Source organism: Alnus glutinosa, chromosome 7 (genome assembly GCF_958979055.1).
Source record: "Alnus glutinosa chromosome 7, dhAlnGlut1.1, whole genome shotgun sequence".
Classification (NCBI taxonomy): domain Eukaryota; kingdom Viridiplantae; phylum Streptophyta; class Magnoliopsida; order Fagales; family Betulaceae; genus Alnus; species Alnus glutinosa.
Window position 1 is genome coordinate 4,901,605 of NC_084892.1, and position 118,864 is coordinate 5,020,468.

The 118,864-nt window shown below is 35.7% G+C and overlaps 10 protein-coding genes, 1 long non-coding RNA gene and 3 pseudogenes across 19 annotated transcripts; all 14 read right to left on the minus strand.

Annotated features, from left to right (window-relative positions):
* Positions 1-449: 449 nt before the first annotated feature.
* LOC133873649 (glucan endo-1,3-beta-glucosidase, basic isoform-like) lies at positions 450-3,246 on the minus strand. Its single transcript, XM_062311384.1, has 2 exons — positions 3,096-3,246; positions 450-1,650 (listed from the first exon to the last, which is right to left on the minus strand). The coding sequence occupies exons 1-2, from the start codon at positions 3,187-3,189 to the stop codon at positions 707-709; spliced, it is 1,038 nt and encodes a 345-aa protein (XP_062167368.1). The 5' UTR covers positions 3,190-3,246; the 3' UTR covers positions 450-706.
* A 7,646-nt stretch (positions 3,247-10,892) lies between these two features.
* LOC133873609 (glucan endo-1,3-beta-glucosidase, basic isoform-like) lies at positions 10,893-12,657 on the minus strand. Its single transcript, XM_062311338.1, has 2 exons — positions 12,552-12,657; positions 10,893-11,957 (listed from the first exon to the last, which is right to left on the minus strand). Exons 1-2 carry the CDS (start codon positions 12,652-12,654, stop codon positions 11,011-11,013), a joined length of 1,050 nt encoding a protein of 349 aa, XP_062167322.1. The 5' UTR covers positions 12,655-12,657; the 3' UTR covers positions 10,893-11,010.
* A 5,850-nt stretch (positions 12,658-18,507) lies between these two features.
* LOC133872993 (glucan endo-1,3-beta-glucosidase, basic isoform-like) lies at positions 18,508-20,206 on the minus strand. Its single transcript, XM_062310689.1, has 2 exons — positions 20,049-20,206; positions 18,508-19,586 (listed from the first exon to the last, which is right to left on the minus strand). The coding sequence occupies exons 1-2, from the start codon at positions 20,140-20,142 to the stop codon at positions 18,643-18,645; spliced, it is 1,038 nt and encodes a 345-aa protein (XP_062166673.1). The 5' UTR covers positions 20,143-20,206; the 3' UTR covers positions 18,508-18,642.
* An 8,405-nt stretch (positions 20,207-28,611) lies between these two features.
* Positions 28,612-30,374, minus strand: LOC133873984 (glucan endo-1,3-beta-glucosidase, basic isoform-like). The gene is made up of 2 exons (XM_062311801.1): positions 30,160-30,374; positions 28,612-29,690 (listed from the first exon to the last, which is right to left on the minus strand). The coding sequence occupies exons 1-2, from the start codon at positions 30,251-30,253 to the stop codon at positions 28,747-28,749; spliced, it is 1,038 nt and encodes a 345-aa protein (XP_062167785.1). The 5' UTR covers positions 30,254-30,374; the 3' UTR covers positions 28,612-28,746.
* Positions 30,375-40,361: 9,987 nt separating this feature from the next.
* On the minus strand, positions 40,362-41,987 carry LOC133873798 (glucan endo-1,3-beta-glucosidase, basic isoform-like). The gene is made up of 2 exons (XM_062311568.1): positions 41,867-41,987; positions 40,362-41,440 (listed from the first exon to the last, which is right to left on the minus strand). Exons 1-2 carry the CDS (start codon positions 41,958-41,960, stop codon positions 40,497-40,499), a joined length of 1,038 nt encoding a protein of 345 aa, XP_062167552.1. The 5' UTR covers positions 41,961-41,987; the 3' UTR covers positions 40,362-40,496.
* Positions 41,988-59,245: 17,258 nt separating this feature from the next.
* LOC133872346 (uncharacterized) lies at positions 59,246-61,131 on the minus strand. The gene is made up of 3 exons (XM_062309835.1): positions 60,903-61,131; positions 60,689-60,780; positions 59,246-59,830 (listed from the first exon to the last, which is right to left on the minus strand). The coding sequence occupies exons 1-3, from the start codon at positions 61,015-61,017 to the stop codon at positions 59,720-59,722; spliced, it is 318 nt and encodes a 105-aa protein (XP_062165819.1). The 5' UTR covers positions 61,018-61,131; the 3' UTR covers positions 59,246-59,719.
* A 5,822-nt stretch (positions 61,132-66,953) lies between these two features.
* On the minus strand, positions 66,954-67,957 carry LOC133872690 (glucan endo-1,3-beta-glucosidase, basic isoform-like; annotated as a pseudogene).
* A 369-nt stretch (positions 67,958-68,326) lies between these two features.
* LOC133874318 (uncharacterized) lies at positions 68,327-75,290 on the minus strand. 3 transcript variants are annotated; one of them, XR_009901238.1, is made up of 4 exons: positions 74,925-75,290; positions 74,699-74,809; positions 74,503-74,619; positions 72,621-73,082 (listed from the first exon to the last, which is right to left on the minus strand). It is a non-coding gene; the product is annotated as an uncharacterized LOC133874318 (long non-coding RNA). The 3 variants fall into 3 exon arrangements; XR_009901239.1 differs by lacking the exons at positions 72,621-73,082; positions 74,503-74,619 and adding an exon at positions 68,327-68,515; XR_009901237.1 differs by lacking the exon at positions 74,503-74,619.
* Positions 75,291-81,152: 5,862 nt separating this feature from the next.
* On the minus strand, positions 81,153-85,006 carry LOC133872326 (uncharacterized). Of its 5 annotated transcripts, XR_009901005.1 has the most exons (4): positions 83,835-85,006; positions 83,587-83,661; positions 82,977-83,038; positions 81,153-82,178 (listed from the first exon to the last, which is right to left on the minus strand). XR_009901005.1 is itself a non-coding variant. In XM_062309814.1 (2 exons), exons 1-2 carry the CDS (start codon positions 84,956-84,958, stop codon positions 83,029-83,031), a joined length of 1,134 nt encoding a protein of 377 aa, XP_062165798.1. In that variant the 5' UTR covers positions 84,959-85,005; the 3' UTR covers positions 82,844-83,028. The 5 variants fall into 5 exon arrangements, 2 of the variants coding, with proteins under 2 accessions (XP_062165798.1, XP_062165797.1); XR_009901006.1 differs by lacking the exon at positions 83,587-83,661 and having other exon boundaries at positions 83,835-85,005; XR_009901007.1 differs by lacking the exon at positions 83,587-83,661 and having other exon boundaries at positions 82,937-83,038; positions 83,835-85,005.
* A 939-nt stretch (positions 85,007-85,945) lies between these two features.
* LOC133872720 (F-box protein CPR1-like) lies at positions 85,946-87,030 on the minus strand (annotated as a pseudogene).
* A 143-nt stretch (positions 87,031-87,173) lies between these two features.
* LOC133872721 (adenylate kinase isoenzyme 6 homolog) lies at positions 87,174-90,754 on the minus strand. 3 transcript variants are annotated; one of them, XM_062310297.1, is made up of 5 exons: positions 90,013-90,754; positions 89,788-89,898; positions 88,947-89,189; positions 87,630-87,775; positions 87,174-87,504 (listed from the first exon to the last, which is right to left on the minus strand). In XM_062310297.1, the coding sequence occupies exons 3-5, from the start codon at positions 89,151-89,153 to the stop codon at positions 87,318-87,320; spliced, it is 540 nt and encodes a 179-aa protein (XP_062166281.1). In that variant the 5' UTR covers positions 89,154-89,189; positions 89,788-89,898; positions 90,013-90,754; the 3' UTR covers positions 87,174-87,317. The 3 variants fall into 3 exon arrangements, with proteins under 3 accessions (XP_062166281.1, XP_062166283.1, XP_062166284.1); XM_062310299.1 differs by having other exon boundaries at positions 88,947-89,255; XM_062310300.1 differs by having other exon boundaries at positions 88,947-89,258.
* Positions 90,755-92,150: 1,396 nt separating this feature from the next.
* Positions 92,151-93,320, minus strand: LOC133872691 (F-box protein CPR1-like; annotated as a pseudogene).
* Positions 93,321-93,375: 55 nt separating this feature from the next.
* LOC133874263 (adenylate kinase isoenzyme 6 homolog) lies at positions 93,376-95,467 on the minus strand. Its single transcript, XM_062312143.1, has 3 exons — positions 95,146-95,467; positions 93,837-93,982; positions 93,376-93,706 (listed from the first exon to the last, which is right to left on the minus strand). Exons 1-3 carry the CDS (start codon positions 95,350-95,352, stop codon positions 93,520-93,522), a joined length of 540 nt encoding a protein of 179 aa, XP_062168127.1. The 5' UTR covers positions 95,353-95,467; the 3' UTR covers positions 93,376-93,519.
* A 5,228-nt stretch (positions 95,468-100,695) lies between these two features.
* LOC133872315 (DNA repair protein recA homolog 2, mitochondrial) lies at positions 100,696-118,415 on the minus strand. Its single transcript, XM_062309801.1, has 8 exons — positions 118,230-118,415; positions 112,904-112,964; positions 111,240-111,463; positions 108,991-109,078; positions 103,935-104,107; positions 103,556-103,702; positions 103,306-103,440; positions 100,696-101,429 (listed from the first exon to the last, which is right to left on the minus strand). The coding sequence occupies exons 1-8, from the start codon at positions 118,320-118,322 to the stop codon at positions 101,139-101,141; spliced, it is 1,212 nt and encodes a 403-aa protein (XP_062165785.1). The 5' UTR covers positions 118,323-118,415; the 3' UTR covers positions 100,696-101,138.
* Between the last annotated feature and the right edge of the window lie 449 nt (positions 118,416-118,864).

The window sequence follows — 118,864 nt, forward strand, 5'->3', positions numbered from 1 at the left end:
AATAGTCAAGATGTAACTGTAACAGTCTTTATTAGTTTTCTTCGCTCTATCTCTCTTCATATTATATATTTCTACAAGCAAAAAGGATGCATATATGTATATATACTAATACCCTAGTCCCACACATATTAAGTGGAGAGATTATAAAAGCACTCATGATGTTAAGTCTCTTGTCGGTTCATTACAAGATGTGATTTGTGCTTTTATTAGGACAATATTATAATAAGTAATGTTACGAACCATTTTTTTATCCTCCAAAAATTGATGTGGCTTTTAAAATCACTATTAGATCAAAATCCAATAGTGATGCATTCCATGATAATTTTAAAGGCCACATCAACTTTGGAGGATAAAAAGATGATACAAAGATGGTCCTTATCATTAATTTATATATTAATACAATATATCATATAGGCCATCTTGGGCTTAAAAAGTTTATTCTACACAAATTGAAGATCATAGTAAAATAGAATTTCATAATTTCAGCTGCGCGTACATGCTTAATTTACATGTACAAACATAAAAGAAAACTATTTTTTAAAGACCACTCTCTCCATGCTTATCTATGCATGGGTGCATTTCTGCATGGATACATTAACACAGGCAGATGAACTACAAAGGTGGCTTAGCTTGCTTATTAATTTCACACCAAATTAAGGTGGCCTTAATTATTCCAAAGTGCATGCACTAGCCAGACGTGCTATTCTCAATTGAAATGAATTGAGTATTTAGGTGTCTTATTTGGAAAAAAGAGGCCCCAATGTTTCTCTAACTTCGGATTCTTTTGATTCTCATCAAACATCGCAAACACGTAAGTTTCTATTGGCCTGCTGGGCTTCTTTGGAGTCCCTCCCTTCACATGCTTCGCCAAATTAGTGTTGTAAGTTTTTGCATTATTTGTACTCGCCCCTATCTCTCCCGCCGACGGCCAACCAGTCTCTGAGACAACGATTTTCAAAGACCCGCCGCCGGCCTTTTCTAATGCCGAGTAGTAGGCATCCAAAATGGCGTCAAAAAGATTCCTGTACCCCAGCTGGCCGTCCTGCACAACAACCCCCGGAGAAGTGAAAAGAGCATACTCAAGAAGGATGTTACTAGTGTCATCGATGTAACTAAAATACGGGTACATGTTAACGAGCAACGGGGAGTTGTTGTTCACTAAGAAGCTGATGACAGGATTGAGTAGTTGTTGGTACTTGTTACTGAAAGAGCCTTTTGACGGAGGGTAGGATTCTCCGAGAGCAGCGCCGAATATGGGAGTGGAAACTTTGATTTGGCTCCCAAGGCCGGCCTTAGAAATTGCAGTTTGGATGTTTTGCATGGCAGGGAAAAGGAATTTTGCGTATGGACCTTCTGGCTTTATTTCATTGCCAACGGCAATGTATTTGAAATTGACGTCGCCGTAGTTTTGTACATTGTTTCGGATCCAGTCGTCGGCATTGGCCTGCGCTGAAGCTATGTGTTGAAGCTCTTCGTCAGGGACTCCCAGCATGAGCTCGATGTTGGTGCCTCTGAGGGCATCTTGAGCAGCTTGGTTTTGGCCGTAGAGTCGCATTCTTCGGATGTTATGTTGTTGATAGAGAGCTATAACTTCAGCCGGCGGTGGTAAGTTGTCGCCAAGCAATCCATAACAAACACCAAGCTCGGCAGCTGCATGCATGCAATTCCGTGTGTTAAATATATATATATATAGAAATAAGATGTTAAATATGGATAGAATTTGGCATATAAAAAGACAAATGTAGATAAATAGAACATGTTACCAAACAAAAGATTTGATAAAAAAAGTATATATAGTTATGATATATATATATATATATATATATATATATATATATATATATATATATATATATATATATATATATATATATATATATATATATATATATTCATCTTGTGATTTTCCGAAATGAACTCATGATATATATAATTAATAGATCTTTTTCAAGCATGTTCAGGGTGGATAAGATTTATAACAACTATAAAGTGATTTTATAGAAGTTTAACTTTCACAACTTTTGAGAGATCGATAGAGTGTCAAATTTCCAATTATCTCAAAAGTTGAAGTTGATAAAATCAAATAGAGCCGAAATCTATCTCTATTTCTCCTACCTGTCGTCCCTTATTTATTTTATTGAATTGAATCGAATGAGAGAAAAAGTTACAGGGGAGGATCTTCCCTAGCCACTTTTAATCCGAATGGAAGACAAAATAGGAGATCTTATGGGAATGCCTTCAAAATCAAGATTGGAAGTGGCCCACTTAACTAAGCAATGCGCACGACAATTCACACTACGAGACACTTTCAAAGTTTTTCAACCATAAAAGGAGGATAAAACTAAACTAATAGCAGAAATACAATTTGTAAAAGACCAAGAAGAAAAAAGAGGGGTTGTTGATGGCAAGAACTACTAGGAGATAGAGCATCACCCGCTCCAAAAACAGTTTTCCACAACCAGAAGCAGCTAACCGTGAAGCCAAAAAGGCAACATAAGCTTCATCAATAAGCATATCAGTGGAGACCAAATATTTATGAGTAACATGCAGCTTGAATGATATTGCCTTGCTCGATCATCACTGAGCACAGCCACAACAACAACAAAAGCTTCATGCACTGCAACATTAAAATTTGCGCGCCTTGAAGCAACCGGCTATCGGAGGAAGCCAAAGTTGCCACGGAAATTTAAAGTTGTGTTGTCCTTTAACTCAGCAGAACTAATATCCTAAACTCAATGAATCTATTAGGAGATTATTTGTGGTTGTGAGAGGCTCAGGGCATGTGATAAGTTCACAACCTCCTGAACTTGGAATAGAAAATGGAGAGGATTCATTTTACGGTAAAAATTCTGTTTAGTTGCATCTAATTAACAGTGTACATGTTGTCATGTCATTTAATAATGTTAAATGATGTAGCAACATATATACCATTAAATCTATGAAATCTAATATAAACCTCAAAATTAATATTCCATTTCACTTGAAAGTGAAAGATGATCTTAATCCCGTAATCGATTTGTTTAGGACTATAACAAGGTTTGAGAGAGAGAGAGAGAGAGAGAGAGAGAGAGAGAGAGAGAGAGAGAGAGAGAGACCTGTTTGGCCTACGGTGGCCATTAGCAGCCCAAGCAATAGCATTATGGAGATCATCAAAGGAGGGCTTTTGCCAGCATAATTGGATTTAGCCATTTGGACAAATATAGAAGAAAATAAGCTAAGAAGTATGCTTTAATTTTAACAATATCAAGCAAGCTGCCCTTTTATAGAGGGAGATAGAGGCTTTTTCGTCAGATTTTTGGGTGACCATTACAGTCCACATTTTTCACTGGTCAAGCATTCCAATATGGAAATTACTAAGTTGTTCCCAAAGTATACATACCACTTGCATCATTAATTTATCAAGGCAGATCTAACTGCTTGTTATCTATCTCTTGGAATTGTCTCCCTACCTTTGAATGGTCTTCAATTTGTCCATGTCCCTTGTGAGCTAGGCTGCATTCATGTAGCTAGTCATATATACAAACACACTATGACATCACTAGGCAGGGAAGGACTAGGAGAATCGGAAAAAAGTATTGTTCTATATCCTAAAACGTGGAAAATTAAGCTAGTAGTTTTCTTTGAACAAAATATTTTTCGAGCAGGAACAGAACTAGGATTTTTTTTTTTTTTTAGATGAATAACTAGGATTTATTATTAGGATGCGTCAAAACATTAATAAGGGGTTGAAGTTAATTTTAATAGGGACCAAGCTAATTTTTACGTAAAAAATATATATACTTAACTATATATATATATATATATATATATATATATATATATATTTTTAAAAAAACTAGTTGTACATAGATATTTAACAATAAATACATAAATATTTTGACTATATATTTATACATTAACATTTTAGTTAAGACAAAAATCTCTTACAAGCTGAGTTATACGAAAATTCCTCCAAACATTTCCAAATACATGCATACAAACCCTATCAAATAAAATAGAATGGATCGAAGGCGGCCAATATAGGATTGTAGACTAATAATGCACATCTATATATATATATATACACGTGTGGATCCACATATATTGGTTGCAACTTGCTAGCTGGTGTCCAACGTACCCGGTTCAAAAACTGTGGATTAATTTGATCATATTAGGAGACCTGGACCTCTGGACTTGGGCTGCTTGACTCCGTCGGTGAGTTGGGGGAAATAGAAAGCGATGTGATAATTAATTAATTTGTGGTTAATGTTAACCTGTATAATATATTCGCATGACAGCACATCGGCAGCAACTAGGAAGGCAACTACAAATCTCCACCATGTCAGCCCTATGATATAGCACACCAACATGGAAAGATCTCAGCTATATCAGGAAAGGAAAATATCAAAGTATCTCCAGCTAAGCTAAATAAACTATATCGTGATGCTCAAGACAGCACTATATAAGAAGGTAGGGAAAATATTGCTCAATCGGACCAATACCGTACGTGATGCTCAAGACAATATTAAGAAGGAAAGGAAAACATTGTTCAAGCCTGAATTGCCCAACCTTGATGCTCACGAAAGCACTAAGAGGGAAAGAAATATACTGCAGCAAAGACCCTTGGAACCAACTAGGAATGAAATCATTATTATAATTTGATATTCACTGTTTTATTTCTCTTGCTGTAAAACCGTAGGCGTTATTAACTGTTACACCAGCCGTGTATATAAGGCCATGTGCCTCTTCAATCTCCATTGTATGTTAAGTAATTATAAGCAAGCAATACAAATATTTTCAGATAAGACTTAACTTCACTGCACAAGTCTTTGTTTATTTCTGTTAAATCAAACTAACACTAAAATTAAATTTTTATCACGTAATTATCTCATAGATGTAGCGAGTAATTAATGCTACGGAACAAAGTAGTGTATCCGGAAGGCATGAGTTGGAGTGGCATTATTGTAATTTTGCATTTAACTTTATATTACCGCAATGCCACTCCACCTTAATATATGCTTTCCTGAAACACTACATAACATGTGATAATTTCAACCAACTCTTAAATCTGTCTTTGTTCTAATAGTCTGAAATTGAGAGAATCGTACTCCTATCAAAATCCTATTCGTTGCTCAGAGACCTTTGAGTGGCCATTGACTCTATTTTTTAACCGGTCAAGCATTCATGCCATGGAAATTGCAGCATTAGTGGTACATGTAGAATGCATTTGACATTGTGATTTCGTAAACAAAAAATGCGATTTAAAACTATATATATAAGCATATATACTTGCCTTCCTTCCTAGCTTGCTTAATCTTTCTTTCTCTTCTATATGGGGAACAATTTTGACAAAGATCTTCAGTCAGTTTGCATGGTAAAGACCCAATTCCTGTGAACTTCTTCACTTTTGAGGTTTCTCCTCATGAATACATCATTAATCAATGTGGCTGAAAAACCAAAATTTGTGTAGGTGTTTATTGATATGTTTGCTTATTTGGTTTACTCAAGATTTCTTTATTGGCAGCTTGAATGCAACAGTCACAGAAGTTGGAACCGCATCACACTTTTGAAGGAAAACATGGAAGCCATATGGTTAAGAAAGCAAGAGGCCATGCATTATCAAAAGAGAGCGTATGAAGAAATATTCATTTTTAGAGAGTAATTATAACAAAATTCACCATTTCCTAAGTTTAATTTTCGGGACAATTGATGATTTAACTTGATATTAGAACTGGGGTCTTGAGTTGAAACTTTGATTCTGTTCGAAGTTTATTGTTGTTTTAAAATAGAAAACAACGTCAAGATTCCTCTTCTCATATCTGTTTTTTGTGTCATGTCATAGCCATTTTAAAAGGGGTTAGGATCCTCATATTCTCAATTAAATTACGTAATTTTGACCCTTTTTAGGCATTTAAACAATTGAAAAATGCTACTTATTAAAAAGGTGTAAAGTGCAATCATACTGTTAAATAGGAAAGGCTAAGTACGCGTGATCAAGTCTCGATGTAATTACTTCTCCAATATTTAAGAAACAGTATTTGCTATATAAGAGCATGTGATATTATTGAAATAGAGAACCATAGTTTTGAGTCTACATACGGGATTGCAAGTAACTCTTTATTTGTTGTTTTAGGGTGCCTTTGAGTTTTGACATTACGATTTTGTAGGCAAAAAATGCGATTTTAAACCAAATTATAGAAAATAAATCGTTTTGGATTGTGTTTTAAAAAATTGCAATCAAATCGCAGACAATATTGTAACAATGAGATTTTATTTTATTTTATTTTTTTAAAAAAACACAATTATAAAAATTAAATTGTGATTTTACCAACCACTTAATTATATTTTCAAATCGCACATAAAATCTCGATTTTTAAGATTCGGCCACCAAGACAGTATACATGGGAGCCTAGCAATGCAAAGCTAGACTTCCACTGTGGTTTATTTCGTCTCCAAACTTGAGAGACCGTCGGCCGCGTTAGCAGGAATCTTTATGGTATACCACCTATCAAGGTTGTGATTCACCTCCTGATTAAAGATAGGCATACCGATAATGAACCATCGGATTTTCTTTTCTTATTTTTTGGGTGAGATGAACTACAAGTTGATTGAACGGCGAGATGGCTGTTAGCTCCCTCCATCGAGTATTTGTTATTGGGCGGTTGGTTGGAAGCAAGGTGTAGGGCCTAGGGAGGAGGATCTGGGGATTTAAGACTTTTCTTCATAGAAGAATGCCAAAGTCGGTGGAGTGAGGTGTCGATTGATAAGATCGAGATGCGTAGGTGAGGTGGCTTGATCGTGTGGTTTGTATTCGTTTGGACGTATTCTTGTCCGTTATTTTAGACGGAAAAGAGGTCACGTGCGTTTAAGACATATTTTGTCCCCGGAATGCCCACGATTAAACTGCGTCGTTTCAAAGCCACTCTTCTCCTCTCCAACACGTCCAGCTCGAATCTTCACCGGACGCCCACCAGTTCACAGAACCGAACAAGAACCAGTGCATGCCGACAGCCCAAGACCACTGAACCAGAAGGAGAAGCACTTCGATGACGAAGACTGCACCATACTCCACCGCACAAAAATCACGTTGATACCGCACCGCGCGCACCCAGAACACGCGTCGTACAGACCAACGAATGCACCACGGTGATACCCAGAACACCTAACGATCTCTTCACCAGAAATTGTTGATACTAATGGGGACAGACCTGCCGAACAGCAACCACGCTCAAGAAAACACCAAAGAAATCTACTTTTGGATCTTCACACCACGCACAGAATCTCTGAACAGAACCTAGCAAGATCTCTGATAGCACCAGGATCTCTCAATGAGAGCACCAGACTCTGAATCGCCGAACAGGTCTGTGAACAACACTAGAATTGCCGAACAGGTCAGTGAAAAACCTGCTCTTCTCAGCGAGGGCGTGCAAGTACTCGCTTGCCACGCCACGCCACGCATGGAACGACGTTGCATAAAAATCACTGCACCCACGACAATGCATGGCTGCGGAAAGTGCATGGCTTCGTACTTGCAGGAGATGACAATGTAACAGTTGATGCGTGGCACGTGAAAAAACCGAGCTACTGGACTTAGCGGCTGCTCGTCGGTGGATGCTTTAACCATGTCAAGACCCAAACACAGACTTATCAAAGAAAATGAGAAAATAGAAAAGAAACAGAGCAACAATTGGAAAATGGGAACAGACCATTGTGAAGGCACTGAAGGGAAGTAAGGCATTCTTCTTGTAGAGCCCACTTATTCTACTATTCCAGCTACTACTGCCACATGTCAGACAACCTTCCACGTATCTCTTATCTTTTCACTTCTCTTTGTTTACAGATAATTCCTCCTGAACCTTCTTCTTTCGTCTTCTTCTATTTTCTTCTTCCATCTTCTTCAAGCTCCTACCTTTCCTGGTTCACCCATAACATTGTGATAGCTAATTTCGGTGTAACTTGGAGCTTGTTTATCGCTGGAACTTACACTAGTTGTTGTTCTAATTCTGCTAGGCCTCTTGCAGCAGCTTGGGTGCTCTGTTTTCTGCAGAGTCTCGGGTGTTGCTTAGTTGCTGTTTTGGTTGTTGTTTAAGGCCTGCATGGCTTTGTTGACAATCTTGTTTTCTGCTTCCTTTTGTGGTCCCAGGTTTTGTTTTTGTTTGTTGGTGTTTAAGGCCTGCAGTTGTTATGTATGGAAAATGGAAGATTACGTAGCTCGTAATTTATGGTCGGTGTATCGGTGTACAGGAAAAGCAGCACGCGTGTGGAAGAAAAGGGGAGTGCTTCCGGGTTCGAGTTTTGTATGAGTTCTTCGACGCGGGCTAGTTTCTCATCCACCAGCTGATAAAACTGAATGTGCTAGAGTTTGGAAGATCCGAATTCAGTGTTCGAAGGTGGTTCTGGAACGTGGTGACGTTAGCGGATAGGTTGACCGAGTCGTATAGAGGGCTCTTCATTCCGCCTAGGCCAGACAAGTTGTTTTGAAACGATGCAGTTTAATTGGGGGTATTCTGGAGACAAAATGTGTCTTAACTCTTTTCCGTCTAAAATGACGGTCAAGTGGATGGAAGGTTCAATGTAACACAAGTGGTAAATATAGGGGGGGTCATTTATCAGAAATTGAACATCGGACGTCAGCTTGCCGATAAGTAGATACATCATAGGGGTAAAGTATAATTTCCTTCTTTTTTCTTTTTTTTTTCTTTTTTTTTTTCTTACCACTCATTTATCCCTCTATAAAAATCACTCATTGGAAAATAGTTTAATTTATATATATAGGCATACTTCAATAGTCAGGATGTAACCATAACAGTCTTTATTAGTTTCCTTCTTTCTCTCTCTGTCTCTCTTTCATATTATATATTTTTACGTGCAGAAAGCATATACGTACACTAATACCCTAGTCCCACACACATTAAGTGCATGGATAAATTATAAAAGCATTCATGTGCTAAGTCTCTCATTGATTCTTTACTAGATATGATTTGGGATTTTATTAGGATAATATTACAATGAGTAATGTTACAGATTATCTTTTTATCCTCCAAAAGTTGATATGGCTTTCAAAATCACAATTGGATCAAAATCCAATAGTGATACATCCCATAATAATTTTAAAGGCCACGTCAACTTCGGAGGATAAAAAGATGATGCAAAGATGCACTACAAAAAATGCTGCAATTCGCCGCGTGTCTAAAGTAGCGGTTATTGTAGCTACGCGGTCAACTAGTCACGTGTCTTGATGACAACGTGACAGGTTGCATATGAAAAACAAGTGGCCACATGTATTTTTTACACGTGGCCATATAGCCGCGTGTAATAAATTCACGCTGCCACTTGGACACGTGTATTTTTTACACGCGTCCAATTGGCCGCGTGTATCATGTGGCCACGTGTATAAAATACATGCGGCCATGTGGCCACGTGCATAAATATACGTTGCCAACTGTTTCTAATTTCCCCCCCCCCCCACCCCCCCACCTTTTTTTTTTTTTTTCCCATTTCCCGCCCCTTTATCTTTTCATTTCCGCCTCTCTTTTTCATTTCCCCATGCCCCTTTGACTTTTATTTTCATTTTCCTCTTCTTTTTTCTTCCTTATTTCCCTTTTTTCACTATCCTTCTCCTTTTTTTCTTCATTTTCTTCACACACTCACGTAGAGGGAGATGGAAGAGGGAGACCGAGAGAGCTGGAGAGAGAGATTCTGAGATAGATTTGGCGAATGACGACGGAGCTGGAGTCCGGAGGGTCACGGCCCGAGAGGTTGAGCTTGTAGTCGAGATCCGGCAGACTCACGCTCGCCGACCGGATTTTGGTTTTTTGGTGTGGGTTTTTCTTTTCTTGCTTTCCCTTTTTCCCAAGCTCGTCATTCCTTCTTCTCCTTTTTTTTCTTTTTCTTTTCTTCACACATAGGGAGATGGGAGAGGGAGACCGATCGGAGAGCTGGAGCGATTCTGAGATAGATCCGTGTCGACGACGGCGCTGGAGTCCTTTTGGATCACGGCTGGAGAGGTAGATATCAAGATCGACCGATTCTCAGAGATGGAGGAGATCTGGCCGACTCACGCTCGCCGGCCGGATTTTGAATCTGATTTTGGGTTTTTCTTATTTTGGTTTGATGATTTCCGGCAAGTGGTTGAGTGGGCGACTGGGTTTTTGTTGTTTAGGTTTAATGGCCGGTGATTGGTTTTTTTTTTTTTTCTTCTTTTTCTGGTTTGATTTCTGGCGACTGGATTGTTGTAGTTTTGGTTTATTGATTTCCGGCGAATTGGTCCTGGTCTGGATGTACGCCGGATTGGGAGAAGAAAAAAGCCTGGCTTGGATGTACGCCGGATTGGGAGAAGAAGAAAGGAAAACAAAACAGATTTTCTGTTCTGTTTTTCTTTTTTCTTAAAAAAAAAAATTCAAAATTTTAGCCACGTGGCTTTAATTACATGAGGCTAGAATTGTCTTTTTTTTTAGAAAATTAAATTGCATTTAGCCACTTTGGGTGGCACGTGGCTAAACATCTAATGGCTAAATAGCCGCATATATAAAGAGACACGTGGCTAAAGTTGCATTTAGTAACAACTGGATTTACTGCGTGTAACCCACGTAGCTAAATGCACGTGGCTAACAGTTAGCCATGTGTATAACCCTCACATACGTTGCTAACTGCAAGTGGCGAACATCAATATTTTTTGTAGTGATGGTCCTTATCATTAATCTATTAATACAATATATCATATAGGCCATCTTGGGCTAAAAAAGCTTATTCTACACAAATTAAAGATTATAGTAAAATAAAATTTCATAATTTCAGCTGGGCGTACATGCTTAATTTACATCTACAAACATAAAAGAAAATTACTTTTTAAAGACGTACCCCTCTCTGCCCATCTATGCATGCATATGGGTGCATTTCTGCATGGATACATTAACACATGATCAAAATGAACTACAAACTACAAAGGTAGCTTGCTTATTTCACACCAAATTAAGGTGGCCTTAATTATTCCAAATTAGGGCATGCAATAACTAGCTAGACGTGCTATTCTCAATTGAAATCAATTGAGTATTTAGGCGTCTTTTCTGGAAAAAAGAGGCCCCAATGTTTCTCCAACTCCGGATCCTTTTGATTCTCATCAAACATTGCAAACACGTAAGTTTCTATAGGCTTGCCGGGCTTCTTTGGAGTCCCTCCCTTCACATGCTCCGCCAAATTAGTGTTGTAAGTTCTTGCATTATCCGTACTTGCCCCCGTTTCTCCTGCCGACGGCCAACCAGTCTCCGAGACAACGATCTCCAAAGACCCTCCGCCAGCCTTTTCTAATGCCGAGTAATAGGCATCCAAAATGGCGTCGAAAAGATTACTGTACCCCAGCTGGTCATCTTGCACGACAACTGCCGGAGAAGTGAAAAGAGCATAATCAAGATGGATGTTATTAGTGTCGTAGAGGTAACTAAAATACGGGTACATGTTAACGAGCAACGGGGAGTTGTTATTCACTAAGAAGCTGATGATAGGATCGAGAAGTTGCCGATACCCATCGTTATTGAAAGAGCCTTTTGACGGAGGGTAAGATTCTCCGAGAGCCTTGCCGAATATGGGAGTGGAAACTTTGATTTGGCTCCCAAGGCCGGCATTAGAAATTGCAGTTTGGATGTTTTGCATGGCAGGGAAAAGGAATTGTGCGTATGGACCTTCTGGCTTTATTTCATTGCCAACGGCAATGTATTTGAAATTGACGTCGCCGTAGTTTTGTACATTGTTTCGGATCCAGTCGTCGGCATTGGCCTGCGCTGAAGCTATGTGTTGAAGCTCTTCGTCAGGGACTCCCAGCATGAGCTCGATGTTGGTGCCTCTGAGGGCATCTTGAGCAGCTTGGTTTTGGCCGTAGAGTCGCATTCTTCGGATGTTATACTGTTGATAGAGAGCTATAACTTCAGCTGGAGGTGGTAAGTTGTCGCCAAGCATTCCATAACAAACACCAAGCTCGGCACCTGCATGCATGCAATTCCATGCGTTAAATATATAGAAATAAGATGTTGAATATGGATAGAATTTGGCATATATAAAAGACAGATGTAGATATATAGAACATGTTACGAAAAAAAAGATTTGATAGAAAGTATATATAGTTATGATATATATATTCATCTTGTGATTTTCCGAAATGAACTCATGATAAAACAGATATTTTTCAAGCATGCATGTTCCATCAGGGTGGAATAAGATTTATAAGAACTGTAAAGTGATTTTATAGAAGTTTAACTTTCAAAAACTTTTGAGAGAGAGAGAAAGAGCGTGTTAAATCACCACTTATCTCAAAAGTTTAAACTGATAAAAAATAGTAGACTTAATAATTAATTTGATTAAATTATATTCTATTACTCTTCTTCACGCATGGCCTCAAACTCCTCCTTAACAAGTGAAGTTCAATTTCTAAATTTTTTTAATTGAAATGATCAGGGGTATATACTAAACGGTAGAGACAATTTTAAAACTGATCAGGACCTTAACTTGGTATATATGATACTATATTAAATTATAATTTATCCTAACAAATCTAAAGAGAGAAAGAGAGAGAAAGAGACCTGTTATGTCTAGGCTAGCTGTAAGCATCCCAAACAGTAGCAGTATGGATATTATGGAAGGGTTATTCCAAGTTGAATGAGAGTTAGCCATGGAGAGAAACATATATAGAAGAGAAAGAAAAATTAAGCAAGCTAGGAAGGAAGGAAGGCAAGTATATATGCTTATTCCACCACTTCTTGGCTGCCCTGCCTCTTATAGATTGGGAAATGCTTGTAGAGTTGTACAGTAGTCGTAATTGTAACTCGTCAAGCACTCTGTGCATGCATCAATGGGATGTTTGAATGACTGCAAACATGTCAAGCACTCTCTATTAAAATTGACTTTAGCACTAATTCATGCATAAATAAGTATATAGTGTATATACGGCAGGAAGTCAAGTCACCACACCAATGAAGAACCCTATTGGAATTGAGTGCTTGGCAACGATCAATGCCTCAATTGAACTGGCCATGGTCACGCAGTACTCTACGGAGGGGAAGTCAAGTCACCACAGGAATAATCAACCGGCCTGCACCTAAAACACATCTGATTGCTTGTTATTTGGGGCACTTTCTCCGCACTATATACATTTTTCTTTGTGAGAATTGTTTTTTTTATTATTATTATTATTATTTCTCTTTTTTTCAAGGTAATTGAGTCAGCTTTCTTCTCATAATTGCTTGCCCTTTGACGAGGTCATGTGCGCATGTTGGCGTTAATTCTTGTCTTCTACTATCCCGGTGGTGGGGGTGGGGTGGGGGAAGATTTGAATTTGAATAGTCGTAAGTTATGATCGTTTTATTTCTGACTTTGTCTTTGATGGACAACATTCATAAATTAGAATTTTTCATGTCGTGAATCAGCTTTTACACCAACTTAATTCTTAACTCATCAAACCTAAACATTACAACCCAAAAACCATGTTTTGACCGAAGAAATACTTGCAATAGAACACACACACACATACATACATACATACATACATACATACATACATACATACATACATACATACATATATATATATATATATATATATATATATATATATTTATCAATTTTTAGTTTAAATGAAAATACTTGCAATAGAATATATATATATAATTTCGTATTTTCAAAAAAACACATCATTGCCTGCGATTTGAAAATACATATTTTCTATGTTTTCAAATTACAATTTTTTAAAAACGCAATCCCAAAAAATTCATATTCTGCGATTTAGTTTAAAATCCCACTTTTTATATACAAAATTGCAGTGCCAAAGACACTGTTAATGACTCTTAATGAACAAATTAACTGACACTAAAACTTCAAAATGGAATCTGAGTTAAAATAATGCTCCGTTTGTTTCGACGTAAAATATTTTTCATCGTAAAATATTTTCAATGAAATTATTTTTTAGAAAAAGTGATTTCCCTGAAAATATTTCTTGATGTTTGGCTCATACGAAAAAATCACCAACGACGAAAAGCCATTGGTTATGAGATTCTGTTAATGGCCGCAAGATTTCGGCCACTTTCACTAGATTCCAGCTACTGTTGCCAGATTCCGGCAATGGAGGCCGGAATCCGGCGGCAATGGCTAGATTCCGACTAATTTAGGCGAAATCTGGTCCACCGGAATCTTGTGACGATGGGCGGATGTCGTCGAATTTCGGCACAAATTGCCAGATTCCGGCACCGGCTGGATTCCGACCTGTATTGCCAAAATTTGGGTTGCTGGATTCCGGCGGTGAATGCTAGATTCCAACGATGGCCCCCGGAATCCAGCTAGTGCCGCCGAATCCGGCAATCAAATATCAAAATTCGGGGACCTTCAGTGGTAGATTCCTACAAACTCCAACAAACTCGGCTACCAACAAACTCCAATGCTCAGCGATGACAGATTCCTACAAACATGCGCGCAAGAATGAAGAGTTTAAATCCAAAAAACTATTTACAGTTTTTAAAATCGTAAATCGTTTTCCAAAAATTAAAGAGGCTTTTACGATCAAACTGAAAATGATTTCCGTTGACTATCATTTTTGTTACACTAAACACCGAAAAATACATAAAATATTTTTTAAAATATGTTTTACGCCCAAACAAACGGAACAGAATATAGGTTATAACATAAGTGATCACATAAGGCAAACAGTGTAGGGGAAAAAGTTTAAATTAACCATATTAAAATACATTTTTCTTGTTACATAAAAAATTGACTGTAACATGATGACCAAGCTAGGATAGATCTGGCCCAAATTAATCACGGAGTTCTATATTATGCTAAAGCCCCATTGTTAACCCGTTTCGCCCATTGTAACAAATCAATATTTGTCCTTAACTAGATGAAGATGGCCATTTATTAGAATTCATGTAATTCTATGAGTAGCTAGATTTCTCGAAATCTTAACCATTATTTTAAAATTAAACGGCCGTGAAGATTTTGTCATATCATTATTTATTGTATTTATAATCAATTCTCATGATAAATATGGTAAATAATGAAGTGATAAATGTTGATATAGTGAAATCTCTACTATTTAATTTGGAGAAATGATCCACATGTATAAGATGAACGCTAGACTAACGTTATTGCAGTCTTAATCAAACTTTAGATTAATCTTTGTTAAAAAAAAATCAAAAATTAATTAGAATTGCTATGCACACGTCAACATTATAGGATAATTATATAAAAAAAAAAAAACATAGTATATAATATTAGGGATAAATATATTTTAGCCCCCCAAACTACCACCCTTTTTCCGGATGGCCCCCCAAACTACCAATCCTTAGATTCTGGCCCCCCAAACTACCACTATCTGATTTTTTGGCCCCATTTGTTCATTTATGCCGTCAATTCTAAACAGAAATCCGAAAATACCCCTCATACATTGTGAAATTCTCAAGGTTAAGGGAGGGGTATTTTCGGGTTTTTGACCAATTCCTTTTAGAATTGACGGTATAAATAGACAGATGGAGCCAAAAAAATCAGAAAGTGGTAGTTTGGGGAGCTAAAATATATTTAACCCATAATATTACTTGTCACGTAGATATTTTATTCAATGTGAGATATTTTAATCTATGTGTGCGCGATTGATTGATTTCTTCTTTATTTGTTTGTCATCCAAATAATCATAATTTTAATTTGTCAAATATAATCTTATTACTGGCATTTCTATGAGATAGTTAATAGGTTTGGTAATTCGGGTTCACGGGTCGGATTCATGGCAACTCGACCGAGCCAATTATGTAAACGGGTTTAACATGAACCCTCCCCGATTATTAATCGGGTTGAAACTCATGACCCGAACACGACCCAATTAATAATCGGGTAACTCGAACACAATCCGATAAACACGATTACTGAATTGTGAAGGACTAACCGGCTGAACAGAATCGTTGAAGCCATCAGACTGTGAACAATCAGAACACTCACAGTCTCGCAGATTGGTGAGAGTTTGAGAGAATCAAAAGGAGAAAATTAGAGATGAGAGTGGACTACTACAACATACCGAGGTGAACCAGAACGCGAGCGAGGAGGACCTGAAGAAGGCATGCAAGAGGCTGGTGATGAAGTGGCATCCAAACAAGAACCCGATGAGCAAGAGGGAGGCGGAGACCAAGTTTAAGCAAATTTCCTAGGCCTATGACGTGCTTAACGACCCTCAGAAGCATCAAATCTACGACGTCTATGGCGATAAGGGGCCAAGTTTAACTGAAGACTGAAGAGTGAAGGCAGAGCCGCAGAGATGAGAGAGGCAGAGACTGAAAGTGATGAAGGGCGTGCGAGTCAGTGGGTCTGCGGCTAGGGTTCGTCTTTTCTCTTTTGCTTCTCACTTCTCCGTTCACAAATTACTAAATCACTTTCCATTTTTTTTATTTTTTAAAGTAACTATGTCATAATTGTGTTCGCGGGTCAACCGGCGGGTTGACCCGCGAAACACAATTATGATCCGAACCCGATAATGTTAAACTTAAACTCAAATTTTTCGTATCGTATTCATATCAAATTTGTAAGTTGTGTCAAAAATTGTCATGCCTAAGAATTAATGTTCTATGTGCTCACGTGCAAGTCTATAGAAAAATGGACGCCTTTTTTTCAATTTTAACTGTATTAAGGTAGCTAGCCATACGTCCGACCAGTACTGACGTTGCTAGCTAGGTTTGGAAGCACTTGTTCCTTCCCTCTCTACGAGGTAAGTTAGCATATAATTTTTTTTTCTTTAAACAAAAGATATATCGAGTATGCTACTATTATGTGGTTGGCGATCATCAATAATGGAATTAGGATTTTCGGTTAAGATTAGGGTCGATAATTTTTAATAGAAGCTTAACATAAAATTAAAAGATCAGGGTTAATAAGCTTGACTTGTTTAATTAAATTAGTCAGGTTAAGATTAACATATATAATCTTATACTCATACTTAGACATGACCTAAACCTGACATACGATATAATGTCATATAATTTTTCACATGACCCGCATGCAAACCCAACACAAATTCAATACAAAATTAAAGAATTAGGATTGAATGGTTTAACTCGTTTAATTAAATATGTCGGTTTAGGGTTAACTTATATAATATTATACACATGTCTCGACTTGACTCGGACCCGACACACAAACATAAATTAGCCGGCACTTTCAATCAAAACATGAATGAAGAACCGATCTATAAAATAAGTATAAAAAATAACATTACTCTTCAATTAAACGTGTTACCTTCTCTCAATTTTTATTTTTATTTTTATTTTTTTTTTTGGAGTTAGCTGACTTATCCTTTGAGCCGCCCTGATCCCTGGCTGTTACGATAAACATGTGCAAATTCTATGCTTCCAAAGATGGTTCTGTACAGCATTTGGAGGTTACTAGCCAATACTTGACATGATGTACGTACTATGTATATATGTCCAAAGTTGACATTTATTAATTGGTTGGTCGGCCCCCACCTCGATCCAATTACGCTGTCACTCGGGGAATAAAAAGCGATGTGAAAATTTGATGGTTCAGTTATGTACTTATATATTGACATATTACATAAGAACAGCCTGCTAGAAAATTCAGTTACCTTTTTTTTTTTTTTTTCCTTTTTTTTCTTTTTTATGTGAATTCTTTTGCACATCCTTTGATGTCCAACTATAAAAGAAGATTACTGTAAAAATAAATAAATAAAACAACCATTAAAGAAGATTATATAGAATTTCGGACCGAAATCTTCTACAAACTCAAGATCTTTGTTATTATCATTGTCCTTTTTATTGGGTAGGGCCGTGAGAAGGGCCTTCTGCCCGAGCAAGAGGTAAGCCGTCGAAGAAAGTTGCTCGGACAGAGAGACTCCTTCTCTCACAGTTCCTCTACAAATTTTCTTCAATTTTTTTAATATATAAATTTGTACCGACATGGTTTACAAATTATAACTAGCACCTGTCATGTAGAATCCCGCGCCTATGAATGCGGAGAAATTGCAGTGAAAATGATAGTATCTCTAGCATTTTCCTTTTCCAATTGTGCTGTTGCAATATTGGAGGAACAAATAGTGCATTTTAGTATGGTTTATGAAATACTAAATGGAATTAATGATATTTGCTTGAGACAATTTAACGTACACAAAACCTTTCAGGAAAAAGGAAATTAAAATTCAATTATAGTATGGAACAGTGATAGAGTAATGATGGAGACTCGAGCGAGATCAGTAAAATAGTGATGATTTATTTTATGGTTCACATTAAATTTTATACATTTAACAGTGTATTTATTGTCATGTTATTTAAAACTTTAAATGACGTGATAGCATGTATATTGTTAGACGAAGGAAACAGAATTTGCAGTAATTCTTGTGATAGTGATTTTAGATCATGACATTGACTTTGGCTGCTTAACCAATCAGGTGCAAATTAAAGGGACAATCAAATTGTTACAGAGGAAAGGCAAAGTGACGTGATCAAGTCTCGATCAGTAGTGTAATTAATTACTTCCCCAGAAAAGTACAAAGTATTTACCATAGAACATTTGATCTTATTGAAATAACCGTAGTTTTGAGTCTACGGGATTACAAGTAACTCTTTATTTGTTATCTTAATTATGTGCACCAAACTGCACTTATTCCAGGATGCAGTAAAAGTGATATTCTTAGCCGAAATTCACTTGGAACTTGGGCTGTTTATTTGGAAGAAAGAGTCCAAAATTTTTCTCATATTCTGGATTTTTCTGGTTTTCATCAAACAAGGCAAACACGTAAGTTTCTATAGGCTTTCCAGGCTTCTTTGGAGTCCCTCCCTTCACGTGTTGAACCAAATTCGTAATGTAAGTTCTTTCATTGTCAAGAGATGTCGCTGTCCCACCACCTGAAGGCCAACCGGACTCCGATATAACGATTTCCAAAGACCCCCCTCCGGCCTTGTCTAGCGCTGCATAAACGGCATCCAAAATGGCGTCGAAAAGATTACGGTAACTGAGCGAGCCATCAGTCACTACAGGTGAAGGAGCTGTGAAAAGAGCATAGTCAAGACGGATGTCTTTGGTGTTGCCAATGTAACCAAAGTAGGGGTACAAGTTAACGAGTAACGGAGATCGGTTGTTCACTAAGAAGCGGATGATCGGATCAAGAAGCGGCCGGTGATCGGACTTGAACGAGCCTTTTGATGGAGGGAAGGATTCTCCAAGGACTCCGGTGTCAATGGCGGTGGAAACTTTGATTTGGTTCGCAAGGCCAGCCGCAGAAATTGCGTTTTGAATGTTTTGCATTGCGGGGACAAGGAATTGTGCAAATCCATCTGAAGGCTTCACTTCGTTTCCAACAGCAATGTATTTGAATCTGACATTACCAAAGTTTTTCACATTGGTTTGGACCCAAGAATTTGCATTGGCTTGGCTCGAAGCAATGTTTTGAAGGTTATCATTTGGAAGGCCAAGAATGAGCTCAATATTGGAGCCTTGAAGGGCTTGGAGAGTTTCTTGGTCGGCAAAATAGATTCTCATTCTTCGGATGTTGTTTTGTTTATAGAGTGCGACAACCTCAGATGGCTTTGGTAGGTTGTTCCCAACTCTTCCATAACAAACACCAATTTGGGCACCTGCAATATTAGATTAAACAATAAGTCAATATTTAATTTTCTCTATAAAATGTAATTATCATGAATAGTTGCATTGTCCTTTAACTCAGTTGAATTAATATCCTAAACTCAATGAATCTATTAGGAGATTATTTGTGGCTGTGAGAGGCTGATCAGGGCATGTGATAAGTTCACGATCTCGTGAACTTGGAATAAGAAATGGATGGAGTTGATTCATTTTAGGTTAAAATTTTGTTTTGTTACATCTAATTAATGGTGTACATTTAAAAATGTTAAATGACGTGACAACATATCAATCATTAGATCTATAAAATCAAATATAAACTTCGGAAATTGAAAGAGGATCTTACTCCCGTAAAAGATTTGTTTAGGACTATAACAAGGAGAGAGAGAGAGAGAGAGAGAGAGAGAGAGAGAGAGAGAGAGAGAGAGAGAGAGAGAGAGAGAGAGAGAGAGATAGACCTGTTTGGCCTAGGATGGCCATTAGCAGCCCAAGCAATAGCATTATGGAAATCATCAATGGAGGGCTTTTGCGAGCATAATTGGATTTAGCCATTTGAACAATTATAGAAGAAAATAAGCTTAGAAGTATGCTTTTAACGATATCAAGCAAGCTGCTCTTTTATAGAGGGAGATAGAGGCTTTTTCGTCAGATTTTTGGGTGACCATTACAGTCCAGATTTTTCACTGGTCAAGCATTCCAATATGGAAATTACTAAGTTGTTCCCAAAGTATACCACTTGCATCATTAATTTATCAAGGCAGATCTAACTCATGCTTGTTATCCAGCGATCTCTTGGATCTTTCTCCCTACCTTTGAATGGTCTTCAATTTGTCCATGTCCCTTGTGATCAGCAAGGCTGCATTCATGTAGCTAGTCATATAAACGAACACACTATGACATCACTAGGCATGGAAGGACTTGAAGAATCGGAGAAACGCATTATTCTATATCCTAAAACGTGGAAAAGCTACAAGTTGTCTTTGAACAAAATACTTATATATTGGTTGCTAGCTGGAGCCCTAACGTACACGATTAAAAAACTGACGATTTGATCATATTATATTAGGAGACCTAGACCTCTGGACTTGGGCTGCTTGACTCCGTGGGTGAGTTGGGGGAATCGAAAGCGATGTGATAAATTTGTGGATAAGACTTCACTTCACTGCAATAGTCGATCTTTGTTTATTTACAAAATTTCCCTCTTAATCATTAGTATTTTAAGAGGGATGTGAAGTAAAGTCTTTGTGATGGAGCGGCAGCCTGTGTACCGCCCACTGGATTTCATGGGTTTTGACCCTTGATAGCATTGTAGAAGCTAAGCTGCCATCATCTAGAAGATATGATAATTGAAATAATATTTACTGTTTCTGTTATATTATTTCGATGATTATTAAATACCACGGATTAAGGATGTGATTATTTATGGTGGTTTTCCTGAATATGTAGCAATTAATTAATTCTATGGTCGTTTTCAAGGCTGTTATCATTCCTTTAAATCGGGTGATTTTTCTCCGATTTAGTATACAAAATTTTTATGTAATTTTATTTTATTTTATATTTTTTTTAAGCAAATAGAAGGAGTCTCAGGAGAGAATTACAAAGGGATCTTTCCTTCATTTGATTCTAATAGAAAGACCAGGGAGAAGTTGGGAATGCTTTCAGAAATATCTATAAGAAGCGGCTCACTTATAGTTATTCATTTGATGTGCTTCCGTAATTAGCACTTCGGAAATTTTTTATGACAGTCTAATTTTGTAGATATTGAAGATACTGGTGTACGTCTTCTATGGTAGAAACCCTATAACAATCAGTGAAAAGTCCAGCTTTGTTGAAGGCAATAGAAATGATGAGAAAGTCTCATTCATGTAATGAGTGAATGGCAGCCACAAGAAATAGCATATTTCACAGCTAAGAGAGCAGCTTGTGCGTCACCAACATTAACTTCAAAATGATGTTTTAACCTGGGAGAAATACATGCTTTTCTAATAGTATTAAAAGAGTAGGAGGAAATGTTGTACATACTAATGATTAAGAATGAAGTAATAAATTAAGTCTTAACATGTGAATTTTACGTAAACAAGAGTAAAGTCTTAGCTTGTTTGAGAGAATCGTATTCCGTGCTCAGAGACCTTTGAGTGGCCATTGACTCCATTTTTTGAACCAGTCAAGCACGCCATGAAAATTGCAGCATTATTGCTTTTTACCTTGAGGGATTTCTCGGCACCATTGAATATTTTGTGGAATTACTTTTCTCAAACAGGAAGCAAGGATGCTTTTCTCAATGTAATAGTTTTATTATGGACAACAATTTTTTCTCCTATTAATTTTTCATGTCTGGAACCAGCTTTTACACCAACTTAATTCTTAACTCAAATCTAAACATTACAACCCAAAAACCATGTTTTGATCGAAGAAATTGTCAACACACTAAAACCTAACAATAAAATTTAGGCCTTGTTTGGTTTGCGAAATAAACTTCTGGAATGGAATGACTATTCCTATTATTTTGTTTTGTAAGAGTCTGGAATAATTAGAATAAATATTTTTTTACGAAGAGAAATACCGATTCTCTTAAAAAAAATGAAAGGAATATTAGCTATTCCAATGGGAATGGACTACAATTTCCAGTAAAAAAAAAAAAACATTCTTATTTTATATTTTCTTTCAATTTCTTTTTTCAAAAATAAATAAATAAAAAGAAGAAGAAAAAAAAAAGAAACCAAATCCAACCCCCTACACAATGGCTGACCGACCACCCCCGGACCAATTGGGGGTGGTTGCAGCCACCCCCGGCTCTTTGGTGGGTGGTCGGCCACCCACCATTTTTCTTTTTTCTTTTTTCTTTTTCTTTTTTTTTTTTTTTTTTTTTTTTTATATATAATTTAAGTTTTTTTAAAAAAATATATATATATAATGTGAGGTTACTTTAGTAATTTTGAATGGATTCCAATTAAAGTGTATGTGTTGTTACCAAACTAAATATTATGAATAATCATTCAATTCTACTCTCATTTATTCCTGAGAATAACTATTCATTTTTCCAATAGAATACTCATTTCGCAAACCAAATGAGGCCTTATATATATAAGTAAGTATCTCTTATAACATATGAGTAACATACTCTAAATCCCATTAGAGCTGAAATCTCTATTTCTCTTACCCGATGTTCTTGCTTATCCCTTCCCCTTAGGGGTTGGTATGTAACAAGTGCATACTATACTGTCCGCTGCAATGTCCATGTATTCTATCATCAACCTGATAATTTAATTTCAAGATATACAGCTTCTTTATTATAACAGAGTTTTCAAAAGTGATATTATAATGACCCAAGGAAAAGTGCAAGCTACATCTGCGCTTAAGGTCGAGCATGGGGCGGAGATGCCCATTTTTTGGCCCCGCCCCACACTCCTGCGAGTTGCGAAAATCACACCCGCAAACCGCACAGAATGAGGAGAACCCATGTTGTGCGGGGTGGGGTGATGTTGGGCGAGGGGTGCGGGTTGTCCGGGGAGGGGACGGGTTTCATACCTAGATTTAGAAACATGATAAACCAAACCAAAGCTAGATTTTCTCAGGAACCAAACAAAAAAATCAGATTCAAACAAAATCAGACTCAAACAAGAAAATTCAAACAAATCACAAAAAGGATGAGAGGTCACTGACCTCAGGATCGGGGACTTGGCGATGCCTCTTCACGTGAGCGTCGACGATCTTCCCGCCGTTCCCGGTCTCCTCGTCAACCCTGATCTGGAACTTCTGATAGATCTTGAATGTTGCACATTCAAGTCCCTTAATTTGCTATTGTTAAACCCTTAACTTTATTTTAATTTAACATTTTGCATTGTTTTTATGTTTCAGGCATTTTCAGGATGCTAAGGAAAAGGACAAGTGCAGCCATTAAATTTGAGCTTAAATTGACATTAATGCAAGAGATTATCTTTTTGTAGGATTTGGTGGAAAATCTGGAAATCATAAAAGAATAAATGAGAGAAAGAAGAGATTACGTGGGACCTACGAAGAAAATAGAAAAGTCGGCTGCTGGAGAAGACAGAATCCACCTCATTAATTCATGACAACATATATTATTGATCATTGATTTTACCCATACTTTACATGATAATCTAGAAATTAGCTTCATGACAGTCCCACAGGACTGGCGACTCGGCGAGGCCTATCAACTTCCATAATTCCATTGGAGCAGACGTAGGAAATCGTGAAGAAGAAGAGATGAAGGGGTGTGGCACTAGGGAGTAGGAAGAAAAGAAAGGAAAAAATGTGAAGGGGGGGGGGGGGGGGGGGTGCGGCGCTGCTAAGGTTAGTTTTTAGGATTTTTTGTATTGTTTTTAATGGTGTGATGCGGTGCGGGTGTGGGGCGGGGCGGGTACCCGTTAATTTCCAAACGGACCACCCGCAGCCCGCATCGCGGGTCTGCTCACCCCTATCTGCGCTATCACTCCAAAAGGACTAGTCAATTTGAAACTTCCCTAGAATCCATTATAAAGCCCAGTTTTACCTATTAACTAGACAATGTGGGACGTAGTGCCCATGAGTATCTTTATAAATCATTCACTCTATGTGAGCTATTCATCACTTTTCAATATGGGATTGAGGTGTTACAAACTCCCCCCCTTAAACTCATGACGTCCTCGTCAAGGCCATGTCATGCAACGCTCCAGTACCACATGGCCTGGCATTACTAAGTGGCTCTGATACCATTTGTAACGACCTAAAGAAAAGTACTAGCCACATCTACGCTATCACCCTAAAAGGACTAGTCAATTTGAAACTTTCCTAGAATCCATTATAAAGCTCAGTTTCACCTAGTAACTAGGCAATATGAGACTTAACATCCATGAGTATCTTTATAAACCACTCACTCTATGTGAGCTATTCATCTCTTCTTAATATAGGATCGGGGGTGTTACAAACATGGTCAAGCCTCAATATTTATCAATTTTTAGTTTAAATAAAAATACTTGCAATAGAACATATATATGTATATACACACGATATTATTTAGATAATTAACCATACTTTTAAGTCTAGGGGACTACAAGTAATTATCATTGTCATGATATAATATGCATTGTACCAAAGAAACACTTATTAAGAAGTGGATGATAGGATCAAGAAGTGGTAGGTAATGATCAGCCTCTTAAAGGGGGGAAGGACTCTCCAAGGACTCCAGTGTTAGAGTTAATTTGTTTAGGTTTACAATTTTAAAAAGTGAGATTTAAAATAAATATTTTTAAATGTCCGATTTGTAAACATGATTTTAAAAAATTTAGCTAAGCATTTGGTAAAATCGCATTTGAGCCTTTAAAATTATGTGTATTCAAAAAAACACATCATTGCTTACGATTTGAAAATATGAATTTTTTATGCTTTCAAATTTTAATTTTTTAAAAACGCAATTCCAAACAATGCATATTTTGCAATTTTGTTTAAAATCCCACTTTTTATATACGAAATTGTAGTGCCAAACATACTTTTTTTTTTTTTTTTTTTTGAACAGAGTAGACCTTCTTCATTGAATCGAAAAGCCCAAGGCAAGGACAATAACAAGAGGTGCCAGACCTCATACCCTAAGCCAGATAAATCTAACTTGTACAGTAACCTAAACAATACATAATCATTACGGGACAAACAATGAGCTCCTCTTTATAATAAAGCACATTCAACAAATAAAAGAGGACAGATCTAGCATCTAAGCTAACAAATAATTCAATATCATTTAAGCATCACAGACGCAAACTGTGAATACACTAGAAAAACATAAACACTTTAAAACAGAAGCCAACATCGAGACCGGCGTTGAGTGGCACAGTCGCCGACAACGGCGAGTGCAGACCACGCACCGCCACCGGAGACCTCCTCTACAGCAGAAACTCGCCAGAAGACCTCAGAACCACCGAAAAACCCCCAACTGCACCCTAGAAGATAAGTCGTGACCCACACGCGCCGGTCCAAGGAGAGACTCCCCTGGCGCGTGTAGGCCACGCGCCTAGTGTGAAGAACCGGCACAGCTGTGGCTGGAAGCTGCTGGACCGGAAGAAACGGACGACCACCGTGGAGAGCGCGTGTCTTGAGAAAACCAGCCAAAGTGAGCAGATCTGACTCCATAGAAAAAAAAAAAAAAAAAAAAAAAAAAAAAAAAAAAAAAAATCTCCGTAAAAACACACGAAAATGTCGCTCCCCAACCCAAAGCCCGTGAAGTCTTCTGCCTGGGAACATCAACCACCATCGGATCAAATCCGGGGGAACAAAAACTTCAAAGCCCTAATGGCTTGGGTACGCAAAAAACTGCACTAGCAATAGCCAGGGATGAGAAAAACCCATCCCCCACCCTAAAAAGACGAGGGAAGAAACACCACTGAGGGAGGGAGGCGTGGAAACCTCATCCCCCCCCCCCCCCCCCCCCTCGCTCGCGCAGAAACAAACCTCTCAAGCGTTGCTCTCTCTAGGGTCGGCGCTTAAGGAACAAATTAACTGACACTAAAACTTCAAAATGGAATCCGAGTTACAATAATGCTCCGTTTGTTTCAACGTAAAATGTTTTTCGTCGTAAAATATTTTTAACGAAATCATTTTTCAGAAATTTGCCTGAAATTTTTTTCCAGAATTTGGCTCATACGAAAAAATACAAACGACAAAAAACCACAAGTTACGAGATTCTGTCACTAACCAACAGAATTCCAGCCACTTTTATTGGATTCCAACTACCGTTGCCGGAATCCGGGACAAATGGTCAGATTCCAGCCAATTTAGGTGGAATCTAGTGGCCGGCCGGATTCCGGCCTGTATTGCCAAAATCTAGGTTGCCGGATTCCAGTGATGGTCCTCGGAATCCAGCTAATGTTGACGAATCCGACAATCAGATACCAAAATTTGAGGATTTTTTGTGGAAGATTCGGGCTACCAACAAACTCTAATGCCTAGTAGTGGCGGATTCCCAAAAACGTGGGTGCAAGAATGGAGAGTTTAAATCCAGAAAACAATTTACGGTTTTTTTTTAAAATTAAAGAGGTTTTTACGATCAAACTAAAAATAATTTCTGTTGACCATGATTTTCAGTTGTATCAAACACCAAAAAATATAGAAAATATTTTACGTCCAAACAAACTGGACATAAGTTATAACATAAGTGATATAAGGCTAATGGTGTAGGGGAAAAAGTTTAAATTAACCATATTAAAATACATTTTTCTTGTTACATAAAAAATTGACTATAACATGATGACGAAGGATAGATCTGGCCCAAATTAATCACGGAGTTCTATATTATGCTAAAGCCCAATTGTTAACCCATTTCGCCCATTGTAACAAATCAATATTTCATATTTGTCCTTAACTACGTGAAGATGGCCATTTATTAGAATTCCTGTAATATTCTATGAGTAACTAGATTTCTTGAAATCTTAACCATTATTTTAAAAAGGGTTAAATACCAAATTGCCCCTTATGGTTTACAAATTTTATTTTTAGCCCATTGAGTTTTCATTTTTATCAAAAGAGAAATCTGTGCTGTGGGAAGAGACGAAAATGGTATCTCCGTTCATTTTTCTGTCATAAACTAATATCCCGTCATGTCATCTTATACATGTCGGCGTATTTATGTGACACCTGTCCCTAGAACCATGTTAGCACTGACATGGCTATTATATATATATATATATATATATATATATATATACATATATATATATATATATATTTTAAGGACTTAAAAAAAAATTCTAGAGCCACCCCCAAACCCAATTTTGGGAGTGACTGAAACACCATGTGGCCCTTGGCCATTTATCTTCTATTGTTTATTTATTTTTATTTTTTTGGGAATTAGCTGGCCTATCCTTTGAGCCGCCCGACCCCTGGCTGTTACGATAAACATGTGCAAATTCTATGCTTCCAAAGATGGTTCTGTACAGCATTTGGAGGTTACTAGCCAATACTTGACATGATGTACGTACTCCACGTCGTTCCAATTACGCTGTCACTCGGGGAATAGAAAGCGATGTGAAAATTTTATGGTTCGGTTATTGACGTATTACATAAGATGATAAGAACAGCCTGCTAGAAAATTGAGTTACCTTTCTTTTTTTCTTTTTTTCTTTTTATGTGAATTCTTTTGCACATCCTTTGATGTCCAACTGTAAAAGAAGATAAGTACTGTAAAAAAATAAAATAAAAAATAAAAACTATTAAAGAAGATTATATAAAATTTCGGACCAAGATCTGCTATAAACTGAAAATCATTGTTATTATCGTTGTCCTTTTTATTGGGTAGGGCCGTGAGAAGGGCCTTCTGCCCGAGCAAGAGGTAAGCCGTCGAAGAAAGTTGCTCGGACAGAGAGACTCCTTCTCTCACAGTTCCTCTACAAATTTTCTTCAATTTTTTTAATATATAAATTTGTACCGACATGGATTACAAATTATACCTAGCACCTGTCATGTAGAATCCCGCGCCTATGAATGCGGAGAAATTGCAGTGAAAATGATAGTATCTCTATTATTTTTCTTCTCCAATTGTGCAGTCCCAATATTGGACGAACAAATAGTGCATTTTAGTATGGTTTATGAAATACTAAATGGAATTAATGATATTTGCTTGAGACAATTTAACGTACACAAAACTGTTCAAAAAAAAGGAAATTAAAATTCAATTATAGTATGAAATAGTGATAGAGTAATGATGGAGACTCGAGCAAGATCAGTGAAATAGTGATGATTTATTTTATGGTTCAGATTAAATTTTATACATCTAACAGTGTATGAATTGTCATGTCATTTAAAACTTTAAATGACGTGCTAGCATGTATATTGTTAGACGAAGGAAACAGAATTTGCAGTAATTCTTGTGATAGTAATATTAGATCATGACATTGACTTCGGCTGCTTAACCAATCAGGTGCTAATTAAAGGGAAAATCAAACTGTTACACAGGAAAGGCAAAGTGGCATGATCATGTCTCGATCAGTAGTGTAATTAATTACTTAACCAGAAAAGACTGAAAAGTAAAAAGTATTTGCCATAGAACATTTGATCTTATTGAAATAACCATAGTTTTGAGTCTACGGGATTACAAGTAACTCTTTATTTGTTATCTTAATTATGTGCACCAAACTGCACTTATTCCAGGATGCAGTAGAAGTGATATTCTTAGCCGAAATTCACTTGGAACTTGGGCTGTTTATTTGGAAGAAAGAGTCCAAAATTTTTCTCATATTCTGGATTTTTCTGATTTTCATCAAACAAGGCAAATACGTAAGTTTCTATAGGTTTTCCAGGTTTCTTTGGAGTCCCTCCCTTCACATGCTGAACCAAATTCGTAATGTAAGTTCTTTCATTGTCAAGAGATGTGGCTGTCCCGCCACCTGAAGGCCAACCAGACTCCGATATAACGATCTCCAAAGACCCCCCGCCAGCCTTGTCTAGTGCTGCGTAAACGGCATCTAAAATGGCGTCAAAAAGATTACGGTAACTGAGCGAGCCATCAGTCACTACAGGTGAAGGAGCTGTGAAAAGAGCATAATCAAGACGAATGTCTCTGGTGTTGCCAATGTAACTAAAGTAGGGGTACAAGTTAACAAGTAACGGAGATCGGTTGTTCACTAAGAAGCGGATGATTGGATCGAGAAGCGGCCGGTAATCAGACTTGAACGAGCCTTTTGACGGAGGAAAGGATTCTCCAAGGACTCCGGTGTCAATGGCAGTGGAAACTTTGATTTGGTTCACGAGGCCGGCCGTAGAAATTGCATTTTGAATGTTTTGCATGGCAGGGACAAGGAATTGTGCAAATCCATCTGAAGGCTTCACTTCGTTTCCAACAGCAATGTATTTGAATTTGACATTACCAAAGTTTTTCACATTGTTTTGAACCCAAGAATTTGCATTGGCTTGGCTCGAAGCAATGTTTTGAAGGTTATCATTTGGAAGGCCAAGAATGAGCTCAATGTTGGAGCCTCGAAGGGCTTGGAGAGTTTCTTGGTCGGCATAATAGATTCTCATTCTTCGGATGTTATATTGCTTATAGAGTGCGACAACCTCAGATGGCTTTGGTAGGTTGTTCCCGACTCTTCCATAACAAACACCAATTTGGGCACCTGCAATATTAGATTAAACAATAAGTCAATATTTAATTTTTTCTATCAAAAGGCCGGAATTAACTAATTATCATGAAAAAGTCGCATCGTCCTTTAACTCGTCTGAACTAATATCCTAAACTTAATGAATCTATTAGGAGATTTTTTGTGGCTATGAGAGGCTGATCAAGGCATGTGATAAATTCACAACCTCTAGAAGTCGGAATAAAAAATGAAGATGATTCATTTTATAGTCAAGATTTTGTTTTGTTGCATCTAATTAACGATGTACATATTGTAATGCCATTTAAAAATGTTAAATGACGTGACAACATATATATACCTTTAGATCTTTGAAATCTAATATAAACCTCGTAATTAATCTTCTATTTCACTTGAAATTGAAAGAGGATCTTTTTCCCATAAACGATTTGTTTAGGACTATAACAAGGTTTGAGAGAGAGAGAGAGAGAGAGAGAGAGAGAGATACCTGTTTGGCCTAGGGTGGCAATTAGCAGCCCAAGCAATAGCAGTATGGAAATCATCGATGGAGGGCTTTTGCGAGCATAATTGGATTTAGCCATTTGAACAAATATATAGAAGAAAATAAGCAAAGAAGTATGCTTTTAACAATATCAAGCAAACTGCCCTTTTATAGACGGGTACGGAGGCTTTTTCGTCAGATTTTTGGGTGACCATTACAGTCCAGATTTTTCACTGGTCAAGCATTCCAATATGGAAATCACTAAGTTGTTCCCAAAGTATACCACTTGCATCATTAATTTATCAATGCAGATCTAACTCATGCTTGTTATCTATCTCTCCCTACCTTAATTTGAATGGTCTGCAATTTGTCCACGTCCCTTGTTAGGTAGGCTGCATTCATGTAGCTAGTCATATATACGAACACATTATGACATCACTAGGCATGGAAGGACTTGAAGAATCGGAGAAAAGCATTGTTCTTTGAACAAATTAAATATTTTCATTTTGGCTGCTAGCTGGTGCCCTAACGTACACGGTTAAAAAACTGACGATTAATTTGATCATATTATTACTAGGAGACCTGGACCGGCCTCTGGACTTAGGCTGCTTGACTCCGTGGGTGAGTTGGGGGGAATCGAAAGCGATCGATGTGATAAGTTTGTGGACAAGAATTTACTTTCACTGCACAAGTCTTTGTTTATTTACAAAATTTCCCTCTTAATCATTAATTAGTATTTTAAGAGGCCAGGATGTGAAGTGAAAGTCTTTGGGATGGAGCCTGTGATAGATCACTTAGAGCACCCCCCACTGGATTTCATGTGGACGTTTTGACCCTTGATAGCATTAATTGGAGAAGCTGCATGCCATCATCTAGAAGAAAATTGAAATAATTAGTGTTTCTGTTATATATATTATTTCGATGATTATTATGATTATTAAAAATACCATGGATTAGGGATGTGATTATTTATGGTGGTTTTTCTGAATATGTAGCAATTAATTAATTCTATGGTCATTTTCAAGACTGTTGTCATTCCTTTAACGGGTGCTTTTTTTTTTTTTTTTTTAAACGGAAATCTCATCACATTATAGATCAAAACAACAATACAATTGATCCCAAAACACCGTGGAATCTAGGGACAAACCATTTCCCTATCAATAATATTAGAAATGCATACAGGACTCTCTTTTAACCATTCCATGTTCATCTTCTGCTCTGCCACCACCTTTGCTAAGGCATGTACTGCACCATTAAGTTCTCTATGAACATGATTAAATTTAACAGTACGAAGCCCCTTTGTTTCCTTAATAATACTCTCAGTAAACTGCCCAATGTTAGAAAGATATGGAGGAGGGGAATTTACCTCATTTACGACCTGTGCCGCATCCCCTTCTATAATGACATCGATGAAACCAACCTCCTTGCAAAACAAAACTGCCTATAGTGCCACCAAAGCTTCCACCATCTTTGGGTCAACCATAATTGGTCTTATTACACTTTTAGCTCCCATGACTTCACCCATACAGTTCCTAGCAACAATCCCCATGCCAATGCACCCCTCCTTGATGTTGAGGACAGCGTCCCAATTAACTTTAATCAAACCTGTTGGAGGAGGAGACCATCTTTGCTGCCTAGCCGGACAATGGCCAATTCCACCAGTTGGAGGTAACATCTCCTGTGAATTACATCTATGAAATTCCGTCAGTGACACCCCTACCTCAACATAGACTTCATTTGGATTTATAAAGACACCTTCAAAGACCAAGGTATTTCTCTGAAGCCATATACGACGTGCAATAACCACCATTAATTCACCATTGGCCTTACTAATGTTACTCCCCATCTCCTCCAACAGCCCCTTGAAGCTTGTTGCATTGCTATTACACTTATGGAATAACGACTCTTTCCCACCCCAGACATCCTGCGCTGCAGGGCATGTCCACAACGCATGAATGGTAGTCTCAGGTTCCCTTTGACAGCAGGGACACATATTATTCTCCAACACTTTCCTCCTACACAGATTGACACGAGTGGGAAGGATATTATGACAAGCACGCCATGCAAACAACTTTACATCATTTGGCACCATCAGAGCCCAAAGATTCTTCCAAACTCCTCTGTCTGAGTGCTCCATTGAACACTGACCCCCCGAACTCTCTTCGATAGCCTTCCCCATTTGATATGCACTCCTCACAAAAAAAAACCCCCGTAGAAGTACCATTCCAAATTAACCTATCAAGGGGGAAGCAGGGGCTTAAAGGGATATTCTCAATAACACTGGCTTCTTCTTCCCGGAAGACCCCTCTAATTATATCTCCCTTCCAGCAACCCAACTCAGTATTGATCAACTCCGAAACCAAAGCATTTGGATCTAACATCTGAACAGGAGATTGAACAGAATAGGTAGTTGGAGTAGGCAGCCACCTATCTTGCCAGATTTTAATGGATCTTCCATCTCCAACTCTCCATAGCAGGCCTAGCTTCAGTATCTCTCGCGCATTACAGACACTCCTCCATATGTAAGACACCCGGGATCCAATGGGAACCTCCAAAAAAGAAGAGTTTGGAAAATACTTTGCCTTTAGAATCCAGGCTGTGTGGGAATTTGGATCTTGCATAATTCGCCACCCTTGTTTGGCTAAAAGAGCTCGGTTAAAAATAACCAAATCCCTAAAACCAAAACCTCCGGTAGATTTGCATCTACTCATTCGTTCCCAGCTCATCCAATGTATTTTAGATGTTTTTGACCTGTGTCTCCACCAGAAGGATTGCATCAAAGCATTGAGTTTCTTGCATAATGAGTTTGGCAATTGAAACACACTCATACAATATGTAGGGACCGCCTATACCACTGCTTTTAATAACACCTCCTTACCCGCTTGAGAGAGGAAACAAACCTTCCAATTATTCAGTTTGGACATCACTTTCTCCGTTATAGACTGGAAAGCTTGGTGCCGAGATTTGCCCACAAAGGTTGGTAGCCCTAAGTAAGCATCAATTCTATGAGTTTCATTTAAACCTGACAGTTGGAGTATTTCCTGCCTTCAGTCCGAGCTCGTGTTCCTACTGAAAAACACAGAGGTCTTGTGGAAGTTCAGTTTCTGCCCAGAAGCTTTCTCGTATACGACCAAGATCTTCATAAGCCTTCTCCATTCAACTGAGTTGGCCTTACAAAATAAAATACTATCGTCTGCAAAGAACAAATGGCTTATCTTTGGACCCTTTGGAGATGTTGGCACCCCTGAAATAACACCTCTAAGCTCCGCCTTTGTAATCAACGAGCTGAAAGTCTCCGCACATAACAGGAACAAATATGGGGATATTGGATCTCCTTGACGTATCCCCCTTGATGGATGAATATCCCCCACTGGTTGCCCATTAATAATAATAGAATATTGCACTGAAAGAACACACGCCATCACCAGATTAACCCATCTCTCATCAAAACCCATTTTGAGCATTGTAGCCTCCAAGAACGGCCATTCCACCAACTTAATTCTTAACTCAAATCTAAACATTACAACCCAAAAACCATGTTTTGATCGAAGAAATTGTCAACACACTAAAACCTAACAATAAAATTTAGGCCTTATTTGGTTTGCGAAATAAACCTTCGGAATAGAATGATTATTCCTATTATTTTGTTTTGTAAGAGTCTGGAATAGTTAGAATAAATATTTCTTTACGAAGAGGAATGCCGATTCTTCTAAAAAAATGAAAAGAATAGCTATTCCAATGGGAATGGACTACAATTTCCAGTAAAAAATAAACATTCTTATTTTATATTTTCTTTCAAATTTTTTTTTCAAAAAATAAATAAAGAAAAAGAAGAAGAAAAAAAGAAACCAAATCCAACCCCCTACACAATGGTTGACCGATCACCCCCTGAGCAATTGGGGGTGGCCCCGGGTCTTTGGTGGGTGGTCGGCCACCCACCATTTTTCTTTTTTTTCTTTTTTTCTTTATATATAATTTAAGTTTTTTTTTTTTTTCAAAAAAAATATAATGTGAGGTTTCTTTAGTAATTTTCAATGGATTCCAATTAAAGTGTATGTGTTGTTGCCAAACTGAATATTATGAATAATCATTCCATTTTACTCTCTTTTATTCCTGAGAATAACTATTCATTTTCTCAATATAATACTCATTTCGCAAACCAAATGAGACCTTATATATATAAGTAAGCATCTCTTATAACATATGAGTACCATACTCTAAACCCTATTAGAGCTGAAATCTCTATTTCTCTTACCCGATGTTCTTGGTTAGCCCTTCCCCTAAGGGGTTGGTATGTAACAAGTGCATACTATACCGTCCGCTGCAATGTCCATGTATTCTATCATCAACCTGATAATTTAATTTCAAGATATACAGCTTCCTTATTATAATAGAGTTTTCAAAAGTGATATTACAATGACCTAAGGAAAAGTGCGAGCTACATCTATGCTTAGGGTTGAGCATGGGGGCGGGGATGCCCGTTTTTTGGCCCCGCCCCACACCCCTGCGAGTTGCGAAAATCACACCCGCAAACCGCACAAAATGGGGAGAACCCGTGTTGTGCGGGGTGATGCAGGGTGGGGTGATGCTGGGCGAGGGGTGCGGGTTGTGCGGGGAGGGGACGGGTTTAATACCTAGATTTAGAAACATGAGAAACCAAACCAAAGCTAGATTTTCTCAGGAACCAAACAAAAAAATCAGATTCAAACAATCCCGAATTCAAACAAAATCAGACTCAAACAAGAAAATCACAAACAAATCACAAAAAGGATGAGAGGTCACTGACCTCAGGATCGGGGACTTGGCGAGGCCTCTTGAAGTGAGCATCGACGATCTTCCCTCCATTCCCGGTATCCTCGTCAACCCTAATCTGGAGCTTTTGATAGGTCTTGAATGTTGCACATTCAAGCCCTTTAATTTGCTATTGTTAAACCCTTAGCTTTATTGTAATTTAACATTTTGCATTGTTTTTGTGTTTCAGGCATTTTCAAGATGCTAAGGAAAAGGACAAGTGAAGCCATTAAATTTGAGCTTAAATTGACATTAATGCAAGAGATTATCTTTTTGTAGGATTTGGTGGAAAATTTGGAAATCATAAAAGAATAAATGAGAGAAAGAAGAGATTACGTGGGACCTACGAAGAAAATAGAAAAGTTGGCTGCTGGAGAAGACGGAATCCACCTTATTAATTCATGACAACATATATTATTGATCATTGATTTTACCCATACTTTACATGATAATCTAGAAATTAGCTTCATGACGCTCCCACAGGACTGGCGACTCGGCGAGGCCTATCAACTTCCATAATTCCATTGGAGCAGACGCAAGAAATCGTGAAGAAGAAGAAGAAGAAGAGATGAAAGGGTGTGGCGCTAGGAAATAGGAAGAAAAGAAAGCAAAAAATGTGAAGAGGTGGGGGGGGGTGCGGCGCTGCTAAGGTTAGTTTTTAGGGTTTTTTGTATTGTTTTTAATGGTGTGATGCAGTGCGAGTGTGGGGCGGGGCGGGTACCCTTTAATTTCCAAACGGACCACCCGCAGCCCGCACTGCGGGTCTGCTCATCCCTATCTGTGCTATCACCCCAAAAGAACTAGTCAATTTGAAGCTTCCCTAGAATCCATTATAAAGCCCAATTTTACCTATTAACTAGACAATATGGGACTTAGTGCCCATGAGTATCTGTATAAACCATTCACTCTATGTGAGCTATTCATCACTTCTCAATATGGGATTGAGGTGTTTCAAACTCCCCCCTTTAAACTCATGACGTCCTCATCAAGGCCATGTCATGCAGCGCTCCAGTACCACATGCCCTGGCGTTACTAAGTGGCTCTGATACCATTTGTAATGACCCAAAGAAAAGTACTAGCCACATCTGCGCTATCACCCCAAAAGAACGAGTCAATTTGAAGCTTCCCTAGAATCCATTATAAAGCTCAGTTTCACCTAGTAACTAGGCAATGTGGGACTTAACATCCATGAGTATCTTTATAAACCACTCACTTTATGTGAGCTATTCATCTCTTCTTAATATAGGATCGGGGGTGTTACAGACATAGTCAAGCCTCAATATTTATCAATTTTTAGTTTAAATAAAAATACTTGCAATAGAACATATATATATATATATACACACACTATATTATTTAGAGAATTAACCATACTTTTAAGTCTAGGGGACTACAAGTAATTATCATTGTCATGATATAATATGCACCGTACCAAAGAAACACTTATTAAGAAGCGGATGATAGGATCAAGAAGTGGTAGGTAATGATCAGCCTCTTAAAGGGGGGAAGGACTCTATAGGACTCCAGTGTTAGAGTTAATTTGTTTGGGTTTGCAATTTTAAAAAGTGAGATTTAAAATAAATATTTTTAAATGTGTGATTTGTAAACATGATTTTAAAAAATTTAGCTAAGCATTTAGTAAAATCGCATTTGAGCCTTTAAAATTATGTGTATTCAAAAAACCATATCATTGCTTGCGATTTGAAAATACGGATTTTCTATGCTTTCAAATATCAATTTTTTAAAAACCCAATCCCATACAATCCATATTTTGCAATTTTGTTTAAAATCCCACTTTTTATATACGAAATTGTAATGCCAAACATACATTTTTTTTTTTTTTTTTTTGAACAGAGTAGACCTTCTTAATTGAATCGAAAAGCCCAGGGTAAGGACAATAACAAGAGGTGCCAGACCTCATACCCTAAGCCAGATAAATCTAATGTGTATAGTAACCTAAACAATACATAATCATTACGGGACAAACAATGAGCCCCTCTTTACAATAAAGCACACTCAACAAATAAAAGAGGGCAGATCTAGCACCTAAGCTAACAAATAATCCAATAACATTTAAGCATCACAGACGCAAACTGTGAATACACTAGAAAAACATAAACACTTTAAAACAGAAGCCAACATCGAGACCGGCGTTGAGTGGCATAGTCGCTGACGACGGCGCGTGCAGACCACGCACCGCCACCGAAGACCTCCTCTGCAGCAGAAACTCGCCGGAAGACCTCGGAACCACCGAAAAACCCCCAACTGCACCCTAGAAGACAAGTCGTGACCCATACGCGCCGGTCCAAGGAGAGACTCCCTTGGCGCGTGTAGGCCATGCGCCTAGTGTGAAGAACCGGCACAGCTGTGGCTAGAGGCTGCTGGACCGGAAGAAACCGACGACACTGTGGAGACCGCGTGTCTTGAGAAAACCAACCAAAGTGAGCAAATCTGACTCCACAGAAGAAGAAGAAGAAGAAAAAAAAAACTCCGTCGGAAAAACACACCAAAAAGTCGCTCCCCAACCCAAAGCCCGTGAAGTCTTTTGCCGGGGAACATCAACCACCATCGGATCTAATCCGGGGGAACAAAAACTTCAAAGCCTTAATGGCTTGGGGACGCAAAAAAAACTCCACTAGCAATAGCCAAGGATGAGAAAAAACCATCCCCCACCCTAAAAAGACGAGGGAAGAAACACCACTAAGGGAGGGAGGGAGGCGTGGAAACCTCACCCTCCCCCCCCCCCACCCCCCAGGAAACAAACGTCTCAAGCGTTGCTCTCTCTAGGGTCGGCGCTTAAGGAACAAATTAACTTACACTAAAACTTCAAAATGGAATCCGAGTTACAATAATGCTCCGTTTGTTTCGACGTAAAATGTTTTTCATCGTAAAATATTTTTAACGAAATCATTTTTCAGAAATTTGCCTGAAAATATTTTCCAGAATTTGACTCATACGAAAAAATACAAACGACGAAAAACCACAAGTTACGAGATTCTGCCACTAGCCAACAGGATTCCGGCCACTTTTATTGGATTCCAACTACTGTTGCCGAAATCCGAGACAAATGGTCAGATTCCAGCCAATTTAGGCAGAATCTAGTGGCCGGCCGGATTCCAGCCTGTATTGCCAGAATCTAGGTTGCCGAATTCCAATGATGGTCCCCGGAATCCAGCCAATGCTGACGAATCCGACAATCCGATACCAAAATTTGAGGGTTTTCTGCGGTAGATTCGGACTACCAACAAACTCCAATGCCCAGCAGTGGCGGATTCCCACAAATGTGGGTGCAAGAATGAAGAGTTTAAATCTAGAAAACAATTTACGGTTTTTTCTAAAAATTAAAGAGGTTTTTACGATCAAACTAAAAATGATTTCTGTTGACCATCATTTTCAATTGCATCAAACACCGGAAAATACAGAAAATATTTTACGTCCAAACAAACGGGGCATAAGTTATAACATAAGTGATATAAAGCTAATGGTGTAGGGGAAAAAGTTTAAATTAACCATATTAAAATACATTTTTCTTGTTACATAAAAAATTGACTATAACATGATGACCAAGGATAGATCTGGCCCAAATTAATCATGGGGTTCTATATTATGCTAAAGCCCAATTGTTAACCCATTTGGCCCATTGTAACAAATCAATATTTCATATTTGTCCTTTACTACATGAAGATGGCCATTTATTAGAATTCCTGTAATATTCTATGAGTAGCTAGATTTCTTGAAATCTTAACCATTATTTTAAAAAGGGTTAAATATCAAATTGCCCCTTATAGTTTACAAACTTTATTTTTTGTCCCTTGAGTTTTCATTTTTATCATAAGAAAAATCTGTGCTGTGGGAAAAGGTGAAAATGGTACCTCCGTTCATTTTTCTGTCATAAACTAATATCCCGTTATGTCATCCTATACATGTCGGCGTACTTATGCGACACCTGTTCTAGAGCCATGTCAGCGCTGACGTGGCTACTATATATATATATTTTAAGGACTTAAAAAAATATAATAAAAAATAAATTAATTAAAATTAAAAAAAAAAAAAAAAAAAATTCTAGAGCCACCCCCAAACCCAGTTTTGGGAGTGGCTGAAACACCATGTGGCCCTTGGCCATTTATCTTCTATTGTTTATTTATTTTTATTTTTTTTGGAATTAGCTGGCCTATCCTTTGAGCCGCCCCTATCCCTGGCTGTTACGATAAACATGTGCAAATTCTATGCTTCCAAAGATGGTTCTGTACAGCAATATTTGGAGGTTAATAGCCAATACTTGACATGATGTACGTACTATGTATATATGTCCAAAATTGACATTTATTAATTGGTTGGTCGGCCCCCACCTCGATCCAATTACGCTGTCACTCAGGGAATAGAAAGCGATGTGAAAATTTGATGGTTCAGTTATTGACATATTACATAAGAACAGCCTGCTAGAAAATTGAGTTACCTTTCTTTTCTTTTTTCTTTTTTCTTTTTTCTTTTTTCTTTTTTCTTTTTTCTTTTTTTTTTTTTTTTATGTGAATTCTTTTGCACATCCTTTGATGTCCAACTGTAAAAGAAGATAAGTACTGTAAAAAAAAAAAAAAAAAAAACTATTAAAGAAGATTATATAAAATTTCGGACCAAGATCTGCTACAAACTGAAAATCATTGTTATTATCATTGTCCTTTTTATTGGGTAGGGGCCGGGAGAAGGGCCTTCTGCCCGAGCAAGAGGTAAGCCGTCGAAGCAAGTTGCTCGGACAGAGAGACTCCTTCTCTCACAGTTCCTCTACAAATTTTCTTCAATTTTTTTAATATATAAATTTGTACCGACATGGTTTACAAATTATACCTAGCACCTGTCATGTAGAATCCCGCGCCTATGAATGCGGAGAAATTGCAGTGAAAATGATAGAATGTCTAGCATTTTCCTTTTCCAAGTGTGCAGTTGCAATATTGGACGAACAAATGGTGCTTTTAGGATGGTTTATGAAATACCAAATGGAATTAATGATATTTTCTTGAGACAATTTAAAGTACACAAAACCGTTCAGAAAAAAGGAAACTAAAATTCAATTATAGTATGGAACAATGACAGAGTAATGATGGAGACTCGAGCGAGATCACTGAAATAGTGATGATTTATTTTATGGTTCGGATTAAATTTTACACATCTAATGGTGTATGTTTGTCATGTCATTTAAAACTTTAAATGACGTGATAGCATGTATGTTGTTAGACGAAGGAAACAGAATTTGCACTAATTCTTGTGATAGTAATATTAGATCATGACATTGACTTTGGCTGCTTAACCAATCAGGTGCAAATTAAAGGGACAATCTAACTGTTAAACAGGAAAGGCAAAGTGGCGTGATCAAGTCTCGATCAGTAGTGTAATTAATTACTTCCCCAAAAAAGTAAAAAGTATTTGCCATAGAACATTTGATCTTATTGAAATAACCGTAGTTTTGAGTCTACGGGATTACAAGTAACTCTTTATTTGTTATCTTAATTATGTGCACCAAATTGCACTTATTCCAGGATGTAGTAGAAGTGATATTCTTAGCTGAAATTCACTTGGAACTTAGGCTGTTTATTTGGAAGAAAGAGTCCAAAATTTTTCTCATATTCTGGATTTTTCTGGTTTTCATCAAACAAGGCAAACACGTAAGTTTCTATAGGCTTTCCAGGCTTCTTTGGAGTCCCTCCCTTCACGTGTTGAACCAAATTCGTAATGTAAGTTCTTTCATTGTCAAGAGTTGTCGCTGTCCCGCCACCTGAAGGCCAACCGGACTCTGATATAACGATTTCCAAAGACCCCCCTCCGGCCTTGTCCAGCGCTGCGTAAACGGCATCCAAAATTGCATCGAAAAGATTACGATAACTGAGCGAGCCATCAGTCACTACAGGTGAAGGAGCTGTGAAAAGAGCATAGTCAAGACGGATGTCTCTGGTGTTGCCAATGTAACTAAAGTAAGGGTACAAGTTAACGAGTAACGGGGATCGGTTGTTCACTAAGAAGCGGATGATCGGATCGAGAAGCGGCCGGTGATCGGACTTGAATGAGCCTTTTGACGGAGGGAAGGATTCTCCAAGGACTCCGGTGTCAATGGCGGTGGAAACTTTGATTTGGTTCGCAAGGCCAGCCGCAGAAATTGCGTTTTGAATGTTTTGCATGGCGGGAACAAGGAATTGTGCAAATCCATCTGAAGGCTTCACTTCGTTTCCGACAGCAATGTATTTGAATTTGACATTACCAAAGTTTTTCACATTGTTTTGGACCCAAGAATTTGCATTGGCTTGGCTCGAAGCAATGTTTTGAAGGTTATCATTTGGAAGGCCAAGAATGAGCTCAATGTTGGAGCCTCGAAGGGCTTGGAGAGTTTCTTGGTCGGCATAATAGATTCTCATTCTTTGGATGTTGTATTGCTTATAGAGTGCGACAACCTCAGATGGATTTGGTAGGTTGTTCCCAACTCTTCCATAACAAACACCAATTTGGGCACCTGCAATAATAGATTAAACAATAAGTCAATATTTAATTTTCTCTATCAAAAGTAATTATCATGGAAAAGTTGCATTGTCCTTTAACTCAGCTTAACTAATATCCTAAACTCAATGAATCTATTAGGAGATTATTTGTGGCTATGAGAGGCTGATCAGGGCATGTGATAAGTTCACGACCTCTTGAACTTGGAATAAGAAATGGAGCTAATTCATTTTAGGTCAAAATTTTGTTTTGTTGCATCTAATTAACGTTGTACATGTACGTTGTTATGTCATTTAAAAATGTTAAATGACGTGACAACATAACTACCGTTAGGTCTGTAAAATCAAATATAAACCTCGGAAATGGAAAGATGATTTTACTCCCGTAAACAATTTGTTTAGGACTATAACAAGGAGAGAGAGAGAGAGAGAGAGAGAGAGACCTGTTTGGCCTAGGATGGCCATTAGCAGCCCAAGCAATAGAATTATGGAAATCATCGAAGGAGAGCTTTTGCCAGCATAATTGGATTTAGCCATTTGAACAAATATAGAAGAAAATAAGCTAAGAAGTATGCTTTTAACAATATCAAGCAAGCTGCCCTTTTATAGAGGGTGATATAGGCTTTTTCGTCAGATTTTTGGGTGACCGACCATTACAGTCCACATTTTTCAGGGTCAAGCATTCCAATATGGAAATTACTAAATTGTTCCCAAAGTATACCACTAGCATCATTTATCAACGCACATCTAACTGCTTGTTATCTATATATCTCTTGAAACTTTCCCCCCACCTTTGAATTTATGGTCTTTAATTTGTCCATCTCCCTTATGAGGCCATTCATGCATGTAGCTATCCTGGCGGATCTAGGACTTTAATTCACTGGGCATAAAATAAAAATATAGAGTTTATCAAAAATTGATTAAAAATATTAATAAATATAACTAACAAAAATAAATAAATAATTCGAAGAAAAAAAATTATTATCAATCGAAATATAAAAATGCAACTTATAATTTATTTTTTCACGCCTTTGATAAATTTATTTAATTTTCCTCAACGAGTTTTCAATTTTTGAAAGTATACCATTTGCATCATTAACCAAGGCACATGTAAGAGCACTAGCACGCTAGCAGCAGCTTCCATTAGAGTTTTCTTAAATGTAGAGAACCAAACTATTTTTAATAATGTTAAGAGAACCACTTTTACTTCCTTAAATTTATGGTACAACTTTTGGTTCTTTTGGTTTATAATGCTAACAAGAAAATCTGTTTCAATGTATTTTTTTTATGATATATATATATTTTTTTAACATTTAGGAAATAAAAGGAAGAAAAAAAAAAGAAAAAAAAAAAGAAGAAGATTTAAAGAAGCTTTTCTGCTAGTGCACGTATAACTGTTTGTTATCTTGTGGAACTTTCTCCCTACGTTTGGATGGCCTTCCATTTGTCCATGTCCCTTGTGTGGCTGCATTCATGTTGCTAGTCATAAGTCATATATATGAACACACTATGACATCACTAGGCATGGAAGGACTCGGAGAATCGGATAAAAGCATTATTCTATTTATATCCTAAAATGTGGAAAAGTTGTACGAAAATTCATCCAAACATTTACTATCATATCTCTTACAAGGGATTTGATTCGTACACAACACCATCACAACAACTACGCAACAACCCCTTACATGAGGGTGGGTCTCATACACTGGAGTCTACCCTCATGTGAGGGGTTGTTGTGTTAGTGTTGTAAATTTAACATTTTCCCTCTTACAATATACATATAAGAAAAATATAACTCTTGTACAACTCTTAATAATTTTTTTTTAAACTAACTATTAAATTTATTTTCCGTTAGATAAAAACCTTAACAAATAGAGAAGAATTGAAGGCCGCCAATATAGTACGACTGCAGACAAATGCACATGCATTGCCATTTGCCAGCCAATTCGATGCATCCAATATGTGGCTCTAAATTGATATCCACATATATTGGTTGCTAGCTAGCTGGGGTCCAACGTAGACGGTTCAAAAACTGACGATTAATTTTTTTGATCATATTAGGAGACCTGAACATCTTGGGCTGCTTGACTCCGTCGGTGGTGGGGGGAATAGAAAGCGATACGATTAATTTTTATTTTTTTTGTTTGACATGTCCAGATAAGAGAAAGAGGGGAGATTCAAACTAATGACCTCCGCTTCATGAGGCGTAGTCTCCAGCCAATTGAACTACCCCTTAAAAACGCGATGTGATAAATTTGCGGATAAGACTTTACTTCACTCCACAAGTCTTTGTTTATTTATATTAAATCAATCAGAATAACGCTAAAATTACTTTCTTTTTTATCATGTAATTATCTCGTAGATGTAGCGAGTAATGCTACGGAACAACGTAATATATCCGGAAGGCATGAGTTGGAGTGGCATTATTGTAATTTTGTATTTAACTTTATATTACAGCAATGCCACTCCACCTCATGCTTTTCGAAAACACTACGGAACATGTAGTAATTTCATGGAATAACTTCATAAAAATGTACTGATTATATGCTATTTTATGATAAAGGTATTGAATTAGTAAACGTCCCAAATTGAGGTATTCATGTTTCTAAACATTTTACTTAAGAGTACTCTATTAGAATTTGTTGTTAAATCTTGTCAAAAATTTTAAAATACCTTTATGTTTTTTTTAAAAAAAATATATATATGTATATATATATTTTCAAAAATTCAGATATAAGTATTTTTGTAAATTCTATTAAATTCTGACCAAAACTAAATTCCTAGCATTTTTTTTTCCTAAAAAAAAAAAATGTATTTTGAATACTCCATTAGGATTTGCTGTTAAATCCTAACGGAATACTCATCAGTGAGACGTTTAGAAACATGAATACCTTAATTTAAAACGTTTACTAGTTCAATACGTACCTTTATGTCAAAATGGCATATAAATCGATACGCTTTGTGAAGTTATCTCAACTCTTCAATCGGTCTTTATTCTAGGGGTATGAAATTGAGGAAATCATATTCAGTGCTCGATTGAGACCTTCGAGTGGCCATTGGCTCCATTTGTTAACCAGTCAAGCACGCCATGGAAATTGTAGCATTATTGCCTTTTATCTTGAGGGATTTCTCGGCACCATTGAATATTTTGTGCAACTACTTTTCTCAAACAGGAAGACTTTTCTCATTGTAATAGTTTTATTATGGACAACAATTTTTTCTCCTATGCGGAAGATATTTGTTTGGTTTAGCTTTTTAAATTGGCATTTGGATCCTCTCCAATTTAAATGAACTCGAGGGATCCAATTAGTGTTATTTGAAATGTAAAATTATTCATAAAAATATGAAAGGATCCTTGTTCATAAAAATTAATTGGATTCCTTCCAATTCATTTTAACCGGAGAGAATCCTTATCCCTTAAATTGACATATCTTCTTAAAAACATATGATTCTCATATATGTATTGACAAATGCTTCATACCCTTTATTTATTTATTTAGTAGATGTTATGTGCTCTTTTAATGTTATAAAAATGTATATAAAACTTATATTCTCTCAAAACATATATTAGTTAATAGATTGAATTTGAAGAAATTCTTGAAACTTAATTAAAAAGAAAACTTTATTCTTTTATTGCACATTCATGAGGCAATGTTTGTTGAATATATTGGGCAGCAATTGCAATTTGATACATTTTAAGGCGGAGGACGAAAACTATTTTCCAATTACTTTATTGTATGGTTGTATTGTTGCATGTCATGCTTACTCTTTTTTTTCCTTTCTTTTTTCAATGAGAAAATGCATTAGTAGTGGTACATGTAGAGTGCGTTCGATATTGTGATTTCGTAAATAAAAAATATGATCTTAACTTAAATCATAAAAATTGATCATTTGAAATAATGTTTTTACAAAATTACGATTTGAAAACGTAGTAAATATGTGTTTTCAAATTGTAGGCAAGAAAATATTTTTTTGAAAAAGCATAATTTTAAAGGTTAAACTTGATTTTAAAAGTTAAATTATGATTTTACCAAACAATAAACTACATTTTTAAAAACCAAATTTTCAAATCGCACTTCTAAAATCGTAGACTTAAACCAACAAGAAGAACAAATTTCCAATGCATTAATGTTGTTTTACCTGCCACTAGCCTATGTGTATTGACGTCAAGCGCAAACCCAATTGATGTTGCTAGACTTGGAATCATCATGATTTTGATAGCCAGTACCCACAAATCACAATAACCAAAGACTTGACCCAAATACCACAAAAAGTCCCCTTATGGATGCAAGTTGAACTGTTTTTCAACTTGCTACAGTATTCGGTTTAATAAAACCCGAATCATTCCGGTACACGTTATCACATTTGCTGACCGAAAATAATAATTATTTAAATTAAATAATAATTATTCATATTTATTTATATTAAATAATTATTATTTCAATCATCATTTCACATTAATTTTCGTAACTCTAATTATTCTATACAACTTTTCATACCACCAATTATTCGCTACCATAGTTTTTCATGAAAAAATAATCGCATACAACTCTCATCCAAACATGATTTTAAATACAATTTAAATTCTACTTAACACCCAAACATGTTTTTTTGTCTCAAAATTTGCACACCGAATAATAATTGAATTCTGATTTTAAAAAATCAAACACTCAAACTAATCATTAAATCATTCATAGAAAAATGATAAACATACAATTTATCAACAACTTTTGACGCATACTTATCGTAGGGTGTTAAATGCTTACAACTTTTCACTTTAATCGTATATTGACATGAGTCAAAAGTTATAAAAAGAAATTATAAAAAACTTGTATTTGTAACCATACTCAATCTCATAACACTCTTCCAAGACCTTTTGGAGTTTCATAAATGAATTGGTTTAAGGGCTTGTCGGTTGTGTGGATTTGAGGGTGTTCTTGTTGTATCGTTTTGGTTTCTTCTGCTCTTTTGGAGCTTCTTGTATATATTATTTGTGTAATTAGGAGCATTTTACGCTTTTTAATAAATTACAATATTAATCAAAAAGAAAAATGAATTGAATCTCCCACAATATTAATCAAGCAGGCATAAATACGCTAATAATTAATTCAAGATAAGACCTTTAATTGCAGATAATAATTTTTCTAATTTTCAAAATGAAATTATATAATAGGGAGCCTTTTTATACAAAGGCAATAAACAACTTTAAATAAAAATTCATCACAAAAGTAACAATATTTTTATACATACATGATTTCAGAGTCGTCGTAAAAATAAAAAATACGACAATGTCATGTTATAGCTGGCATACAAAAGAATCATATTTTTGTGCATACATATGAGCTCAGAGTCCTCATCAAAAACAAAAACAGATTCCTTACAAAAGATCTGTATACTTCCTCCTTCCTGCAAGGTTCATACCCATTAGCACTTACACAAATGACTAGCAGCGGTGTAATTATTTGTTAAAGGAACATTATGCCCAAGAACCACATACATTAATTAAGAGGGTCATAGGTTAACTTTTTAATAAATGATAGCATCTAATTAAGTATATATATCCTGATGACTCCTAAGATCTTGTACATATATGTCTAAATTTTGAGTAATGCTATACATGCGCTCTTCAGCCGTCCCTCATCCGTCTCTTTTCCTACGTGACGGGCCTGATTTAAAAATAATAATAATAATAAAATAAATAAATTGAAACAAAAGTCGAGACATGAGAACCTCCGTCCATTTACCCCATTTCTCTCAAAATTTCATCCCATTTCCTCCAAAATTTCTCCCCACCATCCGATCGCCGCCTACCAAACGGCCCACCGACTGACACCGTCCCTCTCAGACCACCGCAGACCACCAATATCGACCCACGACCCATTTCCCAAATCTCCACCGTCCCACTACCCCACCGACCGAGCGCCGGCCACCAACCCCACTGACAAAGCGCTGCCCAGTCAATGCTCTCTAACCAGCTCTCTCTCTCTCTCCCCCGCCACCCATTTCTCTCTTCCTACCCTCATCGTTCTCTAGGTTTTCTTCCCACAACTGTTCTTCGTCTTGGGTCTTTACCACCTTCTTCTTCAAGCAAGGTTTCAACTTTGCTGTTTAAGTTCTTGTCCATTAAAATATGGTTCTTGTTGCTTTGGGAGTTGTAAATGAGTGACTAGAATTCTGTACGTGAGATGGATGCCTGTTTAGTTCATACTAGAAATCATGCTATTGTTTCTAGTAAATGCCTGTGTGATTCAGATTGATCAGTTTGACTAACAATGCCCTTTCTCATATTTGATGTAATTGGTTGCCACTTGTTTATGTATTTGATCCCGGGTTTAATGGATTGTTTCTGTTATGTTATTGTTGATGTAAATTTAATTTAAGTAGCAATGTAGTTCTTCTGCTGGGTGTGTTTAATTGTGCAATTTTATTTTGGGATTAAAGAACTCCTAAAATACTTCATAACAAAAATTGGTGAATTAGATGAGTGAGAGCCATATGAGCAAAGAAATTAATGTTGACATGCTAACTAAGAAATTAAGTGGTCTAAGCTATGAACAAAGTTCACATTCCCAATCACTTCCAAGTGCAAAATCTCTCCCAAGTGCATCTATGACCGGTAATGGAGCCATTGATTGTATAGCAGTGGAGGTGTGTAATCCTTTCGTGGCCCGGACTAAAGGAAAGCAACCATCAAACAAAAAAGTGTCTGAAGTTGAAAAAGAGGTCGTGAAAAAGTCAAAATGAGGAAACAAGATATAGAGTAACACAAATCTCAATTAGCAGTAAAAAAAAAAACAAAAATAAAACAAAAATAAAAAAACAAAAATAACAGGTATTCATAGATTTGAAAGCCATTGCATGTGTTAAATTGTGCGTATTACCTATGTGCACATATTTGATGTGCAATTTGAATATTTTACTTATTGAAAACATGTCAAAGATCGCTAATAGATGAATTAGACACAAGTGAAGATCCATTGACTTTTGTGACTGATGTTCAGCATGACCAAGTAATTGGAACTCAAAATAGCGTTGTTACATAGGTATTGAATATATATATGTGTGTGTGTGTATTTTGATTCGTACATGTGACGAATAATTTTATTTCATATATGTTAATCATACGAAGTATTTGTTTCAAACGTTCAGGAATTCACAGTCATCATGTCTTATTGAAGGAAATTTCATATTCTTGTCGTAAGTATTCAGTTTTTTAGCATTTCCTCCAAAAAAAGGTGTACTTACATGTTATTTCAGGTGATATTTTTGCTCAAATTTGGTGCTACTGTGTTAAAATCTAAAAGTTGTTTGTAATTTTGTGAACATTTGTATTATTTTGCCTTTTGTATTATACTATTTGAAACTGTCCCACTCAAGTGCTATGTAGAAAGCAAGCAAAATCCTGTATGTTAATAGCTAGACAGTCAGAAGAAAGAGGTTGTTGGCCTTGCTATGTTACTTGATGTAATTCATTTGACAAAAGCAAGAGGATGTGAAATTGATATGGCAGGACTGCAGCAATTTTGTCTTTTTGATGTCTTTTTGACTTAGGTGATGAATTAAGTGATGGATACGTAATTGTTTTTCATCATGGGCACGCATGCTGGTTGAATGCATAAAAGATTAAAAGCATTAAACTTTGTTCGTTTTGAGATGAATTGATGGTTTTATATACTCTGCTACAGAATTCTGGTTGAAACATTGATTTTGAGTTTGCGAGTTGTTGTGGGATATGGTATTGAATGGCACAAGGCTCAGTGATTTTGGGTAGAGTATGTTTGTTTGTTTTTTCAACCCATGTTACATATATAACATGAATCGAATGAATGCCACCTTGAACACTGTTGTCACTAGGCTCCGATTTGAACTTGGGTTTGGAATTCAAGTTTTGGAGTTCACCTTCTCATCGTTTTGCAGCTGCCCGAACTTAAACCATGCATAACTTATCTTCTAATTCAAAACTAGAGCATGATTTAAGGTTTTTAAATCAAATTAAAGCAACTGAAATTTGACAACATTCTCCTTAATGTTCCTAAGTTGGACGAAGCTTAATTACTAATGAGCAGCAAAACCAACTGTTTTTATAGTGGGCATAATTCCAGTTCATCCAATTTATTTGGTCTAAATTTAGCTGCTATAGAACTCATGTTTTCTACATCACACAAATCTGACAGGGTAAACCAGTTCCATTACAGAAACATATGGCTACCCATGATATGAGCTCATCGCTAAAGTATCATTTTTCTCCTATGATGGAAGAACTTCAATACTGTGCAACATCATAGTCTAGACTCATAGTGTTACAAGTGCATGTCTATTTAGATGCATCAATATCCTTGTGTTTAAGATCTTTTTCTTTTCTTTCTTTTGGACAAGTCTGAGAACAATCAAATGTAACTATTTTTACCTCGCCAATGTTTGTAATCAATTTTTTGACGAATAGCAAAGAAAAAAAGTTCCATGGATAAGGGGAAAAAACAATATTTAAGAGAACAGTAGTAGTTTAACATATACAATCATAGCATGCTTGCACGAACACTCAAGCTACCACAGCTAGGGCCCTTTTCAAAAAAAAAAAAAAAAAAAAAGAGGCTACCACAGCAAGGGTGTTGACTCCAAAATCAAAAAAAATTACATGTTGCTTTAGTTACAACTGAACTATTTTCATAATTTCATTTTAACATTAAATTAGTACATCTCGGTCTATTATAACCACTAAAATAAAATACTAAAAGCAAAATGACAACTAAAAACGTAGCTCAAAATATCTGAAAGAAATGAAGAGAAGACGTGCTGATAATGACAAAGTTTAGGAAATTATTGAAATAGACTAAAAACAAAATGACAACTAACATCGTAACCCGAAACATCTTCCCGAAATGACATCTAACAACGTAGCTCGAAATATCTGAAAGAAATGAAGAGAAGACGTGATGATAATGACAAAGTTGAGGAAATTATTGAAATAAACTAAAAGCAAAATGACAACTAACATCATAGCCCGAAACATCCTCCCGATATTTCAAGAAGATGTTTCGGGCTACAATGTTAGTTGTCATTTTACTTTTAGAATAATGGGAAAATGTTTCGGGCTACGTTGTTAGTTGTCATTTTGCTTTTAGTCTATTTCAATCATTTCCTCGACTCTATCATTATCAGCATATCTTCTCCCCTCCATTTCTTTCATATGTTTCGCTAACTCTTCTCGTATGCAAACATATCATTATCAGCCCAATCAAAAAAAATCACAATACTGGCTCTCTGCATGTAAAAAAAAATTAAAAAAAAAAAAAATCAACAAAATGTCATAAACTACTGACGACGAAATATAACACAAAGCTAATTTTAAAAATTACCTTGTAATTAATACATCTATACCATTTTCTACCAGGATTAGACGTGGTCCAAGAGTTCCTTAGACATGTAAGAACTCCACATTTACATAACAAATAATCACTTGACAAATCACTAGTTATAGACATTTACTCGTGCCTACCTTCTGAATCACATGACAGAGAGTAAATACCATAGTAATACCATAATTAAATGGCGCATTGTACCCGTTGAACTTTCCTAAGGCTCAATTAAATCCTCCGAACTCCAATTCCTCTCAAGAAAAGGCCATTGCGACCGTATGGGAATATTGATCTTTGAGTAGACTAGATTTGCTGGATTCTTCCACATGTTTGTTGTTATGGGCTTGGATATTTAGCAATGAATGTGTAATTAGGAATAATAGTTTTGGTAATTGAATAAGCCAATTCTCTCCCCTATATTTATCATACAGCTATTTATTATAAATAATCTTGATAACTTTTATTACTGATCAACTTAGTATTTAATATACTAAAATAAATAACTGCTAACCATGACTCAATAATTATCTATGAACCGTTCTCGAGGGATAGTTTAATCGGTTGGGGATCACGCCTCATGAAGAAATGGTCACTAGTTTGAATTTTTCCTCCCCTCTTATGTGGACATATTTAAAAAAAAAAAAAAAAAAAAAAAAAGGCTAATTATGAACTTCTTCCACTACTAGGCCACTAACTCGATCGGTCCATGACCTCATTTACATCTGACCCACCACTGACCCATTAACCTACTCAGCACTTAGCCCACGATTTACCCCCAGAAGCATCTGGAATGTGTATAATAGACAACACCGTTTTAGGGAATCAAATACATGAACGGAATTTACTAAATAACCAGCCTAACTGGATTGCGATTGCTTAGTAACTGAGCATCCCTCCACGAATCCTCCATTTTGTGACTTAAGCTCGTTGGTCTCGAGATAAGCCTGTTCACTTGTCTTCCTTCTTTCGTCTACTAGATCCTTCTGCATCATACGCCTTAGAACTCCACTACAACCCTAGGCACATAACATTTTTCCCTTCTACTTCAAGCTAGTATCGAAGTGAAGAAGATAAGGGCAAAAAGACGGTTTCGGTTAGTGGTTATAATCTCTAACCACTAATTGTAACGGCCTTAAGCAATTATTCTATTTTTATAACTGCAACTGCTCCGCCTAAAGCGATTATCGATTATCGATTATAAAGAAATCATCGGTTGAATATATATATATATATATATATATATATATATATATATATATATATATATATATATATATATATATATATATATATATATATATATATATATCCTAAAGCGTGGAAAAGCTACTAGTTTTCTTTGAAAAATATATTTTTCGAGTAGGAACAGAATTGATGCTTCAAAACATTAATAAGGGGTCAAGTTTAATTTTGATAGGGGCCAAACTAATTTTTACGTAAGAAAAAAATATATACTTAACTACTTATAAATATTTTTTTAAAAAAAATAAAATAAAAATAGCTGTATTAAGATATTTAACAATAAATACATAAATGTTTTGACTGCATATTTATATATAAACATTTTAGTTAAAGACAGAGAAATATCTTACAAGTTGAGTTGTACAAAAATTCATCCAAACATTTACTATCATATCTCTTACAATATACATATAAGAAAAATATAACTCTTGTACAACTCTTAATAGTTTTTTTTCAATCTAACTACTTATAAATTTATTTTCCGTCAGATAAGAACCCTAACAAATAGAGAAGAATTTAAGGCCGCCAATATAGGACGACTGCAGCAAATGCACGTGCGTTACCATTTGCCAGCCGGCCAATTCGATGCATCCAATATGGGGCTCTAAATTGATATCCACATATATTTGGCTGCTAGCTGGTGTCCAACGTATAGTAGACGGTACGTTCAAAAACTGACGATTAATTTTTTTGATCATATTAGGAGATCGACCTGGACATCTGGACTTGGGCTGCTTGACTCCGTCGGTGGTTGGGGGGAATAGAAAGCGATGTGATAAATTTTTTGAAACGTTTGAAAATATAAATACTCTAGTTTAAGACGTTTGTTAGTTCAGTACGTACTTTTATCTTAAAACGGCATATAATTCGATATTTTTTTATGAAATTATTCCAACTCTTAAATCAATCTTTATTCTAGTAGTTTAAAATTGAGAAAATCATATTCAGTGATCGATTGAGACCTTTGAGTGGCCATTGGCTCCATTTGTTAACCAGTCAAGCACGCCATGGAAATTGTAGCATTATTATTGCCTTTTATCTTGAGGGATTTCTCGGCACCATTGAATATTTTGTGCAACTACTTTTCTCAAACAGGAAGCAAGGATACTTTTCTCATTAATTATAATAGTTTTATTATGGACAACAATTTTTTTTCCTATTAATTTTTCATGTCTGGAACCAGCTTTTACACCAACTTAATTCTTAACTCAAATGTAAACATTTTAAAGGTTAAACTTGATTTTAAAAGTTAAATTATGATTTTACCAAACGATAAACTACATTTTAAAAATCAAATTTTCAAATCGCACTTCTAAAATCGTAGACTCAAACCAACAAGAAGAACAAATTTCCAACGCATTAATGTTGTTTTACCTGCCACTAGCCTATGTGTATTGACATCAAGCGCAAACCCAATTGATGTTGCTAGACTTGGAATCATCATGATTTTGATACCCACAATAACCAAAGACTTGACCCAAATACAACAAAAAGTCCCCCTATGGATGCAAGTTGAACTGTTTTTCAACTTGCTACAGTATTCGGTTTAATAAAACCCGAATCATTCCGGTACACGTTATCATATTTGCTGACCGAAAATAATAATTATTTAAATTTAATAATAATTATTCATATTTATTTATATTAAATTATTATTATTTCAATCATTATTTCACACTAATTTTCATAACTCTAATTATTCTATACAACTTTTTATACCACCAATTATTTGCTACCGTAATTTTTCGTGAAAAAATAATTTCATATAACTCTCATCCAAACATGATTTCAAATGCAATTTAAATTCTATTCAACATCCAAACAAGTTTTTTTGCCTCGAAATTTGCACATCAAATAATAATTGAATTCTGATTTCAAAAAATCAAACACCCAAACCTATCATTAAATCATTCATTGCAAAATGATAAACATACAATTTATCTACAACTTTTGACGCATACTTATCGTAGAGTGTTAAATGCTTACAACTTTTCACTTTAATCACATATTGACGTGTGTCAAAAGTTATAAAAAGAAATTATAAAAAAAACTTGTATTTGTAACCATACTCAATCTCATAACACTCTTCCAAGACCTTTTGGAGTTTCATAAATGAATTAGTTTAAGGGCTTGTCGGTTGTGTGGATTTGAGGGTGTTCTTGTTGTATGGTTTTAGTTTCTTCTGCTCGTTTGGAGCTTCTTGTGTATATTATCTATGTAATTAGGAGCATTTTATGCTTCTTCCAAAAAAAAAAAAAAAAAGGAGCATTTTATGCTTTTTAATAAATTAAAATAATAATCAAAAAGAAAAATGAATTGAATCTCCCACTATCATTCCTATCTTTGTCATTTTAAATTCTAATAAACTCTTAAGTTACGTCTGATACACAGAATAACAATTCTATTGGAAAAATAAATAAATTGTAATGAAAATATAAAAATGTGGAATTAAATAGCCTTATTATAGCCCATCTCATGGCCCATGGTTAAAGAAATAGTCATTCCATTAGAAAAATAAATAAATTTTATTGGAAATATAAAAATGTGGAATTAAATACCCTTATTATAGCCCATCTCATGGCCCATGGTTAAAGAAATAGTCATTCTTTTATATATATATTATTCTAACACCTATATTATTCTATTCGACATTCTTCAATTCCTAATAAAAGTATTCAATTTTTTCTCATTAAACAGAGAAGGAAAAAAAACTGGACTCAACTTTGCATCAAATTTGAAGACGTTAGGATAAGCGGCGTGATGTCTTATTACTAACACGGGCAGTGCACAATGGAGTTGGCCACAACTCCGTCACTTGCCAAACAATGCCCATATTTTTGGGCATACATCTTAGGTCAGAGTCCTCATCCAAAACAAACCCAAAAACAAATTTCTTACAAAAACTCTTTGCACTTCCTCCTTGCTTGACTATATATATATATATATATATATATATATATATATATATATATATATATATATATATATATATATATATATATATATATATATATATATATATATATATATATATATATCCTGCAGACTCTTAAGAATTGTCCCACCAGCTGAAGGCCAACCGGACTCTGATATAACTATCTACAAAGACCCATCGCCGGCCTTGTCTAGCGCTGCGTAAATGGCATCTAAAATGGCGTTAAAAAGATTAAAAGAACTGAGTAGAAGATCATTCACTACAAGAGAATGAACTATAAAAAGAGCATAGTCAAGACGGATGTCTCTAGTATTGCCAATGTAACTAAAGTACGGGTACAAGTTGCCGAGTAAAGGAGATCGATTGTTCACTAAGAAACGGATGATCAGCTTGAGAAGCGGCTAGTGATCAAATTTGAACAAGCCTTTTGACGGAGGGAAGGATTCTCTGAGGACTCCAGCATCAATGTGAGAAGAAACTTTGATTTGGTTCGCTAGGCCAACCGTAGAAATTGCGTTGCAAATGTTTTGCATGGTGGGTACAAGGACTTTTGCAAATCCATCTAAAGGCTTCACTTCATTACCAAAAGATTTTAACATTGTTTTGGACCCAAGTATGTGTTATAGAGTGCGACAACCTCAAATGCCTTTGGTAGGTTGTTCCCGACCTTTCAATAACAAACACCAATTTGGGCACAATGGCCACGTAGCTTTTGACAAATGGCTTCAGTATGCCACGTGATTGTCTGAAGCCATGTGGCTTTGGACCACGTGGTCAAAATCAGCCACGTGGTCTAGAGGCCATGTGGCTAGATTTTGCCACATGGCTCCTGCCATGTGCCAAAAATTGTCAAGTCAATTTTTTTAAAAATAAAAAATACAAAATCATTAAATACAATTTTTTTTTTTTCAATTTCCCCAACATATTATTACAATATTTAAAATATTTACAATAAATATAAATTTAAACAATATTGCAATAATTCAAAATCAAATCAATAAATTATTGCTCTTAACAAAACAACACAACAAAAACTGTTCAATTCTTCAAGCTCGTCGATTTTGGATATCACAATTTTTCATACCAATCGACAGCCGGCCGACCAGCGACTGATGCACAAGGAACAGTGCAGTGGGCGAAGGTGTCCCAACAAGAAAGTGCTAGCCCGACGGCGAATGCGAATACTACAGTCAAGGGGCAACAACGACCCAACTATGTCGCATTACCTGCAAATAATAATAATATTAAAAAATTAATTTTTATGCCTATCAAGTCCATAGCATTGAGCAAATAGAGAGTTTACACAATTGTAATTGTAATCTTACCTGCATATGTACTACCTACAGACGATGAACTACTTTCGTTTGGAGTTGGAGACTGCTCACCAACAGGGCTCGTATGTAATAGTCCCATGAAGGCAAGAATGGACTCCATCCGCCTCATACGTTGCTCCAAAGCGTCATTTCTATCGGTCAGCTCCCGTAACAAGATCTTTATCTCGGCAATCCTATCCTCGTGTACGGAACTACTCTACGAGGTAGACTGGGATGGTCGTGCCTGTGAAGGAGTGCGGTATGAACCTCAAGCCACATATGCATGGGTTTTTTCAAAAGTTTAACATAAAATAACTATGTAGCAAATTCAATTAGAGGATATAAAAGAAAATTATTCAAGATTAAATTTTTAAGAAAAAGACATTTACAAAAAGAATATATACATGTATATTATTTTTCCAAAAAATCTCCCAATCTTGGGAGATGGAAATTAATTAAAGCATTTTCCAACAGAAAAAAAGGTAGCATAATGTACAAACAACAAAAACCAAATAGACGTTGGTGCTTGAACGAGTCGCACTACGATTACTCCCTAAGAAAACGAAATACCGAAACTTCAGAAACCCCACAACAATCTCAACCAGATACCCAAAAGCCTAAATAAAATGAAGAAAGCAATCAGCGTTCATAAAAAGCTCCAGACTATTAACATACCGAAAATGAAGCTCTCTCTCCCATCTTGACTAGTTTAGAGAGGGTACAAACCGAAAAGAAAACATTACGTGTGATGTGTCTATGATTTTTCTTTGGTTTTCTAAGATGGTTGGCCTCAGGTCCGCCAAGAAGGAGTAAGGGCAAGAAAATGGGGTAGAGAGAGAAATGAAGAAGAAGAAGATGCAGAAGAGCGGGGGAGAAAGAGTATAAAAAGAAAGAAAGTGGTTAAATTTTGATTTAAAAATTAAAATTTAATATAAAGGGTTTACGTGGACCATTTTGATTCGACTATCTACTTCGATTGCATTTAAATTTAATTTCTATTTTCAATCTCAAAGTTTCATAATCTTTTACCTTGGGTTTAAATAGATGTTAAAATATAAAATATATTATATTTTTTATAAATTTCATATTTGATCGATATTAGAATATTTTTTATTTACAAATTAATTGTAATCAAATATTATGATTAGATTATTATACTTTGTATTTATTCTAAACTTTATAAATAAAGACATTTATATTATAAACAAGTTAAGTTAATGCGCACATATACAGTTTCAAATAATCGGTCCACAGCAACTGGCATTCTCCGCCGGTCCTCCGCACGGTCCCCGCCAAACACCGATGAGGAAGCAGATCTTATGCACCGTATGCAAACAGAAGGCATACACGTGTGGGATGCTGGGGTAGGTTGTACAGGTCAACCCGAAGGTCATCCGTCACCCACATTTGTTGACCTTGACAGTCTGCATGATGAGGAGATTGGTGGACCTTCGATTGTTAGGGGTCGTCGTAGAGGGAAGGAGCTAATGGTGGAGGCTACAAGGGGTAGGGAAAATGCCCCGGCACGTAGTATCGGATTGGGCGTCAGCATGGGATCTTCAGGGAAAGGATCCTCAGGTAAAAAATCCTCCAGGGAATCAAAAGCGAGTGTAATTCGTTCGAAGCAGGCTCTGTATGATGAGATGAAGGAGCTGGCGATAGCAAGAAGAGAATCCATACAGCAGCAAATTCTGGCGGACTTGAGTTCGACGCAACATTTCAGCACTGGCAAATCCGCACCTCCAATAAACCAAGCAATCGCCGTGCTTAATGAGTTGCAGGATGAAATTACACTCGATACTTACGTGGCTGCATCAATTCAGCTACTAGATGAAAAACTTCAAAACTTGTTTCTCCTTTGGAACAAAGAACACAGATTGCTTTGGCTATCAAAGGTCAAGCCCCTGGATTGACAATCTGTGTTAATTGGTGGCATGTGTTATTTTATGTTAGTTTAATGTATTTTACCTATTAACTATGAGACAAGTTAAGTTACGTTCAATAGTTTAATGTATTTTTCGCTATTAGCTATGAGACAAGTTACTTGATGTTAGTTTAATGTATTGTAGCTATTAGCTATGAGAGTAGTTAATTGGTGCAATGTGTTTTACTACGTGCATATGTGACAATAATTAATTGTTGAATGTGTGTTAGATTGTATTATTCACCAAATTATTTGAAACTGTATTGAACTAAGTCTTTGTCAGTAGGATGGACGGATCTAACCTGCCTTTCGTACCCGCATATGGAAATATAGATGATGAAATTGATGACGATATTTTCTTTTTACTGAGTGCAATTGACTCATCAGACGACGATGAAAACACCAAAATGCCGCAACGCAACTTGCCATTACGAGGGGGCATGTACATAACATACATGCTGAACGGTCACCCAGAGCCGTGTTTTCAAATGTTTCGTATGGAGCCACCAGATTTTATAGCTTTGTGTTTTGAGTTGAGGGAGCGCCGACTCATAATGAGTACAAGGAACCTTGATGTTGAGGAAAGTGTTGCTATATTTCTTGTGCTTACTGGGCACTGCCAAGGGCAGCGGATCGCTGCCGATCGCTTCCAACACTCCACGGAGACAATAAACCGGCATTATAATAAGGTGTTGAAAGCACTGGGCCATCTGGCCAAGGTCTACATCAAAGTGAGACATAGGACTGGGGTGCACCCACATGTACAGGGTAATCCTAAGTATTATCCTTGGTTCAAGGTGAGTGTTGTTCATTTATAACACATCGGCCCTATCAGCGCTACTGTTCAAAACTTGTAAAACAATGTACATTTTCAAGTTAATTTTTTTTTGAAAATTATTACAGGATTGTATTGGTGCAGTCGACGGCACACACATAAAGGCCCAAATCCCGACAGAGCACCAACGCCTCTATCGTGGCCGGAAAAATGAATGCACACATAACATTATGGCAATATGCGATTTTGATATGTTATTCATGTTCGTGTACGCTGGCTGGGAGGGATCCGCGAACGATGGCCGCATTTTCAAGGATGCTGTTACAACTGACCAAGGCTTTGAGTGGCCTACAGATGGTTAGTACGTTGCATACAATTGCGTAATTTTCTATATATCATAAAAATTCATGCTCTTCAATAAACTTTGGGTATTTTATTTATGAAGGGCACTATTATGTGGCTGATTCTGCATACCCATGCACACGAGGTTTCTTGCCTCCGTATAAAGGGGAGAGGTATCATCTCTCCCATTTTCGTAATAGGCCTCTACCCCGTGGGTACAAGGAACTGTTTAATTTCAGACACTCCTCACTACGAATGATGATTGAGAACTGCTTCGCTAGATTAAAGAGGAGATGGCGTATTTTGTACGATATGCCTAGGTACTTATTGACATGTCAACCTGGCATTATCATGGCATGCTGTACACTGCACAACTTCATCGGGACACGTAATCCAAATGATCAAATATTCAACGGCACTGATGCAGCAGAACCAGAGACGAGTGAGCAGCCTTATGCATATGGCAACAATGATGAGGCAGGCCCCTCGCATTCAGGACAATATGACTTCTCATCTGCAGCTGGCATTGAAATGGCCAATTTTAGAGAAGGCATTGCACAAGCAATGTGGGATAATGCACATGGAAACGAAGATGGAGATAATTAAAAAAAAAAAAGGGGCAATTATAATGTTGAAGTAATATTTTTTATAATGCCCGTGCATTTACAGATCTACTGGCTGAACAAGACACTGCCACTTTCTTATTTGATTAATCATTGCAAGAGAAGCAGAAACAGCATATTTTCCACATGTTTGTTTGTAACTTTTAGGCGATTTTTTTTTTTTTTATTCAAAAGTCTTCTGTGGTGTGTTGCTCAGAAAAAAAGAAAAAAGAAGTAAAAAAGAATAAATTTGTGGCGGGTATTTTCCGGGCAGAAGATTATCCAAAAGTAAGGGTAGGTGGCTGCTGGTGATGGGCGGAAAATGTGGTCTTTTTTTTAAACGGAAAAATGGAATGTAATTAAAATTAAAAGCAAAAATAGTTAGGGGCAAAATGGGAAACCAAGAGGGACGTGGGTTGCAAGTTTATTATTAAATTAATTTTTTTTTAATTCATTTTAATTAAGTATGAAATTTTCCTTTTAATAGTTATTTATTAATTATTATATTTATTTCCATCATAATTTCACACTACTTTTCATAACACCAATCATTAAACACAACTTTTCATACTTCCAATCATTTCTAATCATTTCCTACCATTAAAAAACAATACTTTTCAATCTACAAAATTCAATACCCAAACACAATTTCAAAAAAAACTCTAAACACTATTTGCTTAGAAATTCGTAAAGAAAATAAGAATTCAATTCTAATTCTCAAAATTCAATACCCAAACGCACCTAAGAAAATACAAACTTAAAAGAAAAATATATACCTGCAGTATATTTTTTTTTTTCCCAAAATCACCCATTCCTGATACGGAAATTAGAGCATTGGAGCTTGAACGGGCAGCACTACCATTACTCCCTAAGAAAAACAAACACAGAAACATCAGAAACCCCACAACAATCTCAACCACATACCCAAAAGCCTAAATAAAATGAATAAAGCAATCAACGTTCATAAAAAGCTCCAGACTTTTAACATACCAAAAACGAAAAGACCGGGTGAGAAGGAGGCGCGAACAGTCCTATTTGGAGTCGTCTTCTTCATCTGCTTCTTTGGAGAGAGATGCGAAGCAGTGAAAATGGAGCTCTCTCTCATCTGGACTAGTTTAGAGAGGGTACAAACCGAAAAGAAAACATTATGCCTGAAGTGTCATGATTACTCTTTGATTTTCTAAGATGGCTGGCCACAGGTCCGGCAAAAAGGAGTAAGAGGAAGAAAATGAGGTAGAGAGAGAAATGAAGAAGAAAAAGATGCAGAAGAAGGATGGTGGAGAAAGGGTATAAAAAGAATGAAAGTGGTTAAATTTTGATTTAAAAATTATAATTTAATACAAGGGGTTTACGTGCCATGTTCTAAGCCTGTGAGTCCAAATTGCTGTTAGAAGATGGTGCAAACCAAAAAGAATAGTTCAATTGAAAAGTAAATGTGCTCCGAATGAAAAATGTTAAAAATACTCGTAGGAAATAATAAGTACAATACCTCAAGACACATTGAAGTGAAATTTAATATGTGAATCCCATTCTAATGTGTTATGGGGTGCATTCTCCGGTTCAAATTGGATATGACAACCAACTCCGGTCACCAACTTATATGGTGTAAACCTCGACGTTTAATTATTTAGAATCTCTAATATTATATGAGAAAATAAAAATAAAAATAAAATAAAAAAGTTTTTATTTATTTTTTTGTATTAAAAGTTATAACTACAATTTAAATCTTTTTTTCAAAAAAAAAAAAAAAATGATAGTGTTTTGAAATGTGAGTGTGTCATCAATTGAAACGTGAGGCATGTTTGGGTGAAATTTCTTTTACAAATATTTTATAAATACTGTTATTTAAAATTTAAATTCTCTTTAAATTTTATCAATTTTTTTTAATTTTGTTTCAAATTTTTTAAATTATTCAAATATATTTTTAAAAAATATATTCACGCAATATTTATAATTTTTTTAAAAATTAAACATCCAAACGGTCCGAAGCATTGGTAGAGGGAGGTAACTCTGGGGTTGTTTGTCAAGGAACAATATATTACAGTATTGTTCATGTACTTTTTTTTTTCATTTTTTTATACTTTTCACTACTAATCAACATCAAAACATTCTTACTTTTTTCACTTTTTTATATCACATCAATAATTTTTTATTACTCTTTTTAACTACAATACAAAATTTTTTCACTTTTTTATATAAATTCTTTTTATTTTATATCACATCATCACTTTTTACTAATTTCAAAAATTAATAACCCACTACTCTGTTCTGTTCTATTATGTAATGTCATTTGTCAAACAATTCTCTCAATATCTGTAAAATATGGTCAATCTGAACAAAATGAAGCAAGTTCACGTGACACTGGCAATTTCAGCCTTGTCCAATCCGCAGAGGAACACAGGCGGTGTCTGGTTCCTGTGGGACAATCTGGGGATCGAGTTGTGAGTGACACGTGGAAGGTGGGGGAACTGTAGTCCGCGTTTCACGGCAAAAGGAGACGAGTCTGATGGAGACGCGACCTGGCAATGCGCGGAGCAGGGAGAGTCAGTGAGACTGTGAGACAGTGATACGTTACGTCGGTTTATCTTCCTCCCTCTCCCGCTCACTCTTTTTAAATTCTGGAGTCTTTTTAAAACACTCCCAAGTCCCATCAGACACGTAGTTCTCTAGTTTCCCTCGTATTTCCCTTTTAACCCTCAACCAAACGCTCTATTCCTCGCCCTGCCCTCTCTTCTCGCTGGATTTAATCATTTGCTTTGTGTTGCTTCGTTCTTTTTCGGCTTTCTCAATTTGATAGTTATATATTTCTTTTAGTTTTATAAAATATTAATTAAATAATTACAGATGCTCACCTTGTTAAAATATTTTTAAAAACACAAAAATAATTTTTAATTTTATGTTACATTAAAACACTTTTTCAAACAAAAAAAGAATATCAACTAACAAAGCCTAACAAAAAAAAATAAAAATACCAACTAACATAATTTTTAATTTTATGTTACATTATTTTAATGGATAAATATTTAATAAATTCTTGAGTCTAACGCGCAATTTTAAATCAGTCACTCACTGTTTAAAAATCAATTTTTACACTTTAAGTTTGTCGTGGATTTGAAATCAATTCTTCCGTGATTTTTCATCTATTTTTCTAATTTCCGTTAGTGCCACGTCAATATTTTCGTCACATAATCTTAAAATATTATTATTTTGAATTATATTATAAATTTAAGAGCTTAAATTTTTTTTTTTATTTAAAAAAATGAAAAAGAAGGGTTTGAGGAGCCTCTTGGAGGGGATAGGCCGGGTGGCCTACGAGCCACCCCCCAGTACCTTATTTTAAAAGTATAATAAATTTAATTATTTAATTAATAATTCTATGCTCTTCTTTATGTTTGGAGTCAAAAGCTAAATTAAGTGTCCTCAAGAGGTAGCTCAATCTCCTGGGAACCACGCATCATAAAGCGGAAGTCACTAATTCGAATTCCCCATTCCCCCACTTGTGTGGACATGTCAAAAAAAGAAAGAAAAAAAGAAGAAGCTAAATTAAGTAAACAAAGCTTTAACCCAATACAATTGCACTGATAATATCTTAAATCACTAATAAAAGATTAATTTAAGAAAAAAATAAAATTTAACCCTTCAAACTACCATCATTTCTCCGAATAAGCCCCCAAAACTACATACTTGCACTCTTGCCCCCCAAACCATCAAAACTTTTGAAAAATGCCCCATTTGGCGAAATATTCTCATAATACCCTTGCCATGTGTTATTTTTCAATTAAAAAATTAAAAAAATTATAAGAAAATTAAAAACTAAAAAAAAAAAACTATAATTTTTTTTTTTTTTAAAATATTGCGATCGATCGGAGGACTTGCAGCTTCTTTTTAGCATCGTCGTTGGGCACAATGCAAGCTCGCAGCTCGGCAAACTCATCCCCACCTCTCCGAAGGCGGACATGGCTAATTTTCTATCATTCGATGTCTATGATATTGATCTTTTCAAGGTTATGAATTATTTCAATCTGAATTTTGTTTTGTTACAAATGACGAGCAAGTCTATTTTGGTTAGGTCTAATAACGCCACTCCAAACAAGCATATTTTTTTAAAAAAATAATAAAAATGAGAAATAAAATTTTAGTTTATTTATTTGTTAATTTATTTTTACTTATTTTTAGTTTTTTATAAATTTATTTTTATTTTTCTAATTGAAAAATAACACGTGGCAGGGGTATTATGAAAACATTTCTCCAAAAAATGCCTTTTTTTCAAATGTTTTGGTAGTTTGAGAGGCTAGAGTCCAAGTCTTAGTAGTTTGGTGAGCCATCTAGATAAATGGTGGTAGTTTGAGGGGATACAATGATAAATTATATTTCTTCCTTAATTTAATCATTTAATTAATATTATAATAATTTTTATGTCTTTAGTTAGATAAAGAGTGAGGTCTATTATTGGGGTTCGGTTGGTTTATCAATTTCAAAATGTGCTATTTGAAAAATAACGATTTCAAAAAATAATTAACGAAAATGTAAATTTAAAAAACGCAGTTAATAATTGGGTAAAAATAAAATCACGACTTTGCTTTTAAAACTTTTTATTTTTAAAAACATAATCACTTACTTTAGGTTTGAAAACACATTTTTAATTTTTAATTTTTTTTTTCAAATATATTTCGCACTTCACAATTTTATATAAAAACTAAACACACTTTATTTTGGTTGTAGCCAAAGGTCCAAAACAACAAAAGAAACTCCGGTTAAAATGAAAAAGGGGTAGAGGAACACGGTTGGAATAAAAAATGAGCGATTTGACACATCGAGCATATGGTAAAATTAAGGGAGATTCTCGTTGTTGTTCGAAAAATTATTTTTCAAATCCAAATGCACAATTTTTATATAACTTAGAGTAATGTCTTTTTGGCACAACTCTTATATAATTTTAATAATTTTTATTTTTTAAGATTAATTATTAAATATTTATGGTCCACATGTAAAAAAATAAATCTAACGGTTGATCATAAAAAAAAAGTAATTAGAGTTGTGTAAGAATTGTGCAAAAATTGTGTAAAAGTTGTGCAAAAAATAGTACTCCATAATTTAAGACACATTGATAGGAATTAGGATCCATTTATGGTGAGACCCACTTACATAAATCTCACTTATATATCTTTAATTGTGTAATAATTATGCATTTGAGTTGTGAAACATGCACATTCCTTGTATAATCACTCGGTTTTGAAGCTGTATCATCATTCAAAAACACTCAGAGTTTTCAAGCTGTACTATAAATGAATTTATTTTTATTTTTTTCACATTTACAAATTGATGTTATAATTTTTTTAATAGTACTTTTTGCTATCCATATCAACTTTTTTTTTTCTCTCGTCACCACAAATCTATTCATGAGAATTATTTTTGTGATTTATTTGAAGTAGGAAACCGATTATTTTAAAGAATTTTTAAAATTGGTTAGTTAAATTAATAAAAATAAATTTTTAAAATCAAATTTATAAAAATTATAAAGAAGTCAGATGTGAGTGCTCTTAAGGGATGATCTCAAAATGACAAGTTACCACCCACTTTTTTTTTTTTTTTTTTTTTTTTTTTTTTTTTTTTTTTTTTTAGATACTTTGAAAGAAACAAACAACAGGAAAAAAACTAGAACCAGATGAAAAGATGCCTACCACCTCTCAAGAAATAGGGGGGTCTTTGCCACTTACAATAGAAATTGAAGTTAAAGGAAAATGATAACTGAGAATGCTATCAGAAAATAATTTGATTGCGACCCAATGTGTCACGTAATGGGCACAAAAGTTTGCACGTATTTGTTAGAAGCTAGTTACGTTTACTTTTATGCTCAATTTTTGTTGTTAACATGTCAGATGATGAATTTATAACCGAGAAAAAAATACTGTTTTATTTTTTTTCTTTTTTTTTTTCATTATGACACGTGTCTACTTTCAGGAGTTGACACATGGACAACAGTTAGTTTTTAGACGGAAAAACTAACGAAGATACCAATTCAGTTTTTTATCAAAACTCAGGTACTATCAGTGATACAGATTGAAGCATAGGGAGCAAAAAAATAAAGACTTTAAACCACAAGTACCAAAAAAGTATTTAACTCTTTTTTTTACAATGTCCCCCTCTGTTAGGAATTTGGATTAAATCCTAACGGAAGCCTTGGTTACCCCATTTTTTTTATTTTTTTTTATAAAAAGACTAGTTTAAAAAAATAATAATAAATAATTGTAACTATGAGTAAATTTACAATGTTATAAAAATATTTAGGGGTACAAAGGCCATTCACCATTTTTGCCGTATGAATAAACATCAAATTCAAACAAAGGGAGACATTTAAAAAATTGAGAGTTTTTTTTTAACTTTGAAAGGATATTTTCAAAACGCGTAAAAATTTTGAAATTTTTTGTAAAGTTTCTCTTAAATTTAATTTAACGGTCAAAATTAAGTGTAAATTAAAATCAAATGGTCAGATTTTAATGTTTAAACAAAAGAAATCTTTTATAAATTATTTGAAATATCCGTTTATAATTTATAATTATTTATTTTAATAAACTCAAACTTCTACTTCCTCCAACACCATCCCTTTTGAGGTTACGATTTGCAAAAACTTTCTTCGCTTTCTATTTCTCCATCATCAATATTGGGGTCCCATCAAGGCCAGAGAAATAGACATTACTCTGATATTTTTCTTCTCCTGTTTTTGGGAAGTAATTAGTATATATGATTCTACATAAACGTAATAGATTGAAAGCTATAAGATAGTATATCGGTTGGTGAGGTTACCCTTATTTATTCATGCTTGATTACCAGATGATGCCATAAACGAAATAGTAATATGCACTTATTCCAGGATGAGTAGAAATGATATTAATAGATGAAAATCACTTGGAACTTGGGCTGTTTATTTGGAAGAAAGAGCCCCAAATTAGATCTCATAGTCTGAATTTTTCCAGTTTTCATCAAACAAGGGAAACACGTAAGTTTCTATAGGCTTTTCAGTCTTCTTTGGAGTCCCTCCCTTTACTTAATCAAATTCGTAATGTAAGTTATTTAATTGTCAAGTGATGTTGTTGTCCCTCCAGCTGAAGGCCAACCAGACTATGATATAACGATCTCCAAAGATCTACCGCCGGCCTTGTCTAGTGCTGTGTAAATTGCATCTAAAATGGCGTCGAAAAGACTATAATAACTTAGTGGGACATCATTCACTACAGGAAAATGAGCTTTGAAAAGAGCATGTTCAAGACGGATGTCTCTAGTATTGCCAATGTAACTAAAATACAGGTACAAATTGATGAGTAACGGAGATTGATTATTTACTAAGAAGCAGATGATCGGATTGAAAAGCGGCTAGTGATTGACTTGAAGAAGCCTTTTGATGGAGAGAAGGATTCTCCAAGGACTCCAGTGTCGATGTCAGTGGAAACTTTAATTTGGTTCGTATGGCTGGCCGCAGAAATTGCATTGTGAATGTTTTGCATGGCAGGTTCAAGGAATTTTGCAAATCAATCTGAAGGCTTCACTTCATTACGAAAGTTTTTGACATTGTTTTTGACTCAAGTATTTGCAATGGCTTGGTTGGAAGCAACGTTTTGAAAGTTATCATTTGGAAGCCCTAGCATGAGCTCAATATTGAAGCCTCAAAGGACTTGGAGAGTTTCTTGGTCTACATAATAGACTTTCATTCTTCGAATGTTGTTTTTCTTCTCTTTTTTTGGTCGAATGTTGTTTTGGTTATAGAGTGCGACAACCTCATATGGATTTGGTAGGTTGTTCCCAAGTCCCAACCTTTCAATAACAAACACCAATTTGGGCACAAAAAATCCCCTACAATTTTTTTTTAAAAAAAAAAAATTATAAATTCTAAAATTAAGTAGTTTAAGCCGTTTAGTCACATTTTATGCATCAAAACGCTTCGGAAAAATTTATAGACGTTTCAATACCTAAAGATTGCAAAATTACGTAATTTTAAAATATCCTATTTTTCTAAAATTATAAGAGAATGCTAGCTGACAAGACCCCATGCACAATGAATCTAGTAGGTGATTATTTGTGGCTGACAGAGGCTCGGGGCACCACCTCCTGAACCTGGAATAGGGAGAAAACATTTGTGAGATTAACCCCAAATCCCTATGGGCTATGGTACATGCTTCTAAGTTCTAACTACCTAATATGGCAGGCTGTACACTTTGTAATTGTTGGTAAAGATTTTTAAAACCATTTGTTGTTGTCTTTTTTTCTCCTTCAAAAGTTAATGTTATTTTTAAAATTACTATTAAATCAAAATTCAGTAATGATTCATCTCGAAGTCAATGGTGACTTTAAATAAATATTCATCACAAAAGTAACAATATTTTTGTTCATACATGATTTCAGAGACGTCATAAAAAGAAAAAAAAAATACTTAAAAAGCATTGGACAATGTCATGATATAGTAGCATACCTAATCCAATCTAGACAAAATTCATCACAAAAGAATCATATTTTTGTGCATAAATATGAGTTCATAGTCCTCGTCAAAAACAAAAACATATTCCTTACAAGGGCTCTGTACACCTCCTCCTTGCTTGACTTCTCCAAATCTACATATTCTTGCAAGGTTCATACCCATTAGCACTTACACAAAAGACTAACAGCAGTGTCATTCTTTGTTAAAGGAACATTATGCTCAAGAACTACGTACATTAATTAAGAGGGTCATTGGTTAAATTTTTAATAAATGGTAGCATCTAATAATTAGTATATAAATCCTAAGATCTTGTACATAAATGTCTAAATTTTATGTCTTCTTCTTTTTTTCTTTTCTTTTTCTTTTTTTTTAAAGGCTTTTTCACGCAGAAGAACATTTATGACAAATTTAAATATCAAGCATGTTCGGCATCCAATTGCTGGTAGTTGTACAACACTTTCAAACAATATTTAATAAAACAATGAGGCAACTAGGGAAATAATGATATGTTTTTTTTTTTAACGGAAATTCCATGTTCTTCTTCTGCTCTGCCACCACCTTTGCTAAGGCATGTGCTGCACCATTAAATTCTCTATGAACATGATTAAATTTAACAGTACGAAGCCCCTTTGTTTCCTTAATAATACTCTCAGTAAACTGCCCAGTGTTAAAAAGATATGGAGGAGGGGAATTTATCTCAATTACGATCTGTGCTGCATCCCCTTTTATAATGACATCGATGAAACCAACCTCCTTGCAAAACAAAACTGCCCATAGTGCTGCCATTGCTTCCGTCATCTTTGGGTCAACCATAATTGGTCTTATTACACTTTTAGCTCCCATGACTTCACCCATACAGTTCCTAGCAACAATTCCCATGCCAATGCACCCCTCCTTGATGTTGAGGGCAGCGTCCCAATTAACTTTAATCAAACTTGTTGGAGGAGGAGACCATCTTTGCTGCCTAGCCGGACAATGGTCAATTCCACCAGTTGGAGGTAACATCTCCTGTGAATTACATCTATGAAATTCCTTCAGTGACGCCCCTGCCTCAGCATAGACTTCATTTGGATTCATAAAGACACCTTCAAAGACCAAGGTATTTCTCCGAAGCCATATACGACGTGCAATAACCACCATTAATTCAACATTGGCCTTACTAATGTTACTCCCCATCTCCTCCAGCAGCCCTTTGAAGCTTGTTGCATTGCTATTACACTTATGGAATAACGACCCTTTCCCACCCCAGACATCCTGCGCTGCAGGGCATGTCCACAACACTCAAACAAAATCGCAATAGAGAAGACAACAAATAACTGGTTTGTGTCATTATTGACCTTTCATTTCTCTCCACAGGTAGTAGTTAATAACTGAGGTTCATTTGTTATCATTCCCTTCCACAATAGAGAAGACAAAACAAACAATGGGTTTTTAACTGCTACAAATATGATGATGTATGTAAAATTTTATTAACACAAGCCAGTACATTGCACCGGTTTTTCATTAGAATTAAATATGTTAAAAATATATAAATTAAAAATAAAAAAGGTTATAGACTCAGAGGAATTTATTACCAATTAAAAAGCACTTGGACAATAGCCTTCGAAACGGAACCCTCTTGATGGTTCGTTGAGTATTGCATAAAACTTACCGCAATAACTTTCATCTACGTGATCAAGATGGCTCAAAATGGAATAAGAGATTTTGTAGCAAATTCCCAGCAAACACTCGTTAAGCTCTTTTTCAAAAGGAAGTTAAGAAACTGTAAAATGACATAAAAAAACTAAAGGGCATTCATATCAATTGTATGCATGTTTCATTGTCAATTGACAAAATTTGAAACAAACTTTATGTGAATCATAATCGGGATAATGATTGTACATTCCTTACAAATCTTGGAATGGCATAAAAAGAAGTCCAACGGTCATTCTGAACATCCTCTGAACATCCTTTCGGTCGTCAAAATGGAGTACGCTGAGGAAGTAAGGATTCTAGCCGATCTTTGTATCTCATTTATCTAGGTCATATACTAAACTTTACAAATTGATTCTTCAATTTAAGTAATCTTCGTCATTCTTCCGATAATCGACCATGACTTGCATAAAAGTTAAAGTTATGCAATAGGAAACTCAACAGGCTTAATCTTCGTAATCTTAACTAAAAAAGGCATCAAGTAACGAAAGTGAACCATATCAATGATTACACAATCATTTAGTCTATTTTCATCCTTAATAGGAACAAATGGCAATGAAACGCTCAAATCCGACCTCACAAATATTCGCATTCGAATGTGGATGTCGCCACAAAAATATGATGATGAATGAAATGATCAAATCCTTCATGCTCTTGTTTTAAATAGTGTGCGACCACCGGAGCCTAATCCTATCAATTTGCCTTGTAAAATCCATTCTTATAGTTTTAAAGAATTTGCTGATGTTCGATTATGATCATCATTCTTTAAGATATTGATCCACTCCTTGTAGGACTGTAAAATATAAAATAGAAAATGAAAAACTAGTCACATAAAAAGATAATTAAGGGAAAAAAAAAAAAAACCTAACAGATCTGGTATTATTTGGAGAGCCAAGAGGCAATGAAGGATGTGTGCCCCATTACGCACAGGACAGCAATAAAGACTAATTAAAAAGGCTTTCAAGTTATACTATAGATGGAAAATTTGTGGAGGATCTCAAAATGACAAGTTAAAATATTTTACCACCCACGAATTAGTGAATTGTGTCTTCATATTTAGTTTTTATTTACATTTTTAATAAAAAAATACAAATAGCGTACATAATAGACTCTTTATCAAATATTAAACTTAATATTTGTCACTCTTTTTCTAAATTTAAAACACCAAAAACCCAATTTTTTAATAATATTTTTTTGCAAACAGCACAAAAATAGGAAAAAATAGTATTTATTTAAAGACAATAATATTCATGGTAGTTATTGTGAATGATTAAAAAAAATATTAATTCAATGTAGAGAAATATCTAAAGAATTTGTTGTGTGATGGTTTCAAAAAGTGATTAACTAAAACCTTAAGTAAATTTTTAGAATTAAATTTAGAAAAATTATAAAGAGGTCATTGCAAATGCCTTGGGAGAAAAAAACAAGTAAAATCTGTCCTATACTCCTTTTTTTTTTTTCCTAAAAAAAAAATGTCTTTTTATCTTTACCATATGGAAAAAGCATCTGTCTCTATGACTTATTATTTGGCAGCCCTCACCCAACTATTGCACAACCCCAATGTGCCTCGAGAGGTTGTGCAATAGTTGAGTAGAGTTTGTAATTTTAACATTTTCCCACTTTTTAACTAAACGGGTTGATAAAATCTTATCCAAAAAAATCTGAGTACGGTTATATGCATTCAGAGTTTCAAGTCAAATGTTTTCAAATGTTTTTGGTTTGTTTCTCACTTTGAATTTGTTGTCAACTAACCAAAGGAGCTTTTTAATGAGCATTTGTTTAATTCACGTGAAAGCAACCACTTGGTGGTGGATGTTGCTACTCTGAAAAATTGTACAGTTAATAAAAAGTGATTCTGCTTAAAGCAACCACACAATAGATATTTGTTTTCATTTTAAAAAAGTCATTCAACTTAGTTGCTTAAAGAATCAAGCATATACAAGAAGCAAGAGAGAGATTTCTCTTACAATCTTTCCATATGTATTATATCCATAGGTTCTAAACTTCAATATAACCAAAAATTGACATACACAAAAGGTTACGCAACCTATGCATGGATTTTTCAAAATTTTAACATAAAATAACTTTGTAGCAAATTCATGAGAGGATATACAAGAAAATTAATGAAGTCTAAATTTCTAAAAAATTACGAACTTGTAAGAAAAATATGTACCTGTATATCATTTTTTCCAAAATCTCCCAATCCTGAGATTGAAATTAAAGCATTTTCTCGAACATCATGCGAAGGTAAGCAACAGAGAAGGGGTTGCATACTACAAATAACAAAAGCCAAATAGATGTTGGAACTTGAACGAGTCGCACTACGATTACTCCCTAAGAGCACTAGTAACAGATTCCATATAATGGTTCCCTTCCCTATATTTAAGGAAAATTTGATAAAAAAAAACACCAAAAATTGACCCACAACAGTTACCCTAAATTTACACAATTTGGTTGGGTAGCTACAGTGCTACCCAATGTATTGGGTAGCACTGTAACTTCCTAATACCTTATTTTAATAAAAAAAATTCTATCTCTCTCTCCTCCCTCGCTCTCTCCTTCACGCGTCCCTCACTTCACCCGTCCTCCTTCCTTTCCCAACAAGAACGCCATGGCTGAACCAGCCGAACCAACCGAACTAGCCCAACTTCTAGCCCTCTATCAACAACCTCCACGGGCAACTAATTTTGTTGGGGCAACCGCTCGCCAACCTTTTTCTCTTCTAGTGACGGCCTGACCGGCTGGGCCTCCTCGCCAGAGAAGGGTCTTAGAGGTACCCGTACCACAATAGGCGCCGGTCTTCAATTGTGGCTTTCTTCGGATGAAACCCCATTTGGGTTCTTGGTATTCACGTCCTCAGACTCCAATCCCTGTAGCAGAACACGAAATCAACCGGATCAGCTGGTTTTTGTGGCTTTCTTCGGATGAAACCCCAATTGTGAGGACTGGGCTGGTTTTTGTTTTGCTTCTACTCTGTTTGTGGGTTTTGGAAATTTGTTGGCATTCTTCTGCAAGTGGAACCAGATTTGTTGGTTTTCATTTGGTTTTCATCCAGGATTAGCCAGAGAAGATGAGAGCAAGAGAGTCTAGAGAGAGAAGACGAGTGGGAGAAGAAAAGAAATTGACAAAAAATAAATAAAAGTAGGAAAGAGAAAAAATAATAAAATAAGAGTAAAAAATAATATTTAATTAGTATAGGGAAGATTAAAGAAATCTATTATGGGGTGTTTTTTTTTAGGAAAACAAAAAGTGGTTTTGTTCCCTAAATATAAGGAAAATGGTTGGAAAGCTGCTGCTAGTACTCTAAGAAAACCAAACACCGAAACATCAAAAACACCGCAACAATCTCAGGAGCTGTTTGGTAACCAATCCAAACCATTTCAATTTCCATTTCACTTCTCCCAAAAAAATCAAATCAAAAACATTTCAACTTTTTTACACTTTTTACATCACATCAATAATTTTTTATTACTATTCAAATAAAAAAACTCACTACAAAACAAAACTTTTTCACTTTTCTATAAAACATTATCAAATTCTATATCACACCAATCATTTATTACTACTATTCAAATAAAACATCCCATTTTCCACAACTTACCAAACAGGTCCTCAACCACTTACCCAAAAGCCCAAATAAAATGAAGAAAGCAATCAACGTTCATAAAAAGCTCGACTTTAACATACCGAACGAAAACGAAAAGAGCCGGTGGGAGAGAAGTGCGTACAGCCCTATTTGGAGTTGTCTTCTTCGTCTGCTTCTTTGGAGAGACATGCCAAGCAGTGAAAATGGAGCTCCCTCTCATCTGGACTAGGTTAGAGAGGGTGCAAACCGAAAAGAAAACATTATGTCTTTGATTTTCTAAGATGGTTGGCCTCAGGTCCGGCAAGGGGTAAGGGCAAGAAAATGGGGTATAGAGAAAAGAAGAAGAAGAAGATGCAACAGACGGGGAGAAAGGGTAAAAAAAGAAAGCAGTCAAAAGTTTCTGGTCTGTGACCTTTTTTTTAGGTTTTTTTGTTCCAACCGTTGAGTTCATATGCTGGATCGTCTAGTTTTTTAAATCTTTCCTTGAACTTATTTTGGACTTTTTCCCTAAACTCCGTTAACAAACAAAAAAACTCTAAACGGTCACGTTGTTGAAAATAAATTGAATGAAATAGTTGATAACATGCGCATTTCAAGTGGATCAACTATGTGCTCGATAAAGATGTTTGAAAAAAAATATTTCAAATCAATTGACAAATCCTTCTGCTGAATATGATCATTAACCAACAATCCAACTATCACTCTGAAGTCATCAATATCTTTACGAACACCATCAAGATGCGATATGTTGCCAGCTTTCACCGAAGCAAAAGGAAACGTAACACTCACTCGGAAAAGGATTACAAGGATTTGATTTATGAAGTTACCGCAAAAGGACTCACCATTAAGAAACCTTCTTAGGATCAGTGCAATAGCTCTAAAAAATTCTTTTGCATATTTCCGCTTTTAAATTTTGATCATTTCTTACTAGCTGGAGCCACTCCATACTCCATGTAGGTCTATTAAAAAATAAAAATAAACAATAATCATTTTTAGAAAAGATCGAAAAAAATACATACTTGTAAGAAAAATATATACCTGTATATTATTTGTCTCAAAATCTCCCAATCCTGAGATTGAAATTAAAGCATTTTCTCGAACTTCATGCGAACGTAAGCAACAAATAAAGGGTTGCATTACGATTACTCCCTAAGAAAACCAAACACGGAAACATCAGACACTACACAACAATCTCAACCACATACCCAAAAACCCAAATAATATGAAGAAAGCGTTCATAAAAAGCTCTAGACTTTTAACATACCAAAAACGAAAAGACCGGTTGAGAGAGAAGCGCATACAGCCCTATTTGGAGTCGTCTTCTTCGTCTGCTTCTTTGGAGAGAGATGCGTGGACTAGTTTAGAGAGGGTGCAAACCGAAAAGAAAACATTATACGTGATGTGCCCGTGATTACTCTTTGATGGTTGGCCTTAGGTCTGGCAAGAAGGAGTAAGGGCAAGAAAATGGGGTAGAGAGAGAAATGAAGAAGAAGAAGTAGATGCAGAAGATCAAGGGGGGGGGAGAAAGGGTATAAAAAGAAAGAAATGTAGCGTATGTTTGGTATTGTTTGAGGGACGCGTGTCATCGGCGAATTGAAAAGAGAGAAAGAGTCGAAAAAGCGAGGTAACGATAATTTGTTGAACCGGTCAAAAAGGTGAGTGTTGACTGTCTAGTAAAGGCTGTTTCATGCTGGTAATCTATGCATGGCGCGCGCGTGAAGACATTTATGCATGATATTTGTTTGTCTGACTCGCAGTAAATGCTCCAAGTGCCACCATAAAAAAAAAATCAAAAGTACAGATTTGGGATCAACGGTACAGATTTGATTCTGAGTCTAAAATAAACTTGAAAAAAGCTTTTTGTTAATACTTTGTAATAAAAATTATTTGTTAATGATTTGTCTTCTTTGAGTTGAAAGGAGCATTAATTAAAGGTTAAATATAATTTACCCTCGAAGTTGCTATTTATTTTCAATTCGGTTTTAGAAGATTAAAAATTTACAATGCGTCGCTCTCAAAGTTTTTAGAAGTTTTTACAATGAAATTTTGATAATGTGCATGTCATGTGACTTTCTTTTTTTATTTATTTATGTAATTCACCCTTAGAGGGTAAAACAATATTGTTTTGAAGTGAGGGTAAAAAACAAAAATTTATGTAAAAAACAAAAATCATGTGACATATACTTGGTCAAAATTTCAACTGATTTGACGGTCAAACCAAATAAAATAGTTAAATTGAAAATGTTGAAAATTTGAAGAGAACATATTACAAATGTTTAAACTTTGATAGTTGAATTAAAAATAGATGACAACTTCAAGAGATGAATCGTATTTAACCCTTAATTAATTATTGTAACTAATTATTTATGTCCAGTAAATAATTAATTATTGGGAGAATAAGAACAAGATTAATGCTTTCTTGTATTTTCTTATTTTTCTTTTATTGTCTTAATTTAAAAATTAATCACTGAATTTATAGGATTTATACATGACTCACCTATGGATATTACAAATCAAATAATTAATTTTTGAGATAAGAAGATGAGAACAAAAAAAAATCCAAATACCAAGTCTCTTCTGTGAAATCCTCTTTAAAATAAATGCTCACCTACAACTTCTACCCTTTTTTATAGATCTTTCAATCAATCAGTAAAACACCAAAAATTTGTCCATAAGTGCGTTCGTAATAGCCTGACCTTATTAAAATTGTTTTAATTTTTAGATATTTTTGTGAGACAATTTGATAAAAAATTTCAAAAAATTACTCCCAATAACTTCATCAGTTTAACTAAAAAAATTTGGTGAGTGATAATGAGTACTGTTCACTCGCCAAATCATTAAAATACTATAAAAATTGTTATTTCCTTCTTTTTCTCACATGAATCAGTTTGAGCACAACACCACTTTTTTCCTTTCTTTCTCCCACGATGCGATGTTGATCTTTCTTCTTACATAGCACTCGTAATTATCATGAAGGATTTTGGGAAGAAAATAGTGACTCTTAAAGGAAAAACGAACCATACGAGTAAAAATATAGATTGAATGGAAAATGAATATTGGTTGAGGTAAATTATAATTGTGGAGGAAATGGTCTTATTTATAGCGTAAGCATATGAGATTTTTAAAAAATATGACCGTTAGGATAAGACAAATTTTCAAAAATATAACCGTTAGAATAAGTTAAATATTCAAAAATATGACCGTTAAGAAAAGAGAAACATTAAAAAAATATTAAATAGAAGGAAAAAAAAAATCTGAAAATATATTATTTAAATGGAATAGTGATAGTGAATAGTTAAAATAGTGAAATTGCTATAGTGCTTTAAAAAAATGGCTCACCGAGAAAAGTGATTTTTAGCTATTTTAACTAATAAAATTTGGTGAGATTACTAAAAATGCTTTAAAGCGAATAAACATGATGGAATTCCTTAAACTATTAATTTTTATAATGTATTCTAATTAATTACAAAGAGGCTGCAATATCAGCCTTATGTTAATATTTTCTGTTAAATCTTAACCCACGCTCATCACACGTGTCATTACTTAAATGAGTCAAATGACCATTATTCCCCCTAAAATTTAGTAAAATACAACTATAACCTTCCTTTAAAAATAATAATAAATTTTTTAAAAAAATAAAATAAAATCTCCCAAAGGCTAGTCATGGCTCTAGGGTGACTCATATTAAGCATTCATTAGATAAAAAGGCATTTCAAAAGACTTGGTGGTAATTTATCATGGTATCGGAGTAGATGTTTTGAATTCAAATCTTATTTATTTTATTTACTTATTATTTTAATTAAATATTTTACTTGTTGGGCCTGACTTATTAAAAAGGAGATTGAACTCACATGTAAGAGGGAGTGTTAAGCATTGATTAAATGATTTAAGTTTACATTTTCTTACTGACTTAAGTTTTTAGAATAAATGGTAATTTAACAACCCAATAGCTGGCCATGGGTCTGACGCAACTCAAGCCAACCATAAGTCGGACCCATGACAGTGGGTTTTTCTATTTTCTTTGAATATTTTGTGTTATTTTTTTCTAAATTTTTTGGACTTCTATTTTTTGAATTTATAATAACATTTTTGTCTTATTGAAAAAAATTTAAGATTCTTTTTGTCTCTTTGTTGGTCTTATGAAAGATGTAGATTTTTTTTTTTTTATATATAGTTTGAAAAGGAATATCGACATAATTAATAATTTAAAAAGATATTAATAATTAAATAATAATTTTAAAATATATATATATATATATATATATATATATACTTTTCTCAAAAACAAACTACATATATATTTATTTCAAGCTCACTGTCACTCATGCCTTCAAACTCGGTATTGTCGGAATTTGTCGCCCATCATCAGTAAAAAATACAAAATAAATTATTAGAGCCTTTTTTTTTTCTTTTTTTTTCTTTTTTTCTTTTTTTTTTTGTGTTGGGTAAGTAATTAGAAGAGCGTTTGATTACATAATTTACGTGATTGTGTAAATACAGTTTTGAAAACTGTGCCTAAACACTAGCTGCTACTGCAAGTCTAAAGTTTTTATAAAAAATGAAAAAAAAAAAAAAAAAAAAAAAAAAAAACACACACACTTATCAGGGAGTCGGAGATTTAGCATCAGGGTTCACAAAGAGTGATTGGAGATTCTTTAGTAAAAGATATGATACGTATATAATTTTTGTATAATTTTTATGTAATTTTCATAATTTTTTTAAAATTAATTATTGAATTTTAAGATTTACACGTAGAAAAGTAAATTTAATAGTTAATTTTAAAAAATGTTGTTGGAGTTATACAAAAATTGTGTCAAGAGTTGTATAACAATCATTTCTCGTTTGGAAAGATTATTTAGTTGAATTTTTTTTTTTTTGAGTAGTAATAAAAAGTGATTAATGTGATATTAAGTAGAAATAATTTGTATGGAAAAATAAAAATATTGTATTGTAGTGAATTTTTTTTATTTGAATAATATTAAAAAAAGTATTGATGTGATATAAAAAGTGAACCAAAAAAACAAAAAAAAAAGGTTGAAAGGTTTTAAAGTTGATTATTTTTTAGAAAAGTGAAAATAAATTAGGGAAATAGCAAACACCCCCAATTTTGTTCTTTTTTTTTTTTATAATAACCTTGCTTGAAGGTGATGGAAAATTGTTAAAATCTAACTGTACTTAATACTTAGAGAATCTCCAACAATAATATTCAAAGTAGCTATTGAAAAAAGTACAACTCTATATTTTAGCTATTGTTTTTTATACTATCTCCAACAGATTTTCTATTACACTCTTTACTTGCACTTAAATATTATTTCTCATTATTATTTTTTTATTATATTTTTGTCAACATTCAATGAAAGATAAAATATTGAATTTTTACACATTTTTTGAGCTACACCGTACGAATGTTGCACTAGTTCAATGTTCTAGCAAAATTACACAATTTATGAAAGCAAAGCAACCAAAAATAATCAATTGATCATTTTTTTTTAAAAAAAATACAACACAAAACAACACAAAAAGAAAAACAAAGCAACTAGAAACATACAATAAGATTAATAATTATTAAGATTGACCATGCAATTGTCACATGTGCTTGATAAGGTCAGATTGCAACTAGAATGAGTTTGACTGTTTTTAATATTCACGTGCCTTTTAATGAGCTCAATAAATCCAAGAGTATGCTCGTGATAAATTTTTATATAGGGAATTTCAATAATTTGTTCATATTAAATGTCATTAGTATTGTCAATGTTTCATTCGTCTTAAATAATCATGTTATGTATTATTATACACGATTTTATAATGAAAAGTGGGTGGGAGAGAGTAGGATAAATGAATATCATATTATTTTAGTTTTAGTTTTTTCTTAATATTTTATTAGTTATAGAATAAATAGTGAATAGGTTCTACAACCTATTCAGAGTATCTTCAACAGAATAAGCAAATGGTTCATAATAATCAAATTTAACTATTATAAGTCATTTTTTCATTTTTAGCAGAATAAACAATAAAAAATAAAAAACCAAGAAGAAAAGGGCAGCTGGGCCACCAAAAAACACGTCTTCTTTAACATCAAATTCAAACAGAGGGGTGATATTAAAAAAATTGAGAGATTTTTTTAACTTTGAAACGATAATTTCAAAACGTGTAGAAATTCTAAAAAAATTTGTGAAGTCTTTTCAAACTTTAATCTAAGTCAAATTTAAGTGCATATTAAAATCAAATGGTCAGATTTTAAGTTTAAACAAAAGAAATATTTTATAAATTATTTGAATTATCCATTTATAACAATTTATTTTAATAAACTCAAACATCTACTCCAACACCAACCCTTTTAAGGTTGCGATTTGCAAACCACTTCCTGCGCTTTCTATTTCTCCATCATTCCCAATGCTTTCATTAATATTGGGGTCCGATTGAGGCCAAATATAGACATTACTGTGATATTTTTCTTCTCTTGTTTTTGGGAAATAATTAGTAGGGTTGTTTAGCACGGCGTAAATGACATTTAAAATTGCATCGAAAAGATTACGATAATTGAGCAGGACATCATTCACTACAAGAGACGGAGCTATGAAAAGAGTATAGTCAAGATGGACGTCTCTGGTGTTGCAAATGTAACTAAAGTACGAGTACAAGTTGACGAGTAACGAAGATCGGTTGTTCACTAAGAAGTGGCTAGTGATCGAACTTGAACGAGCCTTTTGATGGAGGAAAGGATTCCCTGAGAACTCCAGTGTCCATGTCGGTGGAAACTTTGATTTAGTTCGAAAAGTCGACCTCAAAAATTGCGAGGAAAAACCCAGCAACACCAACCGAAAACCAACACATGCATGCTATACACTTTGCAATTGTTAGTAAAGGCTTTTAACTTGTTAAGAACCCTTTTTTTTTTTTTTTTTAATCTTCCAAAAGTTAACGTGAATTTTAAAATTATCATTAAATCAAAATTCAATAATAATCAATCTGAAAGTCAATGGCGATTTTAAGTCACATCAATTTTGAGTAAATAAAAAAATAGTTTATAGCATTATTACCCGGAGTAATATGAAATCCATAAAGTTTGTCATCTAGTGATACTTGCATATATGTTTTTATAAGAAAATATATAGGTTGTTATATTTTTATATTATTGAATATGAAATACCTGAAGAAATTATTTAATCAAAAAATAGAACTTCCCAAGAAAATAGGATGAACAACAGCAGATCAAAGTACCGTGCGTTTTGGCATAAAATTAATTGTTTATTTACGCGTGTTTATAGCGGACCCCTATATATGATTAATTAGTTTTTGCTTCCAGAACTAGAAGACTATCAAGCTGACAAGGCATATATCCGCGAATAATTACGTCAGGATAAGAAATTTTTAAAATGAAATTATATAACAGGGAGCCTTTTTTTTATACAAAAGGCAATAAACAACTTTAAATAAATATTCATCACAAAAATAACAATATTTTTGTGCATACATGATTTCACAGTCGTCATAAAAAGAAAAAAGAAAATTAATTAGAAAGCATTGGACAATGTCATGATATATATAGCTAGGATACCCTAATCCAATCTAGACTATATTCATCACAAAACAATCGTATTTTTGTGCATACATGAGTTCAGAGTCGTCAACAAAAACAAAAACATATTCGTTACAAAAGCTCTGTGCACTTCCTCCTTGCTTGACTTCTCCAAATCTAAAATGACATAGAGAAATTAAAGTGGATCAATGTCTTCGGAGCTCCACTTTTATCTCTCTGTCATTTCACAGTCTCGACAATCATTTGAAAAAGAGCTTAACAAATGTTTGCTAGGAATTTGCTCCAAGATCTTTGATTCCATTTTGAACAGGCAGGTAGAGTTTCATGCGGTAAGTTCTTTGATTCCATTGTATACCCACCCATATTAATCAAACTTAACAACTTTTGTGCCAATCCATCTTGTTCTGATAAGAGATACTTGCACCATCCGTGTAAAGTGTGAGATGTCCTAGACAAGTAAACCTTGAAGTGACCAAACATTTCGGTCCAAGTTCTTCGACATAGAACACAACCCAAATTTGTCATCAATATCCTTTTGTTCTCTTTTAGCACTTTCAACCAGAAAGTTGTCCAACACGTTGGCCTAGCGTCCCAGTCTACTTGCATCTGATAGTAATCAATAATCAACTTGCAATGTCTAATAATGTCATCGAATTCCTCATTTTAGGATGACAGACTGTGGTTAAGCTCATCAAATACTATGTAGTTATCAATCTGAACCATAACCGGCAACAATCCTTTATTCTGCAAGTCAACTAAAGCCCAAAGCAATGCTCTTGGCTCATCCAGTATGGGATGTTAAGTTTAGAATACTTTTGTTTCCTCCCTAGAGGTGACCACTTGTATAAGAGAGAGGTAAAATAATTTAGAACAGGCTTTGCCTTTTTTAAAATCATTCCTTCCAGATGTCTCATATACATCCAACCAGTGCCTATAAAACCTTTGCTTGAGACCATAACCAGAATTGATGTTAACATCCTGCAAAGGTAACAATCAGAATATATATGATTCAGCAATAGAAAGCTTAATAAAAGGATGAAGACAGTTGCAAAGATCAAAATACTTGTGCAGATTGCTGAACAACGATTTACAAATTAAGCCAGCTTTAAGATTCTAATTAATATAGAAAATAATGGGTATGCCACGATTACACATGGAACCTGCAGTTAAACCAATCCAAATCTCAACATTTAGAATATAAACATTCTTCTCCACTTAGGTACCAATTGTTTTATAGAACAATGGCACTTCGCCTCTATACGAGGACTATTTCTCTGAAAGTGAACATAACCAACCCCAGTTTGATTTACACCCACACAAATACAGTCTAAGCATTAACTAATTAATTTAGATATAGGGAGCAATAGTGGATGAAAACCACGCTGACTTCACCATATTTTGATGAGGATCTTACTCAAGTGACCGTTTTGGCTTAAACTGGTTTATTTAAGGCAGTTTAAAGTGGACCTTTACATTACTAGTTTGCTTACGGCAGAATGGCAAAGGATGCAATATCAAGTAGACATAAATACATTATTATTAATTCAGGACAATATCTTCTACGGTTTAGATAATAATTTTCTCAATGGAACAATACACCATGGAGCCTTTCTATACAAAAGCAATAAACAACTTTAAATAAATATTCAACACAAAATTATCCTCAACTGAAAAAAAAAAAAACAGATTCCTTACAAAAACATTGGACAATGTCATGATATTAAGTGCTTGGATACCTAATCTAGACTATAATAGTCAATGGCGAGAGATACCGACCATCATAATTCCCTGTGCTCTTTGCACTTTCTCCTTGCTTGACTTCTCCAATCTACTTACCCCTGCAAGTTTCATACCCGGCCATTAGCACTTACACAAAAAACTAAAAGCAGTGCCATTCTTATGTGCACATCTAATAAACCCCAATGCATGGTTAAGGGAAAAAAATTAATGCAGCAACACATGTTCTATTAGAGGAACATCAAGCTCAAGAACTACATTCAGAGTCATAGGTTAACTTGTTAATAATGGTAGCATCTTAGTATCTTGCACACTCCTAAGATCTTATATATGTCTAAATTTTATGTCCACACATTTCTTGTAGATTCTAAGGGTCTTGCAGAAAACTAGAATTTCATGTAGACAACCATTTCTGCAAAATTTACATATCAGGCACGTTTGGCAACCAAGCTGGTAGGTGTGCAACACTTTCAAACTTTAAATACAACTAGGCAACTGGGGAAGGAATGATATGCTTCACAGTTTAAAAGGGACAAGAACTCAGCGAAAGCAACCGCATTTAGACAAACTCGATCACCTAATGCAAGACCACAACAAACTCAACTCCTGCAAGACAATATAAACCGTAAGAAATCAACAACAAACTCACCTACAGCCAGACAATATGAACCGTAAGAAATCCACAATCTAGTGTCTGGCTACATGCTTTGTTGACAAAAGGATCCTATCAATCACTTGATTAATATAATTGACATCAAGAGTCCTAACTAAAGTCACAAATTTTGGAAATTTTCCACCTGAATTGAAGAAAATGTCAAACTGAAAATAAAAAATAAAAAATTATAGCCAAAATGTTATGGAAGATGGTTTGGTAAAAATACAGGAAGAAACACTTACATTAAAAAGGCATCCCTGACGGAAGTGGTCCGAGCCGTCTTATATTTGATGGTGGAAACAAAGGATATACGCAAACTCTTCAACTCGGGCATAGGAAAGACATCAAATAGGATGCACTGAACGTAGCTCTCAGGTGTATAGCGATCAATTTCAGTGGTGTGTATAACGCAGAATCTTTTCTTCTCCAAATGGATCAAACAAGGAAGAATGGCATCAAGATGTTTATTGGTCGAAATATTCAGACCTTTCAAATCCCCTGTTAGCCACAAATCCGACTCGAAATTGTAGGCCAGCAAGTTAGCTTTATCTAGAATCCAATATAAATAATTTCCTACCGCAAGAGCCTTTCCAAATTCACCCCAAGGACATTTCGGGTGAATCTTGCGAGGTTCAGAGCCAAGAATTTTCCAAGAACAATTCTGCACGTCGTACATAATGAAGTTTGCAAAAATATCTTTATGTTTATCTTCATCTTCATCTTCATCTTCACTTTCATAATCTAAAAATGGAAGCGTAGCAACGAGAATCCTGTTTGGATTCTCAAGAGCTGCAGAGATAATATGATATGCCTTACGATATGGAGGCTCAGGCAATGATTCCCATACTCCAGTCATGGGGTCATAAACCTCAGCACCCCAACACTGAGAAAAAGGACATTTATTTAAGACATATAATTTATCGCCTACGACTAAGTTGTGAGCACAGCATCTTGGAAAATCCAAGGGTGGAACATGGATCCAATGATCAGTGGGATTAGAAATGTTTACCTTCCGTACATCGGAAATTTTGTTTTGAACCAAACCAGTATAATTAAAGAGAATGCCACGAAAACAGTATAGATCGGAGCCTACCAATGCAAAGGTAGATTTCACATCTAGACACCATTGTGCCCAAACTTCAGAGATCGACCCTTCTGTACCGTCGACGGCGTCCGCAGGAATCTTCATGGTATACCACCTATCATAGTTGCGCCTTACCTTCCAGTCCCATTCAAAGATAGGCATACGGATGAGGACGACATAAGGAGAAGGATTAGAAGATGGTGATGAACCATCCGTTTTTCTCTTCTTATTTTCTGGGCGTGATGATTGAACGGCGAGATGGCCGCCGATGGCTCCCTCCATCGAGTATTTGTTATAAGAGGGCTGTTGTTTGTGAAAAAATTTTATGAAATGATGATTTGTTCTTCTTTTTATTTGATTGAATCCGACGTCAAAGTATTCTACATGTAATTTTCTTTTCTCATTAATTCAAGAATCAATAATGTTCTTCACTTCTTCATTTTTCATTTCTTACGTATGTGCATTCTTTTTTTTTTTTTCTTTTTTTCTTTTTTTAATTTTCCCTCTTCCCAAAACATTATGCAAAGCCACCGTTCTGAGTCGTTCCGTGCACCGTGTATTGTCGTCTTCGACCTTGAGATGTCCTATAGTGGGGCGTAACGTGTTGGAGAGAGATTTCAGGCGCCGAGAGAGCGGCACTGGATGTGCAAGCATTTTCAGCTTATTTGAGCTGAGCTCGAGCCGAGTGCCACTATTTTTATATGTTTTTTTAATAACTATTTTGATCCCCTTTAATGAACTCCTAAATTATTTTTTTAAAAAAATAAACACATCATTTCATTTTTATTTTTATTTTAAAAGAAAGCTTTTTTCTTTTTAATTACGACAGATTCCTGGGACTCTCATATTTTTAGTTGTAACATGTGACTTTCTTTATCAACATTGAGGTTTAAAAAACACATGAAAGAATACTAAATAATACAAATGGTAAATTAAGAAAAATGACAGAAACTGTCAGTCATCTGGAACAGAGTGTAGTTGTTGTGTCAAACAATTTATTTCTGCCTCTATTAAAACAATTTGTCAGCTTAAACTATTAATGGGGTAAGATAAACTAATCCTATTAATCCTTAATTGAAATATTATGCATGGTAAAGTTTTCACTTTGTGCCAATTTTCAGTCATTCTCTTTGCTTACAGAGCCAGTTTAAAGCCTTTTGATAGTAAATCTTCCTGCAAAACAATGACCAATCCATCAAAGGAGAAAGTTAAACTAAAACAAAAATAAGAAGATGCTATAGCTAAAGCAGTCATGTCGAGTGATTCAAGAGAGTGAAAATACATCAATTTATTTTTTTAAAAAAAACTTGAACTCTTCAGAGAACCAGAAAATTAAACTAAAGAGATCAACTGTTCACATAAAATTGGTAACCTATCCAGTCAATTGAGAAAGAAAAATGCATAACCAGGTATAGAAATAAGCTTGAACAAAAATAAATAAAATAACTCAATTATGTTTATGTTATCTCATATCTTCTTTTCCTCTGGCGGTTGCTGTGTCATTCGAAATGAATAATAAGAACCTTGTGAAACCTCGTCACCACTCTTAGAATAAGCTAAAGGCATCATATGTCCAAACTTCCTATTCAAACTGGATTGTGAAACCTCAAACAATTTATTCCAGGACTCCTTTAATCCATATTCTTTCATCACCCATGCATCAACAAAATCATTACCGTAATTGCAAAACATGCACAGGCACCCTTCCAAGACCCTCAGATCTATTTCAAAACTCCTCAACCACAAGATGAGAAGCAACAATCATACAGTACAATCCAAACCCTCCAGAAACCACCCAATGCAAAGCACCACCAGCAAGTACACCAGACACTCTTCTAACCAAGCTGAAACAGATACCGAATATAATAAGGCATGTTCTTGATTCCTCTTCAAGAGTTGGTCTTCAAGCTATAAACTTTAACCTCAGTAGAGAAAAACCCATTACCACCAACAAGCTACCCCATCGTCACCACCTTGTAATCGTCGCTAATGGGGTCGAACCCAAATCTATAAAAAGTAAAACGTCGAGGTTTAACATCACCTTTAGGATCCTCAACCGGCATCACATGCAGTCTCCGGTGCTCTCTAGTTGATGGATTCCACAGAGCTATTTCTTCTTCAGAGTTGCACAGCCACCAAGCCATTGATTTCCATGGCGGTGCGAAGCGAATCGAACTCAACGGAGTAGAGGTACCAATTTTTGAGAACGAGGCTGAGATTGGATTTGGTGGCAAGGTAGAGGCTAAGATGAAGCTTGATGAAATCTGGGCCCTCTAACATATTTGAGACTTACAGAAATACCATCTCCGACACATAATCTAACAAGTTGACTGTTACTGCAAATATACCAAGGGATAAAGAATATAAAATTAAAACTCTATACAGATCCCCCGACCATATTTTTTATCCACCAGCTATCTCAAATAGAAGAGAATGAACCATTCTATAAGTTATCTTCATGGAAAGGGTAGAAAATGCAACTCATTATTCACTGCAATGAAATAAAAACTCCCAAGACATTTACCATAGGAAAGAAAAATTGTTACACAAAAACCTACACAAACCCTTAAATACGACAATTACATGGTAAAGGAACCCAGGAGGACGGAGAGGAGTTGATGATGTATTGATGTTGCAATGATTAGGAAGCAGGGTGCCAACTCCTCACCCAATCTGTTAAACTCTCAACATTTCTGGTAATGTCTTCAATAGTATCGCTCTTCAATGCCACAACAATGTCCTCTGGATAACTTTCTTTTGCCTCCTGAAGCAAAACTTGAAAGATTTCACACTCAATATTGTTTGAAAGCTTTGACCCTGTGTAACCTCTGTCACATAAATGGTTTTTGAGGGTCAATAAGATTAGAGAGAGGGACCAAAAACACGGAAAAAAAAAAAGGAAAGAAAAGGAAGATCAAGTGACAAGGAAAAAAGAAAAGATGGCAGGCACTACCTTTTACTCAAGCGATCGTACAACACCGAGTTGTCAGTTTGAAGCACAACAACTCGATCAAACCATCGCTCAGGAAAGAAATCACAACCATGGTAGTCCACTAGGTTCCCTCCTCCTTCCATCAAATCCTCAAGCTCATCGCAAACCTGCAAAATCAGCACGCTGTAGTTGGACCGGTCACCAATACAATGTGTATACCTTATGCATTACCAATTTTTCCTTGAACTCAACCCACACATAAAGGATTCAACCACACCTCACACTGCAGACCTTATTTTAGGGGAAGGATATGCACCATTTGGTCCAAAGACCATTGGCTAATCATACATTGCGAGTTATCAATTACATATTGTAAACCCAAGAGACTCACATAATGATGTCCACTATTCATAATCATAAATTGGCAAGGAATGCGATAAAACCTCTCCAACCAATAAAACCAATGGTTGGAGAGATTTTAACGCATTCCTTGTCAATTTATGGTTGTCAAGAATATAAGTTATTTTTCTTTACTTTGTATCTTTGGACATCAGCTTTTGTTTTTTCTTTGGTAATTAGTTATTATGATTTCATTGTTTCTTTTTCTCCTTCTAGTTAGGTGTTTTCTCATGCATACTTCCTATATACCTAAAGCCGCGTTCCACTTTTAATGATATCTCAATTACTTATTAAAATAATAATAGTAATAAAAAAAAAAAAAAAAAAACGTAACATAAAATCTCTCCGACCAGTACAACACCATACACCATGCAAAAGGTAAATTCAAACATTTATGTAAGGATAACAAAATCAAATATATTACTTAATTCATTCAGATGAAATCCATGCTCTCTGTACTATTACAAAACAAGATATAGCTATTTGATTAAACAATTTACCCCAAATTAACGAGGAAACATCATACTCTCATCAAGAACATGAACATATACCTCCATCAAACGAACAGCAACTCTAGTATTGTTGTAAAAATTTCACAAATATTAATTGTTTTTACCCAGAACATATTAACCAAAAAACCTTAACATGCAAAACTCTGTTTTTTTAAAGTACCTCCAACTCCAACTCGAACCCAACAATTCATTTTAAGTTCATAATTCATGCCAAATAAAACCCACAACAGTATCTAATCCTCAAAATTGAAATTTATTTTCTTTTTTTTTTTTGCTTCAAAATGAAAAATCAACTGCCATGTAGGTATCTACATAATTATGTACGCATGACAACATACGAACATAAAGAACAATATTTAAACATAGCGAATACTAAAAGGTATAATGAAACAGAAACAGAAATAGGGTTGGGTTTGTGGGGAAGTACGAGGTCTTCGTTGATAAGGTAACACTCGAACTCGTTGTCCCAGCCGTCGTGCAGGTTCTTCTCCCTCACCAAATCTCCGACGCAAATGTGGCGGAGCTGGGTGGCCTCTGCCAGAGCAGACGACGTCGTTGTCTTGCCCGTCCCGGGTGTCCCTGTCACCAGTATGTTCGGCTGCCTTCTACCTCTTACGCTACCGTTTTGCTCCATGGAACCCTTGTGTCACTTCCAATACTTCTCCTATATCTGATTAGGAACTTACCAGGGTTTTAGGGATCTGGCTTCAGTGCAGTTGTATAAATGACCGCGTATCTGCTGTTAAAATTTAAACGGTCAAGATTTGATGTAGGATTTTTATAGAAACGACATCGTCAACAGACAACAATTAAAAGCAAAACAAACGTCGTCGTTAGCAGCCAAAGACACCGTTTGTTTTTCAGGAGCGGAGAGGGGAGAGGCATTTTCGTAATATCACGCAAATTAGAACCCCAAAAGGAAAGAACCTGTGACACCTGTCATTCCACCATTCATAAACACCACGGTCCACGACCATGAAATTGTTGACGGTGTCTTTGGTTGCTAACGGTGTTTTGTTTGTTGACGATGTCGTTTCTATAAAAATGCTACATCAAATCTTGACCGTTTAAATTTTAACAGCAGATATCCGGTCATATTTATAACTGTACTGAAGCCAGATCCGTTAAGAATTTAAAATATCTAAACATGTTAACAATATAAACCATTTGATATATATATATATAGGTCTATAAAAAAATAAAAAATATACAATAATCATTTTTAGAAAAGATCGAAAAAAATACATACTTGTAAGAAAAATATATACCTGTATATTATTTGTCTCAAAATCTCCCAATCCTGAGATTGAAATTAAAGCATTTTCTCGAACTTCATGCGAACGTAAGCAACAAATAAAGGGTTGCATTACGATTACTCCCTAAGAAAACCAAACACGGAAACATCAGACACTACACAACAATCTCAACCACATACCCAAAAACCCAAATAATATGAAGAAAGCGTTCATAAAAAGCTCTAGACTTCAACATACCAAAAACGAAAAGACCAGCTGAGAGAGAAGCGCGTACAGCCCTATTTGGAGTCGCCTTCTTCGTCTGCTTCTTTGGAGAGAGATGCGTGGACTAGTTTAGAGAGGGTGCAAACCGAAAAGAAAACATTATACGTGATGTGCCCGTGATTACTCTTTGATTTTCTAAGATGGTTGGCCTTAGGTCTGGCAAGAAGGAGTAAGGGCAAGAAAATGGGGTAGAGAGAGAAATGAAGAAGAAGAAGTAGATGCAGAAGATCAAGTGGGGGAGAAAGGGTATAAAAAGAAAGAAATGTAGCGTATGTTTGGTATTGTTTGAGGGACGCGTGTCATCGGCGAATTGAAAAGAGAGAAAGAGTCGAAAAAGCGAAGTAATGATAATTGGGAAATGCTACAATTCCCACCACTATCCCACCTCAATCCCACCACTCCTAAGTGTAAGAAGGATCAGAAGATGGTGATGAACCATCCGTTTTTCTCTTCTTATTTTCTGGGCGTGATGATTGAACGGCGAGATGGCCGCCGATGGCTCCCTCCATCGAGTATTTGTTATAAGAGGGCTGTTGTTTGTGAGGTGTAGGGAGGATGGCGTGTGATGGAGGCGATCTGGGTTTGTGATGGAGATGGAGGCGATCTGGGGATGGAGATGGAGGCGATTGGGGATGGAGGCGATCTGTTTAGGGTTTCCTTTGGGAATTGCCAATTAATGTCGGTGGAGTGAGGTGTCGGTTAATAAGAGATGTGTAGGTGAGGCGACGATCTGGATAAAGGAGTGTGGTTTAAAATGAAAAAAAAAAAAAAAAAAAAAAAAAAAAAAAAAAAAAAAAAGGCTTTAAAACTAACTGCCCAATTTTAAAATAGTCATTTCAATTTTTAAATGCATTAATATAACCCATCAAATTGTTAAAGTGTATCAAAAGTTTCACTTTTATTGAAATATTCATATAATACCTTTATTTTCATAAAACCTAAAATAAAAGGCTACTTTTGTTGAAATATTTTATGAAATGATGATTTGTTCTTCTTTTTATTTGATTGAATCCGACGTCAAAGTATTCTACATGTAATTTTCTTTTCTCATTAATTCAAAAATCAATAGTGTTGTTCACTTCTTCATTTTTCATTTCTCACGTATGTGCATTTATTTTTTTCTTTCTTTTTTTTTTTTTTTAATTTTCCCTCTTCCCAAAACATTATGCAAAGCCACCGTTCTGAGTCGTTCCGTGCACCGTGTATTGTCGTCTTCGACCTTGAGATGTCCTATAGTGGGGCGTAACGTGTTGGAGAGAGATTTCAGGCGCCGAGGGAACGGCACTGGGTGTGCAAGCATTTTCAACTTATTTGAGCTGAGCTCGAGCCGAGTGCTTGAGCTCGAGATCAGCCTATATGATTGAGCTCAAGTTCAATCTAACACAAGGTTCATCCCTTGGCAAGCCGAGCTCGAGCACAGAAACAGGGCTCGTCACGAGCTCTTGAAAAACTCAAACGAACCAATCTTGCAAGCACTACTCGCTCAAGATCGGTTTGGTGATACGGAAAAGGGAGTGTGGTTTGCAACACTATTTTTATATGTTTTTTTAATAACTATTTTGATCCCCTTTAATGAACTCCTAAATTATTTTTTTAAAAAAATAAACACGTCATTTCATTTTTATTTTTATTTTAAAAGAAAGCTTTTTTCTTTTTAATTACGACAGATTCCTGGGACTCTCATATTTTTAGTTGTAACATGTGACTTTCTTTATCAACATTGAGGTTTAAAAAACACATGAAAGAATACTAAATAATACAAATGGTAAATTAAGAAAAATGACAGAAACTGTCAGTCATCTGGAACAGAGTGTAGTTGTTGCGTCAAACAATTTATTTCTGCCTCTATTAAAACAATTTGTCAGCTTAAACTATTAATGGGGTAAGATAAACTAATCCTATTAATCCTTAATTGAAATATTATGCATGGTAAAGTTTTCACTTTGTGCCAATTTTCAGTCATTCTCTTTGCTTACAGAGCCAGTTTAAAGCCTTTTGACAGTAAATCTTCCTGCAAAACAATGACCAATCCATCAAAGGAGAAAGTTAAACTAAAACAAAAATAAGAAGATGCTATAGCTAAAGCAGTCATGTCGAGTGATTCAAGAGAGTGAAAATACATCAATTTATTTTTTTAAAAAAAAACTTGAACTCTTCAGAGAACCAGAAAATTAAACTAAAGAGATCAACTGTTCACATAAAATTGGTAACCTATCCAGTCAATTGAGAAAGAAAAATGCATAACCAGGTATAGAAATAAGCTTGAACAAAAAAAAACAAAATAACTCAATTATGTTTATGTTATCTCATATCTTCTTTTCCTCTGGCGGTTGCTGTGTCATTCGAAATGAATAATAAGAACCTTGTGAAACCTCGTCACCACTCTTAGAATAAGCTAAAGGCATCATATGTCCAAACTTCCTATTCAAACTGGATTGTGAAACCTCAAACAATTTATTCCAGGACTCCTTTAATCCATATTCTTTCATCACCCATGCATCAACAAAATCATTACCGTAATTGCAAAACATGCACAGGCACCCTTCCAAGACCCTCAGATCTATTTCAAAACTCCTCAACCACAAGATGAGAAGCAACAATCATACAGTACAATCCAAACCCTCCAGAAACCACCCAATGCAAAGCACCACCAGCAAGTACACCAGACACTCTTCTAACCAAGCTGAAACAGATACCGAATATAATAGGGCATGTTCTTGATTCCTCTTCAAGAGTTGGTCTTCAAGCTATAAACTTTAACCTCAGTAGAGAAAAACCCATTACCACCAACAAGCTACCCCATCGTCACCACCTTGTAATCGTCGCTAATGGGGTCGTACCCAAATCTATAAAAAGTAAAACGTCGAGGTTTAACATCACCTTTAGGATCCTCAACCGGCATCACATGCAGTCTCCGGTGCTCTCTAGTTGATGGATTCCACAGAGCTATTTCTTCTTCAGAGTTGCACAGCCACCAAGCCATTGATTTCCATGGCGGTGCGAAGCGAATCGAACTCAACGGAGTAGAGGTACCAATTTTTGAGAACGAGGCTGAGATTGGATTTGGTGGCAAGGTAGAGGCTAAGATGAAGCTTGATGAAATCTGGGCCCTCTAACAGATTTGAGACTTACAGAAATACCATCTCCGACACATAATCTAACAAGTTGACTGTTACTGCAAATATACCAAGGGATAAAGAATATAAAATTAAAACTCTGTACAGATCCCCCGACCATATTTTTTATCCACCAGCTATCTCAAATAGAAGAGAATGAACCATCCTATAAGTTATCTTCATGGAAAGGGTAGAAAATGCAACTCATTATTCACTGCAATGAAATAAAAACTCCCAAGACATTTACCATAGGAAAGAAAAATTGTTACACAAAAACCTACACAAACCCTTAAATACGACAATTACATGGTAAAGGAACCCAGGAGGACGGAGAGGAGTTGATGATGTATTGATGTTGCAATGATTAGGAAGCAGGGTGCCAACTCCTCACCCAATCTGTTAAACTCTCAACATTTCTGGTAATGTCTTCAATAGTATCGCTCTTCAATGCCACAACAATGTCCTCTGGATAACTTTCTTTTGCCTCCTGAAGCAAAACTTGAAAGATTTCACACTCAATATTGTTTGAAAGCTTCGACCCTGTGTAACCTCTGTCACATAAATGGTTTTTGAGGGTCAATAAGATTAGAGAGAGGGACCAAAAACACGGAAAAAAAAAAAAAAAAGGAAAGAAAAGGAAGATCAAGTGACAAGGAAAAAAGCAAAGATGGCAGGCACTACCTTCTACTCAAGCGATCGTACAACACCGAGTTGTCAGTTTGAAGCACAACAACTTGATCAAACCATCGCTCAGGAAAGAAATCACAACCATGGTAGTCCACTAGGTTCCCTCCTCCTTCCATCAAATCCTCAAGCTCATCGCAAACCTGCAAAATCAGCACGCTGTAGTTGGACCGGTCACCAATACAATGTGTATATCTTATGCATTACCAATTTTTCCTTGAACTCAACCCACACATAAAGGATTCAACCACACCTCACACTGCAGACCTTATTTTAGGGGAAGGATATGCACCATTTCGTCCAAAGACCATTGGCTAATCATACATTGCGAGTTATCAATTACATATTGTAAACCCAAGAGACTCACATAATGATGTCCACTATTCATAATCATAAATTGGCAAGGAATGCGATAAAACCTCTCCAACCAATAAAACCAATGGTTGGAGAGATTTTAACGCATTCCTTGTCAATTTATGGTTGTCAAGAATATAAGTTATTTTTCTTTACTTTGTATCTTTGGACATCAGCTTTTGTTTTTTCTTTGGTAATTAGTTATTATGATTTCATTGTTTCTTTTTCTCCTTCTAGTTAGGTGTTTTCTCATGCATACTTCCTATATACCTAAAGCCGCGTTCCACTTTTAATGATATCTCAATTACTTATTAAAATAATAATAGTAATAAAAATAAAAAAAAACGTAACATAAAATCTCTCCGACCAGTACAACACCATACACCATGCAAAAGGTAAATTCAAACATTTATGTAAGGATAACAAAATCAAATATATTACTTAATTCATTCAGATGAAATCCATGCTCTCTGTACTATTACAAAACAAGATATAGCTATTTGATTAAACAATTTACCCCAAATTAACGAGGAAACATCATACTCTCATCAAGAACATGAACATATACCTCCATCAAACGAACAGCAACTCTAGTATTGTTGTAAAAATTTCACAAATATTAATTGTTTTTACCCAGAACATATTAACCAAAAAACCTTAACATGCAAAACTCTGTTTTTTTAAAGTACCTCCAACTCCAACTCGAACCCAACAATTCATTTTAAGTTCATAATTCATGCCAAATAAAAGCCACAACAGTATCTAATCCTCAAAATTGAAATTTTTTTTTTTTTTTTTTTGCTTCAAAATGAAAAATCAACTGCCATGTAGGTATCTACATAATTATGTACGTATGACAACATACGAACATAAAGAACAGAATTTAAACATAGCGAATATTAAAAGGTATAATGAAACAGAAACAGAAATAGGGTTGGGTTTGTGGAAGTACGAGGTCTTCGTTGATAAGGTAACACTCGAACTCGTTGTCCCAGCCGTCGTGCAGGTTCTTCTCCCTCACCAAATCTCCGACGCAAATGTGGCGGAGCTGAGTGGCCTCTGCCAGAGCAGACGACGTCGTTGTCTTGCCCGTCCCGGGCGTCCCTGTCACCAGTATGTTCGGCTGCCTTCTACCTCTTACGCTACCGTTTTGCTCCATGGAACCCTTGTGTCACTTCTTCTACTTCTTCTATATCTGATTACGAACTTACCAGGGGTTTTAGGGATCTGGCTTCAGTGCAGTTGTATAAATGACCGGGTATCTGCTGTTAAAATTTAAACGGTCAAGATTTGATGTAGGATTTTTATAGAAACGACATCGTCAACAGACAACAATTAAAAGCAAAACAGACGTCGTCGTTAGCAGCCAAAGACACCGTTTGTTTTTCAGGAGCGGAGAGGGGAGAGGCATTTTCGTAATACCACGCAAATTAGAACCCCAAAAGGAAAGAACCTGTGACACCTGTCATTCCACCATTCATAAACACCACGGTCCACGACCATGAAATTGTTGACGGTGTCTTTGGTTGCTAAGAGCACTTGTAGTGAACTCACCAAAGTTTAGTCAGATTTTGGCTAAAAAATGCACTTTAGTTATTTTAGCTACCCACTTTTCAAAGACATCAAATAACAAACTCTCTAAATATTCTCTATTTCAAATAAATACTATTTTTTTATTGGTTTTAAAACAACCATTTCCAACCACTTTTAACTACCATGAAACCAAAATTTATTAAAATTTCAATGTCCATACAGCTCCAATGAAGGGTGAATCCTAATACATAAATTTTGTCCTTCACGATATGCGGATTTCGTAGTCAAATATGATAAGGAAAAAAAAAAAAAGAAGAAGAAAAAAGAAACACAAATATCAGTAAAGAGAAATGGACTGCAAGAGCATTTCATTCCTCTCCTATTTGATCTTATTGGTGCTGGCCATGGACTGCAAGTAAAGAGAAATGTATATAAATGAAGGCTATTCTTCCTTTCTGTTTGGAAGGAAATTCAGCTCTTATTTTGTTTATCCACAAAATCCGTCTATCCGAACAAAGGTTCACTAAATACCAGAACATTTGAGTTTTTTAGTATTTGCAGAAAGAGAAGCACCAAAATATTTGAAAAGACCCATTTGTATCATAAGGCATTCCAGTAGAAAGTCTATTCAAGAATTTATAAATGCTTGTCCCTTCTGGCTTCTGGAAAACCAATTAAAGAATGAACTTTGATTTAAGAAGGTCAGGAAGGACATCAGGATGGAAAAAGAAGACATGATTTCCAATGTTTAAATTAGTCCTAAGGGACAAAATTTGGATTTCTGTAGCAGACCTCAAAGGAATTGGAATTTTAAAACTGAAGCAGTACTATAAATCTACAATTGCAGATGGTTCACATATCCTACTTTTCAGGGGTATATATCCTAACGCCACAAACTCAAAACTCAAAAGCAATTCTTATAAACAATGGTTTGCTAGAAATTGAAGATCATATAGATGACACTGATCAAAGACACCCAATAGCAGACCTCAAAAAATCCCTATCTATAAGAGATGAACAGCACTGATTACATAGTCTATAAGAGATGAACAGCACTGATTACATAGTCTATAAGAGATGAAAAAATCTCATATCATTTTTCTCCTATCTCTAAATCATTCACTTCTCTTCTAAAAAAATGTAAACTTCCAAAATTGCAACAGATATTGATAAACATCCACCATCAGCCATGAACAAAATAAATCACACTTAAGTTTACTAGATTCAAAATAAAGTGAAGGCCAAAATTTGTAGAAAAGATAAAGGTTTCCTCAGTCGTGACAAATCTGACGATTTTGACAGAAATATTGACAGCTTTTCATCTTTTGCAGTCAACAAATTCATCGGCTGGATTACCAACTCAATTGCAGCTTGGACTACTTTCTCCACTTTATTTGAGGAGATTGTTTGAACGCCTGGGGGCAACTTATATCAAATTCATCGGCTGGATTACCAACTCAATTGCAGGATGTAGTTATAAAGGTCTTGAAACCTTTAAAATCCTCTCTATTCCAACAAACCCAAATACTACCCAAATAATGCTTCTCATAGTTGAAGCAAAAATCCCAATTCGGAAACATAGAAGAGCTAACAATTGCAGCATTGTCTTTCTTAACTTTTAGTATCAATCAAACAAGCCAAATCGGCACATAATCAGATATAATAAGGTAAACAAATGTAAAACTGGCACATCTTAGCGAACCCCAAACTCGTCGAGTCGAGTTACACTTTGAAGCAATAAGAATTATATATGAAAAACAAAATAGGACAGAATTCATCAGATTTCAAAATGTGCCATTTAGCAATCATTGAATAATTAATGTATCATCACATTAAAATGTTCTACTCAGAAAGTGCAGTGATATAACCAAAGCTATGTATTAATTTTCTCCACAACTTAACTGTAAGTATCATTAAGGATCAAAAGCTTGTGCACTAATTCATTAAGGATCATGTGTCTGCATCACAATGAAACATGTAGCATGTATGGCACAATACAATGAGCTGGTCGACAATATGCTTCATAATGTATGCCACAATCATTGGCTACACTAAAATTAACCCAGTGGGGGCATGGCAGATGACTCAAGACCAGAAAGAGACTCCTATGGATTAAAGTATGCAGCCCAGGGCCTTCTCTTGCTTTCATTCATATGTTTAAAACTTGAATTGCAATATAAGTTCTCTGTTCACAGAACCTAAAATGCTATGCAAACTATGTAAAAAGAGGACCTATTCCACATTCAGAGATTAAAACTTGACAAGTCATTTGTTGGTTTCTACATATTGCCAGTTGTTTTGATGCCACAACCAAGCATGTTTAGTAGTATATCCCCTTTGAAGCCAAAAACTCAGGTTATAGCCTGAGACTATTACTCCTTTTGGTCCAGGAACAAGTTCTCAAGGTAATTTAAGAGTTTGTTACTATCTAAACAGGATTCTAAGTTTATTTTGTAAGGGGTAATCTGGTGATTTATGCAAAACCAGGAAGCAGCTACGTGAGTGGAACTAGGGTCTATTAGATACTAATAGGTCTCTATCATGTAGAACTTTAATTGGCTCAAACTTTCTAAAAGATTGTAGGTTGTAATTAAAACACTAGTCCCAAAAAATAGGGAAGAGTTCAACGGTGCTCCAAATAATTTGACACTTTTACTAATGAGAATTTGGGCATTTATTTTTAAAAAAAATAAAATTATGAAGGTTCTAATTGAAAGAAGAAAGGAGAGTCCTCATGTCTCCTCCTCCTGATCAATATTCCAGCAATTTTTGGAACACTGAAAGAATAACCCATAACATCCCCCCATCAAGCACACAACACTGTCAACAAATTCCCAACACAATGTTGTTACCGTTCTCAGCAGTCTTCATAACCCCAGAACAATCCAACTCTCAGCCTTTTCTAACCTTCTTTAAGCCCCAATTCTAACTCTTGTTTCTTATTTCTTCGCTACACTTAGATCACGAGATTTAATAACTTTCAATACCAGAAAACCTCACATTTCTAACCTATAGCCACTGACTGACCATAATGATATTTTTTTTATGAATGATATTTTTTTGATATATCAAAGGTTAAACAATAAAATGTCATAATGATATGTCAAAGTGATGAATCCACAAGAGAGTATAACCATAGGGATATATCAAGGGTTGAACAATAAAATGTCATGTTCCATCATACTGCATATTTTTAGAAGTGTACATATGTCTCCTTCATGGTTTATATATTTCAAGTCATCGATTGTATAATATTACATTCTTTCTTATAGAAAAAAATAATATTGCACTCTTCATTCTCACTATAAACATGTATTCTGCATGCAAAACCATGTTCCTCTTTTATCCTATAACTAAAAGGAGATTATAGAAACTCGGGAATCCATTCAGAGTTCTAGCTGCTGACATATATTCCCAAAAAGAACTTCAGAGAGGGTCTACTGAACAAAAAAATAATAATGAAAGCCTCTTCTCTCTTTCCCTCATTATAAAATGTTCCAAAGTTACGGACAAACATAAAAGCTAAAAAGTTGATCGCATCCACGGAAGAGGAAAAAAAGCTTGTTTGGTACTTGTTTGAAAAGACTTTGCTCTCTGTAAACACAAAAACACAATAAACATGTTTTTAAGCACACCACATTCACCAAATTGGCAAAGACAGAGAGAGTAGCAACACCAACGAAGACACCATTGCTTTTCGTCTATTTGCACCCATTCTCGCCCTATACCTTTGTTCCCCAACCGCAACATTCCAATGAAACAAATATATCCAAGAAACCCATAACCAAAACCCAGTAAATCATTTGTAACCCCTTCAACCAAAAAGTTTCTGTTGGTGGGTTTACAATTAACTAAAAATTATCACGCAAATCAGCCACAGACAAGAGGAAGAGAGATTCAAAACCCACACACTAAAATCAAAATATGAGATTCAAAATCAAAACCCATAAACCAAATCAAACCAAACCCATAAAAGCAAAACAAACCTGGGATTCAAAAGCTTGCAGAGGTGATTTGTGAGAAAAGGTGCGAAGGAGCTCCAATTTTCGCTTCAGGAGATCGAGAGCGCGGGAAGGGTAATAAACAAATGAAAAGTAAGAAGAGGCGAGAGGAAATTGGCTCAGCAGAGCAGACGAGCCAAATCGGCACTCACCAAATTTCCTGTAGCAGAGACGAGTTCGTTGCAGACAGGAAATGGATGAAGCTCGTCTGATTTTCACGATTTCGTCTCTTTGGTGAGTTCAGTACAAGTGCTCTAACGACGTCTGTTTTGCTTTTGATTGTTGACGATGTCGTTTCAATAAAAAGAGCAATCCTACATATCATTCATTTGTCCTCCCAAAATTAATGTGGCTCTTAAAATCACCATTGGATCAAAATCTAAAAGTGATATATCAAAAATTCAATAGTAATTTTAAGAGGCACATCAATTTTGGGAAGACAAAAGGAGTACAAGGGGATGATGTATAGCATTACTCCTATAAAAATGCTACATCAAATCTTGACCGTTTAAATTTTAACAGCAGATATCCGGTCATATTTATAACTGTACTGAAGCCAGATCCGTTAAGAATTTAAAATATCTAAACATGTTAACAATATAAACCATTTGATATATATATATATATATATACATACGGTCCAACCTGTTCGTAACCCGAACCCAAACGTGGTGATCAGTTGGACATTTAATTAATTTCGAGTTGAATTAGCAAGTCGTGTTAAAAATTGCCAACATATTAAACTAATGTGTCATACTTAATCTTTCCTTAATTTTTCTTTTTCTTTTTCAACTAAGATTAACCTAAGGGGTGATTTGAGCATGTCGCATCATTAATTATTCTAAGAGGTTGAACCAATCCAGAGAACAAACAACTAGAAAAATGAATATTATTTTCCATAGACCTAAACTTTGTACCTTAGAATCTACCGAATTCTTTGATTCAAAACCATCGGCATCGTAGAATAATTGTAAGATAAAAAAATAATTTCTAGCATTACTCAATTTTTCGAAATAAGAACTTAAACATGGAGTTAGATATACTACATGATTCTGAAAATTTACCAACATCATTGTTCTTCCGTGAACATAATATTTATAACTCCTTACAGTGATTCTTCAAGATAAACAAGCTAGAATAGTAGGAGAATTAACCCACCGCACATTTAGTCACAAGACAACCAAAGAGATCCAACCATACACGAGCTGCTATGGTTGTCTTCTGAGATTTATGGTCCTCAAATGCTTACTGTACATAAAGAGCAACCTTTCTACCTCAAGAGGAAGACACTTCTGTAATCTCAAGTTCAAAGATCCTTCACAGCACTCACATGTTTTGGAAAGTGGATGGTCCTTTGACATCCAAACTACCCCATATTCGAGTATAAATCATCTATTTAAAGGACCTAACGTTATCTTCTCTCTCTTTCAAACAACTGTCTTCTTAAGATCATGATCATCTTATCAAGGATTCCATCATTTTCGGCCAGATACTTTTCAGCTTCATGTTTGTAACTGAATACTTCCCCTTCTATGAGGTAGTTGCTTCCTTCTTTTACAATGACTCCATGTTCACAAGCTAACTCCAAGGCCTCAGATGCGCAGCAAAAGCCTCTTCCAAACTGAATCCCCAGTTCGGCCATTTTCATCGACGGTGCCAGACTATTTTTCACCACTTGCACGCAAACCACAAGACCAGTTGCCTGAAAAGTCAATAAATTAAATACAGTACAACCTCAGTGACCGGAGAGGAAATGGGTTATGTAAGATGATAATAAAAAGGATAAAAAAAAGTGAAAACAAAAATCAAGACTATCAATTAAAACAGAAAATGAAACAAACTAACATCCATACTAATCTTAGACAATATACAGAATAGACCATGCTCATCTTTCTTGTCCATGACTAAATTAATTCTTTATTTACCAATCTATAATGCATTAAGGAGCCATTGCCACCAAATTTTACACAAAGATCAAGTTATTGTCCACAAAAGCAATAGCCTTTCAAGTATTGACATAATTTTCAAGAAAACAGATCTAGGAACTAGGAAGAATATCAAATGCTCATTCATATTTCGGTTATTACCAAAATACTGGGCTCTACTGGCACTGTCAGGTTGCAAGCAAGCTGCTGCAAGTGGTGTGTTGCAGTTACATATAAATGCTGCAATTGCTAAATGCTACTTTGTTTTACTTTTTTGTCCTAATACTTCCATTCAGTTTCTGTTCTGTAGTTATGCCATTAAAGACAAACCTTTGAGACACTGATACCATCAATCATAAATCAACAATCATGAACTTGAAACCCCATACCGCCCCTCAAAAAAAGAGGATGACCTTGTCATTATTTGGTAGAATGGTAAGTCTATACAGAGACATAAATGAGCTATTTGATGTTGAAATTACCAATAGAGCAATAGGAATAAGGCCATTAATGATTAAGACCGTGACTTTCTCTTTAAAGATCAATAGGAAGATGGCAGCCACCATAAATTTGGTTCACTATTTTGAGTTGAAAATTCTCAGCTGCAAAGCCGGTAGTGAATCAGAGCTGGCAACGCACACTCAAACCCCTAGATCTACTTTCACATCTAGACCAATTGGAAACAGTGCGCTTGCCTAAGGAAGGTGGATTGGGGACACTAATGATTTCCTTGTGTACCTAGATCTACTTTCACATCTAGACCAATTGGAAACAGTGCGCTTGCCTAAGGAAGGTGGATTGGGGACACAACTGATTTCCTTGTACACAAGATGAGAGTACAAGGAAATATCTTTAATCATGAGTAACACTAAATTCTTTGGGAAAATGACAGAAATAGAAAACAATCTTCGAGCAGCAACCAAAGAACAATTGAAAAAAAGGCGACTGCATAGAGAACTATCTCATGAAAACGTGAGGTAGAAGTGATGCGGATAGTTATTCAAAAAGCTAGATGTCTTCTCCTAAAGAGGCTGACAGCATGACTTAGAAATAAAAATAAAAAATAGAACCAATAGAAGACCATGTCAATAACTAGACACATCCCTGAAAACCTTGTGAGCTTATTGCTAGAGGGATATTTCAGCTTGGTTTTCATCCTGTTGGTGATATTTCAGCCGGTTCATGCTGTTTTTCGTTCAGTTTGGTGATATATCACCTGGTTCATTGTTATTGCGGCCAATTCTAACAGTTTTTTTTTGCCAGTTCAGTCTGTTTTTAACCGGATTGGTGGTTTTACAGCCACTTTCGTGCTGTTTTTTACCAGTTTTTTCATATTTTTTTTCAACCAATTTGATGGTATTTCAGCCTGTAGATGAGTGTTTACAAAGTCTTTGTGGCAATAAAATTTTATTTGTTACAAGCTGGGCTTATATGATACATAAGCTCCAGTTTGGGGAGGAGTGTTAAAGAGAGACACCTCCTTATTCTAGAAAGTGGTGACGTGTCCCTATGAGGTGTGTAAGGTGTCCTAAATCTAGAACATTGTATTTACTCTAAAAATACTAGTGTATGAATGAAAAGTCTGAATTTTTGGTGAAATACACTAATCTTAACACTTATCAATGCTGATTATCAAAAGTGACAGAAGATGACCTTATCCTCAGTCTTGAGCAATTCTTTTCTTATCATCTTCAGTCGTACAGCTGCATAAAATTTCAAGGCATTTCCACCACATGTGACCTCATCCATACGCCCAAATCGTTGCCCTGATTTTGGATTTAATCGAACCTGGAAATAAAGATAAAATGGAAGGCAAATGGCATTACTCCTTGCTATAACTGAGAAGAGAGTTTATGACACATAAACCGAGAAGTTAAAAATGACTTAGTATATTGTCTTCAACCTGATTAAGGAAAAGAATAATTGTTTTAGATTGGCCTAACGAGTAATGAATTTTCCTAAGTGCCCGGGTCATTATTCTTGATTGTACATCTCCCAAGGTGCCACCTATCATATGATCAAGTTCACATTGGGGAACAAGGGCAGCTACCTGAAAAACCCAACAAGCCCAAGAGTATTAAAGCGTGAAGATATTAAATCCCACAAAGGAAATAGGAAAAAAAAAACAGATTTCAAACAACCCATTCACAAATAATCAGAGCAAGAAGTTGTACTAATATAGGCTCCAAGGACCATACAACAACAAACTGCAGAACGCAAACAATGTAGGTTAACAAGAGATATTGCCGCATCACAATCAAGTATACGAATTAATCACTTACACTATCAACCACGATTACATCTACAGCTCCACTTCGGGTCAGTGTATTAACCACACTTAGCAAATTTTCAGCAGAACTAGGACGTGAAATAAGAAGCTTTTCCGTGTTTACACCCATTGATTCTGCAAGAGAGGGATCCATAGCATTCTCTACATCAAAATATGCACAATAACCTGCCAAAAGATGATCCAGTGAGGCAAAGACATTAGACAGTAAAAAAGGCAGGATAAAGAACAATAACTACCCCAATGAAAATATTAGGCAGGGTATAATGAACGTTTGATATACCAAATATAAGTAAGTAAGACCTAATATATTATAGGACAAGTAAATCAAGTGGCCCATTAAACAAATAGTGCGTGTCTCGTGTTTTGCTGCCAAAATATGTCCCCAATTATTCGCGACACACCTAGATGTCTGTCTTTCTTACATGTTTGTACTCTTCCACCACCAAGGATTACGAAGGAACCACTCTCTTTCTTACTCATGCCAAGCTTATGTCAACAAGCAGCAAAAGAGGAAATATGCAATCTCTGATCACTTGCAGGTGTTTATATTTTTAGGCTCAAAAAGGAAAAAAAAAAAACGTTCTCTCTTTTGGAAAAAGGTAACATTTGAGAAATTTTCTTTTGCATCCAAAGGACGGAAACAGTGAAGCGACTACTTGGAAGAAGAAAATGCATTTATATAGCAGACCAGAAGCACACATTTAAAATGCAGATATGCTTGACTCAGAACTAAAAGCATTTCAGGTCAACAACTGTTATATTAAGTCCAATCTACACCCAAAAGAAAGAAAAAACAAAATTCCTGACATGCCAAGCACTTGGTATGATTTTACAAACTTGTCCAGATATACACAGAGTTCACTAGCAGTCATATTTGGTCAAATTAACTATCATGACCGTCTTGATGGAGTTAACTGGCAGTGAGACTTCTCCATCACTGACAGACAGCACCAGCATAAGACACGGGATCTCAAAATTGGTAGCACTGTTCTGGTGATGCTAGCAGTTTCAATATCCACAACTACATGTTGCTATATGCAAACTGTTCATAACTGTAACTCGAAATAGTTGTAAAATGAATCGGACTGGTCATTGAAAAAGAAAAGAAAAAAGTCACCATCCGGAAAAATGATACAGCAAGAACAAGAAGGCATGTAGGGGCTCCTATCCATGACCGAGAAGCTTCAACCAATGCGATATTCGTGGTACCCATTCTTAAGTAGAAGTTATGGATGCAGTCATATTTAACGTGCCAGGATTAATTGCATGATGGATATCATCTACGAGATTTTCAGTTATGATTAAGATGCCAGGTGAACTAAACAATAGATCAATTATTCTTCAAGAAGAGATTAGTTGGAGGAAAAAATCAAGGGTTCTTTGGCTAAAAGAAGGCGATGAATGCACAGTTTTTTCATCAGATTGCTAATTCAAACAAGAGATTCAATTCAATAGTTACTTTTTTTTGTAAACGGCTCAGCTTCTTCCGATCAACCAGTTATCAGAGATCAACTGTTTAGTTCTATGATACCTTATTTTCAGAACAATACAACTGGCAGCCTAGGCTGGATGACCTTGCTTTCGACTCTTTAAATGTGGAGGAGGCTTCTCGGCTAGAGCTTTCGTTTCCAGTGAGGGAGGTCTTAGAGGTAGTAAAAGGTATGAATAGAGATAAGGCTTCAAGTTCTGAGGGCTTTTCTATGGCCTTCATCCAAGACTACTAGATGTGATCAAACTTGATCTCATGGGGGTTTTCCTTGACTTTCATGCTTGTAGCAAATTTGAGAAAAGCCTTATGCTTCCTTCATTGCTCTTATTCCGAAGAAAGCTGGAGCGATTGATCTCACAGACTTTCGGCCTATTAGTCTTGTGAGCGGGGTTTATAAGATCATCGCTAAAGTTCTTGCTAATAGAGTGAGTAGTGTTATGGAGAAGATCATTTCAAAGCCTCAGAACGCTTTTATTAAAGGTAGGCAAATTCTAGATTCAGTCATCATTGCTAGCGAATGTTTGGATAGTCATATTAAGTCTGGTGAACATGGGTTGCTTTGCAAGCTATATATTGAGAAGGCTTTTGAACACATCAACTGGAAGTTCCTATTGTACATGCTGAGACGATGTGGTTTTCGGGAGAAATGGTGTTTTTGGATAGCGCATTGCATTTTTACGGTACACTTCTCCATCTTGGTTAATGGCTCTCCAGTCGGTTTCTTCAGTAGTTCTTGTGGGATGAGGCAAGGTGATCCTTTGTCTCATTTTCTATTTGTAATAGTCATGGAGGCTTTGAGTAGAATGATTATTGCTATTGTTGACAGAGGTATTTCTCTCAGTCTTCTCTGTGGGATCTAGGCCCCCCGCTGTGAATATCTCACACTCGTTCGCGGATGATTCTTTGATTTTTTATGGGGCCAACCCTAATCTTCTTCGGTATCTCCGTGTTCTTTTATTATGTTTTGAAGCGGCCTCTGGTTTAAAAAGTTAATCTGGCCAAATTTGTTTTGGTTCCTATGGGTATTGTGGATAACATGAAGGAGTTGGCTAGCATCTTGAGTTGTGGGATTTCCTCTCTACTTCTGAAGTATCTTAGTCTTCCGTTAGGGGCTTCTTATAAGGCAAAGTCTATTTGGGATGGCATTGTGGAAAAGTTGGAGCGTCGATTGGCCAGTTGAAAAATGATGTATTTGTCTTAGAGTGGCAGGGTCACCCTATTAAGAGCACTATTTCCAACCTACCTACGAACTTATTGTCTCTCTTCCCCATTCCTGCTAGTGAGGCTGATCGAATTGAGAAGCTCCAACGAGATTTTTTATGGGGAGAGATAGGTGAAGAATTTAAATATCATTTTGTTAGCGGGACCAAGGTTTGCTCTCTAATCTCTGAGGAAGGTTAGGTATCAGAAACTTGATGGTGTTTAATTGCATTCTGCTAAGTAAATGGTTGTGGCGCTATGGGATTGAGAGGGATGTTTGGTGGAAAGTAGTGGTAGACTCCAAATATGGCAGTTTATGGGGCGGGTGGTACTCCGTTGAGCCCGCAAAAGCCTTTGGGGTGCGTTGTGGAATAATGTTAGAAAAGGCTGGGGGACTTTCTCAACCTGTACCAGATTCAAAGTGGGAGATGGGACCAAGATTAGCTTTTTGGCATGATATGTGATGTAGGGATACGACTCTTAAGGTAGCTTTTCCAGCTTTATTTAGTATTTTCTTCTGCGAAGGACGCCTCTGTTGCGGATAATTTGGAGTTTTTAAGCGGTTCCAACCAGTGAAATGTGAGCTTTGCTAGACAGGCGCATGATTGGAAGGTAGATGTTGTTGCTTCTTTTTTTCAGGTGCTGCATTCAGTTAAAGTAAAAAGAGGTAGTGAAGATCAGCTTTGGTGGATCTCTTCTAAAAAAGGTCTATTCAAGGTCAAGTCTTTCTTCTACTCCCTGGCTTATTCTGAAGGTACTCACTTTCCCTGGAAGAGTGTATGGCAAACTCAAGCTTCTTCAAGGGCGGCCTTTTTGGCATGGCCGGCAGCTCTTGAAAAGATCCTTACCTTAGACAATCTCGGGAGGCGTCATGTTATCGTGATAGACAAATGTTGCATGTGTAAGAAGACTGGAGAGTTCGTGTACCATCTTCTTCTTCATTGTGATGTGGCTTCTGTTTTATGGAGTACTCTTTTCAACTGCTTTGGGATGTCTTGGGTCATGCCACGACAGGTTATCGATTTACTTGCTTATTGGTGGTTTTCTGGAAAGCCGAGGAGTGCTACGGTGTGGAAAATGGTGCCTACTTGCATCTTTTGGTGTTTATCGAGGGAAATAAATAATCAAAGCTTTGAGGATTTAGAGAAGACCTCGGAGGAGATTTTATCTTCCTTTTACCACACTTTATATCTTTGGACTACAGCTTATGTGTTCCCCATGTCGATTAGCTTTAATGATTTTCTAGTTCCTTTTTTTCTTTCTAGTTGGGTGATTCCCTTTGTATTCTCCCAGTGTACTAAGAGACGCCTTACGCTCTTAATGAGATTGGTTTATTACTTAAAAAAAAAAAAAAAAAGAGAAGCAAATTCACTATAACTATGTTGATGTGTTATTTTATGTTACATTATTAATAATATTGGAGGGCATTTATGTATTTGTCCTATATCAGGCTATTATAAATAATACAGGAGCAAGAGGAGAACCTTAATTTTTTCTGTTCTCTTTTCTCTTCTTTGTCTTACTTTTTTCTCTTTTCTTGATATACAATTCCAACTAAATATATTCTTATCAGCAGCTAGCAAAGTGGGAAATTTCCAGTAAAAAGTTAACCAAAAGGCTGGCTAGCTGATGAGAGGATGACTTTAAGCTATTCGACGAACTATGATTTGTTAAAGTCCTCTGGACTGTTTGGACCAAAATTAGTAATTAATATACTTATGGGAGGATAACCCACAGACCATTTCCAAAACCAATGGGATAGCTATCTGAAAATGCTGTTGTTTAAAGTACCAACTTATGCCTAGTAAAATGTAAAACTGATTATTCAACTATATATTTTCAAAAAACTTCTAAAATTTCCTGTTTCTTTTCTGGGAATTGTTGGTTGAGTGTCTTTGCATATCATAGCCTACAAGATGTTCCGATATTATGAAAACAGTTCTTAAAACTTTGTTCGCATAACAGAAGCAAGGGAGTGTCATCTATTAAAAAAAGATTATTTAATGCCACCATAAGTGAAGAAACAGAGGCAAAAGGTATAAATTGTGCAAGAAATGTAAAAAATCCATTAGTCATTGAACTCTCATGTGGGAAGAGGTCCAAACATCCCTGAACAATAACAAAAATAGGCATGTAAGTTTTGCCAAAGAATCTATAATTAGCTTTGTTTAATACTTTAATGTCATAACTGTATATAAGAACAATCATGGGTTTAGGCATCTATGTAAAATGATTAATCCAGATTTCACAATAATTGCTTAAAAAGAAGCTTCCTACTCTCCTTAGCAAACCAAACTAATTGAAGTGACACCAACAAACACTTGCAATCACAAGGTATGAGAGAACAAATCATATGCACCTCCAAGCTTTTGAGCTTCCTTGATGATGTGAAGGGCAAGTGTTGTTTTTCCAGATGCCTCTTTCCCATAAATTTCAACAATTCTTCCCTGCAGAGTGCAGATTAAAGCTATAATGACACTGTTCCATTTCTTTGAAGCTAAACTAAAACTTGAGATCAAAATCATTACAACAATAGATCACTCACAAACATTCATCAAGAAGTAACTGATTCATATTTAATTATATATATATATATATATATATATATATATATATATATATATGATAGGCTTGCAGTTCCAAAGTTTCATCTAAAAAAGCTCATCCAGCTGAGTACTTAAAAGTATGGAAACAATAAATGCCCAAGCCATACATCATGAACAATATGAATATAAGTAAAAGCAAAGCAAATAATGCAAATGAAAAGTGTGAAATGTGAAAATCCCTCTTTCAATCAAAGAATTAACAGATAAGAGACTTTAAATAACATGGTAGACCAAGCATGCAAGAAGAAAGGCACTAACTCATACCAAATATTAAGCATGATATTGAGGACCTACATGAACAACCATATATTAAGGACCTATTGGGAGTACCCAAAACCTTGAACATGATAGAATCAAGCACCCAACTCTAGGAGTCAAAAGAGTTCTTTTCTTGAACATGATATTAAGGACTTACAGGGAGTACCATATATTCAATCATAGTTTCAACATGTGTCGGAGATAACACGTTAATGAATAAGGTGAAATCTCTGGTTCGGCATCAAGAATAGTGCAAATCAGAACTAAAACAGGAATCCCACATATAATCATCACTCCCAAAAATTAAAGGAAACTTATCTCCTTTTTTTATTTCTGTTTTTCTTCATGTTTTCCTCCTTTTTTGTGTTTTATTTTGGTGGGTAACAATAAAATCACCTTAATTCAAAAATTAGATCACAACTTTCTTTGGTCATTGTCAAGAACTGGTATTTAAGGGGAAAAAAAAAATTAAAATTAAAAGGCTATGATAAAAAGTACCAAAAAAAAAATCATTTAACGGCTTTAGGCTAACTAATATATTTCTATTTTTTATATAAGTAAACAAAATATCATCAAAAGCAAAAGGCGCAACCCAATAAATACAGAAAGTATACCAGAGAAACAAATATCCAAGACTATATTGTAGACTTCAGGCTAACTAATATCCAAGAACAATTCAGGTCTATGAATCCCAATAAAAATTGTAGACTTCACACCCAAGACTATATATTCATATAATATATTTTATATAAGTAATTGAAGGGCAAACTCAAGTACACAAGGGACGTATACAAGAAAACACCTAACCAGAAAAAGAAAAAATATCAAAAAAGGCATGGAAACTAGAAATACGGAAACTATCATAGGCAGCCATCAAATGGAAAAGAGAGTAAAAGAAAAAGGCTTTCAACAACACCACTGTCTTTTCTCTATCTTCAAAGTTCAGTCATTTCTTTCTCTCCAAATGAACCACATTAAGCATAGTGGAATCATCTTCCAAAGAGCTTCACTCAACGGGTGGGTTACCAAACTTCCCTCTCCAATAAGCAAAGAGAACTCTCACTTGACAAGGCATGGCCCACGCTAAGCCAAACAATCCGAAAATAGAGTTTCATAAAGCACTAGCTCACTCGCAATGGAGTAAAAGATTGTTAATGGTTTCTCCACTTTTCTTACACAAACAACACCAACAAATCACAATGATATGCTGCTTCATACAAATTCTCTTGAGCATTCACTTAGTAACAGAATTTCTTCTGTTGTAGTATACAATAACTACGGAATTACAGAGTAATGGTTCCCAATTCAATTCAGAGAATGTAAACATTCAGATACTTAATAATAGGCAATTATAACATAAAATCTCTGGCCCACAAAAGCTTTTTAAAAATTCATCCTGCAATCCACATATTTATTCGTTTAAACTAACATTGAGGAAAAGAAAACTCATTAATTGAAAACCCACATGATGATTGTCTGGGTACAAGGAAGTCCAAATCAACAGTAGCAATGGTCAACTAACCTGGGTATCTTTTGTCAAAAACAAAACAATATAAGGCTAGCTGACCATAAAAGGGCAAGCACAATATATTTGCCGCGCATCACTAATGGTGTCATGCACTAGGAACCTGCCTGTGTCTCTTGCATATATCACTCACTTCACAAGCATGTGGGGTGCACACAAATGCATATGCTCATAACAAACATGTGGTAAGAGAAAAATTTTGCTGTGTCAAATAATCACCTTTGGTAACCCTCCAACCCCAAGAGCTATGTCAAGCTTTAGTGAACCAGTAGATATCACAGGTGCACGTCTTGACCTAAAAAACCTCTCCAATGACAACATAGATTCTCTACCAAAACCACTAGCAACTTGTGAGAGAGCTAGACGTAATGCAGTGTCTTTTTCTGATGCTTTGACATCATCACGGAGTTCGTCACATTCAAACTCTGAAACCTCAGCTTCAGCTGAGAATATGAAAAACATTAGAATTCACAAACTAGAGCAACTCAATCATTCAGTACCAACTAAATACACATTCACTACGAAGTCTGGTAAGATAATAATTTGATGTAAATGGCATCAGCAGTAGGAAACATGTAAGACATTTTCCTTTGACACTATACCCAGATCTGATGAGTTACACCAGAATTAGCAATCTCAGCCACTTCAATATAAGAAAACTGTAAGAGATACTAAAGGTTTATACAAGAAAAGAGTGATAAATTACTAAAAGTTGTATTGGCAATAGCAAACCATATTCAAAAGGTAGATGGTATCAGGGGATTATTCTTTCCTATTTCTAGCTTATTCTTTAAGGTCATCTATCAACAGAAGTTATTTGATAGATTAACCAATCAATTGTTAGATGTAAGATAGATGTGTGCAACACTAGGCATGATAGACTGAGGGATGTAGATATACTTGAGAAGAAGATAAAATGAGAAGAATCATTTAAGATGGTATGGACATATGCAATGGAGGCCTGCAAATGTAATGGGAAGAAAGAGTGATTACATCAATGTGCAGGAGCAAAAAGTGAGGGGAAAAAAAACATTGGTAGAAGTTATAGGGAAAACATGATTGTTAGAGAGAGAACCAGGGATCCATATAGCTGACCCCAATTAGTTGGGATAAAAGGCATAATTGAATTGAGAGAAGCAATCATGGTTGGACCGTTCACTAGCATGCGCTTAAATAGCACCAAACTGTAGCTTCTAATTATGGACATAGTAAAGCGAAATCATTATCTCCAAAAATTACAACCAATCCAACTTTCTGGACCTTCTATTTAACAATCATCAATTGCATCTGCCAATATTATATTCAAAACAACATTTATCGGAAGCTATAACTGTATGCAATAGTATTCAAATCTTGCATATTATCACAATAGGAAACATGTTTCTACTAATGATTCCTATATTATTGGTGGAGCTGCACACAAGTGATAGAGTCCATATAAGTTTAACTTAGTTTATGTCCTAAACCAATCACACAACACAAGCATGCATGCCACACCATACGCACATACATATATACATATAGGAAAAAAACAACACTAATAAATCTAACCAAACGTTAAAAGCATGTGATACCACAAAGGTTAGTAAGTCTAGGATGAAAGACCTGAGCCTATCCACAATAAGCTTAGAGATATTCACCAATACTTTAGAACATAGTGAAAAGAAAAAAAAAAAAAAAAAAAAAAAAAAAAAAAAAAAAAAAAAAAAAAAAAAAAACCACTTCAAGTATAACAAAGCATATGTTTACAGGCTCCAATTCACCAATGCTTCTAAAGAAATTAGAAACCATATTTCAGATAGTAAGGAGGGGCATAGATCATGAATAGGTGTGCATTTATGCATGTATAGATAGCGAGAGGTAGATTATCAGCTGCTCTCTACCTACAGTTGAAATACGATGGATGTTCACGCAAATAGAGGAAATCTCAACTTTTCTTCCACTCTGGTAGGAAAAAGAAAATTGGTTACAGGACAACAACAAAACAATGAAAGCAATACTCATTTAGAATTTATATAAACATGAAAAGTGAAAGAAGCAAACAAATTATTTTTGAGGAAGAGTGACCATGAGCAAATCTCTAATAATGCCAAGCATGCAGCATCTAAATGAGAAATGAGAAAGCAATAGGCATGGTAGGACAGGTATAGCCTATATTGCTATAAAACATGAAATTTATCAACAGGTCTCCAGAGAAGAACTGCTAACAACACTATAACTCCTGAAAGCCTCCAAGGATGTTAGAGACAGAAAAACAGACCTTCAGTATTGTTATAGATAAAGATCTACAACCAGATCTAAAATATATAAAATGCTATCTGACAACTACTAAGCAAGTGCCTACAGTGCATGAAAAGTGACCAAAAACAGTCTTCAAGAGTGTACCTCCTATAATATAGCCAAACTCCCCAGCCCTAAAGTCTTTCTCCCGACCAAAATTTGCCAAATGATTCAAGACCTAAAGTGAAAGTGACTTTAGAAACAAATGAAGGAACCAAAGATGTTTACCTCAAGAAAAAAGTTATAACCACTGAAAGCCACAAAATAAGAGCAATAAGTATTATATGACTTTGTCCTCCTCGCTGCAGCTCTCTCCTTTTCCTAGGTTTAATTTGCTTGCTGCAGCTGTAGTAAGCTCCAGCAAGCTTGTGCCACCCTCGTAAACAAGGTCTTTGTCATACAGCCTGAGACAAAATGTTAAGACAAATGTTCATTTTCTCCCTGACCCCCTTGCACCTTAGTTCCCCACTGTGTCCTTGCAAGTCCAAGCCTCCTTCCAATGATCAATATCAAAAAGTCCTCATCTCTTGCTTGTTTCCAAAATATATTTATATAAACTCCAGCTATAAAGTTTCCTCATGCTCTCTTCAATATCAGCAAAGTTCTGCACTTAACATCCTCCCTTAGGCTTTCCTAAGTCCCCTTATGTTAGGCCTCAAGAAAACTGGAAGAAGTGGGCTGGATTGTGGGGGCTGGAGTGCTCCGCTCTGGGGAGTGGAAAACATTGCAGAAGATAGGACTGTTGTGGGCAGCATGGCAGAGTTCGTGGCTTATGGAGGAAGTGACTCCAGTTAAGTGGGGAGTGCATTTAGCTTAGCAGTGATAGTGGAATAGTTTATTCAGCTATGGTGTCATTTAAGGTAGTACCGTAGTGCACAGAGCTATGTAAATGTGTGCTGTGTTTGCGGGTAATATTGTGTCGGTGGGTAGTTAGTAGTGTACAGATCTGTGTGGTTAAAAGGAGAGGGGAAACTGTGTTCAGGGCAGAGAAGAGAAGAACCATTGTTCTTGTATTGAGGTGGCTTCCCACCCTAAGTGGTTAGAGCAATTGTTATTCCCGTTTCTGCTCATTTCATTTGGATTCAATCAGTTGGTATCGGAGCCAATGGTGTCAAACAATGAAAGGACAGAAAAGCTGGAGGATGAGGTATACGACATGCATGAAAGGGTTCGCTGCTTGGAAGCCGCAGCAAGAGCTAAAGCCCAAGATACATCTTAGCATCTACAGTAGGTTGATGACACGCTAAGGGAATTAACAGGATTAACTTCTAACTCACAGCCAGATAATGTTGTAATTGGGAGTGGTATTTGTGGACTGTGTTGTGCTGGGCTTTTGCCATGGTATGGGCAAGATGTCCTTGCATTGAAAAGTCATGATATAGCTGGGAGTGCTGCTCACTAGTTTGAGATCGAAGGCTATAAATTTGACTCTGGACCATCTTTGTTTTCTGGTTTTCAATCAAGAGGACCTCATATGAATCCTATTGCACAATTTCTTGATGCATTGGGTGAGTCACTCCCATGTGCCAATTATGATTTTGCGGAAGGCCTAATACCTGAAGATGAATTCTTGTCACGCATTGGCCGCACAGAATTTTCCAAGGATTTCAAGAATTACACAAGTCCAAATTCTGTTTGAGAATGGCAAACACTTCTTGATGCAGTTCTTCTAGCTACTGCAGTGGCTCTGCTTCCTCTATCTATTAGAGGCGATTTTGAAGTTCTTTTTCTTTTTTTTTTTTTGAAATAATAAACTGGTCTTATCAAAAGCGTAACACGCCTCTAAGTACACCGTAAGTATGTAAGAGAAAGCACCTGACTAGAAAGTAAAACCCGCGAGACCCTAAAAACCCAAAAGATCTAAGACCCACGAGAGGCACTCAACCCTACATCATGTGAGCCTTGCTTTTCCGACGCCAGAAGGTTGCATAATCATCGCTATAATTAATGGAGCTTTTCCAAAGACGCCGTATCTAAATCTTGCGCAAGCAGAGATGCCGAAAGAGTAGGACCAGAGCTCACAGGGACAAGCCCATCTCAAGCAGTGGAAACCAAAACCACATTACCCAACCGGTGATCCTTCAAGCATGCCACCAAGTCAAACCCAAAACCTTCCTCCGTCAAGATCTCCGGCGAAGAGATCTCATCGGATTCTCCGCAAGTTCCTGCCTGAACCGAAGGTCCACGCCCAGTGTCTTTGGGCTGAAGAGAAGACCTAACAAAGAGCTTAAAACCCTGACTTGTAAACCGGTTTGAGGTGGATAATGGCCTTCTTGCTGACAGTCTTAGGCCTGAACCATTGGGCTTAAAACCCAACCCAACTAACCGCCTAGATATCCTCTGACCCAAACCAACACTAAGCGAGAAAACCCTAGAAACATCTTCAACTAGTAATTGATGAACTTGCCCTTCATCTCTTTCGTCTTCTTCGCTGTGACGCTTGATGAAACCGCCGACAACCCAGAGACCCTTAAATCAAACTTGTAGCAGTTCACCGCCATTCGCACCTTCTCACCGCCTTTCACCAACACCAAAGGAAGCAGATCAAGTGGAGTCACGGACACCAGCTTCAACCCCTCTCATCATCTCTGTCTACCGAGTGTAGCACTGCTGCGTAGGAGAGACTGGACAGAATATCCCCCCTTTTGTTTCGCCTCAGAGAAAGGCACCTCAGAAACTAGCAGCCACTCCTTTGCTTCAAGGAAGGCCAGCATCTACAGCAACTCACCCACAACCCGAGACCAACCCCAACCTTCACGGCCTTCAGGGAGCCAAATAGCCCCTTTTCGACCACCCTCAGCGTAGGCTACCACCTCTACGTAGCAGCCGGCCTTGTTACCACCCACTCAGACCATCAAGGCTTTCACATGCTCCTGGAAAGACTTGACGAAGTCATTCTTCACTGGAACCTTCAATGCCTCCTCAACAGTGGCCATTAACCACGCTGAGCCTTGGAGACCCAAAAAAATGAACCCACAAAACCCATTCCTCCTCTCCTCCAAGCGAAGTTCAGACGCTTCTGCATTCACCGAAAAGGAGAAACCTTTAGCTTCCACAGAGAAGCAACACTCCATCTTTGCCTAGTCTAGAGAGTTACAGGAAGAAACACCATGGAGACATACCCACGAAGCAGCCCCTCAGCACCACCAGCCAAAAACCAGGACCAAGCAAGCTCGGAAAAGGAGAAATCAGAGAAACCACTTTCCCTGGATTTTGAAGTTCTTTCTTTGATGCAGCAAGATATGCCCCCTCTCTTTTGAAACCATTTGTCCAAATGGTAACCACAATGTTGGTGCTATAAAGCTTCTCAGACCTTTCTCATAAATCGTTCTCATTGGAATTGGACTCTTTTTCACAGAATTAGGTGGACCTAATGTCTTTCTAGCTTCTAGAGGTAAAAAAAATGGTGTACTCAAAGTAGAGATGGTTTACATGTTTGCAGAATGGGGATGTCTTGAGTACCCTCTTCATGGAAGTGGGGCTGTTGTTGATGCTCTTGTCCAAGGAATGAAGAAGTTTGGTAGATCAGCTTACCAACTATTTTCCAATCTGAACCTTGAGGAAAGTGTTCATTTTAAGGGGTAGCGAGTGTTAGGCCCCATTGAAACAGGAAGGAGTGGGCTGGACTGTGAGGGATGGAGTGCTCTGTTTTGTGGGGTAGAAAACATGGCAGAACATGGGACTCTTGTGAGCAGCATGGCAATGATCATGGCTTATGGAGGAAATGATTCCGGATAAGTGGGGAGTGGACTTGGCTTAGCTAGTGATAATATTTTGGTTATGGTATCATGTAAGGTAGTGTGTAGAGTTGTGTGAACGAGTGCTGTGTATGTGGTTAGTGTTGGGAATGTGGGTAGTTAGTGGTGCACTGATCTATGTGGTTAAAAGAATATGAGAATTGTGTTTAGGGCAGAGAAGAGAAGAACCCTTGATCTTGTACTGAGGTGTGTTCCCACCCTAAGTGGAACTTTAAAATGCAATTTTTATTCCAGTTCTTGCTCATTTCATTCGAGTCCCCTCACCTTGTCCCTAGCCCATGTTGCCATCCAACCTATATCAATGAGAAATGAAATCCCTCAAACAGAAAACAACTTCATGAATGCAATTTGTTCTCACAAGCTTTGCTTGAAACTGAGTGACTCCATGTACTCTTTACTCTATGATTTAGCACACCTTGTTCCTCTACTATGATTTTTCTTGTATTTGATTACTAACTGAACTATAGCTCCTCAACCATGATTTTTGTTCATCCATCATTTCAACTTCAAGTCTTCATATTTAATTTCATATAGTCTTTTTTACCAGAAATTCAACAGCCAATATTTAACTCAAACCCCAATCAAATGTTTCTTGCACCCATGATCAAATATTATATTTCATTCAATTTCTAACCCTCATAATCTTTTCTATGACTCTATCCATCATCAGCACTTGCGTCTCATCATCAACAATGGATCATGATCCTCTAATCTCAAGCTTCATCACCTGTCTAATCTGAGTACAATTATACTTACTCTGAGACACCCTTAATTTGTAATTGAAATCTTCTTTTCATATAATTACAGTACCTATACAAGGGCCTTTGTTCTTTTTTTGCATGTCCATCAAGCAAAGCAAAAGGAAGAGTTCCGTATGTCATTATCTGCACACAAGCTGCTTTGTTTTCCTTCTTTATAATTTCATATTTATGCAAGTATATACTGGATTCATTACAAAGTATCAAAATAAGCAGAAAATTAATGCAATATTTAGGAACCCAGTTGAGCAAACAAAAGATATAACACAACGGTGACTAAAAAAGAAAAACCCAAGACTTCTGCAGCAACAGAACCAAGAAATTTACAAAATGCCAGAAGTGTACCACTACAAAATACATAATCAACCAGAAAAGGCAAAAGTAAAAAAAGAAAAAAGAGAGGGGACAGTGACCTGGCGGAGAGGGTAGAGTAGAGAGGAGAGGCGAGGTCTTCCGAACAAATTGAGGCGAAGAGAGTGTACAAGTGAAGGCCTAACGAAACCCATTTTTTGTAAAGGCTTTTTCTCTGAATATTTTAGCTCTACGGTTTTTTAAAAAGGTTCTATATTCTTAGGGTTTTTGAGATGAAAGGAAGACGCGCCATTTTTTTGTTTTTTTTGTTTTGCCTGGTAATTGTCTGTTCTTGTAGTTGTTGTGTTTTTGCAGTGGTGCCCCTATGTACCTCGTTATTAGCTTTTCACCTCTTGTGTTTTTGTTTTTTTTAAAAAAAAAAAATATATATATATATATATATATATATTCTAATTGAATATGAAAAAAGGGTTACAAGGTTTAGTCTTTCCCACTTCTTATCCTATTAGAAGATAAGATAAGAGATCCTATGAGAATGCTTAAAAAAACATGATTGGAAGCTGCCCACTTAGCTAAACAATGTGTCCGAAAATTGGCACTATGAGGCACTTTCAAAGCATTCCAGCTAAGAATGAAAGATAAAAGTAAACTAATATCTAAATGCAATTAGCAAAAGACCAATAAGAGAAAAAGAAGAGGATTGTTGATAGCAAGAATAACAAGTAAAGCATCTCCC

Bases quoted from the DNA above. Each gene is read 5' to 3' on its own strand.
- LOC133873649 (XM_062311384.1), bottom strand. From the start codon at position 3,189: ATGGCTAAATCCAATTATGCTGGCAAAAGCCCTCCTTTGATGATCTCC. The intron at 1,651-3,095 runs GTCTCTCTCTCT...GCATGCATGCAG, and splicing joins GGCCACCGTAGGCCAAACAG to CTGCCGAGCTTGGTGTTTGT.
- LOC133873609 (XM_062311338.1), bottom strand. From the start codon at position 12,654: ATGTTTCTCTCCATGGCTAACTCTCATTCAACTTGGAATAACCCTTCC. The intron at 11,958-12,551 runs GTCTCTTTCTCT...GCATGCATGCAG, and splicing joins AGCTAGCCTAGACATAACAG to GTGCCGAGCTTGGTGTTTGT.
- LOC133872993 (XM_062310689.1), bottom strand. From the start codon at position 20,142: ATGGCTAAATCCAATTATGCTCGCAAAAGCCCTCCATTGATGATTTCC. The intron at 19,587-20,048 runs GTCTATCTCTCT...CTAATATTGCAG, and splicing joins GGCCATCCTAGGCCAAACAG to GTGCCCAAATTGGTGTTTGT.
- LOC133873984 (XM_062311801.1), bottom strand. From the start codon at position 30,253: ATGGCTAAATCCAATTATGCTCGCAAAAGCCCTCCATCGATGATTTCC. The intron at 29,691-30,159 runs GTATCTCTCTCT...CTAATATTGCAG, and splicing joins TGCCACCCTAGGCCAAACAG to GTGCCCAAATTGGTGTTTGT.
- LOC133873798 (XM_062311568.1), bottom strand. From the start codon at position 41,960: ATGGCTAAATCCAATTATGCTGGCAAAAGCTCTCCTTCGATGATTTCC. The intron at 41,441-41,866 runs GTCTCTCTCTCT...CTATTATTGCAG, and splicing joins GGCCATCCTAGGCCAAACAG to GTGCCCAAATTGGTGTTTGT.
- LOC133872346 (XM_062309835.1), bottom strand. From the start codon at position 61,017: ATGAGAGAGAGCTCCATTTTCACTGCTTCGCATCTCTCTCCAAAGAAG. The intron at 60,781-60,902 runs GTATGTTAAAAG...TGTTTTTCTTAG, and splicing joins ACCCGGTCTTTTCGTTTTTG to GGAGTAATGGTAGTGCTGCC. The intron at 59,831-60,688 runs GTATATATTTTT...TTTCAATGCCAG, and splicing joins AAAAAAAAAATATACTGCAG to CTGCAGATGAGAAGTCATAT.
- LOC133872326 (XM_062309813.1), bottom strand. From the start codon at position 84,958: ATGGAGGGAGCCATCGGCGGCCATCTCGCCGTTCAATCATCACGCCCA. The intron at 83,735-83,834 runs GTAAGTGTTTCT...TCTTCAATTCAG, and splicing joins GTCAGGGATGCCTTTTTAAT to GTGGAAAATTTCCAAAATTT.
- LOC133872721 (XM_062310297.1), bottom strand. From the start codon at position 89,153: ATGGAGCAAAACGGTAGCGTAAGAGGTAGAAGGCAGCCGAACATACTG. The intron at 87,776-88,946 runs GTACTTCCCCAC...CTGATTTTGCAG, and splicing joins ACCTTATCAACGAAGACCTC to GTTTGCGATGAGCTTGAGGA. The intron at 87,505-87,629 runs GTAGTGCCTGCC...TTTATGTGACAG, and splicing joins TACGATCGCTTGAGTAAAAG to AGGTTACACAGGGTCAAAGC.
- LOC133874263 (XM_062312143.1), bottom strand. From the start codon at position 95,352: ATGGAGCAAAACGGTAGCGTAAGAGGTAGAAGGCAGCCGAACATACTG. The intron at 93,983-95,145 runs GTACTTCCACAA...CTGATTTTGCAG, and splicing joins ACCTTATCAACGAAGACCTC to GTTTGCGATGAGCTTGAGGA. The intron at 93,707-93,836 runs GTAGTGCCTGCC...TTTATGTGACAG, and splicing joins TACGATCGCTTGAGTAGAAG to AGGTTACACAGGGTCGAAGC.
- LOC133872315 (XM_062309801.1), bottom strand. From the start codon at position 118,322: ATGGGTTTCGTTAGGCCTTCACTTGTACACTCTCTTCGCCTCAATTTG. The intron at 103,703-103,934 runs GTAAGTGATTAA...TGGGTTTTTCAG, and splicing joins ATGTAATCGTGGTTGATAGT to GTAGCTGCCCTTGTTCCCCA. The intron at 103,441-103,555 runs GTTGAAGACAAT...CTTTATTTCCAG, and splicing joins TTATTCTTTTCCTTAATCAG to GTTCGATTAAATCCAAAATC.